This window comes from Crinia signifera, chromosome 6 (assembly GCF_055691185.1).
Source record: "Crinia signifera chromosome 6, ASM5569118v1, whole genome shotgun sequence".
In the NCBI taxonomy this organism is placed as follows: Eukaryota; Metazoa; Chordata; class Amphibia; order Anura; family Myobatrachidae; genus Crinia; species Crinia signifera.
This window is the reverse complement of record NC_139222.1, coordinates 199,104,473-199,226,368: the sequence shown is the minus strand read 5'-3', so window position 1 is coordinate 199,226,368 and position 121,896 is coordinate 199,104,473. Positions and strand designations below refer to the sequence as shown.

The 121,896-nt window shown below is 42.2% G+C and overlaps 1 long non-coding RNA gene across 1 annotated transcript; it reads right to left on the bottom strand.

Annotated features, from left to right (window-relative positions):
• Window positions 1-2,166: 2,166 nt before the first annotated feature.
• Window positions 2,167-90,418, bottom strand: LOC146007185 (uncharacterized). The gene is made up of 3 exons (XR_014444270.1): window positions 89,599-90,418; window positions 63,965-64,034; window positions 2,167-2,287 (listed from the first exon to the last, which is right to left on the bottom strand). It is a non-coding gene; the product is annotated as an uncharacterized LOC146007185 (long non-coding RNA).
• Window positions 90,419-121,896: the final 31,478 nt, after the last annotated feature.

Below are 121,896 nucleotides of genomic sequence, written 5' to 3'. Positions count from 1 at the left end.
ATTCTAGGCACTGTTGTATCAGTTCTAAACATTCAAACAGAAATGTCTGGAAACCTTCCTAATGCAATTGGTTCTCCTCTTTCTCCCACAAAATTGCTTAGACTGTAGGACTCAGAGTCATGGTCAGTGTCTGTTTGCATTTGCACCTTGCATACGGGTATATAGATTAAATATGGCTGCTGAAGTAAGTAATCCAGACAAGACTGTCAAATTGCTATTTACTTGTGTAGAAAATTGCATATGCAGTATTCATGAATATATCTGTACATTCCTGAGACTAGAAATATTGTGATGTATAAAAATATGAGGGTGGTTCAATAAGAAAGGTAACAAGACCTCTCACATGTGTAATGTTCTCTATTTCATTCTAATTTCCCACTAGGCCAGAGCAGGTAGATCACTGCTTCCCCTCAAGGACATTAGTCTGTGGATGATATTAGTCATACTGTCCCAATATCAGTAGTATGACTTCAGGGCTGATGAAAACATGGTCAAACATTGAGGTGCATAAAGTGATTCAATTTCTGTGTCTAAAGGGCACATCAGCAGATGAAATTCATCACCAACTTGTACAATGATAATGTCATGTTGCAGAGACAGGTTTAGGATCAGGGCCGGACTATAATGGGGGCACAAGGGGTCAGTACCCCTGGGCCCCCCTCTAGCTAGGGGCCCCTGTGGTTGGCATGTATTTTTTTTAAAAAAAAATATATATATATTTTTTTTTAGCTAAAGGTTTTGTGCATGGGAGTGGGGAAGTGCTGCAGCTTCACCTATCTGCCAATGTGACAATGATTAATGGTGCTGAGCATGGGGTGCCAAGGCACACTGATTGCACAAGTGTGCAGTGCATTACTGGGAGTTGACTAAGTCCCATGACACTTTGCACCAGAGGGCAGAGGCTGAGATGTTTGTGCTGAGCTCTGATTGGTGGAGCTCATTACATGCTTCTCAGGCCAATGGAGAACAGCAGCAGCCTAGTTATGGGAAGGTTTTTAATCAGAGGCAGCACTGGGACTGTGAGGTCTCCTACAGAGTAAGGTGCAGAGGGACAAACACAGGCTTTTCATGTGGTATGCATTTATGTGTATGTATGTATCTATATCTATATATCCCCTGCAGTTACCCATTCTGCAAGTTTATACTGCGTTTTGACAGTGTAATATTCTCCCATGCAGTTTGCGGCCAGTAATGACAAGTGCAAGCCCCCCCCCCTGTCTAAAGTGCCCCGGGCCCCCCAAAGGCTTAATCTGGCACTGTTTAGGATTGTTGTACTGTCTTTGCTAATGGCAGGACAGATGTAACAGATGAGCAGCAATCCAGCTGTCCCAAGCATGCTCAATAAGGCAGTGCATTGGTGTTATTAATCTGGTACATTGCATGTGGTGTCCGTATTTACTATATCTATTTATCAAATTCCCCAGACCATGCACTTTGTAATGGTTAGTCTAACCTCTGTGACATCTGGTCATACACCTTAATGTGGGCCTCTACTACTGCATTCTGCCAGTAGCCTCTTCATGCACCAGTCCATCACTGGGTATACACACTGCTTAGCATTTAGGTTAAATAGACTTTCTTCCCCATCTCTACAGCCTACAGCCCCTTCTAGATGGTAATTCACAAATTCTTTGTGGTAAGACATACAGTATGGATCACTTTCAACCATGACCTCTTCCTTATGGCCATTCTATAAAGAATTATTTGGTGGAATACATTCACAATTATTGGCCAATGTAAGTTATCTTCAATGTCAAAAGCTAAGACACTAATTAGTCTCCTGTGTACCCAGCAGTATACCAAAGCATCCTATTTAAAAAACAACAACCCTCAAATGCATTAAGTACAGCTTTCTATTTTCATAATCAATGAGTCTCCTGTGTCCTTGTTTGTGCCCCTTACTCCAATTTTGTACATTATTCAAATGTAGTAATATATCATCTGCAAATTGCACTCTGTACAGCTGTTCTAATCTATATACTGTAGATGTTTGTTACATGAAACACAATTCTATTCCACACAATGGATCCACATTCCAATACTTGCAAATCATTTTATTTTTGTTTTCAGGGTCTATATACAATACGTATTATGGGAAATTAACATTTGCAAATTTACATGCAGGATTCATCAAAAGTGATAAAAAAGCTGAATAAATCCAGGTATTCACAAGTAACACTGCAAATTTTATTTGAACAATTATATCAAACATAAAGAAATCTAAGGATGCAATATACAGTACCTGACTCCCCATTATGTCCTCTCTTGCCCCTTGCTCCCGGAGGCCCTGGTTTGAGAGAAGTGAACCAGTTAGGGTCTAGGAGAATTATATATTTTATGGGAAACTTTATATGTAGATGGTGGATGGTGAATGGAGGATGGTCACAAGTTCAAAATTTTCTGTTTCTACTGAACAAATCTAATGTATCATTATTTGATGAAAATACATTAAAAACTTGGACAGTTGTACACCTTGGGCATATTTTATAATTTTATAAAAATCTGATACAATTGGGAGATCTGAAGACTATCATTTATATTGCCTATCATTTTCACTTCAAGTCAAAAGTGAAAATATGTGCAGTCCTCTAATCTTCAAATTACCCTCATGCCTTTTATTTGCTCTGAAATGCATGCACACACTCCACAGGGGATGCAGTTAAGATGCTGGCGATTGGCATGACAGTGGTTAAAAGACCGGCACCAGAATCCTGGTTGGCAGCGACAACACTGGAGCCAGAATCCTGACATCAGTGAAGATGCCAGAATCTAGACAGTCTGCATCCCAATCGTATGTTGGGTATTGTAGCATAATTAGGCTGGGAGAAGTGGAAGGTTAGGTATAGGTACTAAGGGGAGGGTTTGGTTTAGTCTGCTGGGGGAGGGAAGGGTTAGGCTGCAGGTAGAGAGGGATAGGGGGGCAGGGGAGAGGTTAAGTATACTTACCAAGCCCCTGTTGGGATTGTGATTAGCGGGTCTTCTGTCCTCCGGCATCCTGTCCGCCAGTTACACAAACTAATGCCCTCCTCAGGAGTCCCAAGCAGGGCCATATTAAAGTACGGAAACCCTGGGCTCCACAATTCTAGGGGCTTTTGAGTAGGGGCTTCTGAGGTGGTGGCATGATGGTGACTCCAGAGCTTCTTGGGTGGTATGTAGAAAATGGTGCTCTAATGGCGTGTAATCCACAATCAGAGTGGCTGGAGTGTATCTTTTTCTGCCTGCCTCTCAACTGGCATCCAGAGAGTGAATTGGTGGAGCCATATTGATTGGTGGATGACTGGAACTATCCATCAATCAGAGTGCTGACAGCTATTCACAATGGAAGCATGTGGTAAGATGGTGTGGGACTGCAGGAGGGGTAAGTTACTTTAAAAAAAAATATTATTAATAATTTGCTTTCTTAATTTTTAAAGGGAGAGGAACCAACCTACAACTTTGCCCTTTTCTATGTATAATTTCAAGGAGGGGGAAACAAACTCTAACTTGCCTCTGGGCATCTGGGATGAACTTACGCCGCTACATACTCTTTGCATTCAAATGATTTCTTGTTTTAGGGCCTAATTCAGACCTGATCGTAGGCCAAATTTGGGTACTTATGTAATATCTGGGCTCCCGTTTTTCTTATGAGACCGCGTCCCCTCGCCACGCTTCGGGCACGGTGGCTCGCTGCACTCGCCACACTAAATAAAATCAACTCCATGAGTAGTTGGATAGTAGGGGTATGAAAAAATGGGGTGCATTTAACATGGGAGCCCAGATAATACATAAGTACCCAAATTTGTTCTCAAAATGGGCAAAACCATGTTCACTCTCAGGTGAGGCAAATGTAATATGTGCAGAGAAAGATTAATTTGGGTGGGGAGGGTTCAAGTGGAAATCTAAATTTCATTGTAAAAATAATGCAGTCAGTATTTAACCTGCACAGAAACAAAATATCTTCCCCAAATCTAACTCTCTGAACATATTACATTTCCCCCCCCCCTGCAGTGTACATGGTTTTGCACATTTTTGAGAACAGATTTGTCCTGAATTAGGCTCTATGTCCAAATGAAGACAGCGATGGTCAATATTTATATGCAGGTGTGCCTATTTTTCAGAATGTTTAGAATCAATACCATTATTTTAGACTCTGCTACTACACATGTAATACACTGATTTTGTCGAAAAATATTCTAAAAACTTGGATTCTTGCATCAACACATCTTTGCTTTTAAGCATTACCATAGCAAAAATATTAGCAGGAAACAAATGTCAGGATGCTTGCAAATAAAAATACACATTGCAAGCGGCGATGGCAACATACATCAAAGCTGTGCAGGCATAGACATAACATGCCTGAGCTCAGTGAAATATTCCCTATCAACTGTCCCTCTACATTTTCACTACAGTTTTTAGTTTTGGAGTTATGTTCAATATCCATTTCCCCCATGACAGTCTACTGCATCTGTTTATTATTATGTTTTCTTACGGTTCAACAAAATTAGAATTTAGCTTGCAGCAAAGAGAACCTATTGGCATAAACATTTTCTAACTCAATAATACGCCCATAAGGTTTTTATCATTGATGCTCCGCAAATTAAGGTGTTTTATATTAGCCATGGATAACATTAAACGTGTGTGATATTAGAAGCCAAGTGGGCAAGGCCAGTTTGCTGGGTACGTGAGCGGGTGTAAATAAAATGCATCTCCCTTTGATTTCTGTATACTGTACATGCCTTTTGCTTAGGGATGGCCATTGGTGGGTGACTTATCCATCGATGGTCACCATCGATTGTACACCTCGATGTTGTGTTACCATCTACAGTGCTACTTGAAAGCTTTTAACCCCCTTAAAAATTTTCTGTTTCTACTGAAATTTGTCCTAAAACTACCTTAGATTTTTGCACAAGTCCTAAAAGTAGATAAAAAGAACCAAATTACGCAAACGAGACAAAAACTTTGGACGTGGTTATTGAGGAAAACGATCCAATGTCACATATCTGTGAGTAGGAAAAGTATGTAAACCTGTGCTATCAGCATCTGGTATGACCACACTGTGCAGCAATAACTGCATCTAAATGTTTAAAATTGTTGATTAGTCCCAAACATCGGCTTGAAGGAATTTGACTCCTTCCTTTGTACAAAACAGCTTTAACTCTGTTGTTTTGGCTGGTTGGTTGGTTGGTTGTTCCAAACATTTCAATTGGATTAAGGTAAGGACTTTGACTATCCATTGCAAAAATGTTAACTTATTCATCTTTAACCATTCTTTGGGCGAATGATTTGTGTGCTTTTGGTCATTTTCTTGCTGCATGAACCATGTTGTTTTGAGATGCAGCTCATGGACAGATGTCCTGACATTTTCCTTTGGAATATTCTGGTATAATTCAGATATCATTATGCCATCAATGATGGCAAGTTGTTATATGCTATATACATTAAAATAGGCCCAAACCATGTACCACCACCACCATGTTTAACACATGGTATGATGTTTTTATACTGGAATGTATGGAATGTGTTCTCCCCTCTCCAAACCTAATGCTTCTTAATCAAAAGCTCTATTTTATTCAACTCTGTCCCCCCCAAATTGTTATAAATAGCATTCTGGATTGTCCATTTGATATTTATCAATCTGTAGATGGGCAGCAATGTTCTTTTTGATGGTGGACTCATAAACATTAAGGTTAGCTATTGTGAGAAAGGCCTTCAGTTGCTTAGAGGTTACCTTGGGTTCCTTTGTGATCTTTTAGAACTATTAGATGCCTTGCTTTTGGTGTTATCTTTGTTGGTTGGCCACTCCCCTGGGATGGTAAAAATGGTCTGAAATATCGTCAAGTTGTGCAAAATCTGTCTGACTGCTGATTGGTGGAGTCCAAACTCTTTAGAGATGGTTTTGTGACCTTTTCCAGCCTGATGAGCATCAACAACTTTTCTTCCAAAGAAATGATACACTTCCACAAACATGTTGTGAACATCAGAGTTTGATAGATAGTTATGGAGTGCATCACATAGATTGACTCTAATTTCACCTTTAAATATCTCCTAAGCGTACAGGTTCACATACCCTTGCCACCCACAGATGTGTGATATTTGATCATTTTCCTCAATACAAAAAAAAATTTTGTTTAATTTGTTTGATTTGTTTGATTGGATTTTCTTTATCTACTTTTAAGACTTGTGAAAATCTGAAGAAGTTTTAGGCCAAATTTCAGCAGAAATATAGAAAACCATCTGGTTCTCATCCATCAATGGTAAAAGCAGTCAATATTGATCACAGACCATTGATTTTGAATCATTAATGGCCATCTCTACAGGTTTTAAGGAACCTGGCATTTCCACTGAAATTACCAGCTGCTGTCTGCAGCGGTTCATAAAAAGTCATTTGATACTAGATTATTGTGAAAGACTTCACTTCAATGAGGAAGGACTGCCAAAGTACAGCCATGCATCCCGATGGTAAAATTTCCAGAGAAGCTATCTTTGGGAAAATTGTAGATATGTCTATCTGAAGTTATTATTATTTATTTATTAACAGTTTCTTATTTAGCGCATACATATTCCGCAGCGCTTTACAGAGAATGTTTCAACATTCACATCAGTCCCTGCCCCAAAGGAGTTTACAATCTATATTCCCTACCACATGTACACACACAAAGACATTCTAGGGTTAATTTTGTTGGGAGCCAATTAACCTACTTGTATATTTTTGGATTGTGGGAGGAAACCGGAGTACCCGGAGGAAACCCACGCAAGCACGGGGAGAATATACAAACTCCGCACAGCTCCACCATGGTGGGGATCAAACCCATGACCCCGCTGTGAGGCAGTAATGCTAACCATTACACCATCCGTGCTGCCCTGAAGTTGACATAGGTTTTTTATTTTCCTCACATTAGGGCTTGATAGCTAGGCCCCTTACTTGCCTACTATCTCGGAAAATGATGTTTGAAGTAGTCCCCTACAGCCCTTGAAGAGTAGGCATCTCTCTCTCATCCTGTCTACTTCCTAATGAAGTGGGCAGGATTGTGTTATAATCACTGGCAATTGTGGGGGCTGTGAAAAGGAAGTGGGATAAATGGCTAGATCACATCCTTTAGCTTTACCTCCTCATCATAGGCCCCCAAATCATGGAATTTTTGTGTTAGGGGCATGGTCTAATGTCCCCCTGAAGCGTCTCTTCTCAGGGCTTCTCCCAGAAAGAGGAGACTTAAAAAGTACAGTAGGGAAGTATGTTATTACATAGAAAGCCACTCATTATCTCAGTGTCCTCATTTGCATTCCTTTATTTCAGCTTTAAGAGCCATATATGAGAATTGAAGTGATATATGTACTTCTGTATACAATCTGAATTAGAGCAAGGATAGTAAGTTGGTAGGGGATGAATAGCTACATATATGTAGAGTAAGGAATTAATTATCACTGATTTGGTGATGGGAAATAAATGGCCATAACACTCTGAAGGATTAAAAGAAAGAAATTAACTCTGAATTAAGTATTTAGAGCTTTACTAAATCACCTTTGTGTTACTACCCTGCAGCGTAGGGGCGTAAGTTCATCTAAGTAGCTTGGAGGCAAGTTGGCGCTTGGTACCCCCACCCCAAATATGGTGTGTGTCAACATTCACTTGTGCATATCATCTCAGAGTCCAGCAGCACTGCTTGCTGCAGCAAAGGTTACGTGGTACCAGGCAGGAGTCATGCTGTTCCCTATTGCAGATGTTATCAGATTTCTTCGTATAGAGCCGATTAACTACAGGTGCGCCGCAGAGATGCATAGCAGTAGTCAAACTTGGATCCCACTGTAAACCTTACAGGTGCTGCTCTGCATGCAGGTTCCCCTTCAGGGCTTACAAATGTTTGTTTAGTCTGAATACACTAAATTTTATTTACTGATTTACAATATTGGATTCTTTAGTTTGACTGTCTCCACCTGATCACTGGTCTGTGTGTACAGTATACAGAACAGTAACATTACAGTTATTAAGGTTCAGGGGTAATGCCACCTGCAGCCACAGCTGCAGTCATCATGTGAGCACCCATCCACTCTCGCCTTCCACCATCACTGTATTTACAAATTGTGGCCAGTCTGGCGATCATCATGCTATGTGATATCATTGTGTAGGGTATTCGAGGAGTGGCCATGGTTTGAAGAGGATGGACTTAGAACAGGCAAGGAGGAGGGAACCACCTGCCATCACGGTAAGATTTAGAAACTGATTGCCCATGGCAAATGAAAATGGCTCCAACTGGCAAATGCCCCAAACCCATGAAATTACACCATGTTTCCATTATGGGAGTAAGGTACCAAAGGAATCTTTTGCCTTGAGGTCTGTAAATGCTATAACCAGCTCTGGTGGACATGTGCCACCTAAAAAAAGGCACACAGGATAGTTCAGAAGGGACAAATGTGCTGATCCAATGCCGAATGCAAATAAACAAAAGTGCAAAGTCCTAGGCTTCCCATGCAAAGGGTTGGATACATTATAACATTCTTCATTAGGTGTTGGTAATATGGTTTTGAAATAGAAACACTTTGTGCCTACCATTTTCAATTCTTAAGTGTTTTACAGATGTTCACACACAAAAGAATCCATTCTAAACCTGACACCTGAATGAAACACATCAGTTTTCTGTATTTTTGCAGAGCTGTTGAATATTAACATCTGGGTCTAATGAGCAGAAAAACATAGATACTGTACAGTACTCAGGTAATGTAATAACAGGGCAGGAATAATGGTAAATGTTAACTGATTAGACAAGAATTTGGGAGCATTAAATATTCAGCATGCAGCATACATGCAGTGCAGTTCTACGCCCGCAGCTAATATCATGCATTATCCTCACAATAGCGCACATAAGTACTGGCAGAAAGCAAATTGTGTGGACAAGGATAAAAAAGTAACAAATGCCCTGGTGCAAACAGATACTTAACAACATCTGGATTCTCCCAGCATGGAATATGTTACAGACTCACAAAAGACCTCATTAAACAGTGATGTGACGAAATTCAAAGACAAGTTTCTTCATTTAGATTTGTATTTTATGACACAGACCTGTATGAAGATCAACAGGCAACTGGTTCTCACGTCACATGGAGAACTGCATTACAAGGGTTTATTATACTCCAAACATTAAATTCCTCATAGATGACTCTCCTTTCAGTTGTTATCACTGTGGCCTAGTTGGGGCTGATATATCAGACTGCCTATGATACTTACTGGTGCTGGGTGTGCCCTGTGAACATGCTCATGCAAATTGGTGGGTCACGCACTGTAAAAGAGGCAGAGTGATCCCTTGGATCCCTCAAAGCAACCTTGGACTTTCTTCCCATAGGAAGGACGCTTATCCAGGTACACACTGGCCAGTATGTTATGGGCGTGGCAGTGGGTGTTTACCCACTGCACCCCAGTCAATGGCTGGTATATTGGCAGATACATCAGCGAATTGTGCTGTGTGTATGGGTGGTTTGTAAACCGCCCATACACTTGCTGCAGAGGCCTCTGGTGACATCACAACTGGGTGGGAACAGGTAAATGACCACCAGTTGATGATGGCCCCTCAATGGACTAAAATGGTCAACTTAGGGACGATGTAATAAACCATAGAAAACATTAGTTTTTCTTTTCTCTGTGCTATAAATTCAAAGACAAAACAAATACGGTACAAAATATTATAAAAGAGATGGAGTCGGAAGAGAGAGGAAGGAGGGGGGGGGGGGGAATGGAGAGAGAGAAACAGACATTTGGGTAAATAAAAAAAGTCATCCTGTGAGAGTGCCAAGTAGAAAACTTGGCTAAATTTTATACAAAAGCCACTTGTTACAAGGGATCACACACCATGAACCACTTTGCATTATTAAGCTGATGGGTTAAACATAGAGGTGATCTGAAATGCATTTTAAAAAATTGCAGAGGAGTTTAGAAAAAATATTTTTTTTATCCTCAAAGATGTGATCTCTTGTTAAAATGCACCAAATATCTTGCCAAGGAACAATCGCACCATTTCCTTCTCACTATTTCCATTACATAGAAAATGAATGAAGACACAGATGTAAAATAGTATAAAACACTTAAAATGTTCTAATGCTATTCCACATAGTGGTCAAATAAACTCTTAAAGGATTTGTCTCCTTGCAACTACTATTTTTAAATCTGTTAAAGAAACAAAGTTCATGGCTTTGGCAAGTGTTACAGACTTTTATGCTTTCATATTTATTTATGCAGCTGTGCATATTGTTCAACTAGAGACCTGAGAGCTAGTATTGATATTGATAATGTCATTTTTTTGCATCAAATTATTTAATGCTATCGGTCAGAGGCAGAACTCTGGGAGGCAATGGAGGCAATTGCCGTTGGGCTCCTGCTCCCAAGGGGGCACCTCTCCTCTCCTGCAATTTTAAAAACATTGATTGAAAGCCATTGATATAACTTCTGAATTCTGAAATATATGTGTTCTATCTCTCTCTCTCTTTATATATATATTTATATTTCATAACAGACATATATACAATATATATATTTTGTATAAGGTTTTGTGTGTGTGTGTGTGTGTGTGTTGGTGTGGAGGAGGAGGGGGTGGACCAATACACATCTTGCCTCTGGGCAACTGGAATGAACTTTCGCCACTGTTATAGGTAAAGGACACTTGTGTGCAGCCAGGACTGGATGGCCTTCAGTTTGACAGGGTAAGGTGGGTCTATAGGGGAGTTTTGTAAAAGGCATTCATGAGATCAGAAATCAGTAAAAGGTGGGATAGGGGCAGACTTATAAGATTGTATAATGAAAGAACTGATGAGTGGTGTGCCCAGAAGCAACATCCGAAATACAGACCCAAGCAGAGTCAGGAAACAGGTGCGGCTAGATAGCTAAACATAAACTACTCTATTTCACATAACCTACTGAGACTATCCCAGGGAATCCATTACATAACAAGCCAATTGACTATAAGCATGCTGTGCAAAATTTAAACATCTTGTTTAGAAAACACCATATGCCAATACATGTAACAGTCTACTTCACAGAATACCCCCTGCTATGCAGATAAAGGAAAATAGACATTGAAATGACCTCCAACCCCATTGCATGCAGAGAAATAAAGCTGGGAGATAGAGTGGGGATGCTGTACATGTATTTGATTCCTATTTGTGCCTTGGGGCCCTACATATCAGATATATGAGGTGAAGAGAAATGAACAGATGATTAAATCAGATAATATACCAACATAACCCCATTCTCTAGAAAAGAAGAGAATGTTAAAATCTTATAAACAGATTAAAGGGGTATCCAATTAGTTTAATTTTTTGGGATAGCCGGAAAAAAATTTAACTAATTTGAGGCCGGACGATTTAACTGCATGGGTGAAAAAATGCTTTAAAAACTAGCCACAATTTTGACCAGAAAGTTTTCTCCACGGGCAAATTTTTCACTTTTACAAAAAAACGGCCCTCCATTTGAAAAGTGTGAATCACCATTTGCCCTAAAAAAAGAGAAAAGTTGCCATTTTTCACCTAGGCAAGAAATCAGCACTAAATTAATACTTGCCTTAGGCGGTCAATTCAATTAAACATAACCTAACCACAGCCAGGGGTAAAACAATAAAAAAAAAAATCACAGGGGGTGTGGGGTTACAGTGGGTCCACTATAAATTAAGGTTATAGTGGGACCACTATAAAATGATAGTGGGTCCACTATAAATGTAAGCCAAAATCTGAAAAAAAAAAATTATCTAATTAAACTGTAATTATAAATGTAAATATAAAGAGCTAATTTCTAGACTTTAAAAATGCAGTGAACCAAATATATAATAATACTGCCTCTAAGCATAACAACACCGGAATATTTCCCATCTATAAAGTTTGTTCTCAAGGACATCAATATTTCGCAGTCCCTACTCTCTCCTACTATTTGTTATGCTGCCAGGAACACTAATGAAATTTTCTCGTAGAGGTGGACATCAGTTCAACAGAGGTTACAGACTGACAATCAAATATCAAAAGGCAAAGAGAGCACTGCTAATCCATTTATGTCATACAAATGACTTCCAGGAGAATCTCAGCCCATTTTTCTATGCACTGAGGGCTGCTGTCATATCACAGAGACAGCAGCATGCTCTTTTGATGTGAAATAGGAAGGTTTATTTTACAGAGGAAATTAGAGGTATTATCTCATGGATCCATTTTGGTCATTAAGATATAGTAAGGATTATATCCTTGCCGATTCCCAGCTCAAGCTGTCAGGATATATTAGGAACAGGTTTGGTTTCCTAAATAACCCTAGGAAATCGTCTTTACCATATGACACTGATATTTGTGATGAGTTACTTTAAACAACATCATTTGTTTCTCATTCTTTTGTAATCACTGTTATAATGTTATTGTATTTACTTGTACTACTAGACAGGCCACATGAGACAAAACATGTGCCTGTCTCTGCACTTACATGTGCACATACTCATCTGCCCACGTAACACATGGTGATATTTGCTCAGGGAAAAATGCAGGCTCATTAAAAAAACTAATATAGGTCGGGTCTCCCCTATCCATGTATTCCAAAAACCTAAATATTTCCCCCCCCCAGACCCTTTTTTTCACACTTACCTTGTCCCCCGATGTCTATGGTGGCCTGCGGGATCATCTTCAGTGGCATCTCCGGTCCCAGGGTTATTATTGTGTGAATGCGCGGACGCACCAGTGATGTCACCGGCGCGGCCGTGCACTCGTGCCCCAGGGACCGGTGATGCCGCTGAAGAGGATTCTGAAGGCCGCCGTGGATGCCAGGGGACACTATGGACGTCAGGGGACCATTGGGGCACCACTAGGGGACCAGGTAAGTATGAAAAAAAAAATATTAAGAAATCTGAAAAAATCCCGTGGTCCCGAGCATTTCAAATAAGGGATACTAAACCAGTAATAATATGAGAATAAAACATTTTACATAATGTTGGGTTACAGTCCAAATCTATGAAGTTGTCATTATTGCGAATTTGTAAATTTTTCCTTTTCCTTCTCAGTTACAGGACTAAGGGGTAAGGTCACTAAAATCGAATGGCTACGAATAAGGCAATCTCTGCCAGGAATCCCATTTCGGGAATTTACAAAACAAAATTGGCAGAGTTTCCTCAAATACTAATGAAATTTAAGGTATACACACATGTACGAATCAATAGACCATTGGACAAACTCGGCAGGACTTTCAATAGGCACCAGGACAACATAGAAATTTACTATAATTCGTATCAGCAAACTCAATAATTCAGCTCAAAATACAAATTTCAAATAGATCACCTTTTGACAGCTGAGATTGCAGAAGCATGCACAAATCAGTGGGTGCCGGACGGCTCCCCGACAGTCGGGATTCCGACAGTCATTCCTCCGACGTCGGAATCCTCCACAACCCCCATAGAGGGAGAATAAAATAGGTGGCGAGGTGGCGAGCGTAGCGAGGCCGCAAGGGGCTTCATTGCTTTCCCCACGCTGTGCAGTCGGGATTCCAACGTCTGACTAATGACTGTCGGAATCCCGACCGTAGGGTTTTTATACCACACCCCAGATCAGTGAGATAAAAATAAAAAAAATATGATATGAGGTCCCCCCTCCTAAGCATATGTAATAAGAGATGGTTTTTAGCGGCCCTGAAAATGTCACTTAAGGTCGTACTTGTTTCCGGGAATCGGCCAATATAATGGTTTGCAGTTATTGTGCTCAATAAGCGAATCAGATGCAACTTCTTGCAGTATTTAGACCAGGAAGCATCCAATTTATTCAGACCAATGGAATTTAACATATATAGTATAGGAAGTAATGTTAGCTGAGTTAGCATGTCTCACAAAACAGCACCATAAAGTCAGATATACTATAATTAGAGCTGTTTTGGGGGGTGAGTTTTAATCTGCAATGTTTAAATTAACTTACAAATAGAAGATAAGAGTACATTTGTAATAAATAAACATTTATTTCTAATATTAAAAATGCTAAATATACTAAATTGAAACACATGCACAGCAAAGAGTTTTCAAGATGATCTGGACGCTCTTTACATCTATCATACAAATCATGAACTCCTTTAATATTGTTTAGCGCTCAGTTTATTTTGATAGATGAGTCTGTCTTACCTCTGGCTATGAAATGGTCAAACCATCCAGCTAATCTCACTGAAGTAATCTAAATCATCTCACATATGGATCAGTGCGATATCACTAACACACCAAGATCTACCAGTAGCAGCAATTATCTGCACACATCTATACATAAGGACTCAGTATACGTTTATTTAGATCCTTAGGCATTTTACGGATTACACTCTGGCAGTCAATGTATGTTTACACACAATGTAAATAAACCTTGGACAAAGGAGGCCCTCTCTTTATACTGACACTGAGCTGTCTACACATGTTCATGATTCTCATACTTCACATAAGGGGTTAGCTCAAGATCACTTGATCTTTTTCCCTTTGTAAAACAATGCTCATCTGTTGTTCAAATGCTGCCACTTTTCTAACATGTCTTCATTGTAAACTGGTCAGCAAACCTTACATAAACATACTTTCACAGCTATGAAATCAGCATACTTATTGATGCTTTTGGTGTAGCAAAACCAAATATATTATATCCCGTAGGAATTCATTAGACTTTGGCCTATCCCTAAACCTAGAAGCATAATAGATATTGTATGTGCTAGGCCCAGAGGTGTAGCAAAGAGTCATGGCACATTGAGCAAGAATATGCTACTCGCTTCTCCACATTCATTTTACTAATCACCCTAGGTAGAGGTCACATATCCTTAGCCACCTTAGCTACTGCTCTGTATATAGGTTCCATTGGATGTGCAATCCTCTAGTTTCTCAATTCCCTCTGTAGAGATTCTGCATATTGCTCTGATTTTATTAACGTACATAGTTTAGTGTCATCTGCAAAAACGGAAACTTTGCCAAGGTTATTAATACATATATTAAAAGGAAGTGGCTCCAGCACAGAACCTTGAGGTACACCACTTCAAACTTTAGAACAATTTGAAAATGCTCCATTTACCACCACTCTCTGTTCCCTATTCTCTGACCCATTTTCTGACCCAAATACAAATTCACAGAGGTTCTTTATCATTTATAATGGACCCACTCTTACATTGCTTAGAACCACATGTTGAGATTCTCTTGTTTGATATACTTTTACTTTTTCTACTGCTGGTAGGTGGAAATATCATTAATTCTGTTTTTTTAATAGTTCAGATTGAGGTGGCGAGCTGACAGCCAAGATGAAACGGTAGAAAGGCAGTCAGTGACACGGCCAATATAGATGAAGTCAGGTCAGGGAAGGATAGGTACATTTGAGTATTATATGCATACATACAATACTGGATACCAAAGGAGCTGATTAGGTTGCCAAGAGATGTAGTATAGATTAAGAAAAGCAGAGGGCCCAATACTGAGACCTCATGTGCTTCAAATGATAGAGGTAGCGAAAAGGAGGTGGAATCAGAGGGAAAAAATGCTAAAAGAGCAATTATATATGTTGGTTGAGAACCAAGAAAGGGCTGTGCCCTGACAACCTTGGGATAGTAGTGTTTGTATGAGAAGAGTATGGACAACAGTGTCAAAAGCAGCAGAGAGATCTAGAAAAATAAGAAGTGTAAAATGGCCTTAAGATTTACCAGTGACCAGATCATTCATTACTTTAGTCAGTGCTGTCTCTGTGAAGTATTGGGAATGATAGCCTGACTGAAGTGGGTCCAATAAGTTGTGTGAGTTAAGAAAGTGTGTGAGATGAGTGTAGTCAAGTTTCTCAAATAGCTTGGGGGGGGGGGGCGCATTGAAGCTAAGATATGGGACAGTAGTTAAAAAGAGAGTATGGGTCAGAATTCTGTTATTTTTATTTCAGAATGGGAGTAATCACTGCATGTTTGAGGAAACAGGGGCTGGCTAGGGAGACAGATAGGTACCAGCTGGGGAGACAGAAGGGTACCGGCTGGGGAGATAGGGGCTGGCTGGGGAGACAGAAGGGTACTGACTGGGAAGATAGGGGCTGGCTGGAAAGAAAGAAATGCACTGGCTTGGGAAACCCGAGCTGGGCACTGGAGATATGGATGGAGAGACAAAAGGGGGCTGACAGGGAAGACAAAAGGGGGCTTTATAGACAGAAAGGGACTGACTGGGAAGACCCTGGGGTACTGTCTATTTCACCTCCTGATTCCTCAGCATTAACTACTGACTTCCAAACTGCCTCTGGAAGCAACATTGCACAAGAGCAGTTTAGTGGGAGCTTAATGTATTGGCTGATCACCATGAGCAATGCTAAATATTGGCTGGAGTTGATGAAAGCCCATTGGACTAAATAGAAATGTTTGTTGTGGAGTGTTCCATCATAGTTTACCATCTTTCGTTTGTCATGCAAATCTGGATTTGGGGCTAATCCAGGAGAACACTTCCTGCCCAAACTAACACAGCCAACTAAAACAATAATAATAGGAATGGAATATTGGCCTGGGATCCTTACTTTCCTTAAAAGTAAATTGCCATGCCATTGCATTCAGTTACATTGTCAAGAACTGTATACCGCTTAGTGTCAATATTGGGGAAGTGTTTTTCCTATTTTAGCATTACATTACCCCCACGCACAAAAGCGAGAGACATCAATACAACTTTTTTCTGAGATTGGTGGTGAAGAGCTTGACTAGCCTGCAGTGTGCTGACCGCAACCTCATCAACCAGCTTTGTGACGAACTGGAATGCCAACTGTGAGCCAGGCCTATCTAGCAGTGGTCTGCCCTTGTTCACAACTATCATTTGCAGGAGTGCACGTGGGGAGCGTTGCCGTGCTTCCCTCTGAGCACGCAGGGAAACACAGACCTAGCAGCTGTGAATGCGCTCTTCTGCCTTCCACATTCCCAAGCCAGCCTACACAAAGGATACAGTAGGAAAAAAAAAGCACAATTACGCTACCTGAAAGAAAAAAAATGCCTGCACTGCAACATCTTTCATCGGTAATATTAAGTGGAATTTCCAGTCCAGAAAGGGGACATGCTTGCACGCACACAAATCTATAGCAAATTGTTCGGGAATAATGAGGAGGATGGGTGAAAACAGAATGAAGACTATTCTGCCTTTGATCACTGCCACCTGTTGAGGGTAATTTTGTTTTATTGATCATTTAAAGAATGTAAATGATCATTGTATATGTAAGGATTAATAAGCAGGATAAATGGTTACATGACAAAGACGGTACACAGTGTACAATAGGCCTAAAAACACATGTTTACACAGTGTCATGATAAAAGAGATGCATATCACTGCGATCGGAAAGTTCAATAATCTGTGTGCAGATTAATCGCAATGCTCCAGATTTTTCTTTCTGACAAATTGTTTGGCTGGTATACAGTATAATGACTGGTGTCCTCAAATAACCTTTTCAGAAAATAAAATGATACCTTAGTCTGTGATAGCTATTGGTGAATGCACTGACTAGCTGGCTTATTTAAATATATGTGTTAGATAACTATAAAAATGTTAAGTATGCCTTTCATATGGGACTATTTTGAAACTATAGTAAATCTAGACCTGGCTGACAGAAGTTCTGACTAATGAGTTTTGTGCATGAGAGCCATATTTCCATCATATTGGCATTCCGACTCAGGGGATGGAGGTGGGCCAATGATCAGGGGGACGTGTGTGCTTTACTAAGATGGTGTGTGTGCCCAGGGCTGGCAACAGAAATCTTGGGGCCTGGTACAGGGTCATCTCCAGGCCCCCTCGCCCCCAAAAGAAACCCTATTTACATCCCTCCACTACATTATATATTTATCATTAGGTCGACCCCACTAGGTCGACTGGCAGGAAGGTCGACCTGTTTTAAGGTCAACATGGGCCAATGTCGACATGGCTTAAGGTCGAATTTGCATAAACTGGTCATAAGGTCGACATGGGTTTTTCACTGTTTTTTTATCCGAATCAGAATCAGAATCAGAATCATCTTTATTGGCCAGGTATACTTGCGTATGCTTGGAATTTTTTGTGGTAACAGTGCAGCATCAATCAGGGAACACAAAGGGGGTGGGAAGAGAGGCATAAACATACATCACATACATTTCACATGTATCTAGAAAAGTTCGAGTTAGTATTTGGTATGTTCAATACGGTTTAGTTGGTGGACAGCTATTGGGAAGAAGCCTTTTGTAGTTCTTGTCGTCTTTGCTGGGATGGACCTAAAACGTCTGCCTGACGGAAGGGGTTCAAACAGGTTGTGGCCAGGGTGTAGCTTGTCCGCCAAGATCTTTCCTGCACGCTTATTGACCCTGGCTAGGTATAGTTCTTGGACAGTGGGGAGCTCCGCCCCAATGATCTTTTCTGCCATCCTCACCACTCTTTGCAACTTTCGTCTGTCATTCTCGTTTGCTCCTCCGAACCAGATTGTGATCGAGGAGCAAAGGACAGACTCTACTATGGCAGTGTAGACACAGTCGACATGGACACATTTGGCAATGAGAATCGGACCCTCGCATCGCTCGCTTCGCTCGCAATGCTTCGGGCACGGTGGCACGCTTCGCTCGCCACAGCTTTAATAACCTCCTCCACGCCCTAGTGGATGGTAGGGCATGAAATACCGCCTGTCGGCACATGTCGGCTCAAAAAATAGTGAAAAACCCCATGTCGACCTTATGACCAGTCGACCTTCCTCATGTCGACCTTTATGCAAATTCGACCTTAAGTCATGTCGACCTTGGCCCATGTCGACCTTAAGTCAGGTCGACCTTCCTGCCAGTCGACCTAGTGGGGTCGACCTAATGACTGTAGACCTAAGTTCATTCTAATAGATGACCGCTTCCATATATATATATATATATATATATATATATATATTTATATATATTTTGGCAAAAATGATCGCACTCACATCCAAGGATAATGAGCAACTGGGGTGTCCTCAGAACAATATATATATATAGCTCCTGGATTTTGCTTGGCACTCTGGACAAAAGGATGATCTACTGTGGTGCCTTCCCACAAATTTGTACAGTAGACTGGATACACTGGCCTTCAGACCAGTGGAATAAGCGGCACTCATGGATTTGAAAAAAAGTTTTTTATATTATTCAATGTGGTACAAGTAACATCATAGAGGTTCCATCGACGTTTCAAGGCATAAGAGCCTTTTCATCAGGATGTGCCCAATATGTTTAAAGTACCAGTGCAGGAAATAGAAAACCTTATGTGCTTATTAAAATAACGATTTTCTATACAATGAATACTGTATTTTGTTGTTAATTAACCCATCTCTGCCTGCTTACATCCTGCTATCAAGCCACCTCCCACTTGCTTGCACCTCATGTAATCTGTCTGTCTCCCCCTCATAATAGATTGTAAGCTCCTCAGAGCAGGGCCCTCTCCCCTCCTGTTGTAAAGCCCTCTACTGTTCACATTTCACCTACAGCTCTCCCATACGCAAACACTCAGTAACCATCTTTGTTCCATACTCATTTCCATCATTGGCCACAAGCCTCTAGTAGTACGTTGATCACATCCTGACTTCTTACATCTAAGCTGTAATGTGTATTGAGACGCTCTTTTTACCTGTACTCTATTTTTGTTATTTACTTACTGTAATGCTTTGTCTCCCTGTACTGTTCCTTTGTACATTGCTGCGAAACACTTGTGGCGCCTTATAAATACAAATCTAATAATAATAATAATAATAAAAAAAAATTGGTACTTATGTAATATCTGGGCTCCCGTTTTTCTTATGAGACCGCATCCCCTCGCGGGACTCGCTGCGCTCGCCACGCTTCGGGCACGGTGGTTCGCTGCGCTCGCCACACTATATAAATTCAACTCCATGCGTAGTTGGATAGTAGGGGTATGAAAAAAATGGGGTGCATTTAACATGGGAGCCCAGATAATACATAAGTACCAAAAAATGTTTATATTGATCCTGATTCAGGGGTGGGCACGTGCAGAGATTTATCCAGCGTCACAAAGTCTTGTGTATTAAGCATAGGCTGGTACAAATGTCTGCCAACGATGATGATGGTTACTTTTTACAAATGGATGTCTGAGGGGGGGGGTTCGTGCAGCCAACTCTGTACACAAGTTTTTTATGCATTTATTTCAGAGCACGGATTGCAAACACTTTATGTGCTACTCTGCATCAGGCGCATATGTCTTGGAAACATTCTAGTCCTACACTTTTTCCAGTAATCAAAGTTGCTTCATGGCTATGGGACTACACAGGTGATCTGCTCGCAGGTGGTTGATCAACTAATCAAGTTAGTCTACAACCACCAGGGTCAGCACTTACGGATTATTTAAGTCTGCACCCAGCTATTCATAGCCCTTGCATAGCATTGGTTTGTATATGCTGCTGCTTTCTGCATGTGACTGATCCATACCAGCAATCATATAGATTAGTACTTCCCAAACTCAGGGGGTGATTATTGTTTACTCGCTATTTTGCGAGTTCGGCCCCACCCTGATGCTTACGGGACTGCACATGTGCATGGTCTAACATGCGCATGTGCAGCTCCCCTTGCGAATGGATTCGGCAACTTGCACAGTCGCCGAGCCACTCGCATGGATCGGAATGGCTCAGGGACGCTTGGTGTGCCCATGGGTACTCGGGCGGGACAATGTCTTCCGGGGCTGGCGGTTGACTTCCTGTGACATCAGCCGCCCGCCACGTCTTTGTCACGGCGCTCGCAAATAAAAGTCAGGTTTTTTTTAGAAGCTAGGAGAAATAAGTTGATGGTTGGCAATCATCGCATGATTTCTCCTGCAGTGGAGGCATGCGGGGGGATGTGCCGCATGATTTCTCCTGCAACGGAGGCATGCGAGGGGATGTGCCACATGATTTCTCCTGCAGTGGAGGCATGCGGGGGGATGTGCCACATGATTTCTCCTGCAGCGGAGGCATGCGAGGGGATGTGCCGCATGATTTCTCCTGCAGTGGGTGGCATGCGGGGGGATGTGCCGCATGATTTCTCCTGCAGCGGAGGCATGCGAGGGGATGTGCTGCATGATTTCTCCTGCAGTGGAGGCATGCGGGGGGATGTGCCACATGATTTCTCCTGCAGCGGAGGCATGAGGGGGGATGTGCCGCATAACTTCTCCTGCAGCGGAGGCATGCGAGGGGATGTGCATTAGTTACAGCAGAGGGGCGGGATTCATTGTGGCAAAATCTCAGGCACTCATTAAGCTGCGAGCTTCGCAGCTTGCCATGCAAACCAGAATGAGGCCCTCAGTCCTAAGACACCCTAACCGTCCAGGTTTGAAGGAAACCCATTATTACATGGATTAATCAAGATGACTGAGGTACTAATTAATTCACATGTGCTCAAGCATCAACATTATAATCCTGTAGAAGGAAAGAATCACACCCTACATAGGGATGGACTACAGTTCACTTCGTGGGCGAGCTCAAATGGCTCCTTATTAGGCCTCGTCCAACTAAGGGATACACTCGCAGTTTGCAAGTCCGCAGGGCTTAATAATGTAATTCCCGCTGCTTATAGGAAGGTAGGCAATTAGGCACGGAAGTCCAATATGAGTGATAATTATCCATAACTGATGTTGGTTTTATTATAAATATGTATAAGGCTTATACAGTATGCGCTGTAATACTCAGACAATCGCTTATTATCTCTTGCTTCATTGCAACATGTGTATCTTAAGCTCCGAACAACACACAGTGATTGGACACTTAGCAATATGTCGCTGGTCGCTGATGAAAACAAGACACTTTGCCAGGGAAGCCGCTCGTCGCAGTCGCCCTGTACACACGGGGATATGGTCGCTCAGCGACCATATCCCCAGCAATTCCGGCTAGAATTGCCCCGTGTGTACAGGGCTTAAAGGTACATACACACTTAGTGTTTTTGCCCATAAAAGATTTGATGAAAATTGCTGGCCGGAAAATCAATGGTGCATACACACTGAGCGATTTTCATGGAGGGGGTATAGTACAGTATAAATATACTAAGTATATATAAGTACAGTATACTAAATATACTAAGTGTAGTATAAAACGATAATGATGATGATGCAAGGAACTAAAATCATCTAATAATTACACAAAGACATAACCAAAAGTTTAATCACTAAAATGGTTAACTCTGTTAAGGTTAAGTGGTCACTTTTGTGAGACAGATTTCAGCAACCTGTGGTGAAGACATGTTTGACAGACGCCTACCTCACAAGCATTCTCTCTGCATGTTTTCAGAGATCTTCCTAAAGTCCCCCAGCTGAACCAACAGAATAAGGACGCTCTCACACAACACCAGAGAAACATGCTGAAGAAATTGTCTGAAACTAAACAAAATTGCAGTGTTTGTGCATAGATAAGACAGGCTGGATAACAACAACAAACACATTGCCAAGTAAATCCCAAAGTGATTGCCTCAGACAAGAATTGTTTTATTTTAGGCTACATGGCTAAGATAGAGATTGCTTCTTGGTTTCCATTAAAATATACAGGAGCAAGTGGAATAGAACAAGTGAGATGTAAAGAGAACTACAAACTGAGCATTTATTGTACAGCATTTCAGAAAGCAAAACACGCAGTATTTTTTAAACGGGCCTGGGTCTGCTGGAGGGTCCCGGATCTCGCACCTCCCTCCCCCATTGCAGGGAACCAGGCAGTGGGGGGAGAGATGACAGGCCGCCGCCTCAGCACAGCCTCTCTCTCCCCAGCTCAGCACATGCTGCTCAGTGCCATGTGCTGGACTGGGGAGAGACACAGCTGCAGCGGCAGCCTGTCATCTTGCTCCCTCTCATTTATTTTTTCCCAGGGGCCGCACTCCCTCCATTTTACCGGGACCCAGCCGACTTGCCAGTGCCCCTGTTTGGAGATAAAGAGGCAGAGGGTGACCGTGGGAGGCAGAAGGTGACAGGGAAAACCAGTAGGTGATAAGAAGAGGTTGACGGGGCAGCAGTGGGCCCCTTTGTCCTCAGAAGCCCCGGTACGCTGAACCTACTGCACCAATGGTAGTTCCGCCATTGGCATTGTTCACATGAACACTTTGGAATGCATTTAAATCTAGCCTTAGATGTGATAGCTGGTGACAGTTACCTGTAGCATTTATTTAGCATGAGCAGAAAAGATTTACAAATAAATAACAGATACATGGGAAATTTGTCAAAACTTTAAGAGTGGAAAGATAAACTAGCGACTAATCAGCTACTAACTCCTACAGCCTGTAACATGGCAGTTAGGAGCTGATTGGCTGATACTTTATCTCTCTCCACATTCTCACTCTCCAGCCTGTAAACTGACAGGAGCCAGGGACATACTGGTCACCTGGCACTTCTGGCTAATGCCAAAAAAGCAGATGGATGGCCTGATGTGACGGGCCTGTTTGACATAAAAGCCTGGCTGCGCAGCTCTGACTCCCAGCGCACTGCTCGGCACACAGCATACAGAGAGATGTGGCATTTGGCGAGGCCAAGCTCCCCTTGACTTGTGGCACATCCGGGTTAAATGAGACTACTCCCCATGTTAGAGGAGGACACTCCCTTGTCATGTGCACACAGACAGGGGCCGATTCTGAATCACTCTTAGTGGAACGCGGGCGGGACATAATCTGCTGGGGGTGACATGATGTCAGCCGCCCACCTGTATTTGTCAACCTCCACTGACTTATATTTGCAAAATCGGAAGAAATCATCGAATGATTTCTCCTGCTGCGGGCACAGACGAGGGGATGTGTCTTCGTAACACATCTCCTTGCATGGTTGAGAGGAGAAACGACGGTGGGGGTGGCGGTAGGGGGGTGTATTCGCCGGGACGGCATCACAAGGACACGGTAAGCTGCAGTTTACACAATCTAATAGAATCCCCCCCCCCCCCCCCAGAGCCGATTGCAACTGTCCTTGATAGGATCTGATTTATAAGTACTTTATCTCTCTCTCCAAGCTTTAATACATCTCTCCCCCAAAAGACATAGAAAAATCCCAACCTCAGTCATGTGTTAATGGCACCGCATTAGAGCTATGTTGGAGAAATGTGGGTAGATCTTCCTAGTGAGTCTTATTGTGCCACCATAATGCATTCACAGGACCACAATAGCAGTAAAACCAGAACATCATGCCTAAGTATTGCCAGTGCTGCTACCATGGCCCAAATGTCACTGCTTCATTTTACAATTCCTGACTACGTATTATTATGTCGGTACATTCTGTACCTATTGCATGGATGTATGGATATCTCTAGAGTAACCCACTGTATATGACAGTCAATTTATTTGAAATCAAATTAAACCAAATGTGTGTTTGTATTTATCTTTGACTCTAGATTTATCAATTACTAGGGACATTGATCTATGAAGGAAATGTTTTCCCCTTGCTGCTACAAATAGTATCATCTTAAGAAGCAACTTCAAAAAAAATAGGAGGGATGAAAATGGGGGTCTACCATATGCAAGACTGTGTCCAGGAGGAGATGGCCAGGCATGTGCTAAGAGGAAGGGAACTCTGGTGGCATTTACACCCCAGCCCTAAGGTGGCTGCACAGGGATGCACAGGTTGTCACAGTTCTGCCTCTGTGCTTAGTTAATTGTAGATGAAAGAATTCTAAATGGTGCAGCAGTATTTACAATTGTGTATATATTTCACCCCCCATGCCAACATTTCTCACACATAATTATAGTCTGAGTGGACAGATTATTAGTTATACCTGCACTTCTCCTGACGTGCTACTACAGGCCGGCCCCAACAGGTAGAGTGCCGATAGACAAGACTAAATCTTCACAACATAAAGGTGTTTAGGGATTACATCATAGGCTTTTACATCATCCAAATTACATATATACAACTAGGGCCTAAAACAGAGAAGGGGGGGGGGTTTCTGGATTTGTGCATCTGAGACTCATCTATATTGGACAGGTATTCATGCATATACTAGAAATTAGTATTCGGTTAGCAGTGCAGCAACCGCAAAAAATGACCAGTAGGAAGGGGAACACGAACATGTACAGGTGGATATAGCAGGAAGCACGGTGTAAAATATATGTATCTGTAAGATCTGTGAGTAGGGGATGGTTCTAAATGATGTAGTACCCATGTTTTATCCCTGCCCCTATCCCAGTATTTTTGTTGATTGTATCATCCTCTTGCTCAGTTCACAAAGACCTGGGCAGGATGCAGGATTGAATAATGCATTTAACAGAAAAAGACAAACAAAAATATGCTTGGCACATTGGTGCACACGCATTATGGGCCTGATTCTAACACCACAATCTACCTCTCTCTGCACATGTTGCATCTGCCCCACATGCAGGGCATATGGTTGTGTCCATTAAAGAGAGAATTTGCTTTCGCAAGCGAACCAGAATCAGGTTCTATGTGTAATGCGACTTGTAGCGCACAGAGGATAGATGTATGCGGACACATCTGTATGTAATAAAGAGGCCGATCATTTGTAAACTATGTATTTAAATACAAATGCTGTCTCTCTGATGTTAATGAAATTCATTCTTTAAAAATGCACTGCCTAAAAAGGGAAAATAGACAATAGTAATAATAAAAAGTAACAAAGTAATGTAACTACACATTGCGTCTTCTGAATCATCATAAATAATGAACAAATACAAAATATTTTGTTAATAAGGTTATATAATTGTGTTTTAGTTTTTTTTTTAAAAGATGATTAATAATTAATTCTGTACAAGCTTGGGAAGGATCCCAATGGCTCTAATGACCTGTGGAGATGAGAAACTCTCTGGAGTGTGTATTGGGGAGGGGGAAGGTTAAGGTGATTAACTGGTGCTAACAAGTTTAGGATGTGGAAGAACTATATTCTTGGACATTCATCAAAGGAAGGATAGAATGTTCCTGGGGGATGGGGAGGAAGAGGAGAGGCAGCTTATGTATTTAACAGATGATGTTTCCCTCTGTACCTACTCTTTTCCCAGCCTTGCAATGCCTGCTTCTGTCCTTCCAAACCATGCCCATCGCATGCAGGCACCAGACGTAAAAACCTGGACTCAAGTATACAGGCTGGCAGCTGATCTGAAAAGTGATCGTATGTAAGGAGAGTTCAATAACCTTCCTGTTGATCTCTCCTCTGAGGACACTCAGCATAATTAAACCAGGGCATTTTTCATCCCTGTTGACACCTAAGTTAGTCTGATCCAGTTCTTAATCAGTGTGTAGCGTCGTCTATTATGTACTACAGCAGCAGTAGCAGATTTTGAAACAAAATCTAAGGAATGACAGTTATGACAAAATAATATAAGGTTTGAAATACCTCTTGCATCCACAATTAGATATCCCATATTGAGAGAGAGAGAGAGCGAGAGAGAGAGAGAGCGAGAGAGAGAGAGAGAGAGAGAGAGAGAGAAGAATAAAGTGACACTCCACAGACGAATTTAGAAGTTTAAAACGTTGTCCTTTATTAGCCCAACGGTGTTTGGGGGAAGAGCCCCCGTATTCAGGTACAAGCAGGTAATACACAAGGGCAGATAGAATACATTTATAAGGCTTACAAACCAATAGAAACAGACAATCATAATTACAAAAATAAATAAAATAAAAAACGCTGCAAACCTTTTTTGTGCCAAGGGCCGTTTGTACGGGGAAAAAATCTCTATCTCTCTATTTTGGGCCGTGCATTGGTCCTAAAGGAGGCAACACCAGCAAGTTATTGGATACTGGGATACTGGAGTGCCGGATTGCATCTCTCTCTCTCTCTCTCTCTCTCTCTCGCTCTCAATATGGGATATCCTATTGTGGATGCAAGTAATATTTCAAACCTTATATTATTTTGTCAAAACTGTCATTCCTTAGATGCTGACAGTCCACTATATCCTTAATGATGTGCACTCCCATGGATCGTTAACGATAACCCCTATTTTCTGAACATCCGGTCAAATCTGACAATATCTGTGACTGCATGTTCCGCAGGGGTCCCGGTGACGTCAGTGAACAATATTGTTAATGGTATCGTTCAGTGTTTACTTACAGGTGGTTAATTTCACGGGAACCGCCAATATCGTTAACAATATCGGCAGTGCTGCATGTCGTATATAATGCATATAGGGCTTTAGTGTTCTTTGATTCCTGGGGTTGGGAATCACATAACCTGTCTGAATAATTCTGAGTATACATTCATTGCGCTATTAACAGACAAAAAAATAAAAGGTACATCAAATGATTCAGTAAACCCTCATTTTTTGAACATATACATGACTAGATCAAAACAGAACCCTCAGTGCAGTTTTGTGACCTAAACTGCACAGGATACATGTAGTATACATTTGTATAAATACTGTAGTAAGGTCATGACCTCAAACTTCTTAAAGAAATGTCTTCCCAGAATAGCAGGAGGATATAGAAAATTATTATTCATCTTCAGTAGATAAAATTGTTCTTTCTATTAAAGGAAGTGACAATACAAATTATACTGCCACAACAGGATGTGGTGACAGTGACATTTCATTTTCTTGTGATGGAAAATAAAGTTGGACTTTATAAAACAAACAAACAGGAAAAAAAAATGGTACTTGTTTCCTAGCACGGCGCCACCGATTTTGATTGTATCCATCGGTTCGGAAAAATCGCGTCGATCGCATCGCATTCCAGCCAAATCGCATGCGATGCGATCGACCAGATTTTTACATTGGAATCAATGTAAAATGGTCCCTGAGACCCGATTCGACATCGATTTCAATATAAAAAGCCCCCAAACCCACCATTTTAATACCAAACCCCCCTCATGTTTGAAATGCCCCCCCCATTGTTAACGCCACCCCACTATTGACGCCAACCCGAAGCGTGGCGAGCGCAGCGAGCCCGCGAGGGGCGGCGCTATGCGTCCTCTGACCTTTTCATACTCCTACTATCCACGTCGGCGTGGAGTTGATCTTATAGCGAGCGCAGCGAGCCACCGAGCCTGAAGCGTGGCGAGCGCAGCGAGCCCCGCGCGGGGACGTGGATACCTTCACAGGTTTACGCGTCCCCTCGCGGGCTTCACAGGTATCCGCGTGAGCTCGCCACGCTTCGGGCTCGGTGGCTCTCTGCGCTCGCCACACTTTATAAAATCAACTCCACGCCGGCGTGGATAGTAGGGGTATGAAAAGGTCGGAGGATGCGTACCGCCGCCCCTCGCGGGCTCGCTGCGCTCGCCACGCTTTGGGTTGGCGTCAATAGTGGGGTGGCGTTAACAATGGGGGGGGGGGGCATTAAACATACTTTTTAACCATATTCAATGTGAAAAGGGCCATATTGGCCCATTTCTCATTGTCACCTATGTAAAATCGGGTTGATCGCGTTGATCGCATCGCAGGCCATTATAATGGCCCGCGACCGACGCGATCAACCCGATTTTCACTTTAAAAATAATTTAACATTGTTCCCTATGGGAAAATCGCTTTGATCGCATTGGTCGCATCGCGGCCCCTTATTAGGGGCCGCGCTGGATGCGATCAACCCGATTTTGTCTTTCACCGGCAAATTAGCTGGTGATTGACAGAAAATCGGGTCCATCGCGTTGATTGTATGCCTTAAGTGCCTTAAACTTAAGGAATACAATCAACGAGATGGGTGCCGTGCTAGGAAACAAGTACCAAAAAAACAACTATAAAGTTGTTGAAAAAAAAACAAACAAGCACCCAATATTATTTGTTACTGGGGAAGACGCTTGCCACCCTTCCAGTATCTATTGAACCCACTTGTCATTGAAGCCTGTGAAGGTGATCATTACCTCACAGCTGAATGCTACTTTGATGTGAGTATGATGATATAATATAACTTGTAGGACCACCATAACTAAGATGTAAAGTACTTGTTTTGGGCGATTCTCCAGAAAGTGAACATAAAGTTCTTTGGATCACATGCTTTTAAATGTTCTTTGCTTTTAGACTGATCTGTTAAGAAATGGTAGATGGAAACATAATTGCTTAGTAGCAATATCTTACCCTTATAGACTCACTAATAACTTAGCTTGGTATTTTGGAGAAGTATGTTGTTGAAGTTTTATTTATATAGTGCACTTTCTCCAACAGGACCCAATGCGCTCCAGGACAGGTGTAGTAGCTGTCTCGTGCATCACAGAGAATCACCCTTCTGTGTTCTTCGTTAAGTGAAATATGCTTTGTACAGAGCTATGGTCCAGCCACCATGATGTTCATCTAACAGACAGGGAACGTGGTCAGGTCACACTCTCAGGATAACCAGACTCACTATGGCATGTCCAAGTTCTTCCAGGGATGCTATTTATTTATTAACAGTTTCTTATATAGCACACACATATTCCGCAGCGCTTTATAGAGAATATTTGAACATTCACAGACACCAGACAGCCACCTGTGTTAGAGGGTATCCAGATGGAAGATAAACAGTAAACAGATAGACCGTTAATAGGTTGATACCAGATAGTCGCTGGGTCAATAGGTTGACAGGGTCAAAAGGACACCAGTTAAATGGCCGACATGAATTTAAGTCTACAAGTTTGACACATGGTTCTTTCATGAGTTTTAGGAATATGGGTGAGGGATAGGCACTTGTGGAAAGGTTAGGCGCCATGGGGCGGGTTAAGGTTAGGCACTTGGGAGAAGGCTATGATTAGGGTTAGGTACATGGAGGAAGGTTGTGGTTATGTGCCATGGGGCAGGTTACGGTTACGCACTTGGGAGAAGGTTAGGGTCTGGGTTAGGGTTACAGTTTGTAACGGGGCGGGAGCTAAGTTAAGAGTTGGGATTAGGGTTAAAATTTACCAATATTTTCTGAGTCGACAATTTGCATGTTGACCTTTGACAATGTCGAACTTTTAACTCAAGTCCACATTGACCATTTAGCTGTTGACTTTTGACCTACTGTATTGTATTAGGATAAATAGTTCTGCAACAGCTGGAGGGCTGCTTATTGGCCACCTCTGATCCAGACATTACTGTAGTTAACCTTTTTTATCCAGACCTGTACTAGAGAGGGGGGACGGGGGGATGCCCATGCCCCGCTCGGTATATTGTGTTTATACATGCCCATGCCCCGCTCGGTATATTGTGTTTATACAAAAATGTGTACTCACAAATGTGGGAATTGCTCTTCTGTAGGACAAGAGGAAGCCATAAAGAACAGTACAAAAAAAATGACCTACTGATAACATGTTTTTTAAACATGGTTGTCCAACTAATGGCCTTACAAGGCTTTTTGTTAACTGTACCGATATGTCCTCATACATTATTACCACAGTTATGTCCAACAGCCCCTCGTGGCCCATGAAAGCACCATCTAGTGTCTTTTTTGCATCTTTTTGCTGATTTATTTGCACTGAAATGTGGCTAGATACACCAGGAGAGTGTGCTGATTAATTAATTAATGTGATATCGAACACTTGTATGTGTGACTGAATTTGTATGTGAAGATCTACTATGTAGTAGCTGCAGTTTTTTCCACACACGCTTTTTTTTTTTCTCCACACACATAATGTACAAATCAGCACAGTCTCCTGATGCATCCTTGTCACACTGCATTTTCAATAAGACATTTTTTGTCCTAAAAAATAAAATAAAAAATAAAAAGACACCCAAAACTAGTAGTTTGGCAGCGCAGCTCACTTGCATCATGCATCTCACGTCGCATTGTGTATTGAGGCTAGATGTATGAGACATATCTGTATGGAATGAGAACATATTTAAATCCTTGATTCATGATGATTATAGTATAAAAAAAAACCATTGGGATTGTTTCCATTGGACAACTGTTTTAAATATAAAAGGTAAACTTTTATGAATAATTACAAATTATCAAATTGCCATTGTTTAAAGTTTCTAATCTTTTTTTTTTTTACTATAAAACGAAGCAATGTAAATACGGTATAACAGCAACTCTTACAGGTGAACCTAAAGTGACCCAGCAATGTAAACATGTCACAGATCAAAGAGTTTTTTTCCCTTTCTAAGCATCCATTCATGCCACTGATGTCATCAATACTTCCTATACAACTAAGGTAACATAAAAAAACCAGCCTGAGCTGCAAACGTATCAGTTATATAAATGGATTTTAGAGTAATCATTGACATTTGAAGTTGTTCGGAAAACCGCTTTTGTCTGATAAACAAGAGTGGTTTTGCAGATGTGAAGCAGTGGGGTTCCCAGCGAACAAACCTGTTATGGAGCTGGTTTGTGTAGCAACATTTATGTACTGCTGACCGCGCCTGGCTATGTGCCGATTTCCTGTGCTGCTCTGGTAACACTCAGCTGTGGCAAAGCTGACACTCAATGGACAAGAAGTATATGGTTCTGTAATCCCTGCTTACAGATATTCTCGTTACATGTTAGTGCAATAGTGGTAATTAGAGATTTCCTGCATTTCAACTATTGTCTAAAATAGTTTACTATGTGCTGTAAAAGCAGTTTATGGGTGTCTGCTCCCACTAACCTAAATAATGCAGATACTTTGGAGGTCTGAAAACTGGGAAAAATATCAGCCTGAGTAAGAGATACAGTATAAGAAAAAAAAGGTTCTTCCTAGGAAACCAGGACAAACTTAAGCACCACACATGGCGACACATTCTGAGATACATCTTCTATGTGCATCTACAGACTGCAGTTTCAAGCCTTGCTACAGAAGAAAAGCCTATAATTCATTAAATGTATGGTTAACTTGTAACAAATAATATACAGTTAGTTACTATGCAAATCAAACAGTAAATGAAAAAATAAATAAATATCTTGGGGGTGTGGCCTAATAGTTATTTGTGTGATATCACAGGAGCATGAACAGAATTGTCCGACAGTGACTATGAACAGGTAAACAGGTGATAGAAAACAAGTTTAATTGGTCCTCACTTCAAGGTATATGATATTTATTATTAGGTGAAAACCCCTAGTCTGGCATACAAGTGTGTTAGCTTCCAGCTTATTTAGCAAAGAATGGCCTTTTTTTTATCATGCTGCCACAATCCTTTTTGATGTTACTGCATCAAATGATGGTGATCAGCCTGAAACTGCAGTTCATCTCGTACTGAGAAGGAATAATATGGTAACAGCTCATCAGTAGGGTAAAACAAACCTGGCCCATAACATTCAAAAATCCTATTCAACACTTGGTGAAACAATCAATGCGTGGAGAAACTATCCAACACTTGGTGAAACTATCCAATGCCTTCAGAAACGATCGTATGCTTGTTTGGTGAAAATATCCAACGTTGGGTGAAACTGATCAATGCTTGGTGAAACTATATAACACTTGTTTGGTGAAACTATCCAATGCTGGCAAAATAACACTTGGTGAATGCGGTTCTAAAAATATTACTATGAATGCTTGGATGCCACAATCCGATTATCCCCTATGTTACCTTTGCTAATACCTCTTGTTTAAAATCTAAAATGCCAGATAAAACAGGAGGTAAAATCAGAAGAAAATCAATTTTTCTTCACTGACATTTTAAAATCTGAACCGAAATTTTTCTTTCAGAATTTGGTTGTGTTTTAATGCATGCACAAACTGTTTAGCTAACTAAAAAATGTGCATGAGGTCTGGCCTGGGAAATCAGTACATTTACCTTTAGTGCCTTATGCCCTTGTTAATAATGTTATCGGTCGTGTGTGCATGCAGGCCGATGAAGGACATTGTTAATGAACCATCGTGGATGATATTGAGCATGCACACTTAAGGACACTTGCAGCAGATAATTTTTCATGGTATTTTAGATGTATGTACAACTTTAAGAGAACCCTGGGTGATGTATAGTATAAGGGCCACCCAGGAACCAGCACACCGGGGCTCTGAGGGAGGTATAAATAATTGGGAGCTGCGGCCTCCAGCTGCACCTTGAGAAAGACCGATTACGGTAGAAACGCGTTGGTGAGCAGCTGGAGACCGGAGTTCTGAGAGGAGACAGCCACCAGACACAGGGGAGGAGTGCCGAGGGAGACGTTTGCAACCTCGGGCGGCTTAGTAAAATCATTAGCCGGGGAGAGACCACATACCAACAGTGGAGCATCGTGACATACAAAACATCTTTGCCACGACCCTGCCAGACTGCGAGCGCAGGCAGATTTTGACAGGTGGGAGCACACCTGTTATCAGCGATCCGTGCACCTAGCTCCAGGGTCTCTTCTGTTTTCCCTTACCACCAGGAAAACCAAATTAGCACAGGGAAAACCCAAAGGCTAACCACAGTGGCAGTGTGGCACCTAAGGGAAGAGTACCAGTGTGGGAAAATCCTGCTTAAGATCAGTGGATTTAAAAGGTGAAAAATCACATCCCCCAAGAGGTCCGGTGAGCTGTAAAATTTTCTCCTTACAAAGAATTTTTTTCGATGTTTTTTTCATGTGTTTGATGTTTTGTGGATTTTTTATATATTTTTATTGGATTGGTCTGATGGTTTGATCCATTTTTTGCAAAATAAAGTGACTAAATTTTTAAAGATAACGGAAATCACGTGGCTTCATTTTGGAGAAATTGTTTCCCTACAAATCCTACAGATTTTTTGAATATATTATCCCTGCGCTGTGATCAGCCCGTTTACATATTGTTTTTGCACACTTAAGGACAAGTTGGACCAGTTTGCCCTTGAGAGCCCCCTGGCAGCTCCCCGGGAGGCTTGCTTATGATTTGGCACTTGATCACGTGATTTATTGCATGTATTCCATGGGGAACTGGCAGCAGTGGGGTTCATGTGGCATGGGGCGGGCAGGGGGGTCCGTGTGGCACGGGGTAGCCAGCAGGGTCCCTGCAGCGCTGGCTAGTCGGTCAGCGGGGTCCATGCGGTGGATGGGAACTAAGTATCGTTATTGGCAGGGTGGGAAGCACTGCTGAATTTGAAAACATTTTGAAAAGACCGGTCGGACGCTAATTGGCTGAATCTCAGCCAAACAGCATGTGGCCATTCTTTTCAAAGTGCTTCCCAGCCGCCACTGCTGCACATAGGTGTGTGACAGCGCTGGCACACACCCACACATCAGATCAACACATCGTGGGTGCTAAAAAGCACCCGCGATGTGCTGATGATGGGTCCGATCCAACAGATTGAACCTGCTGCAAGTTCAATCTGTAGGTTCCGACCCGATGCGCACGGGACCACGCATTGGATCGCATGAGGTGTCAAACACATGTGATTTGGGCCGATTTCTCAGCCGGATCCATCTGGATCTGGTGAAATTGTCCCAAATCGTACAAGTGTATGGGCACCTTAAGTGATATTATAATCAAAGTGGCAAAATGTATTATTTTGTTTCAAATATCGCTTGGTGTGTAAGGGACTTATGGATTGCTAGAAACCAATGAAAATTAGAAAATGTCCTAACAATGTCACATTTATTACTTTTTCATTACAGATAGCGAAAACTAAAGCTAATCCAAAAATCAAGTTCCATTCAGAGGTTACAGTTCAAGCAACCTGTTTTCAACAATTGACAAGACCGAAATGTTGATCATGCCAAAACCCAGTTGAAGGTAGCAACCTAAGTATTCCCAATTGAATTAGAAATAAATCTGCCAAATTATCCACCAATGACTTGCCAGGTTCATGCAAGGTAACGCCCCTTCTCTGGCACTCCACACCCTACTGACTTCCTAAATATGTACATTTTGGCTTTATACAAAAGCAATAGCTTTTACTGTATATCAAACACAAACACATATACACACTTCAATGTATTATTTGGATAAGATCTGTCTTGGGCATCCTTCTAGTAATTAATAGGTACTGCATTAAACAGATTAATGTAATGGAGGAAGAGAAAAAGGGTGAATAGTCTCCACATAAACTGACCAGTCTGAGAAGCAATATCACCCGTGTGAACTAGTCCATAACTGTACTGGAAAAAGCTTCAGCATCAGCTCAAACAATATTATTTTTTCCATTAGTCAGATAAAGTTTAATGTGTGCTACTGTGCTCAGCTTTGAATTCTGGTGGGACAATGACTCACTGGTTATAAATAAATGACTCATATATTATGACTGTTATCTGTTGGTTATGAGGTATTTCCCCCATCATTAATACTTACAATGGCTTGCAGGAAATTACGGCTATATTTCAAGTTATACTAACTAAAATGTACAGTGATTTTTATTGGCTGAGTGAAAAAACTGCTTGCATTGAAAACTGTAAGCACACATTGCAGTAGAATGCTCAAAGATCATTTCAATATGACTTTCTTACTAAACCTTCTTCTTCATTAACGTTTCACAATTTTCACTTCCAGCTTAAACTTTTCTCTTTGGCAGCTGATTAATGGAGCTCTATTCTTCTTAAGATGTATGAAAGCACTAGGCCCCTTACCCACTGGCATTAATAGCAAGTAAACAGGATGGAACCTGTTCCAACGCCCCCTTACCCACTTGAGCTTGAGCATGCAGTAAGCAACAGCGAGGCAGCATCTTTTAAGTGAGGCCTGCTCAATTTACTGGAATACACTGCTATGGAATACAAGTCAGATGATAGTAATGACAGAACATAACTTTATTTATCACCACATACCAGATATGATTGACATGTGTTATCACTGACGGTATTATGGGTCTATTTACCAAATGGAGAAAGCAATACCTCCAGTGAAAACTATCATAGTGCACCACAAGCACTGGGAATGTCATTTGACTTCACTATAGCCATCAAAAAAATATTTGCCAGATTTCTTCTGCAATAGCTTCCCCGTGTACTGATGGCATCCTTTAGCTGTTGCCATCTCAGGATAGCGATAATTAATAACAAAATAAAAATTATGGAAAAATGCTTCGTTATAATTGTTTATATATATTTGTAAAGATTTTATTTTGTTATAGTGGTCTTTTAATTCACAATGCACATTCCAGTACTGGCTAGATGGGCCATGGTTTTGCAATTGCCCTGTAAAACATGTGAATTAACACTCAGCTACTGTAATATTGTTGCGACAAATATTGTTCAGTTGCCTGCGATATTCTGATAAATGTTGATGACAAAAGATCTTTTATCACTGACAACCTTTTCACCATATTTTTAATGGAAAAACTGCTACGGCTCAAATCAATTACCCTCAAGTGTAAAATTAGCTGTGATTTAGTGCCAGGACTATTCAATTACAGCCCACAGGTTGCACTTAATGCAGATTTCTATTCACATTATCCTAAGGCTCAAACAGAAATCCATATTACATTTGCCTTTCTGGCATTATTGTGACTGCAGCGAATGGGTTAACAAAGATCTCTAGGTATGTATCCTAGAATCTATGGGTTAACACACCTAACGGCTACAGATTAACAATGCAAGGAAAGGGGTTTGCAAGTGAATATCTCCAGACCTAAACTTAAATACCTACTATTTGGAATGCTAGCATTTTTGCATTAACCATAACGGCAATCATACATTACCAGGGAAGTCCTGGAACAGAGCATTTTCTCCCTCATGGAGAGGGTCAGTATGCAACCCTGCTGTATTTACAGGGCATCTATCAATAATTTTAAAATAAAAGCTAAACCTAAAAAAACATTTTCTCAATAACTATCCTTTTCTTCCAATAAAACACAGAGTGCAGGTGGTCATACCCCAGCTCTTTACATCTCCATAACTTATTCTGTTGCATTGGAGCTATTGGGAACACTTCTTGCAGCAGGAAAATATGGAAAGAGGTGACAGAATTTGAATTCTTGCTGAATTTGCTGAAAGCATGGCTACTCTGGCTGGGGTCATCTCTGTTGCCAACAACTAAATGCCCTGAGTTTACTTTTAAACATCTCACAGCTGTCAGCCTAGGAACAGTATGCGTTACATCCGTGTCAGAGGTGACAAGCTCTAAGCTGCAGGGGGCCATATCATCGGACCTCTGAAGTTCTCCTTGTTGTACTTTTAGGGAAAATATTACATCTAGATGACATTCTCCTTTATGGCATTTTCATAACTTGAATGATTTATTGCAAGGACTGTTTAAGAAAGGAGGGGGCTTGTGTGTAGGCTCCGTATAGCCCCCCCCTCTCTGCAGTGCAGTAGTGGAGGGGCCAGAGTTTACTATGCATATGGCAGGGCTCCGGGATCATGGTAGATACACCATATTGCCGATCCCCATTTTGTCAGTGATTCCTGCTGTTGCTGAAGTGTCGATGCAGGACTCCAGAAAGTTGAGTTTATAGGGGTGCAGGGTGTGCAGTGTGGGGCCACCAGGGGTCCATGTGCACCACAGGTAAAAATAGACCAACTGGTAAATTGAAAGAAAAATAAATCCACCCTAGGGGGGGGGGGGGGGATTCCATGGGGGCCTCTGAAATGACACAAAAAGTGCTCTGATTTGCGCTATCATCATAGCCAAAATCCCCCCCCCACGCTATAGTGCAAGTAATTTGGACATTGAATAGCATGAGGCAGCACCAGAGGCGTACCTTTATATTCGTGGGCCCCATAGCAAAAGTTTGTTAGGGCCCCCTATTTAGCAACTGATGGTGATAAATATATGTAAAACATATTACTATAGACAGCAAAGATGGGCCCCCTTCAGCTCTGGGCCCCATAGCAGCTGCACCCCTTGCACCTATGGTAGATACGCCCTTGGGCAGGACCATGTTCATGCGATTGCGTGTCCACATCCCTGTACCTCCCACCCATGATAAGGCCACGTCCGCCGTTGTCCAGACCTTGCTGGGAAGTTGGTAAGCATGGACTTCATTGCTGTTTCTTATTTACATTAATAATAGGTGCATTGACTGAAGAAAAAAACCCATATACAACATTTTAATTTAAATTCTGGCATAAATGAATGTGTCTAATTAATAAAAAAAAAGCAACAGTATAGAGATAGCAAGTATAAACATTTGTATTGTGCAAATGCAGTTTTTTTTCTTCAATTCGTAATTAATTTTGACATAAATTTAGTACAATTAGGGGGGTATTCAATCTTCGGGTCACGGCAGACGAGCTTGCTCGCCTGCCGTGACCCAGTCCCGTTCTCGGTCAGCTCGACCGAGAACATGCAGGCGGGATTCAATGTCCCGCCTGCAGCGGGACGAGAAGGGAGCGTGGCCGCTCGTCACTTCCCGGCTGTTCTCGGCAGAACGAGCCCGACAGCTAGAGATGTCGGGCTCGTTCTGCCAGGAAACCCTGTTCAATGCTGTCGGGGAAGACAGCATTGAATAGGGCCCGTCGAGCATCTCCCCCACGGGAGATGCTTGACGGCGATGGAATATCCCCCTAAGTGTTTAATCATCTTAATAGATCCCCAGTAAACCTAATAACAGTCCTGCTTATATTAAAGAATATAGATTGTAAGCTCCCCTGGGCAATGGATGGGAATGATTTAATATTCTCTGTAAAACGTTTGATAATATGAAGCCGCTTTATAAATAACTGTTGATAAACTGTCTGCCTGATGTAAGCTGCCCAGTGACTAGAGACACATACACAGTATGAACAAACACTGACAAGCAGAGGAGATGTTGTAGTGGGGGGCCTGCCTGCTATACAGTGTAGGATTTCAATTCTCACTGGCTGTCAGCCAGGTTATCTGCAATTCATTTCTGTGTCTTCATTGTATGACTGCAGAAACATATCTTTAAATCTTTAGCGGATCCGAGGCCTGAGTCATGCCCTTATCCCACAATAATCTTTATCACTCTACAAACAAGTTGGAGAAAAATAAAACTGTTTCCAAAAATGTATTTCCTTCTTCTTTGTCATGCCGGCCACACACATTGGGCCTTATTCAGATCTGAGCTCAGTACAAATTTGTTTGGAAAATGGGCTAAACCATGTGCACTGCAGGTGGGGCAAATGTAACATGTATAGAGAGAGTTAGATTTGTGTGAGTTATTTTGTTTCTGTGCAGGGTAAATACTGGCTGCATTATTTTTACACTGCAATTTAGATTTCAGTTTTAGCACACCCCACCCAAATGTAACTCTCTCTATACATGTTACATCTGCCTCACCTGCAGTGCACATGGTTTTGCCCATTTTCCGAACAAATTTGTACTGAGCTCAGATCTGAATAAGGCCCATTGTACAGTGTGCAGCAGCATCAAGAGACTGACCAGACACTGTAGCATGTAGTTCCCAAACAGGACCACAATGCCCAATGTTTATTAGAACAAAGTTGATTGATCATATTGGTTAAGGAAACACAGAAAGGAAATGGTCATAATTCTACCTCACATTCTGATGGTGTGTACACACGGGGGGGGGGGGGGGAGAGATATATTGCTAGCAATATATTGCTTGCAATTTATTACTGATCAATATATTGCTCAGTGTCTCCTTTTCATCAGCGACCAGAGATGGTCGCTGATGAAAAGGAACCTCTGCTGGGGGAGCCGCAGAGGTAATTAGCGACCAGTGATTACAATGGGGCAGAAAACGGGAGCGCGCACCCGGCGATTTATCGCCGGGGCACAATTCCATCACTGGCAATATGGTCGCCTGCGACCATATTCCCAGCGATTATAGCCCCTATCACCCCCGTGTGTACACAGCATTAGATCCAATACAAAATTCTGCAGTAAAAGCAATTTTGCAGAGATTGGCGCTGGTGCAGAGTTGGAAGTAAAATGTGCAAAACAAATGTCTTTGGTAAACTAGTGTATTTTGGCACATATGGAGATACCAATGCCCTGGGCGGCACTGTCAGCATGAGCACCATGTGTACTATATAATCACCACCTCCCTTCACTATACAAAATATATATGTATGGCTGTTAGCAGGCTTCAATGCTGAACATTGCCTGCGTGAGAATGCCCACACCACCATTACACCTCTCCGGGCATAAGTAGTTATACATTAAGAATACCTTCAACCATCCAGTATAGCACAGGTTCTCAAAGTTGGTCCTCAGGACCCCACACAGTGCATGTTTTGCAGGTCTACTCACAGAATCATGTGAAATAATTAACTCCACCTGTGGATCATTTAAATGTGTCAGTCAGTAATGCGTGCACTTGTTGGGTGACCTGGAAAATCTGAACTGTGTGGACTGAGTTTGAGAACCACTGCATTATAGCATCAACATGTGCATCTTCTCTGGAGGGCAGCAGTGCAGCACGCAAGGTAAACTATGTAAACGTTAAACACCGCATCAGCCCCATTGCTGTACAGTATGTGTAGTCTTGTTCTGTCAATAAAAATAGACACCTGGAAAATGTTTCTAATATCTCAGGATATAAGTCTAGTTTACCACAAGGGGGTGCCATAAGAAAAGTCTATACTGTATTTGCTTTAGTAAATGCAGTAATGATTTTATCAAACCAATTTTAAATGTTATGTTATTTCCATTACAATATTAAAGTCATCTTTTAAAAAATAGTACTTCTAGCCAGAATGTTAGTATCTCAGGGGTTTGGAAGAAATACAAGGCTTTTGACAAGTTTCTGAAGCAAATTTTGGTACAGTATGCTATTTTCAAATCTTCTAAAAATCACATTGTAGTAACAGCAGAATCAAGTGTCCCACATTTACAGGACGTGAAGTACATGTGGCACAGTTGTGTGGAAAAAGAGCTTCAGAAAAATAGGTCTACAATGCTTCAGAAATAGTTTACAACTCTACAATGCTTCCAAAAAATAGTTGGACCTATAATATTTAAACATTACAGCTTAATTGCAGGTATTGGATGCAGCATTTGAATAAATTCTATAGGTTTATGATTTCAATTTAGTATCCCCTATTTAAAATATGGCTAGAAAACGAATTCCAATTCTCTCAGCTCTAATTGTTTATTATAGATTAATCTAATGCCATATCCATACATTCTGGTCTTCTTTTTGTTGACATATTTAATGAAACATATTTAATGAAACATCATTGTCGTACAGTGCGTACAGTACTGCGTAAGGCTTCTCAACACCCTAGGCAAAACTTCAACCTATTGCACCGTCCCTCCCACCCACTCACCCATACTGCCACCAATTTCCAATCCTTTAAGCCTTAAGGCATACTTGCCTAACATTCTGGAATGGCAGGGGGCCCCCAAAAATGAGGTGGGAAGGTGGGCAATTCCCTGCTTTCCCTGGAAGCCCCCCTTTGCCACCCACAACAGAGTACAAGGAGGAGGGGGCAGCAAAGTAGGGAAGTATGCCTCAGGGGAAAATACGGAGGTGAGGTCTTAGAAGTTCCTCAACAGCTACCTGCATTAAGTACAATGATCCTCATAGACATCCTTGATATTTTGATAGGCAGACTTGGTGCCCTAGGCAGCTGCCTAAAGCTGCCTAATGGTAGAGCCGGCCCTGCGTATGAGACAGGATGACATACCAGCACTTCTAAATTAACTCGGTTCCTTTGGTTTCAGTGTGGCTGGAGGCAGAGGGAATGAGGTAAGCATAGGGTCCTCTCTTCACCTTGTGGTTGTGACCATGTTGGGGATATCTAACTGAATTGAGGCATGATGACAGGCATAGTGGAGGGGCAGTCCTGATGTCTTATCTCCACTTTATGGTTACAGCTGCTCTGGGGATATCTGACTGCATTGTGCCTGAGCGGCAGTCCTGGGGTCCTCCCTTCATTGTATTCTTGTAGTCGTACTGGGGACAGGACTCCGCACTATAGATAGGGCGCTCGCTTACTGACTGCAGGAGGCTGTTCACTGCCACATGATGCCCTCTGTTGATCCCCAGCCACTGCTGCTGGTAAGGAGTCAAACAGATAAGGAAGACTACAGTGTGGCATGTGAATGAGATGCACTACAATATGGCACAATGTGTATAAGAAACACTGCTGTGTGGCATAATGTGAACAAGGTGCACTAGTGTGTGGCATAATGTGAACCGTGAGCTATATTTTAAAATGAAAAGCCATCCCTAGTCAGTGACTTGGATCAATGAACTATCATTAAAAAAAAGTAAAAAAATAAATAAATGCAAAATTGCACTGACATACCAGTCATGGCCCTCCCCAGTCACACTTCAGCTCTATATAATACTCATGCTCCAGGCTATACCTCTGTATTTCCTTGACACTCAGCAGTAAATTTCCATACCCCAAATTCTACATTTACATCTATTTATATGTCTAGTGCCCGTGTCTTACCAAAACACTCTGTTGGCAGCAAGTGAAACTACATCTCTTTCTCTCTCTCTCTCTCCCTCTCTCTCACATTAGCTACCTTACTAGCTTTTGATTCGTGCGTGCTTACACTGCCAGCTTTTGGCAGCAAGTGAAACTACATCTCTTTCTCTCCCTCTCTCTTACATTAGCTACCTTACTAGCTTTTGGTGCGTGCTTACACTGCCAGCAGTTGGCAGCAAGTGAAACTACATCTAGCTTTCAAAGCATTTGTTTTGAGCTATCTTACTAATATAGCGTGTGGTCTGCTTTTTGTTCTGAGTGCCGCCAACCCCCCACTATATATATATATATATATATTGATGACTCATTGCAGAGGTGTTTTTAGGGAAGTGTAAGGGGGCAAGTGTCTACACCCCTGGGGGATATAGCACATTATCAAGGGCATCTACACCCTTGAGGGATATAGAGGTGTGGATTATTAGATAGACAGCAACAGTGTTAAAGGTTGATAGGCACAAAAGGTCGACAGAAACAACAGGTTGACATTGGCAAAGTCGACGCAGTCAAAATGTCTACATGGTCAAAGTGTCGACATGAAAAAGATAGACACATGAAAAAATTAGATATGAGTTTTTCACATTTTCTGGGTGTCAATGAACCCAAATTAGTGTACCGTGCATCCTCGCTGCGCTGCGCTCGCCATGCTACGGGCTTTCAAGACTATTACATTCTCCCTCTATGCTGACATGGATGGTGAAGTAAGATCAAGTTAGTTGTCATCCATCTATTTTTTTCATGTAGACATTTTGACCATTTAAATGACCAATACATTTAAGATCTAATTGATAAATATTAAATAGTATTTGACAAATACTGTATTAGTGAATGGCTGGTGTTGGGTGCATGACATGCGGTCTTTCACATTTTATTATTAATTATAAGCATGTAGTAAATCTGAGACTTGAGGCTAATCCTATCGGCGGATCCTCAAGTCATTGCAGTAGCTACAGTAGCCCTTGCTTTAACACCTGCTTAAAAATAACCATGTAAAAGTTTATTTAAAATTATTAACAGTGCTGACTACTTTAGCATAAAACTGTATGTAGGGTGTGTTGTTTAAAGTGACAGCTTATGTGTGCCATTTCTGCATTTCGCATAGCCTCTTGTTATTAAAATAGCCAGCCACAGCATGAATTTTTCAGCTCTGTACTTTTAACGTGCCTATTTGCATACCAGAACACATGGGTAAACCCATGCTGAGTTCTTATTGGTTAGGTCTTACATTTAATAACGCATAATGTTTCCTTTTGATCCAATATGGAAATGTGCATATAAACGACTTTAAAAACACACCCACCTAATGCTAGTTCTTTGTTATTGAGACAAGACATTCTGCTTCCTATTGCCCCTGGCACCAAATTTAGGTTGCAAGCAATAGGCTCACTATGCTCTCATTGTCCGTTATTGTATAGCTTGTCTTTGGTTATTTGCGCTATAAAACATAAAAGAATCATTAGTATTTGCATAGCTGTGGACACATAAGGGATAATGAGCCATGGCAACTGACTGATTCAAACACCCACAGTGTTCTATTTTGAAAAGAAATCAACGCTAACAAAACAGTAGCCCAACTCAGCATCCTCGCTAAGAAGTTTTTTGTGCTAAGTGTAGGCAGTATACTGTTTATTTTAGTTATGCGGTAATTGTTCAAAGTGTACATGTATGCGTGGGCAGGAGATAGTTGTCAGGCCCTGTTTGCAGAGTCATTTTGTCAGCCGAAGCATAAGATCACGTTCGGACTAAAATCTTCCATTCCCATAAAGCATTTTCATAAACATGGCAATAGCTATGTTCTAAAGGTTTTTTTTTATCTGAATATTTATTTAGCATCTTTTAGATGTTCAGATCTTTTGTGATGTTTCTAGATCTCCGCACATTCCAAGTAACACGTCAAGAAGGCAGAGCTCTCTCTCTATGGGAATATTGCGGCTTTGTTCTGGAGTCTCTGTGCAAATAAGATGTTTTCATTTGTCCCTTTTCATGAACGGTAAGATAGTGGGCGAGATTCTCCAAACTAAAAATGCCGTAAAAACCCTGTTTTGGGGTTTCTTACCGCATTTTCATATGCAGCAAAGCCTCACCACTGGGGCTTCGCTGCGGGGGGTTATGCTAGTTCAAGATGGCGTAACCCCATGGAAGCCTATGGGCTTCCCTTCGCGTCCCATGCCGCCCCCCCCCGCGTCCCCCGCTGATCCGCGTCGCCCCCCCTCACCTGTGTCCGGGCAGCCTCCTGCTGTGCTGCCCGGACCAGTGACCTCCTCCTCCCTGCACAGCTTCCGGTTGCAGGGAGGAGGAAACGGAGTACCTACAAAGCGGGTAAGGGTTCAGGGAGGGAGAGGGGACCCGCAGCACATCGCCGGCCATCGCTTTTGCGTTAATAATTGCATATGTTACGGCATATGCTATTATTAACACTGCGAGTGCCGGCGATGTGCAGCCGGAGTTATTAGGGAATCCCGCCCACAAGCTCCATTGCAAAGAGGTTACAAGACAAGAGAAGGAAAGAAGTGGATTCTTCTGTACACTAGCATTACCGGCACATATACTTTATTTATTATTACATCTATTACTAGACTGAAGTCCAGCCTAGGTGCATAATTGCTCATGGTAAGCATCCGTGTAGGGTGCCACCAGTGGCTTATTTATATTGACTACAATGTGCGTGGTGCACACGGGCCCAAGTCCCAGGGGGGCCCACACTTCGCACATACCACCTATTTTTTTATACTTACCCCTCTGGAGTCCTGCAATGAAGGCAGTAGCGCTGCTACATTTCCTGAAAATTGGTTGTGGAGCCATTTCTATGGAGGAGGCTGCATACAGGCCCCTTAAAGTGCCTGTGGGTGTCACTCATAGAGGGGAGCTTTGGCCACAACAAACCAAAAGGCAGCCAGTGTTCCTAACACAGTAGCTGACAGCCAGTTCAGTGCTGGAAATGCTGTTCTCCTGCTTGGCGCTCCTTTGCATGTAATAAAGATGTAAAAATCACAGTGGCCCTTATTCTAATCTGTGCGGTACGGCCCGCGTGCGGCCGTACCGCCGATGTTTTCACTCTGCACATGCGCAGAGGTCACTCTGCGCATGTGCAGGCGAAATCGCCGCACACAAAAATTATACGCCGCAAAGGGGGCGTATAGGGGCGTGAGGGGCTTGGTAGCCTCATTTACCTATGTATACGCCCAGCGTTTCATGGGCGTTCCCATGCAAACGCGGGGCGTATGCATGGTAATGAGGCTATGACGCCAGTGATGGGGGCGGAAAGCTGACATCGCCGGATGTCAGCTCTCCGCCCCCAAACAAGCTTTCACACGGACAAGTGTCCGTGTGGTCTCAGCTTGCGTGAGCTGGTGGAGCGTGCGGCCCTGCCTTCGATGGTCGCCGACCATCGAATGCAGGGGGCAGCTCCCACCATGGTGGAGGCGTACGCCCCACCATTTTTCATGCGGATCGCCAGCCGTCCGCGTACGGACGGCCGTGGCGATCCGTATTGTAGGCGGGGATTGATTTGTGCGGCCGGAGCAACGTATGCGGCTCCGGCCGCACAGATCTGAATAAGGGCCAGTGTAAGAAGTGCAAACAATGCTGCCTGATTAATGATTGATGTACATTTAACCATCACTTATGTTTTTAGATGTGCCCATTATAATGCCTTGAATAGTCAAACTACATAAGCATTTTTCTGTGTTCTATGTCTGATGAGAAGCTAAATGACCATAAAGTGCACAGCAAGTGTTGAAAGGTGGTACTTACTAGGTGCTGCGTCCTGAGTTTGACAGTGACACTCACCAGATGCTGTGTACAAAGTGCCCAGACAGAGCCACTCCTTATATGATGTCATTGCTTAGCACACAGGTCTCCAGGGCTAATTAATCAATAGGCTGATGAGGTTGCAGCCTGGAGTGGTAGGTCCTGGGGGGGGGGGGGGTGCTATAGCATCCTGACAGTCGGGATTCTGTTTACCGACATCGGAATCCCGGCTGCTGGTACTCCGACAGAGGGGAGAGCACATCGAAGCCCCATGCGCGCTCGCTGCGCTCACCATGCTGCATGACCACGGCAGGGAGGTCAGAAGAGGATGTCCTGCATGGGGATACTGTTTGTCAGACACTGGTACATGTGAAGTGAGGATGCTAAATAAACGTACTACTACTACTACTGCTGCCTCCAGCTGGGTGTGTGACAGTGAGAATCTGTGTGCAGGTGTGCTAATGTGTATATGAGGCATGTGGCCATCTGTGTGTGTGTGGTGCCCATAATTGCTGGTGCCCAGGTGGGGGCCCAAAGGCCGCAGCCCTAGGTGGGGGCCCAAAGGCCGCAGTCCGGAGTGGGGGCCCAAAGGCCGCAGCCCTGAGTGGGGGCCCAAAGGCCTGTTTCACCCTGGAAGGGGGTAAGGTCTGTTTCACCCCGGAAGGATGTAAGATCGGTTTCATCCCGGAAGGGGGTAAGGTCTGTTTCATAAAATGTTGGACATTCTAGAGTCAAACTTAGAGTCACCATTTCAGCTCCTGTCCTCCCCCGGCCCTCCATACCCGCAACTAATGGCCCGCCAAAGCCATTCAGTGTCTTTGGTTTGCACATGTGCAATCCCCCCACCATCGGAACGGGGCCACCTTAGTGAATTAGACCCTGTCTAACATGCAAAATACATATTCAAACTAATTGTTCCTTACTTTCTGTGGTTCACATGCAAAGTTTGCACCTACTGTATATGTAGACTTACCTACTATTTAGGACCAGGATGTATCAAGCTTCAAAAAGTGATAAAACGGAGAGTGACATACAGCCAGCCAATCAGCTCCTACCTGCCACGTTACATGCTGGGTTTGAAAAATAACAGGTAGGAGATGATAGGCTGGTTGTTTATCACTTTTGAAGTTTGATACATCTGACCCTTAGTGTTATGGATAATTGCAAGGGATGTGATGAGTCAATTTACATCATTACAGCCCCTTCTAGCTCTGCACTATGACACCAATCTTGTTCTCGCCCCTGGCCCTAAAATGCCAACTTCACACAAACAAGAAGTGCAGTTGTGGAAGTGGGTGGCCAGCTTCTGAGGAAACAGGGATGACTCACCTAAAATTGGAAATCCCCCATAATAGGCAAGAACGGCTGTATGTGATGTTAGTGCATGAGTCCTATTGTTAAGAAACGTTTAATATTTAATGTTATAAACTAACCCAAAAATATACTGGTAGGTTAATTGGGTCCAAACAAAATTAATCCTAGAATGTCTGTGTGTGTGTACATGTGGTAGGGAATATAGATTGTAAGCTCCACTGGAGCAGGGACTGATGTGAATGTTCAAGTATTCTCTGTAAATCTCTGCAAAAATATGTGTAAAATAGCTGGATACAGATGTAGCGGGATTCATCTTTGCAGGGGATGGCGATGGCGTCGCCATCGCCATCCCCTGCCCCGCCGCCATCTGTATGCCGGAAGGGGACGCGCGCGCACGAGGTGTGCGCGCGTTCCCTTCCGACGGTGCTGCCCTCGGTCGCACCGCACCCCCCCCCCCACAGTGGCCAGAGGTCCCCCCCCAGCCCTGTCGAGCGGGAGGCGGACAGTATTGCGTCCGCCCCGCCGCCCGGATACTGAGACGCGCGTGCGTGGGGGACGCACGCGCGTCTCAGTCAGATAGAGGCGCCGTGTTGCTGGCGATCCGCCAGCAAGGATAAGGCCCGATACATCTGTATATGTAATAATAATATTAGACTTTGATGATGCTTCAGATAAGTATCACCAAAAAAATAGTTACTGCAGTAGTGTTACACTGACATGAAACGAGATATGAGCTAATCTACGAAACAAATTCCCTTTAGATGACAAAGAAATGTCTGTCGTTACTGTGTCCACTTATAACTTCATCACAGGCACAGCATAAATACATGTGCATTTTTAGAGATCATTCACAAGCAAAAGGGAAATGACGCAGCTGTGTATCCTAATCCCCAGGTTTATATGCAGACTCAAAGACTTCTGTATAAAAGTCTGATCAGGTTTCAAGCCATAGAGCAACCTTGGGTCCTGAGCCTGACAGTAAAGACGGGAAGGTGTCTGAGAGCAGTCGGGTTGGGTAACTAGCTTGGAGCCAGGCCAACATTGCACATAAGTTCAACGATACCCATCTATCACTGACAAGCCAAGAAATCCATACCAAGAAACAGACAAGTACAGCCACCCGCTGATAGTACACATGTAGGAAACTCAACTCCTGAGAATTCTCTCTTCAACAGACAAGTTGCAAGGTGCTCTGGTAGCAAAAGGCTGATGAGAATCAAAGCTTAGGGCCTGATTCTGGTTCACTCGCAAAAGCAAATTCTCTCTCTAATGGACAAAATGACGTGCACTGCAGGGAGGGCAGATGGACAAATGTGCAAATATAGTTAGATTTGGGTGGGGTTTTTACTTCAAACTGATATTTATGTTGCAGTGTAAAAATAAAGCAGCCAGTATTTTCCCTGCACAGAAACAAAATAACTCACCATGTGATTTGGACATGATTTCACCTGATTTGGATGAATTGACATCCCGTCTGACCCAATGCGCGGTCCTGTGCGCATCGAAGCAGATTCTGGTGATCAGACGGCTGCACATAAGATTTGCTAAACCTTATGTGCAGCCCGGAGCTGGGCGGGGGACGGCAGTGGGCGTGGGATGCCAGCTACCAGAGAGCCCGGTGGAGGCAGCAGGGGGGGTGGGGATGGGCGGGAGCAGAGCACTTAAAAAGAAAACCATACAAATGAATATGAAGCCATTTATTGGCTGGCCATTTATTTGTATGGATTTTTTATTCAAGTGCTCCTGCCGCTGGCAATGCGCCACTGGCCGGCTCCCTAGTTCCCTGCGCCACCCCTTCCCCTGCTCCCAATAGAGCATTGATGGCATCAGCTTCCTCCCCTGCCCGGCTCCCTGCACTGCCCCCCCCTGCACCCTCCGCCCGGTTCTCTGATCGCGGGCATCCACCCCCCCCCCCCCCCCCCGCGCTGCCGTCCCCCACTCACTAGTCCCCTCGCCGGTGTCCGCTGCCCACACCCCCCACAGGAGTTGCATGTGATAAATCGCATGCGATTTATCACATGCAAAACTTGGCACATGAAGTGCCTAGTCACATGGGATCCCTCCCGGGGAGCTGCTGGGACAATCTAAGTCGGACCGATGTATGAGGGCCTTTACCCTCTCTGCTTATGTTAGTTTTTTTTTTCAAGTGAACTAGAATCAGGCCCTTAGTCTTTTTATAAAATATGTAATACTGTACACACGATTAGTAGCAACTTAATTTAAATACAGTTAATGCCCATTAACACCTATCCAGATTTTTTTTACAAAGTACGGGCCTAGACATAAAAATGCTTCTTTTTCCTATATAATAAAAGGCTAAAGCTGCTCCTGTTTTGTGCACCAGCGGGCTCTAGATGGTGCCCGATGTAGCATATCAAGTGTTGCTCCGTTGGGAGAACACAGCTGCTGCCGCTGATATTACCGTTATATTGTTCCATCATTTTAAGGGGCTGGTAAATAGTAAATAATATAAACGTAATTTTCTTTCAGCAAATTTGATTTCTTGGTTTCAATCATAAAACCTTATTTAAAAAAAAATAAGAGAGCTCAGGCAATATCTGTGCCTGGAAACGGTAGTGTGACATGGTGTCAAGTACTGGCTTCCTTAGAGGAGACTCCCAGTGTCCCGTGAGGGGATGGGCTCCCTGTGACAGGACATTATCTTGTTCTATATATAAAAACACAAGGTCAAGTAAATCTATTGTTCCCCGTCACTCCTTTGGACGGCATGTATGATTATAAAATAGTTATAAATAATTTTATGCTTTGCTTGCTTTCAAAAAAAAAAAAAAAACCCCGGATGTAAATGGTTGTTGGAGTAAAACTTTGTATTGTTAGTAGTCCACTCCATTCTATTCAATGTGGGATTGCTGTACTAACTCATCTGTGCCAATTGGAACTACCATGGTCTAATAAATTAACCTGCAAAATAAGTGCAAAACTTGGACCAAAACAATTCACAGAACAGCCATCATGATGTTCCATGGTATAAATAATATGTGTAAACTGTTTTTTTTTGGCGTCTATAGATATAACTTAAGATGTAATGATTCTGAAATATCTGTATCATCCAATAGAAATGTCCTATACAGATATAGTTATACAACAGTGAAAAAGTTCCTTGCCCTGGATTATCTTCTGCTGTACAGTGTAAACCTCAGGTGCACTGAGTCGCTGCTGGAACTTATAATGTGTCACATTCCAAGCAGATGAAGCCGAGTTAAATCAGAAACAAAAGGGATTTGGATGACAGGTGCACTGCAAGGAAATGGATGATTTCTCATTCATATAAACATACAGTATATGTAGCACCACTGCCTGCCAAAGAAGTATCATATATGTGGATGATATTCACAGCACACATGTATCATATATCTCCTATGCAAACGCAAATGAACATATCCCGATTGTAAAGAGCAGTCGATATGTTGGCACTATATAAATGTTTATAAATGTAAATAAATTGTGACATTTTTTTTTTATTTTTAAAGTCATAAGATTTCTATAATTAAAGAAAGACTATTGGAAATCCACAGGGTCCCTTATTCGCAAAGGCAAATTCCTTCTCAAATGGACAAAATCATTTGCACTGCAGGGGGGCAGATGAAATGTGCAAATAGTTCGATTTGGGTGGCGTATTTACTTCAAACTGATATCTATATTGCAGTGTAAAAATAAAGCAGCCAGTATTTTCTCTGCACAGAAACAAAATAACTCACCCAAATCTAACTCTCACTGCACATGTTACATCTGCCCAACTGCAGAGTTAGATTTGGGTGAGTTATTTTATTTCTGTGCAGGGAAAATACTGACTGCTTTATTTCTACACTGCAATATAGATCTCACTTTGAAGTAAAACCCCACCCAAAAGCTAACTCTCTCTGCACAAGTTACATGGTTTTGTCCATTTGAGAAGGAATTTGCCTTCTGGAGTGAACCAGAATAAGGGCCAGTATGTAGAAGAGATCAGATAGGGATATTCCAAGATAATGGCACAAACTATTGAACTTAAGTTATTACACTCACATTTCCTGCCGCTATAATAATACAAAATTCACTTTCCTATTACCAGAGGCAACATGAATATGTCAATGCTTCCCATGGGAGTAATCATTTACAAGTTTTATTCAGTGTTCAGCGGCAGCTGCCATCCCATCAACTACAGTGTGGCTTTTGTTACAGTAACTAATTATAAGGCCGTAATATATGTATATTTACACATCATTAGAAAATATCTATGATTTCTGCCAGGTAAAGGAACAGGGAAATTGTTACCATCTGAAACAGCAATTGGTAATTGTAGAAAATATTCAGGAGTTAAACATAATATAATTGTCTGCAGATATAGCCAAAAATTAAATCCTGGAAACCACTAGCGCAGGAAACCATAAAGAGATGAATCCAAAGACTTAGTCTAGGAACGCTTGGCTTTCTCCCTCCTGTTTTCAGTACAAATTGCTCTTCCGAGCCTTACATGAGTGGTGCTTTGCATTGTTAAAACATCACAATGAACTTCAGAATGAAAAGATTAAGCAGCTACCAATTAGTGTATGCTTTTGTAATCCCCCTACATGCATACAGTGGGGATCGAAAGTTTGGGCACCCCAGGCAAAAAATCATTTTAACGTGCAAAAAGAAGCCAAGAAAAGATGGAAAAACCTCCAAAAGGCATCAAATTACAGATTAGACATTCTTAGAATAGGTCAAAAAAAAAGTTTGATTTTATTTCCGTAATTTACACTTTTTAAAATAACAGAAAACAAAAAATGGCGTCTGCAAAAGTTTGGGCACCCTGCAGAGTTAATACCTTGTACTGCCCCCCTTGGCAAGTATCACAGCTTGTAAACGCTTTTTATAGTTAGCCAAGAGTCTTTCAATTCTTGTTTGAGGTATCTTCGCCCATTCTTCCTTACAAAAGTCTTCCAGATCTTTGAGATTCCTGGGCTGTCTGTGACACACTTATCTTTTATGGTCTATACATAGATTTTCAATGATGTTGAGGTCAGGAGATTGTGAAGGCCATGGCAAAACCTTCAGTTTATGCCTCTTGATGTAATCCACCGTGGATTTTAAGGTGTGTTTAGGATCATTATCCATTTGTAGAAGCCAGCCTCTCTTTAACTTCAGCTTTTTCACAGATGGCATCAAGTTAGCATCCAAAATTTGCTGGAATCTTATTGAATCCATTTTTCCTTCTACTCGTGAAATGTTCCCTCAGCCACTGGCTGCAGGACAACCCCAAAGCATGATTGATCCACCCCCATGCTCAACAGTTGGACAGAGGTTCTTTTCATTAAATTCTCCTTTGCTCATTCTAGCCAAAAAAGTTATATTTTAACCTCATTGGTCCACAGAACTTGATTCCAAAATGCAGCAGGCTTGTCTATATGTTCATTTGCAAACATCAAACGCTGATTTTTGTGGTGGGGACGTAGAAGAGGTTTTCTTCTGATGACTCTTCCATGAAGACCATATTTGTATAAGTATCTCTTTGTAGTGGAATAGTGTACCACAACTCCAGTGTCTGCCAGATCTTCCTTGAGGGATCGAGCAGTCAAACGTGGATTTTGACTTGCTTTTCTCACAATCCTGCAAGCTGATCTTTCTGATATTTTTCTTGGTCTTCCAGATCTTGCTTTAACTTCCACTGTTCCTGATGATTGCCATTTCTTAATTACTGTACATTCCAAACAGAGGATATGGGCATCCGATAACACTTTGCTATCTTCTTATAGTCTACTCCTGCTTTGTGAGCATCAACTATTCTCAGTTTCAGTGTTCTACAAAACTGCTTAGAGGAACCCATGGTGCTGATTGTTGGGGCAAGGTCAGAGGAGTCTGGGCTTTAAAACCTTTGAGATTGATATCACCTGGTCTTTCCAGACAATGATTGATATCACCTGGTCTTTCCAGACAATGAGAACAATCCATGCCAGGTCTCAGCTGTCCAAAGGGGGCGGTGCTTGCTATAAACTCTGCAGGGTGCCCAAACTTTTGAAGATGCCATTTTTAGTTTTCTGTTATTTTGAAAGTGTAAATGATGGAAATAAAATCAAACTTTTTTTGACATGTTATAAGAATGTCTAATCTGTAATTTGATGACTTTTTCCATCTTTCCTTGACTTCCTTTTGCACATTAAAATGAATTTTTGCCTGGGATGCCCAAACTTTCGATCCCCACTTTATTGTATGCACATTATAAGCTGAATGAAGTGTTTTAGTTTCCAATTTCTTAACTTTTCATATTTTACTATCCACATGGACTCTCATTGGGAATAGTAAAGTGGTTTAAAAAATGGCAAGCGAGACAAGGCAAGTGTTGGTACGCGTCATACTAATTGGGGGGCCACGTACTCAGGTGTCAACACTGACACCAAACAAACCTGAAAAACTCATCTGTCCAACTCTTCCATGTTGAACTTCTTATGTCGACCTTTTGTCAAGATCAACCTTGTGCATATCGACATTTTGTCAATGTTGACCTTTTTGTGTCAACTTTTTGGTGCCGACCTATTAATTGACGACCTTGACATTGTCTGTAAGTTAAGCTACAGCCAGCAGTGCTACTGTTTACAGAGTCTGTGCAATATTTTGGTGACAGGATCAGGGCTACCATGTGACCTGGCTCTCAGGAGAGTACCACTACTTGTTCTTCTGGAAATATAGGAACCTCAAATGCTTATAGGTCAGAGAATTAAGATACCTAATGTGTCTGGACTGACAGAATTAATATATATTAGATCCTATAACAGTTTTACTGAATTTGGCTTTTCAAGAAATGTAAGATGAAGATAGCAACAACATGGGGTGGTATGAGCTCCCGACAATAGGGATTCTGACGGTCATTAGACCAATGTCGGGGGTGAGATCTACGAAGCCCCTTGCAGGTTGACTGTGCTCGCCACGCTGCGGGCTCGCTGCGCTCGCCACAGGTTCTATTCTCCCTCTATTTGGGTCGTGGACCTCCATGAGAGAGAAAAGCCCCTGTCGGGATCACAATTGTTGGGCTTTTAACAGTCAGGATTTCAACGTCTGTCTACTGACCATCGGAATCCCGACTTTTAGGAGGCCATCCGGCATCCCAACATTATAGGGCATGGATTTTATGTACAGAGCAATATATTGTCAAACTGGTGTCCCAGATTGATTGATTACTTATAAATAATGGGATTGAACTCAAATTCTAACCATATAGAGAAGGGGAACCGTCCCTTTAGGCCAACTGTTAACTCTATTGCCAGAATCATCTCTTAATAGCCAAAAGAATGATAGCCATCTTAGACCCTGCTTCTCAAGTGAGACCACAAGAGGAATTTAATACGTCTATCGTTTTAATTCCAGCACCTGTCATTATTGAGGGGTGCAGAGTCAATGCAATACACTTGCCGCATTTGTCTGCATGAGGGTATTCTCTACCCACACACATCAAAAGGGACTGTCATTAGTCAGTGATGATATTAACAAATTTAGTAACTTTAGAAGGGAATTCGTGAGAATTTGATTAAGGTGTTGAGGAGCAGTTACTTCCATGAGATTTTATTCTAGTTTATCTTATTGGTTTAAAAACAAATCTGTACAGGATAACATGCCTGAGATGGGAGTGAATACATTGCAAATACATGCACAAATGTAATATTTCATTTGCCGTCCTTTCTCACAATACTATTGTATTCTGCTTTTATGTCATTTAAACTGAAAAGGAAGAAAAAGAATAGTGGCAGCCTCTAGGCACAAATTATTATCCATAAATATTCTTCTAACTTTTTTAATGCGCTACGAAGCAGGTTACATCCAAACACATTTATTTTTAACAGCTGCAAGCCCAGCGTGACTGCACACAGCTCAGAAAGTGATATCCTTTAGATAAAATTATTTCACTCCCACATAAATATCTCTATACAAAACATTAATAGTCAGGATAATAATAATAATAATAATAATAATAATAATAATAATAATAATAAATAATATTTGTTCAGTTTCTACTAATTATTATTTTCATTTTGTTGATTAAATATACAAATTATATACTAAATTATAATATGTACAATACATCCAATTAGCCTGCCCTGCAAGACAAGCTTAACATGGCAATCACCAACAAAAAAGAAAACATCCAAAACATATAACTTCACAAATAATAAAAATTCACTTCCCTAATAGCAAGGCAAAAAGCATAATACAAGTAACAGCATACACAAACCATACTGCAGTGTGAGGAATGTGTTCCATGTAAATGTACACAGAAAATGTTACAGTATCTCTTTTTCTATCAATTGTATCATCCAGGCGGCAAAAAAATACTGTTCCTAGTGCGTACACACGGGTGCAATTTCAGCAAGTATCGCTGGGAATATGGTCGCTGAGCGACCATATTGCCAGTGATTTGTGTGTGCTGTCGGCGATGAATCGCCAGGTGCGCGCTCCCGTGTGCAGCCCCTGATGGTCGCTGGTCGCAGGAGCTTGCTCCTGCGATCAGCTATTTCCCTGCCTCTTCCCCCGGCAGAGTCTCCTGATTATCAGCGACCATCTCTGGTCGCTGATGAACAGGAGAGACACTCAGCAATATATTGCTCAGCAATATATTGCTAGCAATATATTGCTGAGCAATATATCTCCCCCGTGTGTACGGGGCATAAATGCAATGAGCCAGGTGCACCCACTGACAAAAGTTGCTAGTATAACACTTACACTTACACAGCAACACAAATGATTGATAGTTCCGAGATCGACCAGCATCCTGCACCTTGGGTAGATTCGGATCTATAACATATGCGCCTTAGACTCAAAGTATTTTTTTTTTCATTTAAATAGAAATTGTATATCGCTTAAACTAAACAGACTGAAGTTCATTATTAAGTCGCCCCCCCCCCCCCCCAAAAAAAAAATCTTTAAATAATTATCACTTTTAAAGTGTGGTGTACCATTCTTGAGGTTTAACTGTGGTGATCCTTAAAACCTTGACTGCTTGGGTGCCTTGAGAAACGCGTTTAGAAACTACTGATGTAGTAGGAATATTTCCACATGCTACTGTACTTGAAAATAAATATTTTCTCAGGTGTTCTTTTGTACATGTAGAGAAAAATGAGCACTCAAGACCAGTTTGTTTGTTTTTTGACAATCAGACTATTTTCTACAGCATAGGCTCCCACACTCAGTCATCATGAGCTCAAACAGTTCATATTTTCCGAGTCTTCTTACAGAATCACAAGTGAAAGCATTTGCTCCACCTGTTGATCTTTTGAAATGTGTCAGTGAATGATGAGTGCACCTGTGCAGTGCACCTGTTAGGAGTGAGTTTGGAAACCACTGTTCTATAACAAAAAAACTGTTCAATAATAAAAAAAACAAAGCGCAGATGCATTCCAATGGCCTACAGTACATATTAATGCCCTTCTTATGATCTGTGGTCAATAGAGTTCATATATTGTCAAATTAACCCAAATCACTCAGTTTATGATTGCATTAATGTAAATCAAGAAAAATACATTAAAATTCTTAAACAATAAACACATGAGAAGTATATTAAAAAATTTGGTAATTTTGCACAATCAATATCTTTGAGGAAGGAAAAGGAACAGCTGTGCACACCCTACAATTAGGGGGCATGACCTCACAGCTAGGGGCATGGCCTCATGGGTATGCCGGGAGTGTGAGCCATGACCCTGGTTTTCATCATTGTGGGGGCATGCCCAGCTGCTGGCCATGCTGCCAGTACCACTCTACTGTCCAACCAAATTTGAGGCAGTTAGGATTTATGCGTACATTTTGGTACACTGGTGCCAGAAAAATAATTAGTGCCACGCCCCCTCACATTTTAAATAGTGACAGTACATGCCTTAGACAAGAGCGCAAGAAAGAGGGTGTGGTCTTGTGGGAAGACGCATGGCCCGAAACAATAGTACTGACAATTTTAATTATGCAACAAAGTAGTTGTGCCCTTTACATGTTACTCCACATAGTAGCAGTGCCCTTTACACATTACATCACATAGTAGTAGTGCCTGTTACTAAAAGTCAAGGCATGCCTCATTAGTTCTTGTTTGCCAGGACATAATGGTTCCAAAGCAAAAAGACCCAAATAATTTAGAAGTAATTGCCTGCTCCTTTGTACCATTTGTGGATCCAAATTTCAAAAATGCTCTGTCATGTAATGTCTCTCATGACATGCTAGGATTTGGGCATTTACAGATAACAATGGTGGACCTGTATGCAGAACACCATAAAATCAGTTATATAAAACACACAGGTAACTAAGCAAATTTCCAAGTCAACTCCTTATATTTTTCCCACGGTCAAGATGTGTTCCTTTATGGTCATCCTAATAATTAACTAAAAAAAAAAACACCTTATGCTTTCTAAACAAAATTGAATTGAAATAACAAATGAAAGTTGGGATATTTTGGACAGACTTAAAACACAGAGGGGCCTAATCATCAGTTTATAATAAGTAACCAACTCACTGTGAGCAGCAGCAGTAGATACAAAATCACTGTTTCAAATCAACATTACTCTAGTGCAGAGGCAGCTGATCCAAAAATCAGTTTTCCCCACTCGATAGTGTTAGTGCACTCGGATTCACGCATTCGCACATCAGTGAAAGGAGCCAAACAGGGCTGGAAGGATAAAATCCTTCTAAGCCACCCCCAAAGCTCCTTGAAATAGGAAGGAACGGGGTGCGGGAACAGTAGGTCAAGCTCCAAAAAATGTTGTATTTTCAGAGCCTAAGAAATTTAGGTCCCATAATAGAGAATGTGGACAGCAGGCCGGATCAGGCCTTAAAAGTAGGCAGAAGATCTTTGTATAATGACTGTCCCCATTACTTAATTCATAAAAAAGTAATTAAAAATCTTATTTGTCACCTTCGTTTGTATAAATTAAAGGATGATGTATAGATCCCCAAATCTGGTATTTGACCAGTAGCAGATTTTCAATTAGTGGTGCTTATTTTCTACAAGCCAGAAGAAAATATGCTTACCACATTTAAATTTTATAAAATTAAATGTATAAAAAATAAATAAAAATAAAGCAAACATTCCCAAATAAATGCATATCTACATTACTAGAAGCAATATCAGCCCTGAAGAGCAATATAAATAACTAAAATAAATGCAATAATACAAAGCTATTGTGTAATAGCTTACTCATTGAGAGTGAAGCTTGATTACTTAAGTGAGTTGGAAACTGAAGCAGGTGAGTTAGAATACTGAAAAAGGTGAGTTTGAACACAGTCTAAATTTTCATATTCTGTTTTATTGTAATATATTCATCTTCTTTCTATCCTATTGTAACCTGTTGCTCAATTTTGACATTTAATTCATTGAATCTATATTTTTCCAACATTGTATTTCATTTTACTCATTCACTATTATTTTCTCTTATCTTTGCCACACATTTATTGCACTCTGTTTCCCTCTTCACGCCTGCTCACATTTGCCTCACTTCTGACCTTCTCTGTTCCCTTCATCCTCTCACTTGTTGCTGTTTCATACTTAATTGGATTACTCAATCAACCTGATTTTACCCACTGGTCTCCTCTCTGACAGTAGTTCCTTGCCTGTTACCTTCTCTCTCGCTCTGTTTTTTACCAAATCTACTACAGACGCTGTCTGTCCTCCCAAATCCCTCTGTCTGCTTTCACTAACCTACCTTCTCACCTTCGGTTCCTCATGGCTGTTAATCTCTCAACTTCACTTTCTCCAACTGCTCCTCCCCCCTCCCATCCCATACCTATCCTGACCACTCGCCCCCGCACCCCCACCCTCCCAATGACCCCCCCTCGCTTCTGCAATCCCAAAAACCTTATCCACATAAATACACAACCCACCCCCCCTCTTTCCTGTGCACTATGGAACGCCAGATCCATCTGCAACAAACTCCCTGCCATCCACGACCTATTCATCTCTAGAGCATTCCACCTCCTTGCTATCACCGAGACCTGGCTCTCCACCTCTGATTCTGTCTCTCCAGCTGCTCTCTCCCACGGTGGCCTCTCTTTCTCTCACACTCCCAGGCCTGACGGTCGCCAAGGTGGCGGTGTGGGTTTTCTCCTCTCAGCCTCATGCACCCACAGTGTCATTCACCCTGAACCCTCTCTCCTTTTCTCCTCCTTTGAGTCTCACTCTATCCGTCTATACTACCCCTACCACCTCCGTGTCGCTGCAATCTACCGCCCCCCTGGCCCTATCTCCCAATTTCTTGACAACTTTGCCGCCTGGCTTCCACACTTCCTCTCCCTCCAAACGCGCTGCCTCGGTGTCATCATTGACTCCTCCCTCTCTTTCACCCCCCACATTTGTGCTCTCTCACAGTCTTGCCGCTTTCACCTACGCAACATCTCACGCATCAGACCATTCCTCTCCACTGACGCGACCAAAATTCTCATTCACTCTCTTGTCATCTCCCGCCTTGACTACTGCAACATCCTTCTCTCTGGGCTACCTCTCACCCGCCTCGCACCTCTCCAATCCATTCTTAACGCTGCTGCTAGGCTCATCTTCCTCTCCCGCCGTTCTACCTCCGCCTCCCCCCTCTGTTTATCTCTTCACTGGCTCCCCATTCCTTTCCGAGTTCTCTTTAAACTCCTCACCACCACCTACAAGGCTCTCTCCTCCTCCACAGCTCCCTACCTCTCTTCACTGATCTCTATTCACACTCCCTCCCGTCCTCTTCGCTCCATCGCTGACCGCCGACTGACCTCTCACCTAATCACCTCCTCCCACTCCCGTGTCCAAGATTTCTCTCGCGCTGCCCCCCTGCACTGGAACAACCTCCCGCCACCCATCAGGCTATCTGATTCCCTTACCTCCTTCAAGCGCTCCCTCAAAACCCACTTTTTTCGACTAGCCTATCCCTCCTCCTAACCTCTTTTGATCCTCCTATCCTGCCTCCGTTCCTACTTATCCTATTGTATTTCGTTCGTCCACCCACCTATTTTTAGTATGTTAACTCTTATGAGCAGGGCCCTCCTTCCTCACGTACTCACCCTACCTCATTACCTCACCTGTGCTCCAGTCCTGTTCTTCCCTTCCTCTACTTCATCTTCAGTCTCCTTGACAATTTTGACACCTACTTCTGAACTGATGCTGATTTTAGTTCTACCAGCTATACCCCTATTTATACTGTATCTTTCAACACACCCTGTACGTTACCTTGTAATTTTTTTTTTGCTATGTACGGCGCTGCGGACACTTTGTGGCGCCTTATAAATAAACGTACTACTACTACTACTAATAAACAAATGCTCATAGTACCAAAAGACCCACTGACCCACTTTCTATTTTATACTTCTATTCTTCCATGGCGTTAACCCAGGAGGATTTCTAGACTGAATAGAAATATATACTACATTTCTAATGGATTAAATTCAGCAAAAAATAAATATATGATACACATGTATCTTTATACAACAGTTAGCCACAAAATATCATTAAATTCACATCTGTATATTAATACATATACAGACAGATCATGGTTGAGGTAGAAAATAGCCCAAGCCAGTGGTTCCCAAACTTTCTTTCAATCATAGCGCCCTAGAGTATCAGTATTAATGGCAATCCTAGGATAAAAGTTTTTCATTTTTACATTTAAATATCATCATTGGGGTCGGTTATGTGGTGGTGTAAATTTGTGGCACCACTGCAAGCACTGCATGCTGTTTGGAAACTACTGCTTTAAGCTAATCCTGAATGTCATCTGCAAAGTGTGGTTAAAATTTAAATAGCCACTATCACGTTTTTTCACAATTATTTATTAAGAATATACTGGCAATGCAGCAAAGAATGCGCTAAGCAGTTCTGTGTTTTGTTTGTGTTTTAGTACATATAGCATTAAGTGAATAATGTTTTGTTTTGTTTAAAATCAGGGGTTCTTAACCCACCTAAGAATAGGCAAGCATGGAATTGTCCTCATAATATTAATCCTGTAGCATAATTGAGTACTGTCAATAATAAAGATTGTTTAAATAGTATTTTCTGTAGATACACAATATTCTATTTAATAAATAGAATACTATTTTATATTTAAAATGTACATACAAGCGCAAGACTAATTCAAAGACAATGTAGTAATTCTAGAAATGTTAAGAACCTCTGAATTAAAAACACATAAGCAAATCTTAAAACATATAATAAATCATTATATAAAAAAGGCCACAAAAAAAACAGTCTGCTGAAATGACTGCAACAAGCAACATAACATGCACAAAAGGCCAAACCGTTGTACAAAGTAACAGATGAGTACCATTAAATCTAATTTCTTACAAGCTTGGTTTGAAGAATACTAAAAGAGAGGGGTCAGGTCACTAGAAAATGACCCTGATTGCCACTGAGCCTTTGCTAATGTCAAAGTTCAACTACACATACAAACTATGCATTACGGCTTTACTGAGACCATTACTATAAGATTTACAGCTTTCATCTTCCATTCCCCCATTATCAGTTTATATTAGGAAGAATTATGAAATGAATTAACCCTATTAAATAATAAGTATTCGAAGAGTGTTTTATTACCTAATTGTTTTTGCAACTTTTATTTGAATATTACCCAAAGTTGGTCTGTGTTGCGAGTATACCTACAATGGTTTTAATATAATATTGAGGATAAAAACAGTATACAGATTTGAAAAACCTTAACTGTGTAATAGCTCTAGCAACGCCATAGAATACCACACATGAAGTATGAATGAAAGGGACAATGGCCTCATACTGTATGTCTTAAAAATACTCAGTGACGTAGTTCCAGGGCATAGAACCAAGGACCAGTCGCTAAATCTTAAGTATTGAGCCTATGTATCTAGCCAGTCCTACACAATGGGACTGGATTTAGATTTAGGAGTAAAACAAAAAAAAAATATATGAAAAGGGGAGCAACTTTGCTAGGCTATGTCTATTTTTATTTACTCTCAACAATGAATCAGCCCCAAAATCGTAGTTGTCAGCATTAACAATAGCTCCTGAAAGAGAGTCCTGAAGGTGCAATGAAGGAAGGAAGCTGCCCTACTTTCTTGGGATTCCTGAAGAGGGCTCCATAAATTTGTGACTATTCTGGACATTCCAGGGTAGATTGTACTTTATTTACAAAGCTTAAACCCATATTCTTATTTTTTACATAATATAAACTCCTAATAAACCTAAATGACCAGGACAAACGTAAATAGACACTTGGAATTGTTTAACCTTATTTGAGACCTCAGAGGAAGTACCTAGTAGAGTTTATAACCTCAGCAAACCTAATTAATGTCCTAATTCTTAGTTTCAAAATTAGAGAAACTCTACACAAAAGTGTAGCTATAAAAATTTCTCTAAACTAGACTATTGCCCATAGCAACCAATCAGATTCTACCTATCATTTGTCTATTGGATCCTAGAAAATTATAGACAGAATCTGATTGTTTGCTATGGACAACATCTCCTCTATTCAGTTTAGAAACTTTAGTAAATGTAATCCTAAATTTGGGTTTAACTTGAGAGTGAATAAGACCAGGGTAAGGGTTGGACTGGCCCACATGGTTATAGGGGAAACCCATAGCAGGACCAACAGCTTGAGGTCCCACTTCCTCAACTAGGTACAGTATTAGGTTCCATACTGTGTACTGTACCTGAATTATATTTTTCACATTAACGGGCGATTTGGGATGAAAAATAGCCCAGGAAATTTCTGGAAGCAGTCTTCATGAAGGCAGGTCTGTTGAGGGGGTGGGGAGGTGGGATCCATTCTCTTCTCCTTTATTTGTGTCTGCATCTTTGTTTATTCCACTACAGGTAGCCCCCTTAAATGCCCACATTGCTAGCCAGCCACCTTCTACCCCCAAAACACACCCACACCAGCATACCGCCCTATACCCCATAATACACCAAAACCACCAGTCTATCAACCCCTATTATCTTCCTGCCACAGGCAGCCAGGGCCCAATTGGAATCTTCCTTGCAACTTTAATTGCCACTATGCAAATTTGCTACATTTTCTTGTAAATAAATATCTAGGAGGCCATGACCATACACTTACTAAGGTTAAGGTTAGCCAAGTCTATAGGGTGGCTAGCCACATTCCTCTGTAGACTGGACCCAACCCTACAGCATGGGCCCCAACCACTGCATTTCCCTGGTGGACCCTTTATGCACCAGTCTGACACTGTTCAAGACTGATTGGAATGATGAATCAAAACTCAGACACTGCGATCAGATGTAAATGAATCCCTACAGCATTCAATTACTTTCATTATATGTGTATTCAATTTTTAGTATAGATTGTAAAGTATTATGGACAGGTCCTCCATCCTTATTTGTCTGTGGTCTCAGACAATTCTTATTATCATCCCAGAACCTGCGTTAAAGTACAGATTTTATGTATCAGCCCCTGCACCCTTAAAAGAGTAGTCACCCTCCGGCATCCTTCACACTTCCTAGTTAAGTGGACAGACTGCAAAAATAAATACTATAATTACACATTCCATTGGGAGGGGACGAGGCCTTATGATGTGATACTGTGGTCATTTTGATATTTTAGCCCCACCCCTATTCAAATATGTGCAAAACACAGCTTTTTACTGCAAGAGGGTGTGGCTTAATGAAATACCTATCCTGACCCCGCTCCCATCATCTCCCACCTGCTTCTCCTACCCGGGCTTCTCCCAGAGAGCACACCTTAAAGTACAGTATCAGTATGTAATCTTATTTACCATTTTACTTTTATAATTCTTGTATATTGTTTACGGACTCTTCCAAATTCTTCCTGTGCAGTTAAAAATAATGTATTCAACACAAATATAACTGGAACACCCACATACAGATTTTAAGTTAATCATGTTTTTTAAGAGATCTGAATATAAACTAAATGTATGTTCTGTCTATCAGTGAACTAGAAAACACAATCTGCTCAGTGCATTGCAATTCTGCTATTCTCTGCAAAAAAACAACAAATGACTCCTACAGATTATAGAGTGTCCCTTTACATGAAATATAAATGGATATAAATTCTCACCAGGTGGACACAGGCATTTTACACTCGTGTCTCTTGCTTCTCGAAGCCTTGGTAGATGGGATTTCAGCTTCTGTAACAGAAAACAGCAGGAATACACTTTATTAATAGCAGCACTAACATTGCACAGCTCATTTCAGAAAATAATATTCGTATTAAAAGATTTGAAGGAAGCCTGAAAACCAGAGTTAAATTATATCTACAGAACAGCATTTGGATAAAAGATGGCTGTTGTCAGAATCAGGGTTCCTTTGTTTATAAATACATTAAAGTTCTCCTACTTCATCTTTAACCCTTGGAAGTCCAATGCCTAGTCAGGCTCAACAGCCCTAGCACTAGTAGCATATCCAATGGGGAACCCCTTTAAAATAAGAACATTAACATCGTTCAACATTTAATGTAGACCATTTTTGAATAAAAAAATAAATACAATTCATTTAAATATTTAAACCAGACTGTTTGAATTGCAAAAATAAATTTGGACTGCAAAAGGTTAATGTGGATTATGGTTTAATATTCCAGATTAAATATTCTGGTCTCTGAACGGCAGCTGATAAACAAATTGAATTAAGCAGTCTTTGCAACTCTGTATACATAGGGGTAATCTTTACATGAAAGCGAGGGAATGCAGTTGAAAGGTTGACGGTACAAAGGTTGAAAGTCAATAGGTCAACCACTATTGGTTGACAGGCCGAAGGTCAACACATGATGGAAAAAAGTCAACATAGTTCAGGTCAACATGTTCAAAGGGTTGACATCACCAAAAGGTCGACATGAGTATTCATGAATTTTTTTTCAAAAACCAACTTGTTCATACGTAACCATCTCAGAATGCATAGAGAGAGAATATAACAGTGTACTGAGTGCAGTGTGGCACCATGCCTGAACAGTGGCGTAACTTGAAATTGGGCGCCCCCCCCGCCGTTAATGGGGGGCGCCCCCGCAGCACCCCCCGCCCGCAGCCTTACCTGTCTTGCTGGTCCCGTCCCGGCTCCCTTGCTGGCTTCATTCTTCTGCTAGTGAGATGGACCAACACAAAATGTCCTCCTTCATACAGCAGACAGTTTCAGAGAACTGTCTGCTATATGGGGCGGACATTTTATTGTAGTCCGTCTCACTAGCAGAAGAATGAAGTCAGCAAGGGAGCCAGGACGGGACCAGTGAAGTCAGGTAAGGCTGCGGGCGGCACCACAGCCCCCCGGCGCCCACACATGCACAGCGGGGGCTGCGGTGCTATAGTTACACCTCTGTGCCTGAAGCATGGCGAGCAGATGTGGTACACTAATACGGTGTCCATGTCTACAGATACCCAAAAAACTCGGGGGGGGGGGGGGGGGGGGAGGGAACTCATATCGATCTTTTACCATTTCCATGTTGACCTAAACCATGTTGACCTGTATCATGTGTCAATCTTTGACCTGTCGGCCAATAGTGGTTCATTCATTGACTGTCAAACTTTTTACTGTCGACAAAACAATCGGCATCTGAAAGCGAGTAAGGCATAGACAGTGCAGGCAGGTGCAGTGCTCTTCTAATCTCTCTGCGTGCGTGTGTCAGTACATTGTGTAACTACACTGCTGGTGCTGAATGTCAGTTCTGCAGTGGTAGAAGGCTTGGTATTGGAATACAGAACAACAATGTATTAACCTAGTACACAAGGAAAATGCAGCTGGTGAAGATTGCCAATAGTTAGGGTTACACATTTTACATGGAGTTCTGTTTTATTCAGATGTACCTGCTTTACTTATCTATTGCACAGGGATGTACAATGCTTTCTTATGTCACCAAGTCAACGGTGCCCACAGGACCATCTTAGGTTATAGGCACACTGGGCAGCTGCCCAGGGCCCTGCACTTCTAGGGGCAGGAGCGAGTGGTTGTCACACAATCAAAGCAGCCAGGCAACATTCTCTACCTGACTCCCTGCATGCAACCATACAGTTAATGGTTATCTGCATGTTGATTGGTGGATGGCTGAACAAGCATGAATTCCCACGACCAGCTGAACCTGTCATTATCAGTATCGGCTCTTGCACCAGTCCCAGTCTCATGCTAGCACAAGAAATCTTTATGAGCAGACTACCATTTCCCATATGCTTGACCCACAATCGCACAAACTCAAGCTACACGTTCATGACACTGTTACAGATCACGGTGTGATCGCATCATGGCCACCCAGTGTCCACCCCAAATCTCCCATTTTACAAGAGATCTTGCCAAGGTCATCCAATAGGCAGAGTTATGCAACAATACATCAATTCACTTCCATGTTTATGCTAAAACTTGCTATTTATTTGCTTGAAAAGAGATGTCATACTCAGAATCAACCCAATATGCAACATTAACTTGTGCTCTATTAAACTGCCCCTAAGGCTATAAAATCCAACCAAACAAGAAGATCCCTGCTGCTTTCTGACAGTGCTGTAGCAGATACTGAGGGCATACCTCCCAACTGTCACGATTCCGTCGGGACAGTCCCGATTTTCGGGTCCTGTCCCGACGTCCCACCCGCGGCAGGCATTGTCCCGCATGCGCACAGCGTCTATTCTCGTATGAAAATGAGGTCGCGGCTAATTAGCATAAGCCGCGCCCTCATTAGCATACGCCCCGCCCCCTTTTCGGGCGCTCCCGCGGCTTCGCCGCGCGAGTGTCCCTATTTCATCCGGACACAAGTTGGGAGGTATGCTGAGGGCCAGATGCACCAAGCTTCAAAAAGTGAGTTAGGAGCTGATTGGCCGGTTGTTTATCACTCTCCACTTTATCGCTTTTTGAAGCTTGGTTCATCTGGCCTTGCACCCGCTGTAATTAGACATACCACTGCTTGGCTCCTTTTGCTATTATTCATTTGTGTTTGCACTCCACCAGTCTTCTAGAATATTAAATACTACAAATCTCAACACAAGTGCTGCCGTTGTCACCTACAATTGGTATACAGTCACTAGGTCGACATTGAAAAGATGGACATGCATTAGGTCGACCACTGAAAGATGACATGCCTTAGGTCGACACATGAAAAATGTCGACATAGCTTAAAGTCAACTGTCAAAAGTTCGACATGGGGTTTCACTTTTTTTTTTGAGCCGACATGTGACGACAGGCGGTATGTTATGCTCTATCCACTAGGGCGTGGAGAGAAAATAGAATAGTGTGCCTGAAGCATGGAGAGTGCAGCGAGCATGCGAGGGGACGCAGTACACCGATACAGTGTCAATGTCAGTCAACATTTGGGACATAAAACTTGAAAAACCCAAGTTGTTGACCTTCCCAATGTCGACTTAATGATTGTATTGACCTAATGACCCTGTCACCCTAAAGCCATATCGAACTTTTTCATGTATCGACCTAAGGCATGTCAACTTTCAATGGTCAACCTAATGCAAGTCGAGCTTCCTGTGAACGACCTAATGATCCACACGCCTACAATTTTGGACTTCCCTTTGCCAGTCACCCTTTGTACTCCTTCAAAAAGACAGCAACCTTCTGACCTCATTCGCTGTCCAAGCCTCAGCTGACTGAAAGCTTTCTCCTCATTTATGAGACCTTCTACCCTGTGCTGTCTGACTCTCCTTAACCATCAAATCTTTCAGTTGCTGGAAGCAGAACCAGTCACTTCAGAAAAAGAAAATAAATACAAACCTCCCTTGCTCCATTATAAGTATTTTTACATTGCATAAAATATTTGTGTTTTATAGGAAAACGGTTATACAGTAATAGAGATGTTCTACAATCGAAATATTTTTTGCGTAACGTCGCAACGTGAAAATGACTATTTCCCCAAAAATGTACAACGATGGAAGCATTAGCTATCGCAAGGCTTCCTGATTTGGGTCCACGAAGCACACTGGGCATGCGTCACCGGAGCTGACTGGAAAATATTCCATAGAATACCTTTTCTTTAAAAATTGTAATACAGTAGCCTTAGGTTACTACAGGTTTATACCATTTGCAGATGGCAATGGCCAAGCTTTACATTCTGGTAAAGTTAAGGGGTGTGGCTAGGGGAGGCTCCAGAGGACGGGCTGCAGCACAGATCCAAATTAAAATATGGGAGCCACACTAATTGGCAATCCAAACTGAGGGCCTTATTCTGGTCGATGCGTAAATTTCCGAATTCTTTCGGATGGCATTTTTTAGCCGTCTGCGCATGCGTGGGCAACGCTATGCGCATGTGCCACGCACGGTCTCCGTACTCATTCTCACTAATACCGTACAGAAATGTGCACCGCATTGACTCGGGAAATATGGGCGTAATATGGGCATCATTCGGAACTACACAGGGGCGTAGTTTCAAAGTGGGCTAAACTGGGCGTAAACATGGGCGTAAACCAGGGAGTGCACTAATTCTGGTAGGCGTGCATTCGGACAGAACACCGACTGCAAACGAACCAAAAGGCAGAAAATATGCGGTCTCTATAACCAAGTATTGCTTTGCGGACACCACTCGGTCATGCGCTAGGCATTCGGATCGCCCAATTAGTACGGCCGCACCTGAACCAATGTCAGCTGAACACAATACAATCCACTCCTCTACTCATTAATTACACTCTTTTCATTGCTTCAATTGGAACCATTGCATCTTATATGGACCATTACAAAACACACAAATATATGCTGAAAGCACAGCTGCATTTTTTACACACATTTACACTGCAAGCAATGGACAGAACTTGGTATCACTAATATAAATATACATGTCACTTTTACAAACAAACACTTTTTAATGAGGTTGCCTAATTGCATAAGTGTGTCATGTGACAGATTTATGAGTTCAGAGAATAGTCGTGAGTTTTGCGGATATACACCGCATCGGTGCGTACGGCCAGCTTCCCGTCCGTTCTGACGCTGTAAGACCGTGCAGAATCTGTGTGTGACCACCGCACACGCAAGGTTTGGATGTAGTCCGTAAACACGCCCTCTTCTTAAAGAGTGAGTCCGTCCGAATGTGGAGGATCTGTGGGCGTTTCTTCTTACAATGTCCGCACAGCGTGGCGTGCGGTCTGCTCCGAAAGAATTCGGAAATTTACGCACCAACCAGAATAACCTCCTGACTCACTGACAGTGGGTCTTTCTCCCCTATCTGAATTCTGAACTCTGCTGCAGCCCCACCTCTGTAGCTACCATTGGGTGTGGCCAATGAGAGGAGGCATGGCCAACGGGAGGCAATATATGGCTGAGCAATATATCTCCCCCGTGTGTACACAGCTTAAGAAAGATTTTGTCAGAAAGAGTGAACTAGAATAAGGGCCTCAGTTCCTGCTGGAGCCTGCTGAAAAATAGCCCTGGGAATAGTAAACCCCAGTTTTCCAGAACAATTTAAGCCCTATATTAGCTACATACATATAAGACTTTAATGGCGTTTTTCCCATTTCAAATTACAGCCCAGTATAAGAGGCTTCCAATACAGCAGCCAGCAATACATTGTCAATGCTGACTGTAAACTTCAAAGCTCCAGTGTATTTAAATGATCACAAAGGAAGGTTGGAGGGCAACGCTACTAGTATAGCAATAAACTCATTCTGCCATATAACACCTCATATATACCAGTCAATATAAGAAAATGCAGATGCACAAAAAGTTATATATACAGGAAACTGTTTTTTAGAGGGATGCTTAGGGGATACTGTGGGAATGTGAGAAAATCTGGGCGGGTGCAGTTCCCTGATGAATTAATTGTGTCAGAGATATACTACTCTGAAGCTAAGTGCTACATTAACCCTGACAAGGGAGCAGGATGTGAGTCCAAATAACTGTCATTCCATCCCACTTGATAAAAGTCAGCTGAAACCACCAGTTCACAAACAGATCAGTTTAGAAAGAAATTGACGGTGTAATTCCAGACAACCATCAATATTACTAAATAACCTTTCACCATCTGCAAACAAATGTCTTCTTTATTAACGAGTTATAAATAACTAATTTCCATCCTTTTTGATTTGCTCTTGTCAGTATGGGATTGTTATGTGGTGGTGGTGGGGGTCTTTGGGGGGTAGGCGTCAGCTGGAAGCCACAGGAGTCAGTGTGCTGCAGTGGGATATGGTCACTAGGTCTACAAGCATTAGGTCGAAAACCCCTAGGTCAACATGCAGGAAGGTAGACAGGGTCATTAGGTCGACACAAGCATTAGGTCGACATGGGGAAGGTCGACATTCAACATCGACATGGGTTTTTTCACTCTTTTTTTTTAGCCCATATGTGCTGACAGATGGTATTTCATGCCCTACCATGCACTAGGACATTGGGGGAGAATTAAATAGTGTGCCGAGCGTAGTGAAGCACCGTGCCTGAAGCATGGCGAGTGCAGCGAGGGGATGCAGTGCTACGTTTTAGTGTCCATGCTGACTGTGTCGACATTCGAGTAAAAAAAAAGTGAAAAACCCCATGTCGACATTTTGACTGTTGACCTTTCCCATGTCAGCCTAATGCTTGTATCAACCTAACCCATGTCACCATTCAGTCATGTCGACCCTCCTGCACGTTGAACTCCAGTCATGTCGACCTAGTAGTATCGACCTAATGCTTGTTGACCTAGTTGGTGCCTATCCAATGATCCATACCCACTGCAGGAACACTTTACAGCAAGAGGAGTATCTTGGAGTTGGAGCAATGGTAGATGGCCCGAAGAGAAGGGTTGGTCATAGTGACATAGCAAAACGGGTGTCAACAATCACTGAGTACAATTTACAAATAAGCTATGTAGGAGTTGTCAATCATTGAGCAGTTAAGATCTAGAAAATAATATATAGCTAGAATTTAGCTCTACTAGGTTCTGCTGCAGGCAGAGTAGACTCAGACAGAATAGACTTTCTTTACAGGAACACAATAAGTAGAGAACTTTCATCAGCAAGAGACTCACAGGTCCCTTTCACAAAGGGCCTTCACTTTGTAAATATGGAATGCTGTATACTACTGTGGTGATCTGTAGAAATAGATAGTCTTCCAACTAGAGCTTGTCCCACAGATACACATAGGGCCTGATTCATACCTGGTCGCTAGGCTGCATATTTTTACTGCCCAGCAAGCAGGTAAAGGCCGATTTGAATGTATATGTCTAAGATTTCCGTGTCTACCCAATAATATAACAACTATACCAAGCTTCAAAAAAGTGATAAAATGGAGAGTGTTACACAACCAGCTCCTAACTGTCATCTTACATGCTGTACTGTGCTCACTCTTTATTTTATAATTTTTTGAAGTTTGGTGCATCTGGCCAAGGGAGAGGGAGCAGAGATGGCCAGGTGAGAAAAGACAGAAGAAAAACAACGGGGCACAATAGCTGGAAACCTGGCAAATGACACGTCAAAAATACTAATGACATAGTAAACCATTAAGGGTCGCCCCTGTTATCTAGTTAAAGTTAGACAAAACAGTTAGTTGCTGAATGGATGAGGCCAATACAGTAATGGGTGATTGACACCTTTTTCAGAATGTTATAAAGATCTTAATGTTTAGAGGTACAGTTCCATCCTGGAGATCAGGTTTTATTGGTTATTACCACATATGTATAGAGTAGAAAGATACACTGTATTTAGCACTGTGTTTACTCATGTAAACAAGGACAAACTCTGATTGCTTCATTTTGTTGTTGGCAAAGATTTATATTTCTGGAGGCATCAGGAGTAGGGCCCTTATTCTGATCGGTGCGGTCGGAGACGATTATGCGGCCAGGACCGTGCGTGCGAAACCCCGCCTTCCATACGGATCGCCAACTCCGTCCGTATGCGGTAAGAAGCTGTCCGAACGGACCGCACGTGTATTTTTCACGGAATACGCCTCCTCCATCTAAGGGAACCTCCCCCATCATTCGATGGTCGCAGACCATCGAATGCAAGACCGAGTGCTCCACCAGCACCCGCAACCTCAGACCACACGGACATTTTTCCGTGCAAAAGCAGAGATCTGGGCGGGCAGCTGACATCCGGCGATGTCATATGTCCGCCCCCTACACGTGCGTCACGGCCGCATTACCATACGTACGCCCAGCGTTTTCATGGGAACTCCCATGAAACGTGGGACGTATGCATATGGTAATGAGCCCAAATAGCCCTTCACGCCCCTCTCCACCCCCTGTTCGGAGTGTTCACATATCATGCGGAATTTCGCCGTACGCCCCGCTCGCACATGCGCAGAGACGCCTCTGCACATGCGCAGACACAAAACATCGGCGGCCCGAACGCACGCGGATATATCTGCACCGATCAGATTAAGGGCCTAGGTCACTTACACAATATGAAATGCACCACTTATTTTGGGATGTACCCTGTTCTTTTTATTTTAACTAAGGCAAGTGCTACTGTAAATAAGCATATGAATTTTACCAATCACAGAGATCATCGGAAAGGTGTAAAATATAACCCTAAGGAGCTGTTTTAAACTGACTTGCTGCATCAATTTCTGAACTTTTAGGACTGGGTGTATTTAATAAAGCCTTAATGGCAGATATAGCTCAGATATTTCCAGTGTTCAGTAATACATACATTGTAGGCGCTACCCCTATTTGTATCTTATTCTAAGATGGTGTTATTAGCTATGTCTATCTGGTAAGGCTCATCCGAGAATGATGTCATCACCCCCTCTCTCCACACCCCCAGCAGGGGTGACACCCCTGCTGGGGGTGTGGAGGGAGGGGACTGAGGGTTTGGAGGGAGGGGGTGCACAAAGCAGCTAAACACGCCATCTACAGATAATAAGGCCTAGAAATTTGCTGATGGCTATCACTGTAATGAACCTAAAATTATGCAATTATCATACAATCACAATACATTGGCTCCATCATTCTCCATAGAGCGTGATCACCAGCATTATTCTCCCTGTTTTGCCCAATTCACTAGGAAGGGTGCAGGATGCAGGAGGAACACTCTCTTTTTCAGGATCCTGGGTGACTCCTCTCAAATTCTGTAGTCTCCCATGCGTTCTAGAAGAGAAGGTACGTATGTACCAGTGGAGATATCAGGGATATCACCTGTGTTTGGCAAACTAATGCTGCAGACTGTGGTTTGGACCAAATGACCATGCTATGCTTAAAGCCTAGCCCTAAAGATGCCCATACACGGTGCGTCAGGGCAGTGCGATGAGATGTACGCTCCCGTGAACATCACATCGCACAGCAGCCCGTGCTTTTAGATCTAGATTGCATCATATCTAGTACAAAAAGCACTGTGTATGGGAGCTAACAACATCTTCAGATGAGTTATCTGATTTATGTTTACGGAGGCATGAAAGCCAGAAAGGGATATGATCTCCCCCACCGGCGATCATATGCGCCTGTGCAGGTGTCCTAGCCGACAGTAATGTAATAGGGATAGTTCTCATTTTACTGCCACACTTTTCCTCCTGACAACAAGGAATGATGCAGCAATAAGGATCGAACCTCCAATGATAATGAGACACCTAGAAGAGATATTACATGACATTTTTGTGCAAGAAGATGGCAGATTCATACATTTTTTATCGATGACAAATGTTATTTTACAGCTTATGCGTCTGGCCAAAGGTATTCTGAATCTGTTTAGTTCCTGTCCAAACCCATGCACATTTCCAAAGATTACATTTTCCGCTTGTGTCAAAAAATTTCAAAGCCGCAGACGTAAAAGACATTAAGATTAAGCATTTTGACAGACTATAGTTTTCCATCATAAGAGCAATCATTAAGGAAAGTATTACATTAATATTTAGTGGGGGAATAGGTATCAGTAGCTCACTCACACACGGAGCTGATAGATACAGATCAGCATTTTTCCCTACTGATTTATTAAACAGATTTGCATATAATATTTGTTGCTTATACAGTTCTGACAGGGACAGTCTTGACCTGCGAACATTTATATTTAGATTCCACAGGTGACATTTAATAGGATGAGAGATTCAGAAAGTGAGAGATTTGATAAGAAATCTCCAGGTTTTTTTAAAGCGGCAATCATTTACACTGCAAAACCAGTTTGCCGCTTTAAAAAACTGGAGCTTTCTTTCAATACCACATCCCCCCCCCCTTCCCCCCGTGATGTATGAGACAGGTGTTTTTAAGTTTGAAGGTGAGTGTAATGGGTGTTTTTTTTTTGTAAGTGCCTGAAAATGGCAGGCATTTTTATAGACCCCTAATTTAAGCAGAGCTTTTATTTTGCAGAAAAACACCTGTTTTATATAATTTTTTCACTATTTGACACAATTCCAATTTCAGAACACTGAATATTTTTTTTATGGACACTAATAAACTTATATACTGTTATCCAATATTAATTTGTCTTTATTTTTAGTAAAGCCAAAATGTCCCCATTTTCATCTATGATTAACACTTGAAAAAACAGCAAACATTATTGGCTGACACACTTGACATCTATTTTCTAATTGGATTGCACCATAAGTTAACACCTGTGTTAAATCTATAGGTGATATGAATGAAAAGTGAACACTCAAAATGGTATTACTTAATCGCTTGTACCCCCCTCCCCCTTTGCTGATTATAGTTTTGGAGGCAGTTAAGGACCAGATCTGAAATAAAAATATATACTCACAAGGAGAAAAACCATTGAGAAAAGTATAACTGTTGCACTTGCTCCAGGAATGGGGCTTCTAAATGCCTTTCAAGCATCTCCTCACCTAGTAATGAGGCAGAGATGTACTCTGTCATACATGTATTACTAATACTGGCATCCATCCACCATGAGCGTCTAAACAGCAGCATCCTGTCCAGACTGCCAAGCCCTGTACAAATCATCCACATTTCACTGAACATGGCAAACTGACAAGACTTCTCTCCCAATGCCAACAACTATTTAGAGACATTTTACATTCTGCTTTCCATAAACCTTTATGTAGCACACAAAATGCATACTTTGCCCTCTGCATTAAGACCTTGCAATCCATTAAAAACCTTCATGATTCCTTTGCTGTTAAAATACTTCTCCCACGATGCTCAGCCAACCATGAACTGGATGAACATTATGGGAGATCTAGATGTACCCTAGCAACACTACATCTGCCAAAGCTTTGCCTATCCCTACTTTTTTGCATTCAAATAGCTGTTTGCTTAGGTCACTTATACTATAGCTGGTGTCTCTCTTCCCTCTTGGTACAAATAACTGACAATGTACACATAGTGAAAACATGATGATAAATATTTAAAGGGCCACTGACCAAGCAAATATCACTAATATACAAACTTTGACACTTTGTTATTATTAGTATCATCATGTTATTCCTTATTATACGGTCCTACATGTGGTCTGCAGTAACTTACAAAGTACATAAAAAATGGCTTACAGTACAAAATATTTCAGAACAAAAGTATAAACATTGTGACATCGGGCAGGGGGGGATACGGGGGAGGTTTCTGAGTACCTGGAAAACCCTCTGTCTGGACCACAGGGACAGAAAGGGGTAGACTATGATGGAAGGTACGCAGACAAAAGCTGTTCCCTGTCTTCTTGAATTGTGTTTGTACATACAATGAGAGCAGCCAATCAGCATCTACTACTTGTCAAGGACACTCACTGTTGACTGTACTGTTGAATGGCTAGAGCTATCCACCAATGAGACTGCACAGAGCTGCAGTAGACAGGGAAAAAAGACCAACAAAAAGCAGCCAGGTGACTCTAAGACATTTAATTTTGACCATACACAGTAAATATGCATGGCCCTGTCTCTAACAGAGATCTACTCCCTAGTCACGACCAGTTTTCCCACCATCAGTCATGATCATAAATTTCCCCAGATAGCCTTCTTATACCTTAGACTCCTCCTCTTCCCAGACTGACAGACAAATGACAATCCCAAATTGCCTTTAAAATGGCACCCTTCACAGTTGCTCTGTTTGATTAATCACATGTTTTCAGCTGCCCCAAGCTGAACAGGAGCACTGGACTGAAATAATCAGTCAAGTAAGACACACTTTCCTATCCTCCAACTGCATGGGCTGGGCTCAGCTGATACACACCCCTTTGTAGCACTTTGCCCCTATTGCCACAATATATACAAATAGGCAACTGATAGCCGAACCCAAAGGTTTGGTGGCTATGTAGGCAGTGGGGAGATGAAAACAGACTGTAAGTGAGGGAATGAAATACACATGAGGGACGAGGGCACTGCTGGTGAGAGCTTACAAATCAGTGCCTCATTCACAAATAGTCTGATTGGGCTGCAGCCTAGGGCATAATGACTGGATGGAGAGGGCTGCACTTGCAGGTGACAGCTGCGGAATAAAATGAAGGCCTAATTTATTTAATGCTTGTGAGCTATCACGGGTCCCAATGTACTGTGGGGAGTAAAGTTCTTAAGGTTACTGCCAGATGGCTGTGCCAATGTAACTTACTGATGGAACCATTGCTTTATGTGCATTGTGCTATAGCACCATCTGGGCAGCCTAAAGCCAAAAGTGTCCTTCACACACCAAAAGCATTCAATCATACATACTAGTTAACCTTCATTATATACACATGGGTAGTATGACTGGCAAGTCCCGGAGAACCCATACACATGTGTAGCATGTGGAGCTACATGTTTGTTAGCTTAGACCACCTGAAACCTTTATCAGGCCCTGCTTCCAGTCTTTTAAATGTACTTATGACTTTTTGCCAAAGTGGTTACTTAAAGTTTACTATCACAACGGAAGTTATGTATACATACATTACAAAAACCCAAGTAATTAACGTGCGTTTCTGTTCCTATTCTATTTCTTTGCTATCTGTTATATTTCATAACTTACTAAGACGATATTTATTAAAGCTTGGGAAAAGATAAAGAGAGAAATAAAGTACCACCAAAACAATTAGTTCCTGACATGTGATTGAGAATGACAATTTTGAGCGGATTGGTTGGTATATTTTTGTAGCAGTGAAATACCCTCAGATTTCTCCAGTGGTGCCCTATCTCTGTCTCAGGATTGCTTCCCCATACAGTAGCACGGGGAGAGCATATTATAGAAGAACAGAAAGCTCAGGTTTACATTTGGCTTCACAATAAGAATTCACCCTCTCAGGATGGTGTAATAGGGCTTTATGGGGGAGAGAAACAGAGAAGACAGCTGTGGTCCCACCTCTTCACCAGCTCTTCCCCTTCTCTCATGCTGGCCAATCAGAGGTGCCTGATTTCCCAGACTCTCTGCACTGCAGATGTGGTCTGTGAGTGGCTGACCTCATCAGAAAGCTGCTCCCTACTGTTGTGCACGCAGGCAAGAAAGATGTGCATTCCCCCACTCCATACTGCTTGCCGTCACAAGGACAATCCTCCTGTGTGGCTAGCACCGTCTGTGGGGTTCTCATTATGCTGCTCCAATGTGCAGTCGGCTGCTGGAGTACAGGTAGACTGTTCAGACTTGCTGGCTACGGATCGTATCGTCCAGTGAGGCCAAATCTTACTGCCCACTTGCCCACATCATATTTGCGGAGTCTGATGGAATGCCCCTTATGTATCTGTTTATAGATAGTTTTCATTTTCTATGCAGTAATTTATATAGTAGTACTTATCAGTGATGTGCAGTGAGGTCAAAGGCTGGGGAGGCACTGGCTAGCATCACAGCCGGATGTACCCACATGAAAATGATTACAATAATACCACTATGACTATAAAAAAGATATGAATAATACACGTCACTGGTAAATATGCTACTAGTATTTTTAAATTGTATATATATATATATATATATAGAGCCTGACATATATAAACTTCCAAGGCTAATGTAAGTATCCACCCGTCTGTGTGAGTTTGTATGTGGCTGCATCCATATGTATTGCGCCTTTGACTGTTCTTACAGCTGTAGTTATTGTTCCTAGTAACCGCTGCAGGTATATCTATACCATGATATGTGCAAAAGATCCATTTGAAATAGGAATAGAAGTTTGGCTACATGCACACAACACTCCCATGAGGCTACCATGACAGGGATCTGTTCTGTGCATCCACATGGTGACTGCCCAGTTGCTGTTCAGAAGCTCTCTTTTCATGGTTGGAGAAGCATGAAGCAAACTATCCAATATGAATGCCCAGTCTAGCATTGCTTTCTTCAGAGCATGCAGGGTTTCTTGATAATCATAGCTGCTTTTGGACTCAGAATCGGGCCCTATGTGTCATTCTACAAAATTAAATAAAAATAAAACAAAATTTCTATCAACCTTATTAAGCTGCTTTTAGTAATTAATACTTGATAACATTTAGAAAATGGATTCTAATAAATGTTTTCTGTGAAAACGTCTGGTCCCTGAAAACTTACCTTCAGGGGAATATAAGAAAAGTCAGAGGTCACCAGGAAGTCACCATGTAATTATGTGGGTTTCCTGTTGGACAATAATTAAATATCAAGCAAAAGATGTGGATTCTACACCACCTACTAAGAAACAGAGGTGGTCATCTATCAGACCAAAACAGTGTAGAGATGCTGATACAATCTTGCTAATGTAGGTTTGCTGTGTTCTTGAAAGAGCCTAGCTGAGCATTTTATTATGTTATGATGACATCCTACTTCTAGGAATAAGATGCAAATGTAAGAATGGTGAATAAATTAATGGATTCGATGGGAAATGGGGGAAAGGGCAGGAACTTTTCCACTAGCAAAGATAAGCCGGGATTTTACACGGGCATGCGAATCGATCCGGGTTTTTTGCTAGTGGAAACGCGTCCCAAGGAAAAATCCCGGGTTGACTGACCTGGGATTCCAACCCAGATAGTTACCTGGGTTGGACCCGGGATGCTCCCAGGTCCAGGGGCAGTAGAAACGGGTAACCCGGGTTGATGTTCACTGCAATGTAAAAGCCGCCTCTGGGAGATACTCTCATCTCCCAGTGCTGCGTCGGCCCCACCTCCCGATGACGTCACCCACCTGCCATTATGCAGGGTCGGGGGAGACTAGTGGGAAAGTGTTTGCAAGCCGGGTCGCACCTGGGTACAAAATCCAGGGTGCGACCTGGTTTGCCTAGTGGAAAAGGAGTATTGAACGCAAAAGTAAAGGAAGAGAACTCTTGGTTCAGTAGCATTCTGCCTATTATAGTAGAATATGACTTGCATTAAATATAATATGCATTAAATGCATGAAAACAAACGACTGATTGTTAACAACAAAAAACAACAACGAAAACGACAACGCAAACACAAAATAAGCAAAGTGTAAATACATAAAGGCAAATTCATATATAATATCAAACATTAGTGTGAGGGAAAAGGGAAGGAAAATATACAAAGACATTTTATGCTAAGATTCGGCAATCAGGAATTATTACAGGAATAAACCTTATACAATAAGCAGAACCTGTTTGATATAAAACACAACACCAGTGTGTGTAAATCACTGACAGTATATGATAACGGAACCTGTCTGATCATTTTACTACAGGCAGACTGCCCTTGACTGGAGAGTTTCTTTTCCCCTCTTTCTTTTCTATTAAGGTCTGCTGCATTTTATTCTCTGGGTACAACTTCATGATTCAGATATGAAGAATTATGAAGTACATAAATTATTTCTAGAGCACGCTCATATTATACAGCGCCTTACAGAGAATGTTTCACTCATTCATAATCACACCAGTCCCGGCTAAAGCAGAATGTAGAATCCATATTCCCTAATACAGGGACACACATAAACACTAGAGTTAATTAAGTAATTATTTGTTTGTTTATTTGTTTATTTTTGTCAGAATCCAATTAAAACTACAGTAGCAGAATTTTTTTGTCTAGTATGTGAAGAATGAAGCTATGAGTCAGTAATGCTAACTACTACACCAACTGTGCGGCACTCCCCTTATTCTGTTGCCAGATATATACTTTTGGTAGATCACACTCAGAGGTCAATGTGAATAGAAGTCCATAGGGTTCTACAGGGTAGCACCATCTAAAGATTGCATTTCTCCAGTGATGGCTAATTTTGACACTCCAGCTGTTGAACTACACATCCCAGCATGCCCTGCATCACTTTATGCATGGCCAAATAACAAAACTGTAGCAGGGCATGCTGGCATGTGTAGTTCAACAACAGCTGGAGTGTCAAGGTTAGCCATCACTGCATTACCAGCATTGGGTCCAAGTTCTAGAATGTATCACTTTCCAGAGCAAATGCAAAAAGTAGTCAAACCATACCTCCCAACTGTCCTAATTTTTGTGGGATAGCCCCTTTTTTGGGACAGTCCCACTGTCCCTCCTGTGGGCAGCAGTGTCACACAGTATGGGGCAGGGGGCAGTTGGGAGTCATGTTGCTCTGCTTAGCATACACACAGCATCTATTCATGGGAGACAGAGAGACTGGGGGCATGCCAGCAGCTCAAAGAGAACTGGACATGCCCCCACAGGACTGATTAAAGCGAGGTGTGGTTCCCAATAGGGGCATTCCCATGAAGCCATACCCCCTTTCCCAAGACCCCTTTTTCTGCAAGGAATCCCAACATATTATTGCAAAATGTTGAGAGGTATGGTCAAACCTCCACAAATTGCATTTTCAGAGGTTTGAACGCAAATTAGCATTTGTCCACTGAATTAATACATACATACATACATACATACATACATACATACATACATACATACGTGGATAAAGGCATGAAATTGCCTGAAAAAAAGAGTGCTAAAGGTGGCATTTGCAAAAGTTTGGGAACACTTTTATTTGTTTCATAAATAATTTATGTTTATAACATCAAGACCTGATTAATTAGTTAGGCCTGAAATTAATCCAGGTGCAGACAATTCCAGAGCTAATTAAATGCTCCAACCCCCTGACCTCTCAGGATGCTGTGCCTTCTCTCAACAAACATTGGCTTCTCTAAGCATCTAAATGAGAACTTAAAAATAAAGTTAATTAACTGTTAGAAAACAGGATAAGGATAAATGCTTACAGCCTGAAATTTGTCAGAAACATCATTATGAAATTGATGACAATGAACCTTTGAAACCAAGCCAGAGACATGTATCCAACAGAATTGCTCAGAAACTTGTCAGGTATGTAAAGCAGACCCAGTATATTACTGCAAAGAGCCTGCAAAAAGGTTTGGCTGACACTGAAATTGTGATCCAACAGCAATGCGTACACAAAATATGGTTTACATAGAACAGTTTTGGTGGAGGGATGACGGAGACATTTTCTAGAACTTCATCACAAAAGTCAAAATCTGTTGTATGCTAAGCAGTTGATAGATAAGTCATACTGGCCCCATACACTAGGGCGACGTCTCTGAGCACAGAAGTCTCCCTGGAAGCTCTGGGTAGCAGGATCGCGTGCGATATGTCGTATGCAGTCAGGGCCGGTGCAAGGCACCGGAGCGCCCCAGGCAAGGGGGGGTGGGGTGCCCCGGTGCCTACGGGGGGGGGGGGGTACCTGCGACACTGTGTGATCTGGCGGCGGGGTCCCTGCAGTGATGCGCGCTATCCCGCAGCCAGGCGGCGGCGCGGGAAGCGCTGATGGGTTTGAAAACTCGCCGCACGATGACCAATAATGTTGTATCTAGGGGCTGTCTGACCCCTAAATCCATCCCTGATTCGTAGGACATCAGGAGACACAGCTAAATATTAACAAATCTTAGAAGTCGGATACTCTGAATGTGAGGAAGAAGATGATTGGCTAGGGTTACAATCAGTTCCCTAGTATCTAAGGTACCTGTGGGCATGAGGCCTTATGCAAGGATCTATAGCCTGTCAGCAAGCCAGACCAGGCCTCGTTGGGGTTAGTTTAGACCTGCTCACTAGGCTGTATATATTTGCTGCCTAACGAGCAGGTAACCCCGCCGACCCAATCCCCGTGACACAATGCGAGCGGATGTCTAGGCTTACACATCCACTCGCATGTTTCTGCACAGAGGAGAAATCATTTGATGGTTACTCACCATCGAATGATGTCTACGAAGAGAGATAATACGATGGTTACTCACCATCAAATGATTTCACTTCATAGAGCCTGGACTTACTTTTATCCTGCAAATTTGGGTCGGTGCTGGCATCATGTGACGTCATCCGCCGACCCCAAGCAGGCGAGGACACACCTGCGTTAGCAGGTGTCCATCCACCGTTTCCAGGAGGGCTCCCACCGTTTATGTGGGCACTCTCAAGAAACGCTGAGTGGACCCCAGCGACAGCCCCCTGCCTGTCAATCATTTTGTGAACGCCACGGAGATTGTAAAACTCATTCACTCCGGGTATTTGCGCATGAATGACTTTGCGCATGCGCACACCCCCCACCATCGGAGATGGGAATGAATTCACTGCTCGATAAGCAGGTATGAATTGGCCCCTTTGTCTCCTCTCCTCCCTTTTTGATGTCCACATGAAAGATCTTTTGCACATGTTATAGTCACAGTAATATCTATGCGTTCAAATAAAGCCTCCATACAGAAATACATTGGGGGAAATGTAATAGGATGAGAGATTCAGAAAGTGACAGATTTGGTAAGAAATCTCCAGTTTTTTTAAAGCGGCAACTGGTTTTGCAGTGTAAATCATTGCCGCTTTAAAAAAACCTGGAGATTTCTTACCAAATCTCTCATTTTCTGAATCTCTCATCCTATTGCATTTCCCCCCATCATGTTTAAGTTTCTGCAACAAAGTTCCAGTGGCACATACGGTATAAGATCTTATAAAAGCTGTGCCAATTTGGATTAATTAGATAACAATAACTTTATAGTGCAGATTAAATGATTCTGAATATTTTTAGACACCAGCCTAACTTACTGTAACTGTTGCTTCAGGGCACAGCAACTGATGCTAAGTGGTAAGACAACGCATTGTTGCTCAACTGCCACCAAAGTGTGGGTTACTGGTTTTGAGTTTAATTGAAACTGAACAATGCACATGCAATTCATTAAGGCAATATAGAGCAGTGGGTAAAATACAGAAAAAATACGAAACAAAATGAAGAACCTTATATTAAAATGATATGTGAAAAAAGCAAAATAAGCAAGTATAGCAAAAAATCACTAATGTAATTTCGACGTTCACTAACAGATTTAGTAAAGATGGATAAACCTACTTAATACCCTGTGCTTTACTATATTGTCGTGCAATGTAAAGAGGTGTACAGACAGTGCGAGCCATGGGCACTTGTGACTTAGCTCATGGACAATTCTGACTAAGGCCATGGGTGATTTAGACTTTGGCCGATTTGGCCATGGGCCAAATATACTACACTGTGTGGCATAGTAAAAATTGCATTGCATGCACAGTCCATTTTGCCAGGCAATAGTGATGCTGTGGGGACACGCACACAGGGTGCAATTCTGGCTAGCACATCGCACTGGCTTAAGTCACTTACGTGTCCTTGTTTTGCTTATTTGGTTATGTACTCTGCAGATCCCATGTGGCGGTACATAAATAAAGGATAAGAATTATAATAATAATACTACTAATAAAGAAAACCTTATTCTTACAGTAAGGTATCCATAGGTGTGCGCACATTGAGTGTTAGGGGTGCACAGGCACCCCCTACTGCTGTGCCCACCCTTATGAGCACCTCCTTCATTACGAAAGACTTTTGCTTTTTAAAACAGTATTCCATTGAAAGAAGCTTCCATCAATCAATTATGTTGATTATTAATTATACTAGACCATTGTCATATAACTGCATACCCGCGTCATCCATATACTGTATGTTGTTTTACTTTATTTGCATGTACGGTTACACAGTAATTAGAAGATTAAAACTGAAATAGGCAGGAGATTTTGGTGTGGCTGAGATTGTAGCGATCGCCAATAGATGATGGTCGACACACCTGATTGGCGGTGTAGGACAAACCCAATGGACGGTATTAGACATGCCCAATAGGTGGTGCTAGGCACACCCCTTTGACAGTGCACACCCTAATAAAATGTGCTGTGCACGCCTATGAAGGTATCTACACATAGGGAGATTTGCTGAGTGTTCTGAGCGATGCTAGATGCTCAGAACACTCAGCATGATCGATCAACACACATCGATGTGTCAGTGCTGAGCGATCTGTAAGGACCGATCTCCGGTGAGAACACTGACCCTGACCAGCGTTTAACTAGATTTATCCAGCATTCTGAATATTAATCACTGGGCGATAGCAACTTGTGGGGTCGTGCATCGCTATAGCTATGGCCCCTACACACGGAGCGATGTAGGGCATTTTCTAAGCGATCTACTCTTAGAAAATGCCCTACAATCACCCCGTGTGTAGTCCCCATAAGAAACATATGCTAATCAATTTCTTGCCCTTTATGTGCACTATTAAGAAGACAGAGACATATAGGTGTTACTGAGACAATAAAGGTGCTGTAAAAAACAGAAGCTGTATCATATCTGTAATCAGTGTTCCGTCTACAAGCAAACAGTGGGCGATTGTGAATCACATTGATGTCAATTACAGCACACACAGTGCTGTGACACCTGTCAGCAACACTACACCAATGAAGCACACCCAGACCGGAAAAGAGCTTTCAGCAGACACAGCTCAGACACATTCCTCACCTTCACATTTGTTGCAATTGTTGAAAAAAAAACAGTCACACATTTTTAGTTTTTATTTTTGTTTGCTTTAAGTGCAGATATAATGTCCTGTCCTCATTTTTGTATGCCACAAAACACATTTTACTGGTGTCATCTAACAGTACAGACCAGAGCAGTTTTTTACTCCTCCAGGATGATCCTACAGTAGGAGCAGAGGTGATTTTGGCGGTTTATATAACCCAAACAACAGAGCTTTATTTATTTTATTTATTAGCCGTTTCTTATATAGCGCACACATAATCCGCAGCGCTGTACAGAGAATAATTGAACATACACATCAGTCCCTGCCCCAGTGGAGTTTACAATCTATATTCCCTACCACATGTACATACACACATTTATTGTTGGGAGCCAATTGACCTACCAGTATGTTTTTGGATTGTGGGAGGAAACCGGAATACCCTGAGGAAACCCACGCAAACACGGGCAGAATATACAAACTCCGCACAGTTAGGGCCATGGTTGGAATGGAACCCATGACCTCAGCGCTGTGAGGCAGTAATGCTAACCATTACACCATCTCCCAAAATTTCTACTACTGAGGTGGAGTTGGAATATCATTTTGCACGGAGATGCCCTTTAAAAAGATCAAAGTTAAAAGTGAACTAACAAAATTACAGGTATGAGGCGTTGAGGTCTTTAAAGAGTTGCCTATAAAAGGTCTGTACTCAGAGTTATGTAGTGTGGGTCTATCCTACTTGTAGCTACTTGTAATAAATGAGTGTGTCATCTGTAATTGTGTCCCCAACTGGGGGGTGCCCAAAGCAACTAATCAGATTCTGTCTATCATTTCATATTCCATCCTAGAAAATGATAGAATCTGATTGGTTACTTTATGCAACATCACTTCTTTTCCTTTTTAGAAGCTTTAGTAAATTTACCTCTGGGTCTCAGGCTGGAAAACCATCCAACTCACTCATACATATAGTGAATTGCATTTGTAAGGACGTAATTAAATATAGAAACAGTGTTTGCTAAAGGCGATCTATAAAGTTTAAATTCTGCACTCGTCTAAGATTTTGTTGAAACATGCTGAGGTCACAGTAATCAGTAGCACGCAGCTCATCCATATTAAAGACCCCTAATCAGTACTGGATGCCAGAATACACTGCCCCTGTCCACTTATACAATTATTCATCTTCTGAGTCAATCGTGATTCGAAAAATAAAGGGGCCTACACAAGTAGCGATTTATGGGCATTTTCTAAGCGATCTCACTAGGGGGTGGATGTATTAAAATACATCGCCGCCCTTCGCGCCCCCCCCCCACCGCGATGCCAGCGCATATGTCCTAACATATGCGGCTGGCATCACGGTGCGTTAACGGAGGCCCCCCTCGATACCTGTACAGTGGTGTCTCCGTCACCTTCCTGCCGCCACGCTCTCCCCTCACGCCGGGGACAGCTAAGCAGGCTGTCCCTGGCACCTCCTCCTCCCCCCTGCAGCCGGAAGGATGTCCGGCTGCTTCACTAGGGGGAGGAGGGGTTTACCTTCCGGGGTCCAGGAGGACCCTTCATGAAGGTAAGTCAGAGGGGGGTCGGCGAGGTTGCGGGTTTGCGTCGGAGGCGGCGGGCGGCGAAAAGAAGCCCATAGGCTTCTATAGGGTATCGCCACCCGAAGGTGGCGATACCCTATACCGTATCATACCCATAAATAGGATGATACCATGAACGGTGTTTGTAAACTACACAATGGTCACGCAGAATGGTTGCGGGTACCATGATTGCACTTAATATTACTGTATATAGTGTCTATCTAGCTTAATTTATGTTGCGAAACAAGAGAAACATCTATCAGTGGTCGGTTTAAGAGATCAGACAACTCACAAATTCTTATCCTCAGTTAAAGTCATGTTGCCATGTGTTTAGGTTTCCCTAATCAACCAGTAATTATCAAATGTGTTATTAAACTTGGGACATGAGGGATTCTTCAGATAAGTACTGAGAAACAAGACAAATCCTTATTTGGTGTTAAAAAGACACCAAGCTTGAAATGATATATTATGTTCACAGAGAAGTCCGAAATTCTAAACAGCAGGTGAAATGGATGTAAATTTTCATCCATGCAGTACAGATGCTTTAATCCTATTCATCCCATGCCAGGACACCAGACACCAACCAGTATTAAAAATACAACAAGTAGAACCCAAGCTTGGTCCTATATTTTACATTGACATCAACGAACAATGTATTCATTTAAACCATAAAACTACAGTAGTCACAACAGATTGTAAACTGACAAAAAAAACATGCAATAGTATTAAAGGGCAGAATGGCACTCCGCCAATAAGCTGTGTATACATGTAGGCTGCAGAAAATGATCACGTGAGGATGTATGGATGGCAAATCAAAATATATACAGTATTTATGTCAATAAGAGGACGTTCAGTGCAATTATTTTCAGAAACATATACACGGGCACCGCAATATGTGGCAATAAGAAGTGTTCTAGGCATAACCGATTTATTTTTCGTTATGTTATGGGGATTTAAAATCCAGGTTATTTTTTACGCCAAGAACATACAGTATACATACTGTATGTAGATTTTTTCTTATTCATAATACTAGCATGAAAACTAATGCGCTTTCATTGGATAATCCTGGCATATACTGTACCAGGACATTTCCCAAAATACGGTGCAGCACTTCTTGTGGGTAATGTGTGAGGTGTGGTAAGAAATGATTGGAAGTACTGCAGCAATATTGCTCAGTGCAGCATGTGGGGTGTTATGAACAAATGTGGGGCAACCAGCAAACTGTAGTTAAGAACATGGCAATCATTATTGTTCTGCATACTTATTTTTTTTAATAGTTGTTGTCAATTTAAGGTGTGTATAAGAATGGAATTCAATAGCAAGTCTGCACATTCTCTTTTTTTTTTTTATAAACTAAACTGTATTGTTATATAAACTAATTACATAACATTTTATATTAACTTTTACCTTCGGGAACCCTTTGGGGATAAGGCTATTAAAGTCCGTGTATTGGGAACTCACGTTATATTTCACACAATGAACTAGCTCCAAGAGCTGAAATATTTAACTGGTTGACTTGTGTGAAAAACAGTGGTCTGTGAAACAGACTCTATAGTGATATGCCAGTCCCTATGGCCATTATCATCTAGGGGACACTTTACTGTCTTCTGTAACAGACATTGCTGTTTGTGAGAGCTGAAAATAACTTCAAACGGAGTGGGAGACAAGAGGTCATGTCCCTATCATTTGTACTTAAAGGTGGAAGCCTCATTGCTGTTACATACCTGTAAGAAACTTATGCTCCAGTTGGGTAGGAACTAATCAGAATCAACTTTATTGGTCATGCATACAGTACTTTGTGAATGATATCAAATCTGTGTAAAGCACTATTTAAAACGGTTGTTATATCTATGTCCAAGGCTCTTGTCTATCTTTTGACTTGGTCAGATATGCCGCATGGCTATTGAGATGTATACATCAAAGCATGTTGGATCAAAGTATGAATTAAAAATGCAGTAAGATATTTATGTTACAGATCAATGACCTGTATACATATATGAAGCAGTCAGGGGACACATTTGCATCTTGTTCAGATTTGTTGCAACACTTCTTATGTTGTTAAAAGTTTGTTTCCTCAAAAGTAGAACTTCAGTGGTTTCTGTATAAGCAGTTCTTTCCTTGTTTAGCATACCATAGCCAGAGCATGTCATACTTACACTATACTGTAAAACAGTGGCGTGGGTACTTTGAAGCATTTTAAAGCAATAATCACCATTGGTGCTATGGCTTATTAAATTGCTTAAAGTAAATCAGATAGAGCTCGAATTTTTACAATTCAAACTTTTATTACTTGTACAGTAATATACACTTAGCAATGTGTTGTAGGTACAGTACCAAAGTCGGTACTTGTGTACTAGCACGGCGCCCATCGCATCGCAGACCATAAGGCATGCGATTGTCGGCATGGAGTTTATTATATATATAGTGTGGCGAGCACAGCGAGCCACAAGCGTGGCGAACGGACGCGGAATACATGTAAAGTAATACGCGTCCGCTCGCCATGCTTCGGGCTCGGTGGCTCGCTGCGCTCGCCACACTATATAAAATAAACTCCGCGCCGACGTGGATAGTGGGGGTATGAAAAGGTCGTAGGACGCGTACCGCCGCCCCTCGTGGGCTTGCTGCGCTTGCCACACTTTAGGTTCACGTTCATAGTGGGGGTGGCGTGGGGGTGCATTTAACATTGTAAGCCCCCATTAGGGTGCTTATACAATTAAACATCGTATAGGGGGCTTATACAATTTTAAATCGCATCGCATCGCAGTGCATCGGGTGTATGCCATGCGATGCAATGCGATTATATGTCGGGCGACCAAATATCGTGCTAGTACACAAGTACCCCAAAGTCATTTATAAAAGGATGCTTATACTGTAAATGTACTTTTCTATCTTCATCCTACAGGTAGCTATAAAAATGTATCTGCAACAGTGAGAAAGGAACTCCCAGTCCCTGTTAAAGTTTTGGCAAATAACTGTTCTATATACGGATGCTGCTAATATATATATTATATATAACATATACAATACCAGCATGGCTTTATTCGTACTTACATTGCTTCGATATTAGCCAATATCGCTAGCTAAATGGTTGTTGAGCGTGCATGTACAGGGCGATAAATTGCTAGGTGCGTGATCCCGCGACCAGTTCTATACTGGTCGCTTTTCGGTGTCGCTATATGTTCGCTGAGCGCTGAGATATATATTACTGAGCCAAAATTGATCAGCGACCATATTGCACCGTGTGTACACACCTTTACTGTTTGAATCACTGATAAAGCCATGTGTACTGTATTACAAGGTACAATGTCATTTTCATACATTGGTATTGTCATTATTAGGAATTCTAAAGTTTGAACCAGCATGGATGTACATTCTACTCTAGAAAAACAACACTGTGCCTATGGAACCTTTTTAAACCAGCTCTCAAGAGCTTACAATCTAATGTTGCTGTAAAACTTATATATTTGCATGTATCATACTCACAACTTTTTAAAGTATAACTTAACTTTATATTTCTTACTCATGTGTTGTGTGTCTTATCATACATAGGTATATACTGTATATATGACAGTGGAATGAAGAATGTGAGCTTAAGTAACTGTTAATTGTGTGTAAATTGGTGTCTTTCATTCAATATTTGAGTACAGTACAAAAGGTGCAAAAAGTAAATATGTACAGACCTCTTCCAGCAGTTGGTCAACTCTTCCCAAAATAGCTGTCTCCATTTGGTCTGCAGAGACCAATGCAGATAGCTGAGAGTATCGCTGCTTCTCTAAATCAGAAACCCTGGACTGCAGGTCAGAAGTTCTACAGAAAACCAGGAGGCTGAGAACCAGAGAAAAGACTGATAGCACTGCAAACCCACATCCCAGGAGTGCAGGGAACCAGCTGCACGTCCTGGAGTCCTCTGTCCTACAGGGGATGACTTTACAACTCCTAGGGAATACATTGTTGCTAGCAGCATCCCTGCACACCTCCTTCCCCTCCATGCTGTCCAGAGGAGCAATAAATAAATAAATAGAATAAATAATCCACAATCTTTAATCCAAGAAGCAAAAAATCCAGAATTCAGGGTCAAACCGAGGTGGATCCAATAGCAGCTGTTCGGTGTATGACAAGCAGGGTGCAGGAATGGAGCTGCCAGTCACAAATAAATAGACCACAGCAGCTTTGATAGCGTAGATCCAACTTCATGAACAAAATAAAATAGATTTATATACAAGAAGAGAAAAAGTTTTTGGAAAGTTCTGTCCTGTTGCTGACTGTGCTGATTTGTAGTTTATTCTCTCTCTTCTTTTTTTTCTCTTGGTGAACTTCAGTGACTTGGGAGAATTGTAAAGAAGTCACACACAAAAGTCCCCATTAGGAAGGTGTAATTCTCAACTGGTTGCTGCGGCTGATCTTCTCTCCTGTGTAACATGACACACACTGCTCCCTCTCCTGAACTGCAGGGATCAGATGAGCCAGCTGGATTCCCCCCTCAGTGTAAGTAACCTCCTCCACTCCTCCTTGCACACTCTCTGAACTGATTTATTTATTTATGCAAAGTGCCTGGGAGGGCTCCAACCATGGGACATCCTATCCCACCTCCCTTCTAAATCCCCACAGCACCTCTCATCAGCTTGCTTCCAGCTTTGAAGTGATACCCACTGCAGATATATATAGGAGAGAGCAGGAAGAGTTTGTAAATCCAGAACTTTTTCTAATTCCACTCCAGGAGATAACTGATTTCATAACAAAATGCTGCAATCATAATGCAAACAATGTATACATGTTACTATGCTAATATACTACATTAATAACACCACACTGTGTATTCAGCATACGTTGCATCTGTAAAGGGGATCACTTTGTGAGAGTTTTCAAAAAGTGTTTCGTATAACCTGCCAGGTGCTAAAGTTGTTCTCAAGTTTATATATCATTCATTTTACGATGACCTATAAAGAGATATACGTGTGGATCATTACTATCCCCCTTGAGTACATATAAAATCTCGTTCACTTGAGATGCAAGTAGGATGACGGTAAGAAAAATTCTGAATAAAATGTATTTTACTAACACAGACCTCCTACTGTGTATGAGATTGAGTCTCTGCTTGAAAGAGCTTACAATTCAGAGAAAACTGATGGTATTGTGTGATCGCTGATGGTATTGTGAGACAGTTGATGGTATTTTAAGGCTCTTTTTCAGCTCTTAACAATGGCTGTTATTCATTTCCAAAACATTGTCAGAGATGAATCTGATGCATCAAACATGGATTGCACAGTGCCAGCAGTTGAGATACTGTAATATTTGTTTTCCTTGAAATTCCAGAAGTACTGCAGCATTCAGTGCAAGTAGTACATACAGTAAGTGAGAATTGGGACACATATAACATATATTTATATATATATATATAACAGTCATGTATATGGGTAAATGCAGTAGCCTACAACTTGTAGGCATCCCTTAGTCACCAATGAGTCCACCTAATGTTTTTAAGGGACAATAATTTAAAAGGAAAAACAGACTTGGTGTTGCTTTTTAAATGATTGCCCCTTTAAAACATTGGTTAGATTTGCCTACAGCTCATTGGAGCCTGCAAGTTGCATCCATTACATTGCCCCCAGAGCGTGGCAGCATATTCAACATATTATTTCAGTACAGTATATCTCCTTTGTTGTTTTTAAAGTGACACCAGTACTTGTTTCCTAGCAGGGCGCCCACTAAGCTATTTCCTTATACCCTTTTCACATTGCAAAAACCTGCTTTCAACCCGTTTTTCTAAACGTGTCTTAAAACTGGTCAAAAGCCAGTTAAACCCCTTTCATATTGCATGATGTAAAGGTATATTGCAGTTTAAATACCGTTTTGTACCTTTCAGATTCAACCCGTTTCACCCATAGAAAGCCATACAATGTCTTTTTAAATGTTTTTTTTCCTGCTTGTGGGCGGGGATCAAGTGTGGTTGTCATTTATAGCAAATACCGTTTCTGAGCTGTTCACACTGCAGGTGAAACGGCTCCGAACCGTGTAGGATCCTCCTTTTAACACGTGTCAAAATGCCGGTTTTCTGTAACCGGTAAATTGACAATGTAGCTTTCACATTGCTGCTGGAAACGTTTTAAAGCACTAAAAAAACGGCAATATGCCGTGTTACAGCTGCAATGTGAAAGGGGTATTAGTGGGCTATTCTGCGTAGTGAAATCGCACATCACATCGCATGGCTTTTTGTGCCTTGTGATGCGTGCGATGCAATGTGCGATGTGATCTCAGTAGTTCATTTAGTTAATTTATTCACTGCACCCTGAGTGAAATCGCATCGCACATCGCATCGCATGGCCCTTTTTTGTGGCGTGAGATGTGATCTCAGTAGTTCATATGGTAAAACACCTAAAACACCACCACTCTCCACGTCACCCTGAAGTGTGGCGAGTGCAGCGGAACGCGTCCTCCGACCTTTTCATACCCCCACTATCCACGTCGGCGTGGAGTTGATTTTATATAGTGTGAGGAGCGCAGAGAGCCACCGAGCCCGAAGCGTGGTGAGTGTACGCGGATTACTTTACATGTATTCCGCGTCCCCTCGCTGCGCTCGCCACACTATATAAAATCATCTAGACGCCGACGTGGATAGTGGGGGTATTAAAAGGTCGGAGGACGCGTTCCAACGCCCCTCGCGGGGCTCGCTGTGCTCGCCACGCTTTTGGGGTGACGTGGAGTGGTGGTGTTTTACCATATTAACTACTGAGATCACATCTCATGCCACAAAAAGCCATGCAATGCGATGTGCGATGCGATTTCACTACGTTAGCGTACGTAGGAAATCTGGGCGCCCTGCTTGGAAACAAGTACCGTGACACCAGTATTTATTTGACATTTAGGGTTAAATTTACTAAGATATGAGTTCTATTGAAGATACAATGTTGCCCAGGAGATATATTGAAATAATATGTTGAATATGCTGGCACTCTCTGGGGAAAATTTACATTCAGGCAGTTCAAAGAGAGCGTAGTATAGTGTATATCCCGGGTTCAACACTGGTACAAGATCTACTCCAGATCCATGGCTATTGGTGACACCAGTCTGGTACTGCCGCCCAGGGCCGCCGAGAGGGGGGGGGGTATACAAATTTCCTGGGCCCGGGGCTTGCTGCAGGGGCCCGGTGGGGATACTGGTCCTGCCCTGCAGAAGAAGCAGCGCACACCTCTACAGCATGTGCTGTGCTGACAGCAGGCTCCACATGAGCGTCTCACTGAAAGCGTGAAAGCTCATGCTGAGCCTGCTGTCAGCACAGCACATGCTGTAGATGTGTGCTGCTGCTGCTGAAGGGGTGGGGGATAATAACACCCCCCCCCTCCCGAATTTGAGTTTTTTTCACTCTCCCCGTAATAATTTTGGGGGTGTGACTTAATTGGGGGAGGTGGCCACGCCTCCCACAATTAGGCCACCCCCCCCATTTCACTGGGGCCCGGCATACCTCTCGGCGGCCGTGCTGCCGCTCATGGGGCCAGATGTATCAAGCTTCAAAAGTGATAAAATGGAAAGTGATAAACAACCAGCCAATCAGCTCCTACCTGCCATGTCACAGGCTGGGTTTGAAAAATAACAGGTAGGAGCTGATTGATTGGCTGTTTATCACTCTCCACTTTATCACTTTTTGAAGCTTGATACATCTGGCCCACAGTGAGTAAGCCTATACACCATAGGACACTCTCTTTGAGCTGCCAGAATGTCAGTTTAACTTCTGCCTGTAATTGCTACCCCTCTGTTGTTTTTGCACCTGGCACTTTGTAGATAATATTTGTATTTATAATACTGTTATGTACTATTTGTTTTATTGTATGTCACCCTGATGTGTTATTAAACTGTACTGGACATAACAAATGTTAATTTGATACTTACAGGTTTCTGCATGCTACAGTGGTGAAGGGAGGAGTGACTTTCTATAGGTACTTGACTGATGTAGCAGCAGCAGTGTGCGCACAACTTATATATTTTCAACTTTGTACTTTAGCAGAGATGTATCTGTGTGTCTGCATCCAATAGTTTAGCTCCATAGCCGTCGTCATTGTCTCTGCCCCCTTGTACTAGCCCTATATTTGGTGCAAGAAATCCACCTGAAAATAGTTATATGTAAGTGCACACACAACTCTACATAAGTACAACTGCCTGTATATACATATACTAAACTTGTTTGTGGCGACTCATATCTCTCCTGCAGCTGCTTGTGTCCTCCTCCTGCTAGATTGAATGCTCCATGGAGCAGGGCCCTCTTTCCCTTCTTCCTCCTTGCAGTGGGGAGATAGAGCACAGGCGACTGTCACAACACAGCCTCTCTTTCATTTACTGAGCTGTGGAGAGAGACAGCGGCAGCCTGTCCTCTCTCTCCCTCTCATTTTTTTCATGGGGGGGGGGGGGGGGGGGGTATGGCCAGAGACCACCCGGAGGCCCCATCTGGTGACCATGCCCCTTAAATTTCATCAGGGCCCAGCTGACCTGTCAGCATCCCTACTTACATCTCAGCTGTATTGTATTGTACTGAGAACTGTGGTTCATTTTACAATAATGTTAAGTTATGTGTACCCTGTATTGTTCTAATGTGTGCAATATGTACAGTACTGCGAACCACTTGTGGCACCTTATAAATAAAATGTAGTAATAATAATATAATGATAGAAGTGTGAATTTTGAAGTGAGGTTCAAAGCTTCAAGCAATCCTTCTTAATGCTTTGCTGGGGTCCCTAGCTGCAAGCAAGCCTTCCTTCTGCATCGCTGGCATCCCCAGATTCCAGCCATCCGTCTATCTACATTGCTGGTGTCCCCAACTTCCAGACATTCGGCTATCTGCATTGCTGGCATCTCTGGCTTCCAGCCATCCGGCTATCTACATTGCTGGAATCCCCCGCTTCAAGCAAGCCTGAGCTACTGTACTGCTGGTGTACCCAGCTTCAAGCAACCCTGCGTTCTGTACTGCTGGTGTCCCCAGCTCCGCCAGAAACTGAGATCTGGCGAGCTAGCGGGCTGGCTGACAGCAGCTCCATCTGTATGTGCAACCAATTACATTCTGGGGGGATGCTCTAACATCCGCGCCCCCTTACCGCATACATAATTATCGCATATGTTGTAACATACGCGATAATTATGGCAAAGGACAGAGCTGTCCTTTGCGGTGAGTCAGCAAGTCCCATCGGGACCCGGCAGCTCCCCCCTCCCTCCCTTATCCGGCACTGTGCTGCTGCTGCTGTGGCAGGGGGCTGGCTCTCCTCCTCCCTGCATCCGGAAGAGGATCATAGTGCAGGGAGGAGGAGGTCACAGCTCTGTGCTGCCCGAACACAGGTGAGGGGGGGTCGGTGCAGGGCGGCGGGGGTATGGGGGGGTCGGTCGCGTTACAAGCCCATAGGCTTCTATGGGGCATCACCAGATTTTTCTGGCGATGCCCCCCCGCTGCGGTAAACCAGTGGGGGATGCTTAGAGCATCTCAAAATGCAGTAAAAACCCCGAAAATTGGGTTTTTACTGCATTTTTAGTTAAGAGAATCTCCCCCTCTATCTGTTATCTTCTAGAAGGTGCTATAAAAATAAAAATAAGAAACAGTGCCCCCGCTGTCTGTGCACCAGCCTCCTCCTGCATGATGCTTTCAGCAATCAGTCTGGGACCTGCCAACTAGGAGCCCTGGAATGCCCGCTGCCTACTCTGCCTACCATGCTGCCCCGCTGCCGCTGCCCGGCAATATACCGTTTAACAAGTGCAGTGTGAAAGGGGTATTAATTATCCACTATGTTCTTTCCGCTTGCCGTGGCATAAATATATATACCTACACTAAGGGGCAGTGTGGTGACACAAGAGCTGCGGTTGGCTCACCACAGCCATCTTTGACAGTCCAGCTCATGGCTTACAGAAGCATACGATTTTATTTAAGAACAGAAAATGTATAAGTTGCAGGGAAAAGACATATAATGTGTTTGTGTCTGTCTCTGCATGAACCCCATAAAGTTCAATGCTAGTATGCATACAAACTGAATTCGTCAGACTGTCGGAGTCTTTTATGTATTAAAGGATTAGATTTAAGCACTAATTGCAAAATATGCAGAAATGAATGTCTCTCTTTTTAATCAGTACTCAGATTATTGCAAAACAGCTTGAGAACCCATTCAGCAATCACCAGATGTGATTAAGTCTATCTGTAGGTTTTCATTATAGAAATGTGTATTAAACTACAGAAATAATTCATACACATTCCATTTTGTATAATATAAACCATTGGAAAGACTTTGTACAGGAGAACACTACAATTCTTTACTGAAATTGCTCATGTTAAAACACTTATCTAAGGGAACAAAACCGGTAAAGAGCGATGAATGCGTCTTATTGGAGGTGGTGATTTTCACAGAGGGGGCTGAACAATTTAAGTAAAATTGGTAAGTAGTGTAACAAATGTTCCCCTCATTCACTGGACAGAATAGATGTTTAATAAGTGTTTAACACAATAATCAAACAGGTGTTTAACATCCTATCAATTATCTGCCAACAGAAACATCAAAGGTATAATGAGATATAATTTTCCTTGGTCACTACCAACACTTAACCTCTTCATTGCTTAAGGGGACCTTGTAGTCCTCTGTAACTCTAATTATGTCTGGCTACAGGGTATCACAATTGGGTTCCCTCTCTGGGGTCTTTACACCAATCTCAGTTCAACTGAGGTATTTTTCTTTTTCATCTAATGACATAATGGAAAAATAAAAAAGTGTCAAAATGACAAAACAAGTTACAATACTTATTGGCTTTTTATGTACAACTGTTAAAAAGTATTTTAATTTCCATAGCAACTTTATTATATTTATATTAAATGACAAACACAATCCATCGGGAAATCTTTACAGGCATTCTGGTTACACTATCAGACAGGGGTTTAATAGAAAGTATGGAATAATAATATGAAGGAAACACCTGTTTCTATCAGTGTCCCCAAATGCTGCTGCGTGTTAGTCTTTGTTTTTTTTTTATGTAATTCACCAGTAAAACCATAGCATAAATAGCATCAAATGCTAGTCTTAAGAAAAATCAGTTTATCTGAGTATAATACTGTATTTTCTCTTATTTTTCCATCATATAGAAATTAAATTAAATTAAACTGCATAATACAGGTTGAGTATCCTTTATCCAAATATCCGTTATCCAAATTATTCTGAGAACCATAGTATCCAAAATTTACTTTTATTTTTTGCTAAACGCCTACTGGCTACATCTGTAACTGGCACTACTGCGGAAATAACATGTAACTGGCACTACTGCGGAAATAACATGTAACTGGCACTAAATATGTGCAAGGACATGATTGCTTGGCATTCAAATTCAGTGTCTGAGATTGTACACAATCTTTTTTTCATGTTTTAAAAGCTTGTTTCGTGTACAATTAAAATATATTTGTGTGTATTTCATGTGCTTATACCACATAAATGCAAGATACCTTATTGAAATATAAAAATATTCCAAAATACGGAATAATCCGTTATCCAAAATTCTTCTGGTTACAAGCATTTTGGGTAAGGGATACTCAACCTGTATTACTCTAGGCGGTGCACTTGTAAGTGCCATCGGATAGTGGTTCAGGCTATGATTTTAGCTCCATGTTTTACATAGTATGTGGTCACATGGTGACTGCTGTATGAATGGAATCTGGCAGACTTCAGTGTTTTTGAAGAAGTTTGCAAAATTCCTTATTGGCACTATATAAATACTGGATCCTCCTCCTCCTCCTCCCCCTCCCCCTCCTCCTCCTTCTCCTCCTCCTGTCATGGGTTCAATTCTCACCATGGCCCTAACTGTCCGGAGTCTGTATCAGGGGCGGATTGGCCTGCCGGGAAACCGGGCATTTTCCCGGTGGGCCGGCTTATTTGAGGTAAATTGCGGCCGCTCACCCTCCCTGCTGGGCCGCGGACCACCATCTACGTGCTTAGCGGCCGCGGCCGCAGCACTATGCCCTTATTAAACATGGCCGCGGCCAGCCCCTGGTCACCCAAACTTAAAATGGCCGCGGGAGGGCTGGTGCGCATGCGCGGCTGCACACAGCCTCTCCCGCGGTACTTGCAGGTTTAAAGGCAGAGCCGCGGCGCAGAGCTAGAGAGAGGCTGGGAATGGCGTCACATACCTCTCCCACTGACACATCGGCCGCCGGGGAGACACATTTTGTTGAGAAGCACCTCAGATGCCAGCAGCTGCATCGTGACGTGCGGGTGGCTGCAGAGACGCAGAGTGTGGCTGCAGAGTTCGGGGACCAGTCCAGGCAGGAAATGAATGTAATCAAAGCAGGTTAGTGCTCACATCATGGTGCCGGTTCCTTCTCCAATCCAGCGTCCTCTATCTTGTCTCCCACCTTCTCTCCCCACTGTGCCCATTTCACTATCCACCTACTATAAAGCACCAGCCAGTCCAGTCCTCCCCCTCATTCAGCCCAGTGTCCCCACTACTCCAGCCTTCTGTATCTCCTTTCACAATCACATTGCTCCCTTTCCCATCCTTCACAGTACCCCCTATTAATAGTGTTCTCCCATCCATCCCAGTGTCCCCATCCACCATACTGCCCCCATTGCAGTTTCTTCTCCCACCCTGCCCATCCAGTGACCCCCCCTTCCCTCTCAAACCTGCCCACTACCCATTTAACTGCCCCCAGCAAGAAATTCCAGCCAATGTAGTCAAAATCTGCCTCCCTCATAAAGTCCAATGTCCCCCTTTTTTGTCTATTGTCCCTCACATCCCCTATTCTCTACCCACTTTTTCATCTAGCCCCCCCCCCATTTGCAAAGCCACTCCATCCACCCCAGTGTCACCTACTATCTCACTGATCCCCCAAATGCAGTGTCTTCCACCCTGTCGGCCCATTTTCTCCCCCTTCCCTCCCCATCCAACTCAGTGCCCCTCTTCGCAATATCTAACCCATCTACTCCAGTGTCCCCCCACATCCCACTGTTCTCATTACCCTGTATGTCAATGTATGTATTGGAGTGTCATAATGTCTAAAGCTTTCAATGTTTTTTTTTTATGCGGCCCTTGTGACTGGGCACCCAATGGAGCATTTCAGTTGTTTATGGGGACTATTTATTACCATTTTGGTATGGGTACTGTGTGCTGTGCCAATCTGTCTGTAATCGATTTAAGAATGGACGGTTTCTTATGGGCCAGTGCTCTGGACACACCCCCCAGTCTAAAGGTTATCATAAGGTCTCATAATGTAAATATTGGTTCATAATCTATCATAATGTAAATATTGGCTCATACTGTGGGGCATAAGGCGTACAGTTTTTTTGATAGAAAAAGGGGCCCTCTAGTTATGTTGCATAATGTGTTTAAGGGAGGTGGCCCATACTCAGTGTCCCACGGAGGTGGGGGGGGGGGGGCAGTTGGGAGACTCCCTGTCACCCCCCTGTCTCTATCTCCCCAGCCCCACAGGCTGCAGAATAGATGCTGTGTGCATGAGCCTATTCTGCAGCCTGAGGGGCTGGGGACATAGCCAGCAGCTCAGAGAGCCACTAGCCATGTCTCCACAGCTGCAAAAATGGGGCATGGCCTTGCTGAAATAGGCCACGCCCACATATCACGAGGCCACGCCCCCTTAAAAATCGGGCGCGCCTGCGGCGCGCAACAGTTCCATCTTTGTTTGCCCCCCCCCAAACATTGGGGCTGCTTCAAGATATTTCCCGGGCTGGTTTTAATTCCCAATCCACCCCTGGTCTGTATATTCTCCCCGTTCTTGTGTGGGTTTCCTTTGGGTACTCCAATTTCCTCCCACAATCCAAAAATATACTGGTAGGCTACTTGGCTCCAAACAAAAACTAACCCTAGAATGTCTGTGTGTGCGTGTACATTTGTATGGAATATAGATTGTAAGCTCCACTGGGGCAGGGACTGATGTGAGTGTTCAAATATTCTCTGTAAAGCGCTGCAGAATATTTTTGCGCTATATATGAAACTGTTAATAAATAATAATAATAACAATAATAAAAGATGAACTGAGTCCCTGGGGTGCCTAGCTTCACCCCCATGAGTGGCAATGATTATTATTTTAATTTATAATTACATAATATAAAAATGCCCATCTTAAATACATATTTTGGAATCATTAGCAATCAATTTATATTTCCAACCAAATATAATTGATAGAAAATATTGCACCGTGAAATTAAACCTTATTCCGATCTACTATAATAGTTAAATATAATACCCTCATAGGATTATTATTCATGTATGTATTATTCATTACTCAAAACAACTGAATAGATCGGAATGTTTTGAGGATAAAACCACCCGTGATAGACTGTATAATCAGACCTCCACCAGCAAACTTTTGTGTCACGTTTTCTTTGATTTTAAGAATATATGCCCTTCTGAATCAGTGGCAAACGCAGGATTTTCAGAAGGGGGTTTCCAGAGGGGCGGAGCAAAGCACGGAGATGGACACTTAGGTGACCCAGTACATGCCGGGTCAGTTAAAGTATTATAGATAGACCAAATGTATATAAATAATATATATATATATATATATATATATACATACATACATACATACATATATACATACATATATATATATATATATATATATATACATACATATATATATATACATACATACATATATATATATATATATATATACACATACAGGGGTGTCAACAGCAGTGTAGACCCCTGGGCATAGCAATGTATTGGGGCCCCTCCAGTGGTAGGGGAAGCTTTGATGTCCCGGGGGTGGTAGGGGGTATTATATCAACCGCTCAGCATGTAGGGCCTGGATCAGTAATTTGCACTAATTACCCCTTTACTGCACATATGGTGGGAGATGGGGTGGGAGAAGGGGGCATTGGGCTGAATGAAGGGGCCCTGATACATAACTTCCAGGGTGGTAGAGGATGTTAATATGCAGAGAAGGGGTGTATAGTGGAGTGGACTTATTATTCATAATTTTCTGGTGGAAGGACAGCTTGCTTGACTGCAGATATCTCCAGTTCCCAGAAATAGATTTCTTAGATTTTGATGGAATTAAAAACTAGAGAATCCCACCTACCAAATGGTACTGGGGACTTGGGGATCAGAGTTCAGGAGGCAGAGCAATCCGCCAACGAGTATATAAAACTACATACCAGGTGTGTGGAGCTGGAGCAGTAACCAGCTGCTGGAAGGCTGATATCTCTGGTTTTGGGAAAAGTAGAGACAAGCTCCTAGTGTCCATCAAAGGGGGAGAGTCCCAGCATTTGTAATATACCCTCAGAAAAACTCTAAGTTAGACAGAACCTGAAACATCTGACTGGGAAGAGCAATTAACAGGCTTGGATGGGGACCACTGCTTTGAAGTCAGATATCTCCGGTTCCCAAGGGCCGATTTTTAAAATTCTTATACCCATGGAAAGAGGGGACCCTCAGCTTTCAGCCTAGGGCCCTTAGACTCCTGGGGGGTTTCTGGGTACTCAGAAACCCCCCCTGCGTGCGCTACTGTGAATGTAATTGGCAGATTCCGTACTTATATGGGAGTGTCGACCCTGGTATCCCAAAATGAAGAATCCCAACATGGCCTCTGTAAATTACCTAACCCTCTCCCCTTACCCTCCTCATCCAATCTTTCCTTTTAGCAGTTTAACCCTAACCCCCCCCCCCCATTCTGGGTGCCTAAACCTAACCCCCGCTCCCAGCAACCTTACCCAAAACTTTTCTACCCCCCCCAGTCTAACCCAAAGTCCCCCCACTAGTGCCTAAACCTAACCCCCTCATCAACACCTGCACGCTAGCCCACCCCGCATACTCACTGATTGGGATGCTGACTGTCGGCATTCCTGTGTCGGATTTCTGATGTTTTTGTTGTTCCAGCATAGGTCTTCTGACAGCAATGTATGCCGACTACGTCCCAACCGTTTTGCCAGGAACTCAATCCAAGATGTTTAAGCTCCTCATAGGATAATATCATATGGTCTTGACATTCCCTTCACATTGCTGACTGTCGAAAGCAGGAGTAGCCAACTCCAGTCCTCGAGCGCTACCAACAGTTAACATTTTCCATGTCCCCTTACAGAATAACAAGTGAAGTAATTAGCTCCACCTGTGGATCTTTTAAAACGTGTCAGTCAGTAATGAGTGCACCTGTGTACCTGTGAGGTGAGCTGGAAAACGTGAACTGTTGGTAGCTCTCGAGGACTGGAGTTGGCTACCCCTGGTCTAAAGGCTACATTATTTGTAATAAATGGTATTGTACAAACAGGGAGAACTATTCAAACATATAAAAATGTTAAAACAAAACATTAACAATGATAAAATCAGATGCAAGCTATATTACTACTGCTGTCTTTTTAAAACCCTATTTTCACATAAATTCAAATACCAATACCTGTATCATTGCCAATATTTTCAGAGCACTGTTATATTGGGCAAATGCCTCTTTATTCTCAATACACTCTTTTCTCACATAACAGTAATGTACCTACATAATTTGAGCACTGGATGCATGCTATAACATCATCAGAAAACAGCAAATAACACACAGAGTATCCTAAATGGTAGTAGCATTTGGTCAGCAGTAAAAATTATGTTCTCATAGACAAGAATTTCGAAGGAAAATCCTTCATATCATGGGGTTGATCATGTCAATCAGCAGGGGCGGATCCAGGATAAAATGACAGGAGGGGCACCATGATAAAAGAGGGTTTGGGTGGGGGAGGGGCGGTGTTAGTGGTGCCAGTGTACATGCTAAGAGAGCGGCAGAGAGGGTGGGAATGGGATTAAAAAAAGGCCCTGGCATTTAAAGTACACAGGCCCACCATGGCGAAAAAAGTGAAGGATGTAGTTGTGCGCGCCGGAAAAGGGGGTGGCCACTCAACAGGGGGCGTGTCCTTGAGTGTAGTGTACCACACCATATACAACTTTATGCAACAAAATATTAGACCCCATTATACTTGCCCCTTAAACATGATGCCAAATGGAATGAGCCAAAATTCACATAATGCCACATGGATTGTGTCAAAATTAACATAATGCCACATGGATCGAGCCAAAGTTCATAAAATTCATAAACATTTACACCATAATGTCCATTACACGTTAAGTGACACACAATTATGTCCATTTTGTATTATGCCAAACACCATAATGCCTATTAAAAATTATGCTATAAGTGCTGTTTATCTACATGCTCATTGCCAAGGGTTCCAGGCTCATTGCCAGAGGTTCCATGCTCGTTGCCATGTGGGATTACATGCTCGTTGCCAAGGGGGAATACATGCTCGCGGTAAATGGGGGACAGCCGCCAGGCAGAAGTGATAGCCTGGTTGTATTCAGAGCACTGCAGGTCCCGGCTATTTGAAATAATACCCCTTTCACAACAGAAAATGCATTCCCAGGTTGGCCCCTTTTACACCAGCCTAGTCCCTGCATTTTCTGGTGTGAGGGGGAGAGAAAACCACCCCTCCCCCCCTTTAACCAGTTATCTCATTTAACCGGATATATCTTTGGAACCAACTGACCCATTTAAATTGAGACAAGTATCATATTGAAGATCTTTTGAGTGGGCTTTGAATGATGTTGGTCCAGTGGAATGTTTGGTTCCAGGGTAATTTGCCCTCAAAGAACATGAACAGCCATGAATTTACATTTCAAAAATAAAAAAATCGGTTTACCGTAATATCTCTGGAACCGATTGACCAATATGGACCTGCCTGGTATCATATTGAAGGCCCAGTGATTTGGAATTGAATGAGATCAACCACAAGTTTCTGTGATGCCAGGGGGGAACTGGCAGCCGTCAGAACCGGGTGGGGGTCGGAATTAATGGTTCCCATATTATCATATGGGGAAAAAACATTACAGCTTTGCCAGGGGATATCTCCGGTTTCTGGGGGGCTAGTGACACAGGGCTGGGGTCGTTGGAAAGCCCTGGATCTCAGCTACAAAATGAATGACAGGGGGGGCACATGCCCGGGTGCTCCCCCCCCTGAATCCGCCAATATCAATCAGCAACAGTTAACAATTATGGGTCTTTTGCAGTGTTGGTGTATAAGGGGTGGGATAGAGATTTACTGAGCCTTGGAGAGAGACAAAGTGGAGAGAAACAAAGTAACAGCTTCTAAATGCTATGTTGCTGTGTTTCTCACTTTCGGCTTCAGCTCATCCTGGGTCAACCCCACCCTGCGTCATCATCGCTCATACGGGACACTTGGAGATATCATCATCTTCTGAACCAATGAACAGCCTTTTAGGTATAAGCTGGATCACTAATGACCAGTGTGCCATTTAAACTGCAGCTAACCCAGGAATAATCCTGGTTGTGACCTGAGTAGCGGATTTGGAATCTGTGACCTGGGTCTACCCTTTAGAATTCAGCCTGGACCTGAGAATCACCAAATTGCACTGGAAATAACCCATGTTGTTGACTCTGTGTGAAAGGGGTGTATTGGTTGGTACATACTATCTCATTACTTTATCAAGCATCATGGCTTATTACATCTGCCCTTGGGTGAGAAACAGTTAAATAGACTCCTCAAAAAAATTTAGCTCCTAGATCCAATTTCTGGGGCCAATGCCAGTGGTCAACCTGTAATCCACACACTCTAAATAATGCACAGTGTCTGGCTGTCTACTGAACAACCCAATTATGTAATTAACTACATGGATCTGTTATGAGTCTCAATTCATTATAATTCATAGTTTAAATTCATAACAATATGACTCACACTCCATGTATTGCGCAATAAACAGCAATCAGTGTACAGTGCAAAACATTATCTCCCAATACTATAAAATGCAAAACAAGGACAGAATTAACTCTTTGAGTGCCAAGTGAATTTGTCAAAGCAGGTGTGAAAATTGGCAAGTAAACATTTTTATTTATCATAATGACCTGTTATTTTTACCTTATACAGGAAATATTTTTTTATTTGCATTTATATAACAAATGTGAGCAACACTGGCATTTTTAGCAGATATCTCTCACAGAAATGTTACCACTCAATGGGTTAAGCTAATAATAGGTTAAGCACAACTCACAACAGTCTTTACTCTTGCTGGGCTGTCTCAATTCACAGACATACAGTATATCACACATATGTATATAATAAACATTTCTACCATTGTCAATGTTGTGTATACACACTAGACATGCAATTATATATATCATTTTTATTTTTTTTGCAGTTTATGGGACATTGGATAAACTTAATTAGAATCAATGTTTCCTGTTTGCTCTTCCCCCACATGGATGCAATGTGTAGAAAGTACTGGAAGAGGAAACCTTAAACACATTTATCACACACAAACTGGACAAATGTTACGGCAGTGGGCTGATACAAAGAGAGTACATAAAGAGCAGCTGGCCTCAGACATGCAATAGTCATCCTTAGAAAGAGTCAGTCGTCTTCAGCGTAATTGCTACACCATCCTATGAAAATAAATACTTGTTCCCAAAGTGTACTCACACTTATCTCCTGCTTCCACAATTCCAGAATAATTGTAGGACTAATGATGTTTATTAAACACACACATTCACAGATTTAGGATATAAATGGTGCATTTTGTAAGCAGATGTCAGATGCACAGCTTGTTGAAGCAAACAGGTGTCACACACTACCTGACATTTGACTCCTGACTCTATAGTGTATACAAAAAGTAGGATAAATCAGGAGGAGAATGAGGGGGAAAAAATACAGGTCTATGATTGGCTAGATACAGTAACACATACCTCCCAACATAATCCACCCCAGGAGGGACAGAATACTCTGTTCCTGGACTTTCCTCTTAATTTATGATTACCATCACCTGTGGTGAAACTCCTTTCTTATCAATTATCCTGTTTAAAACAGCTGATGGCAATCATACATTATGAGGGAAGGCCAAATACAGAGCATTGTGTTCCTCCTGGAATGAGTCATGTTGGGAGGTATGAGTAAAAGGTACTTGTTTCCTAGCACGGCCACAAATCTTGGCCATCGGGGGTAATTTTAGTGGCCTGCGACGCGATGTCCCCGATTTTTCCATTGAAATGCATTGAAAACAGTGAAAAATCGGGTCAGTCGCGTCGTGTGCACCTAAAAATGCTTAAATGGTCCAGACGCGATGCCCCCGATTTCCCCATAGGGAACAATGTTAAATGCCTCAATTTACCGGCGATGACCCTGATTTCCCATAGGAAACAATGTTAAATGGATCAATTTACCCAAATCAGCATAGGGAAGAATGGTAAATGGGCCAGAAACCCCAAAAAAAACCACAGAGCAGTGGAATGTCCCCCCAAAAGTAGTTGACGCCACCCCGCCATCAACGTGAACCCGAAGCGTGGCGAGCGCAGCGAGCCCGTGAGGGGCGGCGGTACGCGTCCTCAGACCTTTTCATGCCCTACTATCCACGTCGGCGTGGAGTTGAGAATAGAATAGTGTGGCGAGCGCATCGAGCCACTGAGTTCGAAGCGTGGCGAGCGGACGCGGATACCTTCACAGGTAAACGCGTCCCTTCGCGGGCTTCCCAGGTGTCCGCGTCGGCATGGACACCTGTGAAGCCCGCGAGGGGACGCATATAACTGTGAAGGTATCCGCGTCCCCTCGCGGGGCTCGCTGCGCTCGCCACGCTTCGGGCTCGGTGGCTCGCTGCGCTCGCCACACTATTCTATTCTCAACTCCACGCCGACGTGGATAGTAGGGCATGAAAAGGTCGGAGGAGGCGTACCGCCGCCCCTCGCGGGCTCGCTGCGCTTCATTGCTTCATCTGAACATGGTACTTTACTTTATGGATGCAATGGTTTTGTATGCCCAAATGGTTAATATCTGATTCTATGGAGCAATGTCCACTTTAACTGTTGAATACAAGGAAGGGTGTCTCAGTATGTTGTAGTATCTTGTCTCCATTTGCAAACATTTGTGATACAAAATGGGATGCTCTAAAGACCGCAGTGACGTCAAATGTGGTGCTGCGATAGGATGCCACCTATGCAATAAGACGGTTTGTGAAATGTAATTCCTGCTGTATAGTCTATGGCCAACTGTAAGTGGTATTATTAGAAAGTGGAAGCATTTAGGAACAACAGCAACTCAGCCGTGAAGCTGAAGACCATGTAAAATCACAGTTGAGTCAATGGGACTGCTATGGTGCATAACAGTCACCAACGCTCGGCTTATTCCATAGCTGAAGAGTTCAGACATTCCACTGGCATTAATTTTAGCACAGAACTACAGCAGGAGCTTAATGGAATGGCCGAGCAGCTGCATGCAAGCCTCGCATCACCAAGTCCAATGCTAAGCGCCGGTTGGAGTGGTGTAAAGCACACGGACACTGGATTATGGAGCAGAGGAAATGTGTTCTGTGGAGTGATGAAGCGCGCTTTTCTGTTTGTCAGTCAGATGGATGTGTCTGGTTAGGCGGATGCCAGGAGGACCTTCCTTGCCTGAATCTGCATGAAGCCCACTGTGAAGTTCTGTGGAGGAGGCATAATGGTATGGGGCTGTTTGTCAGGGTTTGGCTTGGCACGTTATCTTCAGCATACCAAAAACTTTTTAACATTACTTTGTTTCCAATTTTGTGCCAACAGTTTGGGGAAGGGCCTCTTCTATTTCAACATAACTGTGCCCCAGTGCACAAAGCATGGTCTGGATTGATGAGTTCTTTGTGGAAGAACTTGACTGGCCTGCACAGAGTCCTCACCTTAATCCCATTGAGCACCTTTGGGAGGAACAAAAATCTCCAAAGAAATACTCCAAAATCTTGAATTTATTTAGTCAGAATCCAATTAACATACTAGCATGTTTTTTGATTATGGGAGTAAACCACAATACCAAGGAAAGCCACACAGACATAGGAAAAACACAGACGCCATAGATAAGGTCTTGGTGGTTAACAAACACATATAATAAGATGGCGGCTTCCCTATAAATGAATCCACACTTACCAACAGATGTATCTAGATAAATATTATTATATAGTATTAGCAACAAAGAAAGTGCTCATAGCATACTACTTAAATAATTCTAATATACTGTATATTCATAAGAAAAAGAAGGGTATATATATATATATATGAAGGATTGATATGAGAGGAAGAGGCATCTGCTCATGTTACATGCTCTGATACCGCCCACCCTGTATGCGGTGAATAAAAGATAGCACACAGATATGCAGGGTAATATGTAAACAGCCAGTGGCACTGACCCTGGCTTTAGTGGGTGCTGGCTCAGGGCTGTGCAGGAGATCTCACGTGAGGAGCAAGACCTCATACATGTGCATTGGAGCAGTCCATGCAGGAATCACTGAGTAGGGGAGTTTTCACTCCCCAACCAGGGCAGACAAGATGTTAATACATCTTCTCAGCGTAGCCTCCTGCTTCACCTCCCCCTATGTGCTTATAAGTGTTATGGAGCCCGCTTACCTGAATGATAGCTAAGTGCACCACATGACAAAACAACCTTGGACACTTCCAATGTTTATAGATTCCAATCAGTGGAGGTTCCAGAGGTGGGCATGCAGTGTAGTCCAAATATCAAGTTGAGGAGCCACACCAACTGTCACTCCAAAAGCTGTCAAACATCAGTGGCCAGGATTCAGGCAATTTATGTGGCTCCCCTTTTTGAATTTGATACTGTGCTGCAGCTCCACATGTGGACATTGATTCCAATAATTTAAATGATAAAAAAGAGGCCAAGAAGAGACCACTGTATACCAGTGCTGTAGTATTTATATGCCCATATATCAATTATTGATAAAACTCATTGTTAATGTTAAAACTTGTTGCGTATAATAAATGGTGCTCCAGCCAATCACCGTTAGAGCTGGTTATCTGCAGCACCATTTATCATATGATACAATTTTTATCATCCACAACGAGGGCCTGATTCAGCAAGGCTCACTAAGCAGCAGCGAGCCCTGAAATGCCGCCCGGCCGAACGGCTGCCCCCTCACCGCCGAATCCCCTCGATACCATGTGAGGAAATGTGTTTGCTTATACATCCACTCTCATGCGGTCGCTAGCAGGGAAAATCAATGGTTGCCGGCCGTCGAATGGTTTCTCCTGCCTTCAGAAATAAAAGTCTGAACTGATTTTTATTACCTCTGCAAATAACCAAAGAAGACATCCTGTCAGGTCAGTTGCCCGCCACCAGTAGGCATCAGTCGGCCTGCATACCCATGGAAATGCCCAGCGTTTTCATGGGGACACCCATAAAAACTCTGGGTGTTCCCATGGCCCAGCCCCGTTTCCGCACCCATCCGCCCCTGGCCATCCCTCTCTGCAACGAACATCCCGGCGAGTGTGAAACTCACCGAAGCCGTTCGATGGCGGAGTTTGCATATGCGCAGAAATGCTCATGCATATGCGCAAACCCCAACCATCAGGGCTCATAGCAATCCTGAATTGGCCCCTGAGTTTTATCACTCATTGATAAATGATCCTATTAATATATTGAAAAATATTATATAATAACTCTTTTTGCTGTATGATATACTTAGTCATCAGGCCATTACATTTATTGCCTCTCAAATTTGTGGCAATTATGTTTTCTAAAGCTGGCATAACATGCTGAAATGATTGCCCTGTAACGTCTCTGATGGAGGCCGCTGCACCCTCGACAGACTCCGTTAACAACAAAATTATTGTTGCATCTTCCTCTTAATTCTTTCAACAGCTTTTCATTGAAAGCCAATCTGCTTTTCCCCAGCGTACAACACACATTGAATAGGCACTGCTCAGTGTTTTCTGAGGAATATAAATGATACAAGATGAATGATGTTTCCTGTAAATTGTAGTTTGTGCTCTCGGAAGGTACAATTCTGAGTTATTTCTAGAAACAAGCACATTTTGTGTGTATGGAACCCGACTCAGAAGATTGCTATTTATTTATTCCCTTGGAAATATATTTTGCACTGTAAGTTTTCAAAATTAACACTAACAGGTATTTCTTTTTTAGAATTTAACCCCTTCCACCATTTCACTCAAACATTGTTTTTTTTGGCTTGATTAAGTAGTCACTGTATATAAAAAGAAGAAGGGATGCAGCTATTAATTATGTTGCCTGAGGAAGAAAGTAAAGCTGCACTTCGCTCATTCATTACATAATCTATGTACTTGTTAGGGTGGCACCATGTATATTATGAAAGTACAAGACAAATACAGTACTTGGGCACGTGTAATATGAGTTTGCCAGACGTGTGGCTTCCCGGTTAATCTAACATGATGTTTTTAAGATGATTTTACGTGCCAATCGTTTACAAGGCAAAACTTCATAAATGATTACTGCTCTTAAACCCGTCCAAGATTGGCCACCTCTGGTAGTGTTGAGTGAAAGCTACTGTAAATAAAATTACATTTCCAGGTGCTTCAACTGGCCATTTTTCCCAGGGCTCCTAGTCTTTTATACCATGGCAGGTGTGTATGGGTTTCACTGCACATAGCATGTTTGAGAACCCTTTCCTTGTTCCCAGTGTGAAAAACTGGTAATACAGATGCCAATAGGAAGTGTCAGTGAATCCGGTTTAATAATGAACATACAGATCAACATAGAATAGTCATGACAATCCTAGGTCAGGGTAGCAAGCAAAGGTACAGTATATGAACGAAACACAAGCCATGGGTTAGATATACAGGATTTATGATACATAATGAAGCACAAGAACTCTGTAGTAAAGGAGACCTACTGTAATAACAAAATGTTTTGAGTTTGGTTAGCGGCATGACATCAGTGGTCACGTGACTGCTGTTTTAGAGAAGACTGTATTTCCACCTTGAGGCAATTGGCCCATTGGCTGGAGCAAAAGATCCCACTGGCAGAAGCCCTGGTCTTATGCAACTGAGAGATGGACATCGTGCATGACCTTCCTGCTTAGAGGATGCCCCAGTTACAGAATGCACCAAATCCAGTAAGAAAAACCCAAGTCCAGTGTGTGGCAAGTGCCAAAGACAAATATTACATTTGTGGTCTGTATACTTATAATGTTAGTTCTAAAGTACAGTATACATAACATTTAAGGGTACTTATGTATTATCTGGGCTCCCATGTTAAATGCACATCATTTTTTCATACCCCTACTATCCAACTACGCATGGAGTTGATTTTATATAGTGTGGCGAGCGCAGCGAGCCACCGTGCCCGAAGCGTGGCGAGCGCAGCGAGCCCCACGAGGGGATGCGGTCTCAAAAGAAAAACGGGAGCCCAGATATTACATAAGTACCTCTGGTTTTGTTAGTACACCACAGTGCTGATATAGAACCTATTTTATGGTGTCACCTTTCCAGGCTCCTCTGCTATAAAAATGAAAGGCCTCCCTGACCTGTTGTGCCCAGGAATAACACAGTGTGTACAAACCTTTACCATAGTGATTTTGTTAATTCAACTCAACAAAAGGGCAAACATAATTCTATGGACACAATAATGAAACTTAATTTTAAAAGGATTTCCTGTTTGTTTGTACTATTGTCATCTTTTGCTTCCTTGAAACAACAGTTGATGTGGGGATTTTTATCAACAGACATGGCAAATAACTTAATATGAGGTAAAACAAAGAACACACTTTTAACTACCCCAAGAGTCAACAAAACGAAAATATTGTCATTATAGGACAAGTAAATAGCATAATGTATGCATGAGAAGACCATAAGCATTATGGGTGGATTGAGAGAACAATAGGCCACATGATGTACTGATAAAGGGGATTATTAAAAACAATGTGTTTGGAAGTAGACAAGATTGCATGTCATTGACACTTCTCTTCTAATTTGTTTCAAATGTTCACTAGCTTTAGGCTAAAGGCAGCTGTTAATGGCAAGAAGGTTAAATGGCTCATGCCTGTTCTGACTAGCAGATTTATATCTCTGCTACAGCATAAGTGTCAGTGCATGGAGACAAGAACTCATCTTAACCAAGAAATTCACACACCGAATTTGTCTAGCATCTTTTCACCATATAGTGAAAGACACAAATGGCAGCACATTTTAAACATAGTGTTGTGGAAAATGATTGATATCAAAGGAACCAACATATATAAGAAGGAATCCTTTTAAAATGGTTATAGCATATGACTGAAATAGTACTTAACAGTGGTTGCTCCAAAGGAGGGGCTGTAGCACAGTTCATAATTCAAACAGGGGAGCCATACTAATTGCCAGTGAGTCAGTTTGAAATGACAGTTGGTGGCAGATGGTGTGGCTTCCCTATTTGAGTTTGGAACTTTGCTGAAGCCCCTAATCTGGAGCTGCCACTGATACTTAGGGGGACATTTACTAAGATGTGTATTTTACTTAACATGTGATGTTGCTATTTATTTATTTATTAACAGGTTATTATATAGCGCACACATATTACGCAGCGCTTTACAGAGCATAATTAGGAGCAAAAACACATATCAAATTACAGTACAAGACAGTTTAGGACAAGTACATGGTAAATATGGATAGTTGCATCAGGGGACAGGACACTGAAGCAATCATCAGGGTGGCAGAGGTTTATATATTCTAAGAAAGGCACAAGAGGAGAGAGGGCCCTGCCCATGAGAGCTTACATGGGCAACCAATCAGAATCTACTTATTATTTATTTAGCACCCTCTACAAGATAGTACACAGGATCTGATTGGTTGCCCACAGCAACATCACATGTGAAGTAGAATACACATCTTAGTAAATCTCCCCCTTAATGTCTTGGAATGTCCAGGTTATAGCAGTTTGGAGTTACAAAAGACATGCAGGGCTGTATTTTTTGACAGTGAAAGTTTTAAAACTGTCTGATTCCAGACTTTTATTCTTAAACTTCAATATTAATAATGTCAAAAAGGTTATTATTATCCAAACCTTGAGTTAGCACTATCTTTGAAATTCTAATATAAATTTTGGATGGAACATGTTTTCTGCTTTTTAGTATTGTTAAAATGATTTTATCTTAATGTTCCTTTGATTTAAAAATGCTTACTTTGACATTCAGACAGACACATAAGCAGGGGCGTAACTAGAACTTTGTGGGCCCCATAGCAACCACCACCATGGAACAGCAGCAGCCATGCCTATGCAGCAGTATTTAATAAAAAAGGTGCAGGAGATTCATTTGGGCCCCCCAAGCCATGGGGCCCCATTGCGGTTGCACTCCCTGAACCAGGGCTGGGAAATTGCGGCCCTCCAGATGTTGATGAACTACACATCCCAGCATGCCTTGCATCAGTTTCAGCATGGCCACATAGCAAAACTAATGCAAAGCATCCTGGGATGTGTAGTTCATCAACATCTGGAGGGCCGCAATTGCCCAGCCCTGCCCTACACCCTCTATTGGTATGCCACTGCATATAAGACATGAACCAGTGACTATCGAATTTAGTGGCCTATTCAAGTTTTTTCAAGGATATTTCTAAAAGGTATCTTGCTTGAACAAAATATCAGTTATGGTATAGAGCAGTGGTTCCCAAACTTTTTGAATCACGGCACCCTACAGTATAAGAACATTTTTCACAACACCCCTGGGCCAAATGTTTGTTACTGAGAGTTTCAGAAAAAAATATAAAATTAAATAAGTTGTTATTAAATTCTATCCTTAGGTCAAGTTGTGTGGTGAGGAACATGAGTTACTTCTGTCATGGCACACAGTTTGGGAACCATTGGTAAAGGGGGTCAACAATGTCTAGGTCGACAGTCACTAGATTGAAAACTAATAGTCGACAGTGATTGCTAGGCAACGCCCCGAGCTTCTGTCGTTCCCACAGGCAGCCGCTGACATCACCAATGAGCTTGGTGAAGAATTTGAATAAAGCCCAGCCAGATCAGCTCTCTGACGCTGGTTATAGCATCCACAGTTCCTGTGTCTCAAGTTCCTGGTTCCCTGCTTCTTCCTGACTTCTGTTCCTGCGTTGTATAGCTTGCTGTGTGCTTGTGTGTTGCTGCCAGCCTTATTTTCAGATAAGTCAGGGGTTGTCCCTGCAACATTTATTTATTTTGTTTATTCCATTTTTGCATTGTTGCATTTGGTTTTGGGTATAGTTTTATTGTCAGGTTCCAGCTGTGTATTGTTACACCCCCAGGCTCTTGTACCCATGTACTGGTAGGCTGAGTGAGTTCACCTATTAACAACCATCCTTGCCGTGAGTCCTATCTCCTACCGGCCACTTTGTCCCACATAAGACCAGGCGGCACCTAATTTGGCCTCACAAACATGGCTGTTAGTGGTGAAGTCTTAAGGTGGCCATACACATGCAGATTTATCTTCAGATCTGGCTGTTTGGAACAAAAACATGGTTATGGATGACAGTTGACCATTTGCTTGGAAATGCTGAAAAACTGACAAACTGTCACTCATCCATAACCATGTTTTTGTTCCAACCAGCCAGATCTGAAGATAAATCTTACTAGTGTATGGGCACCTTTAGCCCGCAGGAGACCGGTAGGATTCTAGAACCATGGCAACAGGGTTCACTTACTCAGTCCCACCTTTCAAAAACTTATTCTAGAAAAAATAAAATATTGCAGACAATTGTAGCAAATCTGAAGGATACTTGGTAAGTAATCTATAATTATTATCATTATGACTAAGGTTATCAAACAAAAGGTAAATATATATCATAGTAGTTATCCTTGTTAGATAATAATGGTTTATGTGAATTATATATAATTATGCTTTCAAAATGGAACAGAGGCCATGCACTGAAAGCCACAGAGACAAATTGATGTAAACTTACAGTACATTATTAAATATCATAATACAAAAGCATCTGTTACATGGGTGAGTGCTTTTCTTTTGTAAAACAAAACTTCAAAAAAGTAAAATGAAGCTCATCATTAGTAAAACAGCAATTGATTTTGAACGCCTTAATTACACCAGAGTTGGCAGTTAGAGTGCAACATTCCACAAAACAGTTTTGAAAAGTATTTCTTATTGTCTATTCAGGCCTTTCATGGTAAAAAAAGGAAATATTACAAAAAAATCATCAGCTTAAAGAGACGGCTATAAGAATAAAAAATACATTTTACAGGAAGTATCATGTAATTTTAGTCAGCGTAAGAATGAGTACTACGCTAATTCATAGTTGCCTACCTCCTGCATTCTGCAGGAGACTCCCTGAAATAGCAACAATCTCCCTGTCTCCCTGAAGAGTCTAGAAATCTCCCTGATTTCTCCTAACCCACCTTATGCAGCTGTTACCTTTTTGGGGGAGAAAAGGAAATTAGAGATATATGCAATCAGATGGGATTTGCGCTTGGAATTTATTACATAGACATCACATTTATTATGTTGTGCTGAGAGAGAAGAAATTAAATATCACAGCAAATAATTGCAAACAAATACTTGCAGGCAGCAATGTTATTATCGATACTTGCTACATTTCCCATTGTATATAGTTACTGATGTCATCTAGAAATATCTCACAACAAGCATTTAAGCATATATATGCCCATATATGGAACTAGCCAGTCCCTTTGGGTGGAGCATGACACTCCCCCTTAATGGGGCGCTGTGCAAAATTCTACTGTCACTATAGACTATAGAATATGCATCATATACAGATTTGCAAGCATTTATAAACTGTTTTTGATTTCTTTCTAAGATGTTATCTTAATATCCATGGCATATAGTATTTTGTTGTTAAACTTTTGTGTACATATTTTAGCTACTTTAGCATGCTTTGTATATGCTGTGCAATTGTTTCTTCTGTATTAGGGAGTTTCATGAATGAAATGAATAGTATTGTCATTGTGAACCTGATTCAAATGTGAACTCACTTCCCAATGTTGGACATAGTGGTTTGAGTTACTACAACATGGATCTACATAACATTATTAATGTGCCCTGACTGTGTTCGTGTCGCAGTAGAATTTTCAGCCACATACAGGGAGAAGAGAAATAAAATGATTGCTGTAAGAAATTAGGTGGTTTAAACTAGAGATGTGCACTTTGTTTCCTTGGAAACTAAAGATGTGTGGTTCGGTTTCCTTGGAAACGGAAAACACCCAAACTTCTAGTTTCCGAGTATTTCAGAGACCCGGCTATGTATTTCTCGCCAGGCTTGCATCCAAAAACCAGTCTTCCTGGTGTCAGATCTCATGTGTTTTGTATTCGATAAAAGTCCTTCCTTTGTGGTTTGGGCACTAGTTTACCATAAGCCGTAAGGTGTGGGCTGCAGTGTGGGGGTCTACTGTGACTGTCTGTAATTATCATCAGTGAAAGACTATGAACTGCAGTGTAAGGGCTGTGAGCTGCTATGTCATTGTCATCAGCAGTGGCAGTTTTTACCTATGGGCTGTAGGGCTGCAACCCCCAAGGTAAAATCCACCACTGTAGTGAAGCCACTATGTGGCTTCACTGTGAAAGGCAGTGACTTCCTATTGGAAGTATGACCTGCCAATCACCAAGGCAGCTTATAAAGTCCAGTGGCCACAGGGACTGTGGTTTTCCTTCTCTGGGCTGCTGCTGAAGCAGCCCATAGAAGGTAGGTGCCAGCACATGCACAGGACAGCATGCGTGCCTGTCATCCAAGTTTCAGGACAGGGAACATCGGAGACAGGGAACGCTGGAAGCAGGAGCAACAGCAGCGGTGGCAGGGATGGGGTGCTGGCATAGCAGCAGCCCCCTCCTACTATAAGGCATGAGCCGGCACTGGTCATCAGCATCAGTTATGGGCTTAAATCTACTGTGTCTGTGTCATGATCATCAAGTCTTGTGTGGAACCGGTTTGAACTAAAACCCAGGTCAATAGTAAAAAGGGTATAACAGTGTACTTTGGCCATTTGTCAGTGGCTGCAAAATCAATTGTGATTTTTCTATTCAAAATTAATTAAATTAATCAAATTAATTAATCAGTTCTTCCAACCCTTGTCAGGAATCCTTTGTCATTAACAGCTTACTCTTTTTGCATTTTTTTCAGTGGCTGTAAAACAGATTGTGATATATTTTTTTTAATCGGTTAGATGAATTAATAAACTAATTATCAGTACTTTCGATCCTTGTCAGTAATCATTTGCTATTAACAGTGTATTTCTATGGCCTTTTCTCTTAGTGACTGTAAAACACATTGTGATTTTATAATAATGATTATAATTTATTTATATAAATGCTCTTTCTACAATAGGACTTATAAGGCCTAACAGAATGAACATAATAAAGTACATATTGTAAGAAATATAGAAAGGATATTCATAATATACAGAAGGCATGGAGATAATAAAGGGACATTAAGGAAATCCTTTAAACCCTTTAAATGCTTGCTTATATGCCCACATTTATTGAATCATCTTCCACTAAAAAGAACCCGTTATATGGGTTGTGGAGCCGTCCAATACACACTATCTCTGGTGACACGCAAACACTGGAAGTTCTGTGATGCAGTGGAACGCACACACACCTCCGGCGCTGTGATAACTAATCATCCACCGGGAGAACGCATATACCGGAAGTGTAGGCGTCTGTGGAACACATACACTTCCGGGATCGCGGCAATACACCCGCGAGTGCTCACTTCTTTAAGTCTAACCACTGATTTTGCGTTTTATCTAACAAAGGAGACACACAGTATGATTCAGAAAGAATGGGGCATGAATATAATGTATTGTACAGCATTAAACATTATTATACAAATCCGGAAACCGGAAGTAGGTAAACCATTGTGGAGATCAATAGCATCCCTTGACAAAGTTCCTTGTGGATTGAAACTCGTTGGGAATCTGTGGAGACACTTGACCCCTTACCTGTGGGGACTGACACACCCTGGACTTGACATCTTGTGGAGAATCCGGACTCATCCACACCCAGGTCATATTCCATCTTTTTGTGTGTTTAGCCTCACTTCCAAGGTGGAGAAAGGTCTCCTTTTAATTATTGTACCCATTTTTATCTTTTATATGTTGGAGTGCCTTTTGAATAAATATCTTTTTGGACACCTCTGAGTGTCACAAAGAAACCTTGATGAGAGTCTCACTTCATTTCCTACAGTGAGTTGGGGTACGCTCCCCATGGAAATTTTCTTTTAAAAGATACCTTTATGTGAAAGATCTGCTTGTTTCCATTCTATAGACGTTCTATAGTCCAAAAGATACCTTTATATGTGGGTTCTTTACCTCACTAAAGTGAGTCTTTCGGTACGATATCACCTTATATATCAGACGGTGGAAGGATACCTATCAGAACACTTTTTCCTGAGAGTGCTACACCGGGTTGTTTTACCTTTGAATGGTTACATGTATTCTGATGCAAAATATACTATTATCATCTTTTTCATGCCTCTCAATATGAACATCTTTATGGGATACCATTGAGATCTACAGGATCATCTGCACCTTTAGATCCTAAACTACAAGAGGAAAGTGACATATTTATTTACATTCACTTTATGAATAAACATTTGTTTATACTCACGAGCGCTCTGTAAACTCTGCTTATTATAGTATGTTTTATAAATTTTATTTGTGGGGAAGGTGATCCCCAATAAGTGTCAGAGTTAGACAGAGCAGCTGCGCAAGGAGGTGAAGGAGTTGTAGCCCTTTTGTACACCAGTTACATTAAGGAAAAGTTCAAGAATACAGAACACCTTGAGTATGTTTCTGAAGGATTTAAGAGTGGGGCATGGTAAGCAACTGAAATCTTGGGGCCCAATACACTGATATCTCAGGAGCAAAAAAAAAGACATAAGTCCATAAGTCCTCAGTACATGCCTGTGTGTCCTAAGTATAGACAGTGAACAAATCATCTCCCAGTTCCATATGATTCCCAATGAGACCTCTCTCAGCCAATCAGCGATTGTCCTCTGCTCCCATCCGCTTCCCACACAATGTGTTTGCAGATGTAAGACACCAGAGAGGTGTCTTACATCTGTGAGCATGTGCAAAATTATTCGATGGTCGGCGACCACCAAATAATTTTGCCCCCGCACAGAAGGCAGCTGCGAATGGATGTTTATGCAAAACAATAATTTGCATGCGTGTGGGGAAACTCGGCGTGTGTGTGTGTGTGTGGGGGGGCAGGCATTCGTGTGGGGGCGGCATTTAGAGGACCCACAAAGCTGAGAATTTCAACCAGAATCAGGCCCAAAGTCACAAACAGGCGTCCGCCTCTCAATCAGTGATACACTATATGGACAAAAGTATTTGGGTGCCTGAACATTATACCAACAGGCACTGTACTGACATTGTTTTCAAATACATATACTTGTACTGTATATTGAGTTGGTCACCCTTTTGCAGCTATTCCAGCTTTCACTCTTCTTGGAAGGCTTTCCACAAAATTTGTTTTTGGGAGAATTTATGTCCATTCCTACTGTAGAACATTTATGAGGTTATCACAACTCAGAAACGTAGAAACACTTTCTTATTATTCAAGTGTCTCTCCAAGCTTGCTCTGTGGTACAGTGCACAGTCTGCGGGTGAACTGGCATCAGTCCGGCGTGGCTCATGCCTGTCCAGCGACACTCATCCAAACACCATAGTGATGTATTTTTGCAACATGTAACTGCTCCTCACATCTTCCTGCCATGCTCATCCCCAACACCATATTTGGAGGCCATGTCTTCTGCATGCCGGAGTTTCCTCCATTTCCCTGCCATGGGTGCGGCCATCTTGGATATGGTAACATGACTTCCCACAGCCAATCCTGTTACCTGACTCTGACCTCACAGGCACACAGTCGGAGAATCAGACTATCAGCTGCCACCTGCCAATATAAGGATGCTGGGAGAAGACTTCCAAATTGTCAGTGCAATGATTTCTCCAGAGTAACTGCATCTCTAGAACTGTTTCTGTGAATATCCTTCTATATGCTTTCTACAGCAATATGCAATTATGTGCAATTGCTGCACAGTCTGACTCCCTCCAGTGGTTCTCAATGCATCCTTTGGTCCCACCCACTGCAACTCACTGCATCCTTCAACTCTACAGTACCATCTCCTTCTACCAGTCACCATTCAGGGGGTATTCATTGGTATTCGTCAGTGAACCAACATAGAAAACCGCCATCATTGGCGTATCTTCCTCAAGTGCCTGTGTTATTGGTATTTGGTCTGAGAAATGTTTCTTACCTGTGGTGCATCTCATCCTCATTTTCACTCTGTCATCGATGGCCACCATAGGACAACTTTAATAACCATCTCCCATCAACTGTAACCAGTTACAGTCTCCATTATTCTTTGGTCTCAACTGATTCCAAGAACTCCACCGGTTCCATTCTGGTTTCAGTATTTCAGTGTTTAGAAACATAGAAACATAGAATTTGACGGCAGATAAGAACCACTTGGCCCATCTAGTCTGCCCCTTTTTTTAAACATGTTACCTCAAACCATATTTGATCCTTATCTTTTTGTAAGGATATAAATATGCTTATCCCAAGCATGCTTAAATTGTACTACTGTATTTGTGTCTACCACCTCTGATGGTGGGCTATTCCACTTATCTACTACCACATTTCCCCTGAATCTTCCTCCCTCTAGTTTCAGTGCATGTATTCATGTTCTGTTGCTCCTCTTTCTGTGAAGAATGTCTCCCACCTGTACCTTGTTAAAACCCTTGATATATTTGATATATCTGTTTGTTGATTCACAGTTGCTGTACTTATCTTCAATAAATTGGGTTGAATTACTCCCATGGGCAGAGTTCTGCCATAATATCAGTATCACACTTCCTCTTCTTCTACACCATTTTTAGCCAAATATGGGTTCAATCTCAAAGTAACAGAGTTCCAGCCATAGGTCACCTCATCTGTACCAGCAGTCAACTTAACTCTCCAGCATTTTGTCCAGATCTGGATGTCGATTCGTGCTTTATTGTTAAAAACCTACAGCAATTATAAAAAGTTTGCCAATAGGAAATGCAAAGCAGTCCCTGCTCTAAATCGTGGGGATCAAGTCTGGTTGTTGACACATAATCTGAGGCTCCGAGTACGTCAATGAGATTTGCTCCAGGCTTCCTTGGTCCTTTTACTATAGAGGAAGTGATCAAGCTGGCAGCATACAAATTGACGCTTCCACCATTTCTAAAAATCCCAAATTCCTTCCATATCACCTCTAGATTGTAAGCTCCTTGGAGCAGGGCCCTTCTGTTCTCAAAGCACTGTTTTTGCATCTCAATTACAGCTCTCTTACTCACCTACCATCTATACCTCTCTTCTCATTCACTTCCCTATATCTCAACTGTATTGTGTACTAAGAATTGTACTGTTAATTGTGCTCTATTTTTGTTCTTCTGTTGCTGCTATGTCTAGTTTTGTCTTGTTTTGTTTACCTGTACTGTTCTACTGGCTGCCCAGGATCTGGGCTGCTAGCCAAATATGTACCCTGTGCCACCCCCATAGTGTCCTATATCTATACCATTTTTACTTGCTACCAACCTGGCTAGTGCAATCACCAAGTTGCGCTGCTGAATGGCTGCCTGGGTGCTGTACATCTCAGTAAATATATGTTCCCCATGTTCATGTCGCTCAATAGAGTACATCTAGTATATTTCTGTACATGTCCTATATCTGTACTGTTTTACTTGTCTACCTATCTGGCTGGTGCAATCACCATGTGCATAGGCGTGCGCAGCACATTTTATTAGGGGGTGCACCATCAAAGGGGTGTGCCTAGCACCACATCTTAAACATGTATAACACCGCCCAATGGGTGTGTCTAACAGCACCAATCAGGCGTGTCTACCATCATCTATTGGTACTTGCTACAATATAAAATGTCTCTCAGTATAATAATACATGCAAATAAAGTAAAAAAATATATGGATGACATGTAGTGATATGACAATGGTCTGGTACAAGTAACAATGCAAAACACACATAACTGATTGATGGGCGCTTCTTTCAATGGAATACAGTTCTAAAAAGCAAAAGTCTTTGGTAAAAGGTATTGCTGGTAGGGAGGTGTTCTTAAGGGTGGGCACAGCATTAGGGGGTGCCTGTGCACCCATAAGACTCAATGTGCGCACACCTATGACCATGTGGTGCCACTGAATGGCTACCTGGGTGCTGCACAGCTCAGTAAATATATGTTCCCCATGTCCGTGTCGCTCATTAGAATGCGTCAAGTGCATATCTGT